Below are 144179 nucleotides of genomic sequence, written 5' to 3'. Positions count from 1 at the left end.
TCTACACTAATAAGGGATAACTGGAGCTGGCACAGAGTGTAAGTACCCTTGGTACCCACTATAAGCCAGGCTAGCCTCCTACATTGGAAGCAGCTATGGGATAAGTACTTGTAACTACTTACCACTTTGTCTTTTTGTACTTTTCATAAGAGAAAAATATACAAAACAAGTTCAGTGTATGTACACCTAACGAAAAGGTTTTGCTTTTCTCCTCTTAGACTTTCTACTGAGTGCTGAAAAGTATTCTAAAACTTCTAAAAAGTTTCTAAAAAGTTAGAAAAAGTTTTTTTCTCTGTTCTTTAAAAAGTTCTGAAACTTTTTCTTCCTTCTCACTATCTCTAAACTTTTTGCTATCATGTCTGATGTAGAGTCTGCTCTTAAAATGGTCAGTACAACTTATGACAATTTGAATTACAAGAGCCTAAGGAGTCTCTGCTTAGATAGAGGTTTAGTGATAGGAAAGAACCCCACAAAAGAGTTTCTATATAACATGCTGATTGTGAATGATGAGTCCCAAGCAGGCACTTCAAATGAGAAGTTAATAGATGGCTCCCATTCTGACTCAGGGGATAACCTTGAGGGAGGTGGCGAGGGTTCTGTTCCAAATCTGCCCCTTAGCAGACCACCTAGCAATGCTGGTAGTAATAGGAGCTCCCATCATAGTTGGGATGTTTTTATTCCTGGAGGCCAGGTTGTTAGAGTCCAGTCAGTTAGGGACAGATCTCCCTCTGTTGTTTCCAATTTATCCTCTGTGTCCAAGCATTCCCAACCCACCCACCCTGAAGACAACATGTTAGAAAGGGAACTCAAAAAGTTGAGAGTGGAAGAGACCAGACTCAAGCTTAAACAGCAACAGCTGGCTCTAGACAGGGAATCCCTAGACCTGGAGAAGGAGAGACAGAGATTAGGGTTTGGACCCCATGGTGGCAGCAACAGCAGTATTCCTGATAGCAATCCTGTTAGAGAGCATGATTCCAGGAATCTGCACAAGATAGTTCCCCCTTACAAGGAGAGGGATGACATCAACAAGTGGTTTGCTGCACGTGAAAGGGCCTGTATGGTACAAGGGGTCCCTCAAAAGCAGTGGGCTGCTATATTGTGGCTAACTTTCAATGGAAAGGGTAGGGATAGGCTCCTTATTGTTAGAGAAAGTGATGCTAACAATTTTGCAGTTTTGAAGGATGCACTCTTGGATGGATTTGGCTTAACCACTGAACAATACAGGATTAAGTTCAGAGACACCAGAAAAGAGTCCTCTCAAGACTGGACAGATTTTGTAGACTGTTCAGTGAAGGCCTTGGAAGGGTGGTTACATGGCAGTAAAGTTTCTGACTATGAAAGCCTGTATAATCTTATTCTGAGAGAGCATATTCTGAATAACTGTGTGTCTGACTTGTTACACCAATATCTAGTGGACTCAGATCTGACCTCTCCCCAAGAATTGGGAAAGAAGGCAGACAAATGGGTCAGAACAAGAGTGAACAGAAAAGTTCATACAGGGAGTGACACGGATGGCAAGAAGAAGTATGGTAAGTCTTCTGACAAGGGTGGGGACAAAAGTAAACATACTGAGTCTTCATCAGGCCCACAAAAATCCTCTGGTGGGTCCAAATCCTCTTCAAAACAAGTTAAAAATCCTTGGTGTTATTTGTGTAAAGTCAAAGGCCATTGGACAACTGATGCCAGTTGTCCAAAGAAAAACACCAAACCTCCCACTACCACAACCCCTGCTGCAACTCCTAGTGCCCCTAGTAATAGCAGTGGTAGTGGGAACAAACCTACTAATAGCCAATCCAAGGGAGTAGCTGGGCTCACTTTTGGTAATTTAGTTGGGGTTGGTCTTGTTAGGGAGACCACAGAGGCTGTGTTAGTCTCTGAAGATGCCATTGATTTGGCTACCTTGGTTGCTTGTCCCCTTAATATGGATAAGTACAAGCAACTTCCCCTAATAAATGGTGTTGAGGTTCAGGCCTACAGGGACACAGGTGCCAGTGTTACCATGGTAATAGAGACACTGGTACACCCTGAACAACACCTACTTGGTCACCAGTACCAAAATAACAACACTCTTAGCCACCCAATGGCTGTTGTGAATCTCAACTGGGGAGGGTTACTGTTCCAAAGAAAGTTGGGGTTGCCTCAGATTTACCTGTAGACTGTCTACTAGGGAATGATTTAGAGACATCAGCTTGGGCAGAAGTGGAGTTGGAGGCTCATGCAGCAATGCTGGGCATTCCTGGGCATATTTTTGCTTTAACAAGGGCTCAGGCCAAAAAGCAAAAAGGACAGGGTAACTTGGATCCTGGAACAATGGACCAAGTGTTCCCTAAAGCTAGGGGTAGAAAGGGTAAATCCCTACCCACTATCCCTCCCTCAACAGATGATTCTCCTTCTGAGGAAGAAGAATTTCCTCCCTGTGCAGAACCTTCACCAGATGAGCTGGCAGCAGACACTGCTGAGCTTTTGGGTGGAGGGGGCCTGCCAGGGAAGAGCTGAGTGTGGCACAGCATACCTGTCCTACAATAGAGGGTCTCAGACAGCAAGCTGTCAAACAGCAAAATGGGGATGTTAGTGACTCACATAGAGTTTACTGGGAGGACAACCTCCTGTACACCGAGGCAAGGGACCCAAAACCTGGGGCAGCCAGGAGACTGGTCATTCCCCTGCAGTACAGAGAGTTCCTCCTAACTCTGGCACATGACATTCCTTTGGCTGGGCATTTGGGCCAAATCAAAACATGGGAAAGGCTTGTCCCCCTGTTTCACTGGCCTAAGATGTCAGAGGACACAAAAGATTTTTGCAAGTCTTGTGTGACCTGCCAAGCCAGTGGCAAGACTGGTGGCACACCAAAGGCTCCCCTTATTCCACTACCTGCGGTGGGGGTTCCCTTTGAAAGGGTAGGGGTTGACATAGTTGGCCCCCTTGACCCTCCTACTGCTTCAGGCAATAGGTTTATCTTGGTGGTTGTGGACCATGCCACAAGATATCCTGAAGCAATTCCTCTAAGGACCACTACAGCACCTGCAGTGGCAAAAGCCCTCCTGGGAATCTTTTCCAGGGTGGGTTTTCCAAAAGAGGTTGTATCAGACAGGGGTAGAAACTTTATGTCTGCATACTTGAAAGCTATGTGGAAGGAATGTGGTGTAACATACAAATTCACCACACCTTATCATCCACAAACTAATGGACTGGTAGAGAGGTTTAATAAAACTCTCAAAGGTATGATAATGGGACTTCCTGAAAAACTCAGGAGGAGATGGGATGTCCTGTTACCTTGCCTCCTTTTTGCTTACAGGGAGGTACCCCACAAAGGAGTGGGCTTCAGCCCCTTTGAACTCCTCTTTGGACACCCTGTAAGAGGTCCACTAACACTTGTTGGGAACAACCTTTAAAAGTTCCCAAACAGGACATAGTGGACTATGTACTTGGCCTAAGATCCAGAATGGCTGAGTACATGAAAAAGGCCAGTAAAAACCTTTAGGCCAGCCAAGAGCTCCAAAAGCAATGGCATGACCAGAAGGCTGTTCTGATCCAGTACCAACCAGGACAGAAGGTGTGGGTATTGGAGACTGTGGCCCCAAGAGCACTCCAGGACAAATGGAGTGGACCCAATCTCATTGTTGAGAAAAAGGGTGAGGTTACCTATTTGGTAGACCTGGGCACTGCCAGGAGTCCCCTTAGGGTGATTCATGTCAACCGCCTAAAACCCTACTATGACAGGGCTGATCTCACCCTGCTCATGGCAACAGATGAAGGACAGGAAGAAGAGAGTGGCCCTCTCCCTGATCTCTTCTCCTCTACTGAAGAGGATGTTTTAGTGGAGGGAGTAGTTTTGGCAGATTGTCTGACTGCAGAACAGAAAGACAACTGCATTAATCTCCTTGGACAGTTTTCTGAACTCTTTTCAACTGTGCCTGGCACCACATCTTGGTGTGAACACACAATTGATACTGGAGACAGCATGCCTGTCAAAAGTAAAATCTATAAGCAGCCTGACAATGTCAGAGACTGCATAAAACAAGAGGTTCAGAAAATGCTTGATCTGGGAGTGGTTGAACCTTCTGAAAGCCCATGGGCGAGTCCTGTGGTGCATGTACCAAAGCCTCACTCAAAAGATGGAAAAAGGGAGATGAGGTTTTGTGTAGACTACAGAGGTCTCAATCAGGTAACAAAAACTGATGCTCACCCTATACCCAGGGCAGATGAGCTCATAGATACATTGGCATCTGCCAAGTATCTAAGCACCTTTGATTTGACTGCATGGTATTGGCATATCAAATTGGCTGAGGATGCTAAACCTAAAACTGCATTTTCAACTATAGAAGGGCACTACCAATTTACAGTGATGCCCTTTGGTTTGAAAAATGCACCTGCCACTTTTCAGAGGTTGGTGAACACAGTCCTGCAAGGGTTGGAGGCTTTTCGTGCAGCATATCTAAATGACATAGCTGTCTTTAGCTCCACCTGGGATGAGCACCTGGACCACCTTTGGAATGTTTTGGAGGCCCTGCAAAAGGCAGGCCTCACTATCAAGGCCTCAAAGTGCCAGATAGGGCAGGGAAAGGTGGTTTATCTGGGACACCTGGTAGGTGGAGAACAGATTGCACCACTACAGGGGAAAATCCAGACAATCATGGATTGGGTTCCCCCTACAACACAGACCCAGGTGAGAGCCTTCTTAGGCCTCACTGGGTATTGCAGGAGATTCATTAAAAACTATGGCTCCATAGCAGCCCCTCTTAATGATCTTACAAGTAAGAAGATGCCTAAAAAGGTATTGTGGACAGCTAGCTGTCAGAAAGCTTTTGAGGAGCTCAAACAGGCCATGTGCTCTGCACCTGTCCTAAAAAGCCCATGTTACTCCAATAAATTAATTGTTCAAACTGATGCATCTGAATTAGGGGTAGGGCAGTCTTATCACAACTGAATTCAGAGGGCCAGGATCAACCAGTTGCTTTTATCAGCAGAAGGTTGACCCCTAGAGAAAAGCATTGGTCTGCCATAGAGAGGGAAGCCTTTACTGTGGTCTGGGCACTGAAAAAGTTGAGGTCATACCTGTTTGGCACTCACTTTATTGTTCAGACAGACCACAAACCTCTACTTTGGCTAAAACAACTGAAAGGTGAAAACCCTAAATTGTTGAGGTGGTCCATATCTCTACAGGGAATGGACTATACAGTGGAATATAGACCTGGGAGTACCCACTCCAATGCAGATGGACTCTCCAGATATTTTCACTTAGACAATGAAGACTCATCAGGTCATGGCTAGTCTTATTGTCCTTCGTTTGGGCGGGGGGTTGTGTAGGAAAGTACCATCTTGCCTGGTATGTTACCCCCATATTTCACTGTATGTATGTTGTTTTAGTCCATGTGTCACTAGGACCCTGCCAGGCAGGGCCCCAGTGCTCATAAGTATGTGCCCTGTATGTGTTCCCTGTGTGATGCCTAACTGTCTCACTGAGGCCCTGCTAACCAGAACCTCAGTGGTTATGCTCTCTCTTTACTTCCAAATTTGTCACTAACAGGCTAGTGACTAAATTTACCAATTCACATTGGCATACTGGTACACCCATATAATTCTCTAGTATATGGTACTGAGGCACCCAGGGTATTGGAGTTCCAGGAGATCCCTATGGGCTGCAGCATTTCTTTTGCCACCAATAGGGAGCTCTGACAACTCTTACACAGGCCTGCCACTGCAGCCTGAGTGAAATAATGCCCACATTATTTCACAGCCATTTTACACTGCACATAAGTAACTTATAAGTCACCTATATGTCTAACCTTCACCTGGTGAAGGTTGGGTGCCAAGTTACTTAGTGTTTGGGCACCCTGGCACTAGCCAAGGTGCCCCCACATTGTTCAGGGCAAATTCCCCGGACTTTGTGAGTGCGGGGACACCATTGCACGCGTGCCCTACACATAGGGCACCACCTATGTGTAGCGTCACAATGGTAACTCCGAACATGGCCATGTAACATGTCTAAGATCATGGAATTGTCACCTCAATGCCATTCTGGTATTGGGGGGACAATTACATGACCCTCCGGGTCTCTAGTGTAGGAGGCTGGCCTGGCTTATAGTGGTTTAAATCCCTTATTAGTGTAGAAAAGGTGTTTCTAGCAGCTTAGGCTGATAGAAGGTAGCTATGGAAAAGCAGCTAAGGCTGAACTAGGAGACATGTAAAGCTCCTACTATACCACTGGTGTCATATGCACAACAGGCACCTCACGGTGAAGGGAAGGGGAGTGGGCACCTCAGCCGGATGAGTGCACGACGCCAGATCCACGAGGGGGCTCAATGCCCACTGTTCAATCCTGGGGAGTGCAAAGCCACAGTCTCTCAAGTCTATACAGTGGGTGGCTTGCCCACTGCTGCATCCTGGGGAGTGCAAAGCCACAGTCTCTCAAGTCTCTACAGTGAGTGGGTTGCCCACTGTCCAATCCTGGGGAGTGCAAAGCCACAGTCTCTGAAGTCTATCCAGTGGGTAGGTTGCCCACTGTTCAATCCTAGGGAGTGCAAAGCCACAGTCTCTCAAGTCTCTACAGTGGGTGGGTTGCCCACTGCTGCAACCTGGGGAGTGCAAAGTCACAGTCTCTCAAGTCTCTACAGTGGGTGGGTTGCCCACTGTTCAATCCTGGGGAGTGCAAAGCCACAGTCTCTCAAGTCTCCCAAGTGGGTGGGTTGGCCACTGTTCAATCCTGGGGAGTGCAAAGCCACAGTCTCTCAAGTGGATAACAGTCTCCACTGGTTCTGGAGGGGGACTGGTGCCCAGAGTGCTTCATCCTGTGAAGGACAGAGGTAGTGGATGCATGTCTCCACTGGTTCTGGAGGGGGATTGGTGCCCAGAGTGCTTCATCCTGGGAAGGACAGAGGTAGTGGATGGATGTCTCCACTGGTTCTGGAGGGGGACTGGTGCCCAGAGTGCTTCATCCTGGGAAGGACAGAGGTAGTGGATGCATGTCTCCACTGGTTCTGGAGGGGGACTGGTGCCCAGAGTGCATCACTCACCCCGTGACGGGCCCAGTTGCGTCAGTGCCCCTGCCGCTCATGGGCTAGCGGTGCTTGAGTTGGCGGTGCCCTGTTCAGCGGTGCTTGAGTTGGCGGTGCCCTGTTCAGCGGGGCTTGTGCTGGCCGTCCTCATGGCCCAGCGGGGCTTGTGCTGGCAGTCCTCATGGCCCAGCGGGGCTTGTGCTGGCGGTCCTCATGGCCCAGCGGGGCTTGTGCTGGCGTGGCCCTCCTGGGCAGCTGGGCTGGGGCTGGCGTGGCCCTCCTCGGCAGCTGGGCTGGGGCTGGCGGGGCCCTCCTGGGCAGCTGGGCTGGGGCTGGTGGGGCCCTCCTGAGCAGCTGGGCTGGGGCTGGCGGGCCCTCCTGGGCAGCGGGGCTAGGGCTGGCGGGGCCCACCTGGGCAGCTGGGATGATGGCGGTCTTCTCCGCCGTGCAGCTCTTCCCAGACTTGCCGGGTTTCTTGTGGCCCTTCCCCACCTTGGGAGGTGTCACAGGTGACTCCACACTCCCACCGGGACCCCTGGGAGCGGCTTTGGTGGCTGGAGTCTTCCCCCTCTCCCGCCGGGCACTGGCCAACTTCTGATGCTTCACAGGCGGGGGACTGGCTGTGCTGTGGCTCCGTGCCACACTGGCTGTCCTGGTGGCCGGTGCACTCCACATACCTGTGACTACAGGCACCACTGGTCCCGGAGATGTTGTGGCTGAGGTGCTAGTTCAGGACCTATGAGATGGACGGGGTGGGGGAGGTGTGGGAAAAAGGTCAAGGCAGGACAGGAAAATTCTTTTGGACACACTGGGATGGGTAGCTGGAGGGGGTTTGGGAGTGGAGGAAGAGGTGGTGGTAGTAGGAGGTGTACGTTTGGTGACTTTGGGTGCAGGTGCATGCGCTGGAGGCTGTCGTGAGGTGGATGGCTGTTCGGTGGGTGTGTGCCTGCGTTTGTGTATCTTGGAAGGGGGCGTCACAGACACACTGGGAGAGGTTACAGGGGATGTGTGAATGGTAGTGGGGGTGGTGACTGCACATGAGCGGGGTGTGCTGGTGGGTGTGCTGGTGAGGGACGTAGTGGCTGTAGAGGTAGCGCATGCAGGTGTGAGTGTAGACGAGACTGGGAGGGAGGAGGGAGACAAGGAGGAGGGGGACACAGTGGAGGCAGTGGATGTTGGTGTGTCTGCATGTGTGTGTTGCTTGTGTGAGTGCCTGTGGAATGAGTGATGCTTATGTTTGCCTGAGCTACCCTTGTGTGGTGAGGTGTGTGCAGGCTGGTCTGATGGTGTGCTTGGGATAGGCAGAGATACAGGGGATTGGGTCTGGGTGGAGGAAGTTGGAGGGGGGAGGCTAGAGACGGGGACAATGGCTGCCATCAGTGCTGAGGCCAGAGTTTTAAAAGCTCGGTGAAGGGCCGCCTGACCAGAATGAATGCCCTCCAGGAATGCATTAGTTTGTTGCAACTGCCTATCTACACCCTGGATGGCATTCAAAATGGTAGACTGCCCAGCAGTAAGTGACCTGAGGAGGTCAATGGCCTCCTCACTGAGGGCAGCAAGGGTGACTGAGGCAGGGCCTGAGGTGCCTGGAGCGAAGGTGATGCCCACCCTCCTGGGTGAGCGGGCATGGGGCGAAGGCTGAGGGGCTGCTGGGAGGGCAGTGCTGGTAGGGGGGGTGGCGGCTATACCTGTAGATGCGGGGGGCACAGATGTTGCCACCACCACAAGGGAGCTCCCATCAGAGGACGAGTCCGTCTCGCTGGTGTCAGCTCCTGTCGCCCTCCGTCCCACTGGTGAATTCAGACTCCGTAGTGTCGCCCTCCAGGGCCATGTGGGATGCAGCTCCCTCGTGCTCCAGTGCCACTGCTCCTCTGCCTGATGATGCTAATGCACACAAGAACAGGAAGACCACAAAAAGGGGGGGGGACAGAAGAAATACATGTGAAGTGCATGCAATACCGCTACCGTTGGCGGACAACACAGACACAGAGGCCCCCCGCACTACGCCGTGCTCTTGGGCTCCACAGTGCAATTCCTGGGAAATGGCCTACAAGGCAATGGCCGACATCTGCACACATAGATGACACAGGGGCATGAATAGCTGTACTTGGCACTCTACAGAGGTGGGGTGGGGGGCCACAGGGCCATGCCTTACAGAGGGGCCTAGCCTACGGAACTCGCCTTGGCCTAGGGAAACCCACAACCCACAGCCCTCCTCCCCCACCCAGACGTCTCCACTGCGCTCAAAGTCAGCAGAATGAGAGTGTACTCACCCCCTTGTGTCTGCTGTGATGCCCTCAAGCGCCCATCCAACTCTGGGTAGGCCACCGCCAGGATCCTGAACATCAAGGGGTCATGGTTAGACGGGCACCCCTCCCACGTTGGGAGGCCATCACCGGCTGAGCCTCCGCCGTCTTCTTGCTCCAGCGGCGAATGTCCTTACATCTTTTCCGGCAGTGGGTGATCCGTCTGTGGTAGACCCCCAGGGTCTGGACGTCCTTGGCGATGGCACGCCAAATATCTTTCTTCTGGTGGGCGCTGACCTACATGAAATGTACAGGGGAAGAAGAGAAGTCATTACCAACTGCACTGTCAAAGTGAGTGGCCCCCATCCCTACCCTTGCCATGTGGCACATGCACTCACCGTCTTTCATGCACGCAGAACTCTGCCCCCTTCCTTCTTACATCCAGCCCTCTCCACACAGGCATAGCCTGTACAACATGCTCCCTGTGTACTTACCTGTTTGTCTGGAGGACCGTAGAGTAGCGTGTACTGGGGGAGGACCCCATCAACGAGCTTCTCCAACTCCTCCGATGTGAAGGCAGGGGCCCTTTCCACAGACGCACGAGCCAGACCGAGGTCACAGCAGCACGTGCAGTGTAGGTCCTCTCCTGTCGAAGATCAGGTATCGAGTGATTGAACAGATAGAAAATGGCGGTCACGTCCGCGGCGGTCACGTTCGCGGCGGTGCATTCCATCACCGCCGGCGTACATCGTCATTGGCTCCTGGGACCCATAGGGTCCAATGTTAACCAATGCAGCATTGCGCCGCGGTCTCCGACAGCCTACCGCGACGGTGTACAACACCAGCGCAGTTACCTCACATCCCATTGTCCCACTTTAGAGGTCAGGCAGCCGCTATTTCAGGGGCCCACATGGCCTCATTTTCAACTGTGTCACACATACCTAGGCCTAGTCTCAACACACATACAGGCCACCTTTTGTGTATGATTGCTGTTCTGTGTAAACTGTGGGTACGTACCTCTGAGTTGTTTGACTCTGTGCTCGCTGTTGTCCTTCATAGGCACCGTCCGCTGGGACATGTGAGGAGATGGTGGCATCCTCCGGTGTACCGACCGTTGGTGGACCTGTCGACAATGGAGGAGCGACATTTTGATAATCAACTACAGGTTTGACCGTGCCACAATCCAGGAACTGTGTACCCAGTTGGAGCCAGACCTGATGTCAGCAATCCGCCATCCCACAGGAATCCCCCCTCAAGTGCAGGTGCTGTCAGTGCTCCATTTCCTTGCAAGTGGCTCTTTTCAAACAACTGTGGCCATGGCATCAGGGATGTCCCAGTCTATGTTTTTCCAACGAGTGTTGTCTGCCCTTCTGAAACACATGCGGAGCTACATCGTTTTCCCTCAGGTGGAGGATTTGCCTACAGTGAAAGGTGATTTCTATGCCCTGGGACATATCCCCAACATCATAGGTGCCATTGATGGGACACACGTGGCTTTGGTCCCCCCGCAGGAGTGAACAGGTGTACAGAAACCGGAAGAGTTATCATTCTATGAATGTACAGATGGTATGTTTGGCAGACCAGTACATCTCCCATGTGAATGCCATGTTCCCTGGCTCAGTGCATGACGCCTACATCCTGCGGAATAGCAGCATTCCTTCTGTGATGGGTGAACTCCAGAGGCACCATGTGTGGCTATTAGGTGAGCACCTGGAAGCAAGGCAATGGGAATAGTTGTCTGGGTATCTCCCTACAGGTCAGTGTGTGTCTAACAGTCGTCCCTCGCCATTTGCAGGTGACTCTGGTTACCCCAACCTGTCATGGCTACTGACCCCAGTGAGGAATCCCAGGACCAGGGCAGAGGAACGCTACAATGAGGCCCGTGGGCGAACTAGGAGGGTGATTGAGCGGACCTTCGGCCTCCTGAAGGCCAGGTTCAGGTGCCTCCACATGACAGGTGGATCCCTATTCTACTCACCAAAGAAGGTGTGCCAGATCATCGTGGCCTGCTGTATGCTTCACAACTTGGCTTTGCGACGACAGGTGCCTTTTCTGCAGGAGGATGGTCCAGATGGCGGTGTTGTGCCAGCTGTGGAGCCTGGGGACAGTGATGAGGATGAAGCAGAGGAAGAACATATAGAACAGGGACTCAGTGATCCAGCAACATTTCCAGTGAAACACAGGTAAGAATACAATCCTGCCTACTACATGTACGTTTACACTACTACCTCTATCCTGTCTGTCGTTTCCACCCAGTGTATGGTCACTGAGTTGTCACTTTCCCTTCCGGTTTCACAGATGTGGGTCCCACTATGTGACATCTGCTTAAATTCCTCATGGACTAGAGCTGTGTGACATAGGTATGTTGACATTACTATTTCAAAAACATTTTGTCGCTGTAATTGCAAATATACTATTTCGAAATCACAGACAGACTCCAGATCATTTTGTGATTTATGTGTGTTTATTTAAATGTCAAAAATTGGAGGGGGAAGTTAAATGGTGAGGGGTGATGGCGGAGGAATGTCCATGGCAGAGTCCAGTCTATTAGTCTCACAGGTGCATTGCCCATATGGGCATAGGGAGTGGAGCTGGGGCAGTTTAAGTATGGACAGGGTGACAGAGTGGGACAGTAGGATGACAGTCAGGGTGGTCTCATTTCTTGGCGGGGTCTTGGCATCGTTCTATGTCTTGTTCCTGGAACTCAGGGACTGTTTGCGCGGTGGTTCTCCCTCTGCAGGGGGTGGGGTGCTGGTGTGGTGGTCCTGTGGTGGGGCATCCTGTCCACTAGCGCCGGCGGAGGTGGTGGGCAGTTCATCGTCCATGCTAGTGTCAGGGGCCCCTTGTAGTGCCACAGTGTCCCTCCTGGTGTTCACAAGTTCCTTCAGCACCCCTACAATGGTGCCCAGGGTGGAGCTGATGGTTCTGAGTTCCTCCCTGAAGCCCAAATACTGTTCCTCCTGCAGGCGCAGGGTCTCCTGAAACTTGGACAGTACCGTTGCCATCGTCTCATGGGAGTGGTGGTATGCTCCCATGATGGAGGAGAGGGCCTCGTGGAGAGTGGGTTCCCTTGGCCTGTCCTCCCCCTGTCGCACGGCAGCCCTCCCAGTTCCCCTGTGTTCCTGGGCCTCCGTCTCCTGGACCGTGTGCCCACTGCCACTGCCCCCAGGTCCCTGTTGTTGTTGGGGTGGTGGGTTATCCTGGGTTCCCTGTAGTGGTGGGCACACAGCTGATTGACGTGTCCTGGGGAAGGAGGTATGGGCCCGCTGGGTGGGTGCTGTGCTGTTGTTTCCAGAGGGGGTAAGGTCTGTGGAGGTCTGTGGTGGCCTGTGCCTGTGTGAGGGGAACCGACTGTCCAGAGGTCCCCGATGGTCCGGGCTGGTCATCTGGATCCAGTTGGACAGAGCTGCTGTCATCACTGTGGGCCTCTTCTGTGGGTGGAGTGGACATGTGTGGATCCTCATGTCTGGTGACGTTGGGTAGGGGTCCTGCAGGGGTGGAGAGGCATGATTATTGCATCTGTGTGTGGCATGGTGTGCAATGGGTGGGTGACCGTGTACCCCAGTGCTAGCATTTCTGTGTGGGAGCTTGTGTGATGATGGTTTAGGGGGGTGTATGGGTATGTGCAGTGGCCATGCTTTGGTGATGGGTGTCCATGCTTTGTTGTTGCATGCAGGGCTTGGTGTTGGGATGGGTGGTTTGTGATGTTGGGACATATGTGAGGAGTTTGGGTGCTGGGGGTGAGGGTGAGGGTGGGGGTATGTGATAGCATGCAGGTAGGGTGGGGAATATCCACACAAAGATTTATGATGTTTATTCCCTATTGGTTACACTCTACTAGCAGGTTTATTAATCTCAACACCAGAAAACACATCAACAGTGTTCTAATGTGCAACTCGAATAAGATTTGAGCAAAGCAAAGATTATAAACATTAGAACAAAACATGGCGTCAACAGGTACCTATTTAGCAGAGCATCATTAGCACACTATTCAACAAGGCAAAGATTCAGTAGTTTGTCTATTTGCAGTTGTTTAATGAACTCCTTAACTAACCTCGAATTAGCATTAGCATGTTAGGCTTCATGCAAAAAAATTTGTCAACACAAATTTAGAAAACATCTGAACTATGGACTTTGTCAAAAGAGCAGTTGGTACCTAGAAAGAAAAGGCAAACAGACAATTACAATTTCATTATCATATAGTTACCCTCCGTAATGGGTCAGCGTACAGAATCAGTCTTCGTCCTCAGGACAGCAGTCGATTCGCCATCAGACAGGTCAGGACAGCAAAGTCTAAGCAAATAGGGCAATAGTTCTTCCCTCATAGGGAGGAGAAGAAAAGGATATCAAGCAAGACAAGGTGAGGATGGTTTTAAAGAATCAAACTGCAAAGATAGAGACGGAATATCAGAGTAACAGCACCAGTGACCCTCTAATGGCTGATGTCTCCTTGTGACACGACGTTAAATTGAATTTGCCAGACAAGTCTCTAATTTCCCATTGGTCAGTAGTTGGTGCACCACTATCTCTGTCCAATGGTTGAGTGGTCACCTTACTAGAATTTTCACCTTCGGGAGTTCTCATACAGTTCATTGGCTCCTGTGATTTACGTCTTCATCAGGTGAGATGGCAGGTAAGAAAAGTTACACGCACGGCTTCAGTCAGTAGCTCCATTGTCTTTACCATTTCAAGCGACCTTGTGCCTGTTGCGAATTACACTGTTGCATTCAACAAGAATGTCTCCTTGAGCAAGTCGGTCTCATGAGAAAAGATTTTACTATGGCTACACACATCTCTAATTTCTGGAAAAGTACAGCTTTATGTCCTTCAGGAAGACAGCGAATTGCACGTTAGAAAAACACATTTAGTATGTGTGATTGGTCTTTTCACTCCGACCCACACACTTCCCCGACTTGTGCTGACTCTGCCTTTGTTGCCCTGGATCACAGCGCTGACACTGGCTGCCGATCACAACCGCGGGAGTTGACGGGATTTAAGACTGCTTCCTTCCCTTCAGGAGGGCAACATCGGGAATAGGAGCTGGGAGACACCAGAACTTATATAGAGAGAAGACGTCGAGACAACCAACGAAGACGCTGCCTCGTGGAGGAACAAAACGCTGCCAGGATCGGGACCGGCAGAAACCCTGGAAGACGACCGCTGACCCTGGGAAGCCGAACGGAAAAGCCGCCACGCTTCAGGAGAAGCGTGGCCTCTCCAGGCACGGGGTGAGGGACAAGGGAAACCGGGTGGGAGGCGGGAGGTGCAGAAAGGAGGGAGGAAAGGGGTCACAAAAGGGAACAACACGGGGACAACGGGGAAGAAAGGCGGGGCACGAAACGGGCGCACTGAGAAGAAAGGAAGACAGACGGGAGAGCGAGGAAGAGAAAAGACAGCAAGGAGAGATACACTGATTTATGTGAAGGCAGAGAACAGAGAGAATAAGAAAACGATAGAAAGAAGACAGACGGGAGAGCAAGGAAGAGAAAAGACAGCAAGGAGAGATATACTGATTTATATGAAGACAGAAAACAGAGAAAAAGGAAACGATAAGAAAGGAAGACAGGACAACAAGGACAGGAACAGAACTAGAGAACCAGTGAAAAATAAGGGAGAGAAAGAAAAGGAGAAGACCAGAGAAAGATACTTAGGGAAAGAAAGAGAGGGAAGGAAAACTAGCAAAACCTCTACCCCACACTTACCCGTACTATATTTTTTTTTTTCCCACACACTTCCTGCGAGGTCCTGAGAGAGAGAGGGAAGAGAGAGAGGAAGAAGACGCGAGCTGTCCTCAAGAGGGAGAAGACGCAACGACCTATCAGCCATAAAATCCTTTCACATAAGACTGATTTCTATTCAACCAAATAAATCATACCTTTTAATATAAGGAAACCCGCGCAGTCTAATCTTTATAACCGCCATCCTCTTACAGTATGAGACCAGGCAGCTGGGCCCAGACTCTTGCTAACTAAGGCCTAATGATTTTTCAGCAAAACCTTAACATATAACTCTTAATGCTAAAACAGAATCATACATTAGTACATTAATAATCCATTATTAGTCAATTTCATTAATCATCGTATATATTGGAGGCCACACCCCGTGGGCACATTTCAAACGCGTACATTAGAAACATTTTAATGTTTTTTCTATGCGGCTTCATTACACATTATTTTGCAAGCAGTTCATGTTAATTTTTTATTATTAAAGCTACACTCCAACAGAAGTGATTTCTGCACCCCTTCATACTGCCCAGACAACAATGCCAGCAGAGATCGAAAAACAAGTAAATTGTGAAGGGCCCCACTATACACACAACACAGTAGCACACCTCTCATCTCACCTGTCAGGCACAGAATGCTGTGGTATAGGGCAATCAGGCAGGTCTGACAGAGCAGTGTGTGTAACGCTTTTATAGCAGTAGTGGGCGTGCTTAGGGCCAGCTCAGCTGGTTTTTACTGTTATTTCCCTGATATTACCACAAGCATTGGCTCTAGCAAACACAAATACATGCAGTCTCCCACACATTGAAAGCAACGTATTGTGCTGGTCTTTACAAGTTCAAAACTGCCCTAATTTGCAACTGTGGTCCACTTGTTTAGCTGTTAGAAGGCCGTATTACAGAAAGTGTCCCGGGGGCACAATGGGAACAAGCGCCTGCTTTGTGCGCCCTGGAAAACTTTGGTATTACAGCAGGGACGCAGAAACTTGTTGGCCCTTCTGTAATTTTCATAGATTTGGCACACATGTAGAGCCAGCACTATCTCAAGAGGGCATTCCCTCATTTGCATGGTGACCTGACCCAATGCAAATGGGGGAATCTCTTTGGCTCTACGGACGTGCCGTGTTATTGATACGGGCACACAGGGAAAAAAGCTATCAGGAGGCAACTGAAGGTGTGCCACAAAAGGGTGGCATACTGTCAGTGCTCCCTTCGCGGGCAGCCCTCTAGGGGAGAAAGTGGGTCACGTGGAGATCCCTAGACACAGACATCCCCTTACAGGAGAGTGCAGTCACTCACTGCACCTACCTACAAAGGGATCTCTAATCCCTCCTCAAAGTGACAGTGTGTTGCGTCCTGCACAGTGAAACACTTTATTACTTCACTTGAATGTGCTTCTCCCCACATGCATGCAGCACAGGTTCACGGCTGCCGCAAGGGCAGCGCATCTTCTGTAATAGGACGAACTTTCCCTGTTTGCACACGGTGCACCCATTTCAAAGTGCGCCATGGAGTAAACAGGAAAAGTGCACCGCATGTGTAATAAGGGCCCTGGTTTGCTGATGGCGGGTCACTTTTATTTTGTGGTCTGGGCCGATTTTCGGCCCCAGTCCGGCCCTGTCACCTACCAAAGAAAGGTGATAAGGGCTCTGGATCGTCAACCTCCCCCTAAGCAGCCAACTCCTCTTTTTTACCTCCCGTCTTCTTGGGGGCAGCTTGCTCCAGGAAGTAACATTTCATTTTTACAGCACTGCAGGGCCTGAAAATGCAGCAGTTACTAGTTCTCAATTTATGGTACATAATTTACGCCCAGCATGGTGATGGCAGACTGGTGGGCTCCTCCATGAGTCAACATCGCTGAGCTGCCGCTTAACACTGTCTTCAAGAAATTAACACAGAACCCATTTAGCTATTTCACCTACACGCTGACTGTGGTATCACCACTAGAAGAAGCATTAAGCGCGACAAAGCCCATGTTTAACAAAACACTGGCAAAGCCAATAGTTCTCATCTTTTAAAGGCAAGTGCTGACATATTGGCTTTAGTAATGGTTTTTATTTCACCCTTCTAAATAGCAGTTGGTCATGGTATAACATTAAAATATTTTTTAAAAATGCTGTTGGGTCATAACACATGTAGCATATTCTTGCCTTGAGTGGCACCCTCAGGGCAGCAGTAGGTGTGGAAGACACCCGAGGTCAAATTTACTATTCTCCCGTCCTAGAAAACTGGGAGAAACTGCAACTTTGACCAAACTAGTCAAGGACGCTTACATACTTCTTTTTTTATAATAACACTTTATTTATTTTATAATAAGCACAGAGTAGTTGCCTACAATACACACCCTTGCAGAAGCTCTTTTACACAGTGCTGGTGGTCCCCTCTTCCCGCCCCCACCCGCCCCCACCCTTTCACCCCTCCCTCTTTTTATTACATACTATAGTATCTAGTCCATAGTATGCCCACCATCTACACCATATCTTCTGGTGTTTTCTGGGGCAACCTTGGGCTAAATAAATTAGTTCCTCCAATTGTGCAGAACAGTCTCTGCCGGCCCTCCACTCCTTCATTGTCAGGGCTTCTGGTGACCTCCAGTATTTAGCCACATCTCTTTCGCTGACGAGGCAGCAAACACAGACAGCCAGTACTTCTGGCTGATGGGACACTCCCAAACCATGGGGTAAAAGTCAGCCATAACCCCTCCCCACATACACATCTAGTGGAGGCAGGATGAGAAGCTTGTGGGCTCTCCACAAATGCTCAGGTGTGTAATAGGTGCAGGGGAGTTAATTCAATTGAACAAGCTGTAGCCAGGATGAACTGGCTAAGGCCCATGGTGCTATACAATGCCTCCCTCCACTCCTCCTCATCCAGTGGGCCCAGCCATCCTTTCCATCAATCCCTCAAATGTGTCAGTGTACAGGGGAAGGCTTTACAAAGGGCGTGATGTACGTCCATTTCTATTTGCGAGTCTCTAATTGAAACTTTTTGTGAGTCGCAATTGGAGACTCGCAAATACAAAAGTACAACATGTCTCAGACACATGTAGTGATTCCCAGTGGGGTCGCAAATGACCCACTTCATTAATATTCATGAGGTAGGTCACAATTTGCGACCCCATTGGAAATCTCCACGGTCACAGGGATGGTGGCCTGCTGGGGGCACCATGTCTGTGACTGCTTTGAAATAAAGCAATCTTTTGTTTTTTAAATGCAGCTCATTTGCGTCCTGCAAAACTGCTTCATAATCTGGTCCCAGGCTTCTAAAGGTCTGGGAGATGCCACCCCTGGTCTGTGGGCCCATAAACAACCGGGCCTCCATGGGTTGAACTCCGGAAGTTCAACTATTGCTTCCCTATATCTGGAAAACACAAGACAGAGTTAGAGGTATCGAAAGAATTGTGATTTGTGAAGGGAAAACTCTGTATGGAGGTCCTGGAAAGATTTCATGTGGTTGCCCACCAACATTTCACCCAATCAGAAAATGGCAATGTTGTCCCACAACCTAAACCCTTTGTGCTGTGCCACCCGTTCTAGTGATCCACCAACCCATAGGGAGGTTCCGTCACCCACTGATACCAAACCTGTCCATTGCAGGGCCGCTCTCCATGCCAGGAGAACTACCTTGGTAATCTTACATACAATTCTTACTAGAGTCCTGGAATATTCTGGGAAAAGTAAAAAAATCCCCAAATATTTTAAGAAAAGGTTACAATGTGGTAATTTTGTATTGACCAACGTGCTGCACTAAGGGCACCACTCAAAGCAAAACACTAGGAATAACATGCATGCATTGTGGGCATGTGTTTTAATGTGTGCAAGCACACTTTGACCATGTTGGAATGGTGTAACTAAAGCTGCTGTTAGCAAGACCTAAAAAGGTATGTTTGAAACCAGTATTGTGTCACCAGTTCTTTTTAAAGTGTTACTTTGTGGCAGCTGTGACTTGATGGTGGAAGAGGCTTGAACCTACAATTTGCTTTGCATCCGGGTTTCAATAGCTTTAGTTTTGTTTAGACTTTTGTTAACCTTTTTATAAAGCAGTTAATCGCCCTTGACTCATAGCTTGGTTGTTGTGTTGGACAGGGTGCATCTTGTGGGTCTAAAATGCCAATTATCTGAAAATTAGGAAACTTAAGACACTGAGCCTTCCCATCACACCTAGCTGGCTAGCTGCCCAAAGGACTCATCTGGACTGCTTTGCTGTGAAGGACTGCTGTCTTGCTGGCTTCTGGCTCTGCTGAGAAGTGCTCTCCAAGGGCCTGGATTGAGATTGCCTCCTGTTCCTGAAGTCTCAAGGCCAAAAAGACTTCTGCTCTTCAAAGGAACTCCTTGTGCTGCGCAAATTGACACACAGCCCGCCTAGTGGGGAAATAATCGCTGTATCGCCGACCCGGAAGGACGCAGCTCGGCTCCCCGAGTGGAGATCAACGCAGCGCCAGCGTTGCAATCGGAACTTCAACGCACAGCCCACCGGCTTGACACATCGTCGAGCCGGAATGACACTGCCCGGCTTCCTGTGTGAGGAGTCGATGCAGCGCCTGCTGTGCGACAGAAACTTTGACGCATGGCCCACTGGATCAACCCAGCACCTGTGACTACGCCCTCTACGCCCAGGATTTCCATGCATTGTCCCTGGGCGTCAAAAGACCCTCCATCACATTGAGGATCCAAGACTGCGTGCCGAAAATCGATTCAAAGCTTTTCCAGTGTGGGAAGAATCAACGCATCGTCTGTGTGTGTCTGGAAATATGACACACAACTTCCTTTCTCCATGCAATCTCCTCCTCTGCAGGTGTCCGTGCGTATAATTGTGACGCATACCAGGTACTTTTTGCACACAAGAGACATTTGTTGATTTTTAAAGACATAAGACTATTCTTATCATTGCAAAAGTGATTTTTCAACTTGTGCTTATCAAATCTTGATAGTTGTGACCTTAATTTACTCAGATAAATATCTTATATTTCTCTAAACCTCTGTGGTGTATTTTTGTGGTGGTTTCACTGTGTCATTGCATGATTTATTGCACAAATACTTTACACATTGCCTTCTAAGTGAAGACTGACTGCTCAGTGCCAAGCTACCAGAGGGTGGGCACAGGATAATTTGGATTGTGTGTGCCTTACCCTGACTAGGATTATGGTCCCTACTTGGACAAGGGTGTATACCTCTGCCAACAAGAGACCTCCATTTCTAACAGTTTTTAATGCCAATCTTAACGTTTACAGCAATGATGGGAAAGAGAAACACATTTTTCTGCATTCTTCCCCAATTCCTGCATTTATGAAAGGATTACTCTCAAGAATCGATGGACAGTCTGAAGTCTCATTTAATGGGGAAACAGCAAGTGGTCATCCTCAGAGTCATAAAGTATCATCTTCATAAGGTGTGTTTGGTCCTCTGTGATTGTGTATTAATATAATTAAAATACTTAACAGGCAAAGGTAAATCTTATAACCAATGAGATAAAAATCCATTAGTGACTGTATGGGGGGTGATTGAGAGGCAACGTTGCAGGGCGTGACAATCTCCACACCGTTCATCACGGAAAAAACACACTCATGGAAAAAATCTTAACAGAACAACTGCTCTTAAAAAATAACAACAGTGGTTCCCAACCTGTGGTCCGGGGACACTTGGGGGTCCGAAAAGCCTCCTCAGGGGGTACATGACTGCTTAGAAAATTCATTAATAATAACAGATTAATAAAGTTTACATAAATGAAGTGGCTAAGTGTACAGTTGAACATTTTAAAACGCACTGTAAATGTCAAGAAATATGAAATTGAATACTAAAAAGTAAATTACTTTCCTCAGATTGATTTATGGGACCAGTGCATGTGCATCAAACAGAATATAGTACAGACATGTGTGGCTTCTATTGAATGTAGAAAAACTCCAACATTCCTATTAGTTTGCACATTAACCCCTTCGCTGCCAGGCCTTTTCCCCCCTCAGGTGCCAAGCGTTTGTTTGGCTGTTTGGGGCAGTTCGCGCTTAGGCCCTCATAACTTTTTGTCTACATAAGCTACCCAAACCAAATTTGTGTCCTTTTTTTCCAACATCCTAGGGATTCTAGCGGCACCCAGACTTTGTGGGTTCCACTGAAGGAGACCTAGAAATTAGCCAAAATACAGCAATTTCTTTTTTTTTTTTAAACGGGAAAAAAGGGCTGCAAAAGAAGGCTTGTGTTTTTTTTCCCTGAAAATGGCATCAACAAAGGGTTTGCAGTGATAAAATCACAATCTTCCCAGCTTTCAGGAACAGGCAGACTTGAACCAGAAAACCCAATTTTTCAACACAATTTGGCATTTTACTGGTACATATCCCATTTTTACTATTTGTTGTGCTTTCACCCTCCTTCCAGTTAGTGACAGAAATGGGTGTGAAACCAATGATGGATCCCAGAACGCTAAACATTTCTGAAAAGTAGACAAAATGCTGAATTCAGCAAGGGGTAATTTGTGTAGATCCTGCAAGGGTTTCCTACAGCAAATAACAGCTGAAATGAAAAAATATTGAAATTGGGGTGAAAAAAACAGCCATTTATCTCCACATTTTACTCTGTAACTTGTTCCTGCGATGTCAGATTTTTGAAAGCAGTATACCGTTACGTCTGTTGGACTCTTCTGGTTGCGGGGATGTATAGGAGTTGCAGGTTCATCAAGAACCCTAGGTACCCGGAGCCAATAAATGAGCTGCATCTTGCAATGGGTTTTCATTCTATCGCTGGTATACAGCAATTCATTTGCTGAAATATAAAGAGTGAAAAGTAGGTATCAAGAAAACCTTTGTATTTCCAAAATTGACACAAGATAAGGTGTTGAGAAGCTGTGGTTATTTGCGCATCTCTGAATTCTGGGGTGCCCACACTAGCATGTGAAGTACAGGGCATTTCTCAAATAGATGTCTTTTTTACACACTGTCTTACATTTGGAAGGAAAAAAAGTTGCAAAAGACAAGGGCCGTTAACACTTGTTCCCCCAAGTCTCCCAATAAAAATGGTACCTGACTTGCGTGGGTAGGCCTAATGCTCACAACAGGAAACGCAACATGGACACATCACATTTTTACATTGAAATCTGACGTGTTTTTTGCAAAGTGCCTAGCTGTAGATTTTGGACTATAGCTCAGCCGGCACCTAGGGAAGCCTACCAAACCTGCGCATTTTTGAAAACTAGACACCTAGGGGAATCCAGGATGGGGTGACTTGTGGGGCTCTCACCAGGTTCTGTTATCCAGAATCCTTTACAAACCTCAAACTTTGGCCAAAACAACACTTTCTCCTCTCATTTCAGTGACAGAAAGTTCTGGAATCTGAGAGGAGCGACAAATGTCCTTCCACCAAGCGTTCCCACAAGTCTCCCAATAAAAACGGTACCTCACTTGTGTGGGTAGGCCTAGTGCCAGCAACAGGAAATGCCCAAAAATACAACGTGGACAAATCTAATTTTCACAAAGAAAACAGAGCTTTTTTTTGCGAAGCGCCTAGCTGTGGATTTAGGCCTCTAGCTTAGCCGGCACCTAGGGAAACCTACCAAACCTGCGCATTTTTCAAAACTAGACACCTGGGGAATCCAAGATGGGGAGACTTGTGGGGCTCTGACCAGGTTCTGTTACCCAGAATCCTTTGCAAACCTCAAAATGTGGCTAAAAAAAACACTTTTTACTCTCATTTCGGTGACAGAAAGTTCTGCAATCTGAGAGGAGCCACAAATTTCATTCCATCCAGCGTTTCCCCAAGTCTCTTGATAAAAATGGTACCTCACTTGTGTGGGTAGGCCTAGTGCCCGCGACAGGAAATGCCCCAAAACACTACGTGGACACATCAAAATTATCAAATACAAAACTAACTGTTTTTGCGGGGGTGGGGTGGTACCTGCGTTTTTGGTTCTGGGCTCAGCAACCATATAGGGAAACCTACAAAACCCAAACATTTCTGAAAACTAGACATCCTAGGGAGTCCAGGGAGGTGACACTTGCGTGGATCCCCCAGTGTTTTCTTACCCAGAATCCTTTGCAAACCTCTAAATTTGGCTAAAAAAACAATTTTTCCTCACATTTCGGTGACAGAAAGTTCTGTAATCTGAGAGGAGCCACAAATTTCCTTCTAGCCAGCATTCCCCCAAGTCTCCCAATACAAATGATACCTCACTTGTGTGGGTCCCCAAAGCAGAATCAGCCTAAAATATGCATAAAAGTAGCAAAAACACAAAAAAAGCAAAGAAAAAGGAAAAAAACCCTGGTGTCTTCATGGTTTCTGTCCCCCCTGGGGGCAGAAGGGCCTAAAAAATAGGCCAATCTGCCCCCAAGAGGGGTAGAAATGGCCTAGATTATATTGACCCTTTTGGGGGGCAACCCCCCCCACATAAAGCACATACACGATCCCTGGCGCTAAGTGGATTCTGCCCCCCTAGAGGGCAGATGGGCCTAAACAAAATAGGCCAATCTGCCCCCAAGGGAGGCAGAACTGCCCAGTAGTGCTTTTTGCCCCTTGGGAGTGACCCTTGCCCAAGGGGGTGCCCTCTAAACACAGAAAAAACAAAAGAAAGAAAACCAAAAAAAACTCTGGCGTCTTTATGGTTTCTGCCCCCCTGGGGGCAGAAGGGCCTAAAGAAAATAGGCCAATCTGCTCCCAAGGGGAGCAGAAATGGCATATATTATATTGCCCCCTTTGGGGGGCGACCCTTGCCCAAGGGGCCAGGCCCCCAAACAAAGCACACACACACACATGATCCCTAGCGCTAAGTGGATTCTGCCCCCCTTTTGGGGATTCTGCCTCCAAGGGGGGCAGAACTGCCCAATAGTACTTTTTGCCCAATGGGGGCGACCCTTTCCCAAGGGGCCACCCCCAACACACAAAAAACAGCCAAAAAAACAATCCCTTGTTTCTAGTGGCTTTCTGCCCCCTCAGCCTAAAAATAAAAGGCCGATCTGCCCCCAAGGGCAGAAGAAACAGCGTTAAATATAATGCCCCCCCAAGGGGAGCGACCCTTGCTCAAGGGGTCGCTCCCCCACACTGTATACACAAAGACACACACACTAATTCCCTGGTGTCTAGTGGGCATTCCTGCTGCCCGATCGCATCGCGATTGGGCAGCAGGAATGCTGAAAGAGACATCGAGGTAAAGGAAAACCCTTTCCTTTCCCTCAATGCCTCTTTTTCAGTAATTCCCCCCTCCCACCCGAAGGAAAAACTTACCTCCTCCTCGGGTGACGCGCTGGAAGCAAATGGCTTCCAGCGCGTCTTGCACCCTTTGATGATGTCAGCACGCAATTGCGCGATGACCCTGTGGGGAGGAGAGGGGAAGGAGGTGGAAGGAGAAGCGATTCCCCTTCCAATCCTGACCTGGGGGGATGGGTGGGCCCTCGGGGGAGCGCTGTTACCGTCCGCTGGCCCAGCGGAAATGTCATAATAGGGAGCCAGGAATACCGCCGGCAATGGCGGTATTCTGTCTCCCGCGGCCTCAGCGGTCTTTTTACAAGGCCGCCAAGGTCGTAATGACCCCCAATGTGTTATCATGTGTTTGATAGAATGCTTATTTCTGTATTTTTTTCGTATTGTTTTGCAGTTCAAGTCATCAGCAATGTTTAGGCCTGGGTCCCTGGTTTCCAATAATGATTCAGTGGGGGTCCCCGGATTCCTATAATGATCCAGTGGGGGTCCCTGGGTTCCAGTAATGATAAAGTGGGAGTCCACAGAAGTCAAAAGGTTGGGAACCCCTGCTCTACGATTTGACATGGAACAACTTCACTTATTAACACATGTGCTCGTGTGTATCTGCCATGAAGGAAACTTGTGGCTCTCAGATATATCATTTGACTACATAACATATTAGCTACCTCCAGGAGGTTCTGAGTGTTTGAGGGTGTCTTGATGGTACTTTGTACTGCCCTACCCAGCTGTCGCCAGCACCATCTCACCAGAACCCTGATCAGGATTCTGCTCCCAGGCCAGTCCTTAGGAGGAGTAACCAGCTGGTACTTCTCACCTCACACACAGCTGTAGCAATGAAAAAGAAGGTATTACATCTGCAGTATCTCTCACCTGTCCTCACATTGGTCTTTGGAATCAACAAGCAACCACAGACCTAGAGTGATTGATAGACAAAGAATGTATGATCCTGACCACATTTGCCATCCTACTGAACTGAAAATATGATATATTTGAGGCTAATTTGAACAAATCTGCTTCATTACAGTTTGCAAATTGCAGTTCTGTAATAAACAACTCTCAGTAAGTGATAACTAGTTATTTAGTGCAGACACAAAAAGGTTTACTTTGAAATCTCTTTGTATGTAAGGATCAATAGGGTATCTTTCCCTGCTCTTGATGCTTTAAGACACTACATCACTATGGCAATCAATGCTAAACTGCACACAGAAGAAATTCAACTCTAATCAAATTGCCAAAAGAGGTATTGTAAGAAATGTGGGTTTTTGGTTGAGAGGGGGTAAGTACCCACCTCAAGTAATAATCACAATTCTTGTCTGGGTGAACCACTAAAGTCACTAAATTAACCTGAGCTCCCCCCAGTAGGTGTAGCACAGAGCAGACAGGCTTAAATCATAACCAATATGTATTCTTTATGCAGTGCTAAAACAGTAGTAAAGTTGAATTGCAAAAAAATAACATTCCCAAAATAAATTAGAATAAAGTTTAATAAACAGAATGACGCCAAAAAGACAAAAATCCAATAAGGGGAACCAGAAAGACATGGGGCTTGATTTATACTTTTTTAGCACCACATTTGCGTCATTTTTTACACAGAAGTGGCGCAAATGTACACAATATAATTGAATTTTGTAAGTTTGCGTCGCTTTTGCGGCGCTAAAAAAGTATAAATCAGGCCCATGGTTTTTTACCCTCTAGTTCTATCGGTGTCTGGTCTCTTACTTTCCGTTTCAGCGCTGGGACACTCCTGGGGGTAGCCGTGCACTCTAGAAATCTCACTATTCATTAATTCTCTGGAGAACAGGACCTGACACAATTTGACACTGACCGTGATAATGTGTGGGTCAGGCAGGCTAACGAGGTTCAACCTCATCAATGAATTTACCTTCTGACTTTAGGCCTTTAAGTTCCAATTCACACCAGGAGTACACTTCGAAAGCCCCAAGGACCTCAGAGGTGGCACCGAGAGACTCTGAGTAGGGCAAGAAGAGTCCAGCCCAGGTCTAGTTTCCACTGATCAGCTGGGCAGTTGCAGAAAAGGCTGCTTGTCGCTTGTTGTATCCATGAATCTTCAACCGGAGGTCAGCTTTATTTCCCTTGGAGTCCATGTCTTTGCTCTGGGTAAAGAGGGAAAGCACTCCTCTTCTGATCTTCCACAGATCCATGAGGTTTCTGAAGTGAATGACTGGAGATGCCACATTTATTCCTGGCACAAGGATGCATATGACCCCTGGGGCACCCTACCAATGGGGTAGAGGTTCCTGGTGCTAACTCTACCCACTTTGGGAATTTTAAAGATGACCAAAGTGTTTAACGGTGCTAAACTTGGGGCCATATTTATACTTTTTTACGCAAAACTGTGCCGACGCAGTTTTGCGTCAAAAAGTTTAACGCTGGCTAACGCCATTTCTTTGAGCCACCCGGGCGTCAAATTTATACTTTGACGCTCGGCGGCACAAACCACTGGTTAGAGTAATTTTTTTTTACTCAAACCAATGCGCCACGTTGTAAAGAAAAATGACGTTACCGCAACGAAAATTACTTTCATCTGGTTTACGGCGTCGCAAACCGGATATGTGCCATTTTTTTACACAATGGCGTCAAAAAGCGGCACAAACACAGCAAAATGTGCAAAGGAGCCCCAAAATGGATCCCAGAAGCTATGAGAGACCCCAGGAAGATGACAACCAGCCAGGAGGACCCACACAAGACCCAGGAGAGGGAGAAGAAGAAAAGGAAGTGTCAGTTCAGTGCAGAGGAGCATGAAATACTGGTGAAAGAGGTGACGGAACACCAGCACCAACATTTTGTCACCTCTAAATTGCCAATTGGTAGGAGAGAGGCAATTTGGCAACAAATTGTCGATAAGATCAACAGTGTGGCAGAAGTATGGAGAACAGTCACCCAGTGCAAAAAAACGCTGGCATGACTGCAAGCGCAAGACCAAGGAAAAAATGGCAAGGAACAGGAAGGCAGCACTGCAGACTGGAGGTGGAGGTGGAGGTCCAGCACCACAGGAGGCCCTGGACCACATGGAGGAGATGGTGGCAGTCGTCATCCCTGAGGAGATCGTCACAGGGATTCAAGGACAGGACAGCTCAGACTACCAGGATACAACACAGATGCAGGGTGAGTGGCATGTGGAACCAAAATGCCTAATTGTTAACTGCAAGCGGGGGGGGGACATACCTACTACACAATGCATGTAAGCCATGATAATCAGGTAGTGGAAAGGGCAAAGGGGCATGGCACAGGGGCATGGGCTGTGCAGGGCAAAACTGGGGCACAGCACAACACTACACCAACAACTTTGCATGGGGGTACTCTGCCATGCCAAGGATGTTGGAAAAACAAAGCCAGTCCAGGAGGGTAGGGTACAACGTAAAACTGGCCTGCTGTCACACGACAGCTGGTATTGTCACAACATGAACTAGGGATCAATTTTCAGTCTCAGGCAATATCAGCAAGTGGTATTTACCAATGACAACAGTTGGCACTACCACCTCTGGGATCAAACACACCCAAATTAGAGGGTTCAGGATGACAACGTTATTAAATCCCCTGTAATTATTAAAAATGTGAAAATCATGTCAAATGCCCATGTTTATAGGCGCTACAAACATCAGGTACTGTATGTAACATTAGGAGGTACACAGCAGTAATGTCATACCCATGCTGCACATGTCAGGGTGTACCCTGTGGCTGTGTCACAACACAATAGCTGCAATGCCACCATGCAACATCTCAAGTGTCATAGTGCTAAGACAACAGCATTGAGGGGTAGGACATATGTTTCCAGCTAGTGAAATACACCCTCACAGTCATAAGAGGAAATGGAACACTGCTAGGTCCATCAGTGCAATCCAATGTAGCACACATTCCCCAACATCATCAGTACACACTACCAATGCTGACACCCGTATTGTGCCATGCCAATGATATACATAGTATATGCTAAGTCTCAGCAACATATAGGTGGATGTGAAATATCAGAGACTGGATCAGTTCCACATTGTTAAGTCTGGTGCAAGTGCCATCAGAACACCCACAGCCAGTGCAAGGCCACACCATGATAATGGAAGTAGACGAAGGGTTGAGTAGGACAAGAAGGTGGCAACATACAATTTGGGCAGAACCTACACCTAGAGGATGTGACGCAGACATTTCCCCAAACTGCCCACACTACATGTAACATCAGGTGGGGCATAGGCTTGGGAGAATGCTAATCTTATTGACAGAAACCAAGATCACAATGTGCAACTATTAGGAAGTCAGGCATGTCACATTACAAATGTCACAACACAGACACACTAATTGTACAATATGTCATTGCAGAGGACGATGGCTCTCCTGGGGATATGCCTGTCCTGGAATTCCCTGATGACATGTATGACGAGCTGACAAGCATTAGCCAGCAGACCCTCCAAGATGTCCTTGGACCCCTCCAGACCCCACCTTCAGTCGCAAGGAGGAGTACAGAAGTAGCAGTCATCACAGAGGACCCACCCACCACCCCAATTGTACGACCTGCCAGCTCGAACCCAGCTGAGGACTCTGACAACACTGGCACCAGCTTTGAGAGGACTGTAGTTGAAGTACAGCTGGAGCTGGCCAAGGAGGTGCGCGTGGGGATGCAAAATATGGCAGCCAGCCTTGAGGGGGTGCATTTGTGCATGATGTCATCTGCAGAACAGGCAGCAGCCATGCAAGGGTGAACATCTATCCTGCAAGAACTTCAACAAAGTGTAAAGTAAATCAGCACTGCAGTAAGGGAGTTGCCACAACACCTCGCACACCAAACCTTTCACTGCGTGCACAAATGCAACAATGACCCCCTCAGGGCTGACCTGGCTGCCTACCACAGTGATGTAGCTGCTATACTTAAGAACCAGCAGCTCCTCCTTGCTGCAGTGCTGCCCTTAATAGCCACACAGTTGGCAGCTACCGGGATTTCTGACACTGAAGTGTGCGTTGCCCCTTCAAACCCACCTCCACCAAGGGCAGAGGAGACGACACACACATCAGAAGATGAAGACGTGGAACAGATCACCTTCACCCGTAAGAGTACCCGGTAGCACAAGTCCATGCCAAATGGGCACTTATATCCTAGGTCCTATGCTTGTTAACATGCCAGTCTTGCAACAGCTGCTCACATGCACTGTTCTCCTGCCCCCTATTTACCTTGACACTTTGCTCTGTGATTTTCTCTCACTACCTCATTGGCAATTCATGTTCCTCTGCACTGTATGACACTTCACACCAGCATGTCCAATGACATGTCCCCGTGCACCTGTGTAGTATCACAATAGAATGCGTCACACTAATGGACTCACAATCCTGGACTATGTAAATATTGCACTACAGCACTTTGAAATAAATAGCACTTATACAACCACTTTGTCTCTGTGTAATGTGACACATCAATCATGTAGGAGATTAGTGATGTATGTCACATGTCAATGGCCATAGAATGTCAATACAACTGCCTTGAAAGATTGTGGGCTGATAACTATGCACTGGGGTCTCAATCGTATCATCATCTGCGCTTCCTGAGGGTTATTTCTGAAGTGAATAGAAAACTATCAGTATAATGCTGTGTTGGACTGAAAAAGTCCGCTTCAAGGGATGTTTAAGCAGAAATTCAATGTGTTCAAAATTTCCTTCTAGACAATCTTTATGTAAGTGACATCTGACTATAAACTTTCATCACACACACACACCATACAGCAGGAATGGATGTGTACGAGTGTATGGACAAATATGTAACCTGGCAGTACAATGTAAGAATTGATAGGTGTGAGTTATGTATACAATACTACATAAGATTATACCACCACTCACCTTATCAGGGTTCACATGAACATCAGTCTGCAGGCAGACGTACCACAGTGCCCAAGATCCCAAATCTGGTCTCATACTATGACAGATTGAAAAGACACATCCAAACTTAACAACACATTGGGAACCCTACTAACCTTGAGTGGTGGGTGCAATGGATGGCAGATGCATAGCGAAGTAGCTTTGGTGTAGCTGCCAAAGCGACAGCTCAACTGGAATTGGGAATAACCATGTCAATAAAGGGATTTGGATGCAGGATGGAACACAAATGCTAATACTAAATTGACACTGTTCCCCTGATCCCCAAACATATGGCACATACTGTAAAGGAGTACCTAAATATTTATTAACAGTAAAAAAGGATACTAAAACTAGGGGAAACACCTTAACTAACCTAACCTTTCCTAACTACACATTACCCACAACTGGCCCTAACTACCCTAAGATAAACTTACGTATCACATTTAACTAAACACTCTAAACATCAACCCCCCTTAAATGACAGGACACATGTAGGACAACATATACTAACCTAAACACATACTATCTTATCCTAAACAAATATATATATATAAATACATATATATATATATACATATATATATTTTTTATTTTATTTATACACCTAAAATCCAACATCATCCACCACCCAACCACCCACAAAAAAACACATGTTAAAATATAATACCCTCCACCCCCAACCCACTTATACTAACTAAACTAACAGCCTATTCTAACCTAACACTAACGCCCCTAAACCCACTAAATATAAGAACCAGGAAAGAGGAGGGAGGGGAGGGAATCATGGCTGAGGGTCACAAAGATACAAGTTTGCCCTCCGCAGGATCTTCTTAATCCACACAGTCTCCTGCTATTCCGGGACCCCTCAGCAGGGGTTGATTGGGTGCCACTAGTGGATGGTTGTGGTGGTGCCGGTGCCGTGCTTGGAGGGGGAGGGGGAGGGGAAGGAGCTGCTGTCTGTGGGCCTGGAGCTGAGGAGGTAGAGGGACCTGCAACAGTGGCTGTCATCCTGGGTGTGACTGTCGTTGGAGCCGTTGTGCTGGTGGTGGTGGCTGTTTTGGGCAAGGATGGCCCCCCTTGGGCAAATGCCCTCCAAACCCCTGTGGCTCTCTGTGCCATGTTGCGGAACCCAGACTCCACATCTAGAATGTGGCGGTAACGCATCGCCCGCCTCTGGACTTCTCAGATCTGATTGGCATCCATGTTGGCAGCTGTCAAAATAGAGAGAGCAAAACATTAGTGACATCATTGTGTGAGACATCTACTGATGATATTCTAACACTTCCTGAAAATTAGCTGAAACAGTCCACATCACAGTACAGATCATAGATTGTCCCTGAGGAATTACATGCCAACGCAGCCTACACATCTCCTAACAGCACAGCAATGCTCAAAAAGGTGTGTACCTACTTAAATGATCTGTGCATCATAGTTCTGCCATTAGTCATATAACAAATGCTGCAAGTACTCCACATGTGACAGGCCAAATAATGAATATCTTCTGTGACAATCAAGGCCCACAAGATATGTGATTTGTAAATGGAATTGCCAGGACGGTATGCAGTTGCTAATCATGAGGGGTATCCTAGTTTGGAACAAAGGAATGTTGGAATGACATGTCTGTCTTCTACACTGGGATCCTCACACCTAGGTACACATATTTCATAATCCTAACCCTGTGCCTCAGGGGGTGATGGACATGCAACTCATACTTTCAAACATCAAGGACAGGCAGGGAGCTTTGGACAGCTGTCCATGGGTTTAGTCAGTCCACCACAGGTAAGGATGTCTGCCAACTACGATAGACTCAAACATTGGACAATCACATCCACATTTATGTTCCTAATTGCGGACAATTGTCAACATCATTTGATCTCACTTATACCTTTCCAAAAACAAACACATAGATGCAAGCAACCATCTGGGCTTGAGCTGCATGCACACCTATGACATTCTACTCAAGTGCAACATAAACGTAGCACAACATGTGGAGCTAGATGCTGCTAGGAAGTCAAACATACAGTCCTACATGTTCATAAGTTAACAGGGAGGCTCAAGTCTGTGGGTAATACTTCGGCATCACTGGTCTGTGTGAATCAGGGTATGACTTGCTGACTAAATCATGAAAATGGCCACCTCCAAATTTATCACTGGCATAAATGTAGCAACAAATATCACCCTGTTCACCTGCCCATGCCTATAGCGCAGCACTAGAATCCCAAAACATGACTCTCCGCCACTGATTGTCCAACTAAAACATGGAACAAAATGTCAAACTCCAGGCAAGTCACATATCAGATCATGTGCCAGCACATCATACCTTGCAATGTCTCCAACACACAGGAGTCAATCACACAACAGCTGCAAACACAACACAGAACTAACATATCAACACTTACTCGATATGTCTGGGTCCGCAAATCGAGCCACTTCTCCAATTGTATAGGGGGCTGATCCACCTGTAAAACATGGAAGAGTGAAATGGGCTCAATGTCTGCTCACTGTACAAAACTTGGAACAACAAATCACTGTGTGTGTGACATTTTATATGATAGAGCAGCACCTCAGGCATGTACACACCCCAACAGATTATACTACTGCAAGCATGTATTGAGCCTGTCACTCCAGTGAGTGATAGACACACATATGCACACATGCAATGGCCCTAACAATCATGTGGTGACAAACATGATTACTCAATTTTGTGCTGTATTATTCATAGAGGGTACTCCATTTCTTCATTTGTTGTTATGAGAGACATGCAAAGCCACATTCCTGGTGCACTGCAATACCAGTCACTCAGGTATTGTGGTTTGTGGATCAAGGGACAAACAGGTACTGTGTGATGCTCATGTGGGTTGAGTTTAGCTCATGAAGTATTATGTTTTCTATGGTCCATTATATGTGGACCTGTGTTGTCTGTAGGTTACATATGTCACATTGCCAGTGTACTCAGAGCCATAGATAGCCCCTATGACACCATGATGGCAGGGATCCTGTGTGTTACTTGATGACAATTTTACGCTAAACATGGATTGGCCATTTATCTAAATCTAAACATCAAACAAATATATGCAGACAGTGTCTAATTTGATCATCTGTGACAGAATGCATGCGCACAGGTAAAGTCATTGCACCTGAAATGTGTTACTCATGGTCCTGTGTACCTATATCAGGTATTGTAAATCACAGGTAGCCACATCCATCAACTTACATTAGCCAAGTTGGGTGATCTGTGGTTATACAACTAACTGACACTGTCCCCTAATTCAAACATGGTTTAGCAAATGTCCTACTTTGGCAATCTTGATGAGGTAGGTCTCAATTTGTATGCAGCTTGGGAATGGCAACAGTCACAGGAATGCTGGTCTGCTGATCTTAGCATACACCCATGTCTTCATACTGAGAAGTTAACTATTGTGCATATGCTGCACTAGATCAGCAGGGGTGTACCAAAGGTAAACTAGCAAAATATTTAATTTCTTTAATATATGATGGAAGCAGTCAGGGGTCCCTTGCACAACATCATGCAAATAAATACTTTGTGACCATGCATTCACCAAGTTCAGGGATCCCATGATGACCCATTAACTTATGAACATTGCTTGGCTATGAAGTGGCACTGATGGCAAATGCATCAGCTCTGTACCAGCAATTGTGCCCAAGGCAAATTAAAACACACAAGAACAATGAACATAGGGCTAGGTATTTTTTTTTGTAAATGTGTAGCATTAGCTTCATGTTTTTACGCTACAGCTATGGAAAGTAGCACCAAACATTTAGATATTATCCCTTGTGCATGACTTTGGCATCCATTTCTAATTTAAATGCTGCACAAACCAAGTCAAAGTATCAGTCTAAGATATTACTAGGGGTTATGAAGAACTTTGTACGTATGGCCATGAATACAGTTCAGACATGTATTCCAAATAATTGGGGACTACATTCATTCCTTGCTTTAGCATGTGAAATACATCTCATTCCTGGTACACTCACAGGCCCTGAGTAAAACATATGTTTGAGCCGCATTACCATCATCTATTGACGTCAAAGCAGCACTAATTTACAGGATCAAGTTGTGTTTTGTAACTTTGTGCAGCTTTTGCATCAACAAATGACGGTAATGTGTAGCAAATATTGTATCAATCAAGGCCACTGTATATTTAGCTTGCATTCCATATGTCCGCAAACATTGCATGCAGCATGTAAACAAATCTGCTACTGTCACTACAGAGCATTTAACTGTGCACAATAGTATGATTTGTACTCACCAACAGGGCCACCAATCACCACACCCAGGTGGTCCAGCAGGTCTTGTTCTCTGGCCACAAGGTCAGCCCAGCAATGCTTTAGTTGGTGGTCTTTGCTCTGACTGTAGAATATTCTCTTCAGATGAAACAGCACCTTGGACCACCTGAGCCTCCGCACCTCCGTGTTATACCCCTGTATCACCCTGCCACCAGCCTCTACATCAGGGGGAGGAAGTGGCACACCAGCCAAATGAAAGCCCCCAGCTCCTCCTCATCCATTCTCCCCAGACATGACCTTCCCAACATGATAAAAATAATACGGATAGGAAAGGGTAAATAGGAAAATACAGGGAAAGGAGGTAGGAAAATGAAACTTAAAGAACCCACAAACAGCCCAACAATACCCCAACTAACAAAACCCACTACACACTCCCAACAGTACAAAGACAAAATTAGACACAAAAAATGACAATAAAACTCTTACACAAATTTAATGAGACAATTACAAAAACAACAGATGACAATTGGAATGGCACACAGGAGACAAAAGCACAATTTGGACAGACACAACTCTCAACACAGCCACACAGTCTAGAAGAATCACAGACTGCAAAGTAAAAGTGAAAGTACACCCACTGACCATTTCTGTAAACAGGATATCCTATTACATCACTTCCTGTCTCAAATGTGGTGTGTTTTTAATATGATGCGCGAAAAGTTTATGAAGCTTACGGCCTTTGCATCAAATTTGTTTGACGCAAATGCTTAAAAATTCCCCTGCATTCAAAGATCAATATATTTTTCATGGATAACCAGTTTCATGGGGTGCATTGTTGGAATTACAGCTAGGGACCAATGGATGTATAATGGCTGTGAGCGTAATTTTTCAACCCATATGCAGCAAACTTTGACGCATATGCGTCTTTTTTGACGCGTGTGCGTCAAAATATCTATCTTTAACTGTGTTTGTGTCATTTTTCTCATTTTTAACATACTTGAAAGCTGTAACTATACGGAGATAGGCTGGTAGGGCCTGCTGTGTGTGTTCCAGTGTTTGGGCACATGTGGCAGGCCACACTACTGCGCACCATAATACTCATATTGTTGTGCCGGATTAGCACTCTTAACTTACGCAACAGCAACCCAAACTTTTGGAATAAAAATTGGTAATCCCTAGTTTGAGCAGGTGGTGCATCAGTGGAGGATAGCAAGGCTACGCAACTTAATACATTCACTCATGGCCTGTGTGTATATGTCTGTGAATTGGCTATTTCAATTGTTGTTATGCCTCTGTGTGAACGTCACCATACGTGTTTTGCATATTGTGCTTGTATGCATGTGTTGTAAATGTGGATAACCATCACATGCCATTCATTGAGGTACATCAGTCAGGATATGTGCTTGTCATACCTGTAGCGTGTTATGCTGTGTGAACTTCCCTGACTTTGGGGACAAAACATCTCCCACGACAAACTATGCACAGGATAGATAGAGGAGGGTTGATTATGACAATGTTACAAGAGTAAGCCATCACATGTACAGCAATGTTGAATACCACTTCTGGTCACTTGTTTGTATACTACCCCTGAGTCTGGCATTTGAACATGCTAGGAAGGTATAGTGTTTGTGACACAGAGTCCCAACATCAATCCAAAAAGTTATGGTACACCACACTTTGAGTCATATAAATGACCTATTTTTCTCCTGTGGCAGTGGAGGACCAGCAGCCCATGCTGCATGTGTTCACATATTTCCATTGGTTCATTGCCCAAAGGTGTCCAGTTCAAGTGTGTACATGTGTACCCTGTGTCAGTATTGGCCTCCATGTTGTCACAATTACGTGCAGGTTTACTCATGAGTCTGTGGAGCCATTCCATGCATTAACAGATTATCTTATCCTTCAAAGCAGAATTGACCTAAAGCCAAAGATAAATTTACGACACACATGGGGTTAGTCCAGCTATGACACCGCAGATATTTTATAAGGCTGTCGACAGGGCAACCCTGGTGTGCTCAAAACCTTTATGGGTCAGTAATAGGAAACAGGCAGGTTTCATCACAACATTTGTACACAGGGTGGCCTCTAAAATTCCCACTGCCACAGGGAACATCAGTGCCTCTGTGCTGATTAATCTCACAGTTAGTCACCACGCAAGCCCCATCAATAGGTTGGGGCCGATGTGAATCTGTGTGTGGACTGTCAGGGCACAAACATGTTTTGTCCTTTCATACACATTAGCAAACCTTGTTTATTGTGCTGGAGGCACAGTACCAAATCCATGCATACAGCCATAGTACACTGTCACTGTTTGGCACTCATGACTTCATGAAACCCAGACAAGGGATGGGGGCTGGATTAGGCAATTTGAATACATGTCCCAGACCATAATACGATAAGTAAACTGATTAATCTATACTATACATTTGAGGATTCATCATACACCTACCAGACACAATACCCTAGGAGGAAAGAGAGGGCATGGAAAGCAACTATGAGACAAATGTAGCCACAGGGGACCTCTATGGTTAACGCAAAGACAGGAACCAGTCAGGCTAACAGGATGCAGGCTCTTTCAGGAACAAACATGGACAAGGCAAATACACTGTGAGCAGACTCTGACTGGGAAAAGCTGGAACAACACTGTGGGAACTAAAAACTGTATTTGTGCTGTGGGCTTCAACGTTACGCAATCCACCAAGGGCTCTGTTACACAAGTGATTTATACGGCAATGCACAACAAGGATATTCAGAAAATGTCAGCTTCTAAGCAGTTCCAGGCAGCAGCAATGGCAGTGCAGGTTCAAATGGCTGGTCTGCATGGAAGTGCTCATAGGTGTGTGCACCTTCAGTCTCTCACAAGTCCAGTAGTTGAGAATCAAGTTCAAAAAGGCCAACTGAACCTTTCACATGGGAAGCAATGGATAGCTGATTGGAGGTCCTACCGACTACCAGGCAGTGCATTATCGGACCTAAAGTCCATGCAGACTGATGAACTATGACTATGGCATGCCATACTGAAGAAGGAAGCACACAGGAGTCAGATTGGGAGTCTGGTTGTGTGTAGATGAAGGTTATCAGGGTACAGGTTGTCCTATTTACTGGGCCACCTAGAGAAGGGTGGGGAGAGACTTAAAACATGGTAGTGGCAGGACTTATTACCTGGGATGGACTGCGCAGGGAATGTCTTGTGAGCAATGCTTGTCATACCTGGGGCACTCGTGCTATCCATTTTCAGCGTAGTTGGACTCCTTGTCACACATGCTCCTTGCAAAGATAGCTGATGTCACACTTACTGATGTCAAGGGTCTGGTCATACATTCCTGTTACCAATGCAATAGCACATCCACTGCCTCATGTATGAAACAACTTTTTATATTATGATTGATGGTGTCTTAGTTGTCTGTCATGTGAGGCAATGAACCATGTTGGCAACATGGATGTGTGTCATAGCTGTGGTCCTCTAATTTTGGCCTTCACGTGTGAAATAGACAGGACATATGTGATTTCCACTATGCGTGATGTTGGCTGTACATTCATACCCATCAAATGTGATGTGGGGTTTTCAGTATCCTAATCTGTATTTCTGCAATGCTCCATGAGGCTAAACTCTGATTATGATTCCTAGGGATCATATGATGCATAAAAAATTACTCAGACCATGATTGAGTGATGAAGTGAGGTGTTTAATGACATGGTAAGAAAGTAGGGATGGTGACTAGAGTTAAAAGAAGTTTTGTACAATGTGTTGTCTCTGATGCAGTCCTGCTGCAGTGTTTGGATGGCCCCCCTCATTTTGACGAACAGCATCCTCCCCTTCCTCCTCTTCAGGCATTTGTGGGTCTGGTTCATAGAGGGGAATGTTCCTCCTTACACAAATGTTGTGCAGGATGGCACAGGTCTAAATGATCTTGCAGACCATTTCAGGTGAATATAAGAGGCTGCCTCTGGTGATGGCACCGGAATCTTGACTTCAAGATGGCAAAAGTCCTCTCTACTATGGTGCGTGTCCTCCGATGTGCCTCATTATAGGCACGCTCTGCTGCTGTGCTTGGGTTTGAAATGGGGTCATGATCCATGGCTGGATACCATAACCCTGATCAGCTGAAAGAGAAAATGAGTGTAAATATTTGCACCTTGATTATCACTTTGCATCGCAGTTGTTATCTTGTGTCGTCTGTGACTCATCTGTGTTTGTGTTATTGTGTGAGGTCCTAGGCTTCTAGGATGTACTTTCAGCATTGGGTTGTTTATTTATCTAAACTGGTGTTTGGCTGATTGACCGGATATCAGCGGTATATTTGTAAACTTGCAGTTCATTGTGTATCTCCTATGCATTATGTCATGTGAAAGAAGTGTCCATGTGCCTTCACTGGAGGTGACATGATACTTCTACACACAGAATTGATTCCACTGTGGTGGTAACACAGTTGCCCTATGTAGCCTGAACATCCCATCCAATTAAACTGATGTAATAGCATGTGAAAAACAACAGTGAGGCCCTTTGATTTGGCTAGTTGAAAACACATCTCCATAAGTTGGCAGCACTGAAGTGTTCACAATTGACAATGCACAAATATACCACGTGTGACACATTGTATGCAGACCTATTTTTGTGCCCTCACCGAGTTGGCTCACGTGCAAATGTGTACCTACACTACTGAACCTGGTCCACGTAAGCTGGCTAACTTTGTTGTGGGGGTGAAGGTTTAAGTGTCAGAAGGTCCATATGCTTGTACAGCTGTTGTGTATTTGTGTAATTGTGTCAATCCGTATGTGTAGCAATGTGCACTTTGTAATATTGTCACATCAATATGTGTTCTTAGCACAGTCCACTTGCTTATTGGGAGCAGGCAATGTCACCCCAGGAGTGATGTGAGATGTTGGTGCTGCCTTAATGATTACATGTCACCTTCATCTGAGTCATCGTCATCATCATCATGCTATGTGTCTCATGGTGTTTGACCTGCAGCGAAACACACTACACACCCCTTACACAGTACGTTTTGCTTGGAAGGGTGTGTGATTGAGTGTTATTGATGTGATATTGAAAGGTTCATCTTCCAAGTTGTACTGCCAGTTAAGGCCATGTTATTGTCACTGTGTGGTTTTAAATTGGTCCATCGTGTCTCTGGAGTGGCATCTGTTGTTATTTGCATCTGTCATTTGTCCATAGGATACTTTGCCACAATGTTGGTGATCAATCCCCGGTGATCCACAATGGCCTGCACATTGATGGAGTGTGTGTGCTTCCTGTTGCGGTATAGATGCTCGGTTACAGCAGGTGGCACAATCCGTACATGTGTGCAGTCAATGACACCAAGCACGTGGGGGAAGCCAATGATTTGTTAGAAGCCCTGTTTGGTCTCCTGATGCTTCTGCTGTGTGTTGGGGAAGCTAATGTGGCGGGGTGTGAGGGAGATGATGGCATCCAGTACCTTGGGTAGGAAGACAGAGAATGAGGGCTGTGAGATCCCGGCAACCAGGACACCAATGGTTTGAAAAGAGCCACTTGCCAACATGTGCAGGACAGCTAGCAGCTTGGTCTCTGGTGGAATTATGTGGGGTGTCTGCAAGCTGGGTGCCAACTGTGGCTCAATGTGGCGCAGCAGCTGCTGGGTGGCTTGCCAGTTTAATCTGTACCTCTGGATGATGTCATGTTCCCTGAGGCCCTGAAGGGTTGTCCTGGTCCGGAATATCCTCTCATGCCTTTCGTGTTGCCTTTGGGGTCCCTGCTGGTGTGGTGAAAGCTGCTGCTGATGGTCCTCTGCATCTTCGTGCATGCTGGATGAATAGCACCTCCATATCTTCCTTTTAGAGCTCTGATGTTGCTTCTGTGTGTTTTCTTTAAGTAGTGGTGGGTTTGCCCCATTTTAACGCCTGCCCTGACCCAGGCGTTAATTTTTTACCCAAATCGGGCTGTGCGTCATTTTTCGACTCCGCCTCCCAGCCGTGCAGGATTTTTGTGCGGTTGGATAAATATGGGGCACTGGTGTTTAAGTAATTTTTTGGACAGGAATGCCTACCTTGCATGTCATTAACGCAAGGCGGTTTCACGCATGCAGAAAATGGCGCACACTGAGAAATTTTGACGTTCGCGGGGTCGGGCGTCAAAGTATAAATATGGTCTTAGTTTTGCGCCGAATTTGCGTAAAAAAAAAAAAGCAAATCCGTCGGAAGCAGAGTATAACTATGCCCCTTAGTTTTGCGCCAAATCTGCATTAAAAAAATTGACGCAAATCCGGTGCAAGCAGAGTATAAATATGCCCCTCGGTCTATGAGTGCTTGAGGTGTACTACGATAATCCTATGGGTAGCTCTCCCTCACATGTTTGGCACCTGGCTGACTAGAAGGAAAAAAGATGAGACATGTGTAGGTGTGAGCTTTATCTGCATGTGACGGGGAGGCACCTTTTAAGTGCACCAAGGGTCTGGGCACAGACCTAAATCCATTCTGTCAAGGGGAGGACAACACCTCTCCACACCCAAGGCCCAAGGCTCCACACCCAAGTTACAAAGTCATAGAGCAGCTCAAACCACATCACAGAGGAGACATTACGCGCCAGGTTGAATGCTTAATGAAAGGCCTCCAGAGGCTTTAGGAAGGCAAAATGTAACTTTTCTAAAGTACATTTTATGTAATAGACAGACTACAACTCCAGCCTTAAAATTGGGTTTTGCTTAACTATTAAAAATAGACCACAAAATATTTCTCTAGTTGTTACCAATACAAAATGAGCATTATAAGGTGTTATCATGTAATCCAGGATTTCCCCATAGAAGTAGTCAGCCTTGCTGCTGTGAAAATAGCTTTTCACAATAGCTTTTCAGTTGAATTGACAGGTACAAACTGCACAGCCAAGGCCAAGCTACAGTGGTAGGCCAGAATCCATTCATTACAGTGTCACCGTAGTGATTGCCATAATGAGGGCTTCAGACAACTGGTGACATTTAACATACAGGCCATGGGTACACTATGGGTACCCTATACTAGGGACTTATAGGTAAGTTCAGTAGTGTGCCAGTTTTATCATGTTAAAAGAAGCAGCACAAGCACTTCACTGCTGGTTAGTAGGGGTAAAATGCTGCAAAAGGTTCAGGTGCCTGGAGCAAGGTACTCAAGCACAAATGATGGTGGGAACCATAGTTAGTGAATAGCCTTTTGAGTGACGTGGCCCAGGAGCGTTAAGGGGTCGAAACGTCGACGATATTGCTCTTGCCTGGATTGGTTTGGACTATTTGTGGAGAGAATTTAGAATGGGGGATAGGACTCCATATATTTTTTTTTTCTGGAGAAATAATAGGTTGATTTAAATGTGGTGAAAAGTTGAACCAACTGGCTTTTTTGTCTTTTAAGTATTTTTTGTTTTTAAAGTTTTTTCTTGAAATGGTTTTAAGGGTTTCAATTCCTTTCCTTTACTATTGCACATGACCACTTTACATCTTTTACACTGGTCTTTTCTCTCTTTTTTCTATGATAGAATGGGGGGTTATGAACTGTATTAAATGAAATTATTTATGTGATAAATTATGATTAAAAGTAATTTTTGGGAAAGAATTTGAAGGGTAATGGTATATATGTATGTGTAAGTGCTTTAGTTATATGCCTAGGGGTATTGTTTTGTAATTAATTAGACCCATACCCCTTTGGGGCGATTTAGGGTTACCCTCTGTGGTTGTTTATAATGCAGCTGTAAAGATGACAAAATAAGTAAGTAATAATCTCACAAAATGTGCCGCAGTAAACCATACAATGTGCCTTTTCTTCTTGCAAAATTTAGTCAACCCTACCACATAATAAGGTCCTTCCCTGCTCATCCCCTCAGTCATCACAAAGAAACTGCAAAGAGCTTTGAGTGCCTGATATCTACCATGCATGGCTGCTAACTTCAGATCTAGGTCTCTGCTTTTTCTAATATTGGTGACCTCTTATCTTTGGTAATTCCCTGTTTATGGGGGAGAATTCTCATGCTTATGACACACTTTTTAAGTGAAGTAGTTGGATCTCTGCTCAACAGTTGTTTGTTCCCCCATTGGTCTTCATATCTTGATTCTCCTGCCATCTCAGTTGGTTGAGTGGTTTTGGCTTCTTTTTGGGATCCTTGCAGTGGGCCCATGCAAGAGGACTGGGTCATATGTCCTTTCTGTTAAGTGTGTAAGGTCATGTGCTTATATTTTGTGTAGTTCTTTATAGTAGTAGCTTAAATGGGGTAGCATTTTAGAACCTTCCCCTATAGGTCCTGTAAACCCTACTTCATTGAACAAAGGGAGAGATATATCAAAATACTGGTCTCAAACAGTGGTTGCAAATTGCCACCCAACTTTTTGCAACCAGTCTTTAAGTTTTGAAATGCAACCTTTGTACTAATAGGTTACACTGCTAAATGTCCACTCCTGGGGGGTGCAAAACAACCAGCCTCATAAACATTAATTAGACAGGTCACTATTTGTGACCTTTGATTGACTACAGACAGAGGCATGGTGGCCTCCAAGGAACAGCAGACCACCATCTCTGTGTTTGCATTCCCAAGTGGGAAACTGTTTTTAAGCAGTCTGTGTTCCTTAAACAAACCAGTGCTTCTTAAAAAAAAGAAATGTTTCCCATTTGTGGAAACTTAGCGAAGAGTAGGCAGAGGTCCCTTGTACTAACTGCTCTCCTGAGGTTATCCAGCTCCATTCACAAAAGGGAACGTTCTCCAAGTGGGCATCTTCCCCTTTGCAAATCAGTTCCTATCTGCTTTGAGGTATCGATAACTGAAGATGGCTTGCAACCACAAATGTGGCTGCACATCATTGATATATACTACACCGAATTGCAATTAGGAGGGGATGTCCCTTTCACTGCCCTTTTAATTGCGATGTGGAGTGGGCTGCTGAACCCAGTTTGCAAGTTTGAAAGTTTTTTCTGACTTGCAAAATAGATTTACTACATCCATAAAAACCATTTTGCTCTGCAAACCATACAATTTTGTTAATTGCAAAGTTTGCAATCACAAGATGGCTTTGTATACGTGGCTCTAGTACTCCATCCAATGCTCTGAACCCTCCCACGGCAACATAGCCCTTAGTGGTGATTCACTGTGTCTATTTACTTCCTTCTCAAGAGTCCGGCACCTCTTCTTGGACTTCTATGCCTCAGGAGGACAGGCATATGACTCAGCGAGTCTTTGTGTATGTTCCTCAGCAAGGCACCGTTGTCTGGGCATCTAGCTCCCAGTAAACACTGGCAGAGTCTTTTCTCGGCTGGGTCCCCATGGGTAGTCCAGAGTCCTGTGCCAGGATTGATGGCTGTTCCCTGTCACCCATGCTGAGCTTGATACAGCCGGGGCTCAAGATGTCTTGTTGGCAGAGCCAATAGCATTTGCTCTTAATTTCTCAAAGATTAAGGGCCTGATTTAGAGTTTGGCGGTTGGGGTTACTCTGTCACACACTTGACTGATATCCTGCCACTGCTATCCATTGTATGCTATGGACATCATAATTTGGCAGGCTGGATATCTTCACATCACGTTTGTGATGGAGTAGCCCGTCCCCCAAACTGGCCCTGAATCTCAGTTGCCTGCCATACTGTAAAACTGACAGAGTGGAATTTTAATTAACAATTAAACTAGTGAGGGGTGTGGCTTGGCCCGCCTGCAAGATGGCCACCATCTGGTGAGGCTCAGCTGATCGGGGAAATAAATCCTTAAATTCTCTGCATCCCCAGGGCCATCGGCCTCGGTGGAGCAGCCTGGTGCACCATGGATGCCCCACGAAGGACTGCGAGGATCGACTGTCGACTGCCGGCTGGAGGACGGCGACGCTGTGGTGCGGTGAAGACCACATGAGCGGTGGGCCATGGCCTACGAAAGGGCCAGGAGTTGGAAAAGGGACCAGCCCTGGTCGGCACCTGGGTCGGATACCTGGATGGGGTCTGAGCTGCCCCGAAGCTGCCGGTGTGTGGAGGAACTCCTGTCCGCGTGCAGAGAAGCTAGGGTAAGATGGTGCCGGCGGTCCTAATGTGGGGGTTCAGCCCTGCCGATGAGTGCAAAGGTGCGCCGCTGTTAAGGAGTCCCCTTTGCTTGGTGGTGACACTGGCCGCATTGAGAGGAGGAGTAGGGCAGGGCATAATGGGATATCAATGTAGGAGCCCCGCTATCTGATGATACCTGGAGAGACTCCTGTGCACACATCTGCACTCTCTCCCCTAACTACCACCTTCGCTAGATCCACTTCAAGTTGTTACACAGGAGCTATCATACCCCTCAGCGTCTTCACTGCATGGGTTTGCGCTCTGATTCTCGAGGTCCAAGATGTTCGGCGGACAATGCAGACTTCTGCATTCCGCTTGGGACTGTCATGAGTTGAAAAATGTCTGGCGGGAGAAATTTTATGCTGTAGATGTGGTATCCGTCTTGACGCTTCCACTCACTCCTAAGGTGGCACTCCTAGACTATGTCAAGGATCTACAGAGTGAAACCAGGAAGTTGGTGGGCATGTTACTCCTGCTAGCAAAATGCAGAGTTGCGATGTGTTGGGGGGCGAGATTGCAGACCTCGCAGATGAGACTGGCTGAGTGATACTGCATACTGTCAAGAAAAATTAAACCTGTTTTGGGAAATGATGCCGGCAAAATCGCGGCCCCCCAGATATTTGGGCCCCATTCCGACAATTCCTTCAAGTGCAGGCAACCAACTCCATGCCAGGGGGGGCGCTCAGTTAACAGGCATCACCGGGCGATACATATGCTGATGCGTCCTATATCCTACAGCAGTACCCATATAGAACCATTGGTCTGTCGTAGGTGCTGATGCATGGGTGCATTGTTACATCCCCCACCCTGTGTTTCTGGTTACCCCTTCTGGTGGTATTCCTAAAAGAAACCCTAACTGCACCAAATAGTATTGTATGCACAGGGATTCATTAACATGCGATGTCTTGTAAATGGGTGGTGGGCCTTTGACGCTATGTCGTAAGATATTAACTATGTATGATGCCTAACCAGATGGGGCACCCCCGAGGTTGCGTTATGATTGTTGTGTATATATGTAACCTTAATAAACACAATATATAATTAAAACAAACAATTGGACTAATGACGTTATTCAATTTCTTGATCGTCATAATTGGACTCTCCTGGACATCTCTTCTAAAGGTATACTGTCCCTGAAAATTCTGATTCAGAAAGGTCTTAAAAGGGACTCCTCTTGGCCCCTCTGTAATTGAATCTATTGACTACTTGCAACTGGTCTAGTTCTCATGGTTCTGCATTTCATAACATAGGAATATAAAGGAGACTTTACTATCTGCAAAAGTATTATTTGGTTAGGCGATTAATGATTAATATAGATAAAACCAAAATAATGGTATGTGACAAGAGGAACTATACATTTCCATGGTGGCTGAAACAACAGAACTCAGAGGAAGTTGACATTAACCAATACTTAGGCCTGACTTTTACAAAGTTCATTGGCTTGGATGTTGAAACATGAAAAAATTAAGTCAAGTGCTCACTTCCTTGACCAGCTTAATACGATGCAATCAATGTTATGGGGGGGAGTCTATCTATGAATTCAATTTATAAGCCAATAATAGGCTTGGGTGCTAAATGTTATAACGGTGTTCTTTATTCTGTGATCTTAAAATGGGCACTAGGCTTACCACTGAGCACAATATTACAGGCTACCATCCAAAAACTGTGGCTTTGTGCACGGCACCCACAACCTGAATGCCAATGAATAAACTTCTATAAAGTTCAGGGAACTGCTTCTGTTAGGCTTTCAGTACATTGTGTTGCCATGATTAGATATTTATGAAAATAAATCTTCCCAAACTGGGTACCCTCTCCGCCAAAGTTTAAATCAGCATCTCAGTCTTAAGAATAGTAGCCATACTCTTGTCAAAAAGTGAGGATCATATTTTGCAGCGAGAATACAGTAGCACAGAAATGCCTGGATCTGAGGCCATCATTCTTCTGGAATACACCGAATACAGTTTTAAACAAAACATTCTATGTGTTGTTATGAATTTAATATGTCTAATTTCATCACTTAAATTTCCCTTATGTACACATACATCTCCTCCCAGATGCACACATTTAATGATAAAATATATGTTCAAATTTCCTTATGTAGTGGGGTTTCAGGTATAAAAAATCCTGTATCCTATCTAAGCATAAAGACTCCCCATTAAAAGGGCCAAGATCCCGCAGCGGCAGTGTTTTCTGATGTGTAATTTTGGGTGCAAAATTATGTGTGAAAATTAGTAATTTTAATGATGCACATGACACAATCAACAAAATAACGATTTTGTGCTTAAAACAATATGATTATCTCATATAGAAGTATAGTTGTGCTATATTTTCGTGTGAGACACCATTTGTTCATCTTGCTCCTGTTCATTGTCCTCTCACAATCAGTTACAAGGGGAGCAATGACACCAATGTACTACAGTGCTACAAAGCATGTATTGTGAATGAAACTTTTCATCATGTACCTAATAAGGCATTCTGAAAGATTTCTGTTGTTAGTTCTTATTTAGGCGTGTAGAAGAACCTAATTCTACGAGCCATTTCTAAAAGAATGTTTCATATTGAGTTGTACATCTCTGGAGTGTAGTTGCCGATCAAACAAGCAGAATATTTCTCTTTCCTTAACTAATGGGTTAGTATTGATAAACTTTTAAATTTACGAAAATGTTTTGGATTTGCCAATGCCATCCAACCATGATCAAGCCATGCTAAGTTTGCAGTTTTATTAATTACTATGCATAAATTGTGTATAAAACCCCCTGGCTTTGAAGGACTGGGGGCAACTTTCTATTTTCCTCCTGAAACTCAGCCCAAGTAATTTCTTTACTTAGGATGCTGTCAGTGCTCTATGAGTTTGACACTTGAAATTTAGATTGATTAGCTATGGTTTCTGTTATGATTCTCATTTCTGTATTCTGTATTTGAGCCTTCTGTAGCAGAATATGTACATTATGTTGTAATGTTCATTTTGATGATTCTGTATTAAAACTTTTAAACTTAATTTTGATCTGGAACTCAGTTTTTGAGATGTCCCAGTTTCTAATTATAATTTTACTGTGCTAAATTTGTATATTATTTGGGAGGGTAGTCTCTTGTTGTAGGATCAATGAAAGGTTGTATGGAGCTGAACTGCCTAAGGTAGATTTTGGTGTTTGTTCGACATTGGGGTTATGACCTGATAAATAAATGACAATCTTACCTCCACCTTGTCTGGTTCTCAGCAGCACCACAAGGAGGAAAGCAGGAACAACCCACTGGTGCACACATGAAAGAAGCAGTCCGCCAGGGTCGCAGCTACCAGTGGTGTGGCGGGTGCGGTGGCACCGAAGCTCAGAGGCCTTAGAGGCCCACTGAACCTTGTTTATTGTTGTATTGTACTAACTGTCCAGCAGTGAGAGGGCCCCTGTGTATTGCTCGGACCCAGGCCCATTGTACCCTTGATACGTCACTGCAGGCCGACAGCAGTAGCGCAGCGGGAAGGGCAAAATCAGCTAGAGCTGCAAAAGTGAATTAACCTGTTGGATGTGCATGAGAGGAGCGGCCTGGCGAGAAGAACAAAAACAATGGGAGCTGAAAAAAGGAATAAAGCCCCCTAGGAATCAATAGGAGGAGTCGCCCAGGGTGAAGAGGGGAGGAAGCCCAAGTTGCACAAGTGAATGAACCCGCTAGATGGCCATGAGGGGAGTGGCCTTGTGGGAAGAACAAAGGAAATAGGAGCTGCAGAAAGGAATGAACCAACTGGGCGCGATTGAGAGGAGGGGTCTGGTGGGATTGTCATAATTAGGCGAGGCACAATGTCTTGGAAGATTACACCTGCAAAAAATGGTCAGCTGATACTAGCACTGAAGGACAGCCCTATTAGCCAATGCCTAAAGCCATTTATACGACATTAGCCAATTGCTGAAATGGGCTGTCCACAAGCCCCTTTCTTTATATGTGTGTATATGTATGTTGTGTGATGATAATAGCTCTCAACATACATCTAAAGCTGCCTGCAGGCAAGACCTATAAACAAACTACTATTTTGTTTAACCCCTTCGCTTCCAGGCCTTTTCCCCCTCCTGTGCCAGGCCTTTTTTTGGCTATTTGGGGCAATTCGCGCTTAGGCCCTCATAACTTTTTGTCCACATAAGCTACCCAAGCCAAATTTGCGTCCTTTTTTCCCAACATCCTGGGGATTCTAGAGGTACCCAGACTTTGTGGATTCCCCTTACGGAGGCCAAGAAATTAGCCAAAATACAGTGAAAATTTCGTTTTTTTAAAAAAAGGGCTGCTTGTGGTTTTTTTCCCTGAAAATGGCATCAACAAAGGGTTTGCGGTGCTAAAATCACCAGCTTCCCAGCTTTCAGGAACAGGCAGACTAGAATCAGAAAACCCAATTTTTCAACACAATTTTGGCATGTTACTGGGACATACCCCATTTTTATGAATTTTTGTGCTTTCAGCCTCCTTCCAGTCAGTGACAGAAATGGGCATGAAACCAATGCTGGATCCTAGAAACCTAAACATTTCTGAAAAGTAGACACAATTCTGAATTCAGCAAGGGGTCATTTGTGTAGATCCTACAAGGGTTTCCTACAGAAAATAACAACTGAAAAAAAACAATATTGAAATTGAGGTAAAAAAAAACAGCAATTTTTCTCTACGTTTTACTCTGTAACTTTTTCCTGCAATGTCAGATTTTTGAAAGCAATATACTGTTACGTCTGCTTGACTCTTCTGGTTGCGGGGATATATAGGGCTTGTAGGTTCATCAAGAACCCTAAGTACCCAGAGCCAATAAATGAGCTGCACCCTGCAGTGGGTTTTCATTCTATACGGGTATACAGCAATTCATTTGCTGAAATATAAAGAGTGAAAAATAGCTATCAAGAAAACCTTTGTATTTCCAAAATGGGCACAAGATAAGGTGTTGAGGAGCAGTGGTTATTTGCACATCTCTGAATTCCGGGGTGACCATACTAGCATGTGAATTACAGGGCATTTCTCAAATAGACTTCTTTTTTACACATTCTCTTATATTTGGAAGGGAAAAATTTAGAGAAATACAAGGGGCAATAACACTTGTTTTGCTATTCTATGTTCCCCCAAGTCTCCCGATAAAAATGATACCTCACTTGTGTGGGTAGGCCTAGCACCCACGACAGGAAATGCCCCAAAACACAATGTGGACACATCCCATTTTTTGACAGAAAACAGAGGTGTTTTTTGCAAAGTGCCTACCTGTAGATTTTGGCCTCTACCTCAGCCGGCACCTAGGGAAACCTACCAAACCTGTGCATTTTTGAAAACTAGAGACCTAGGGGAATCCAAGATGGGGTGACTTGTGGGGCTCTGACCAGGTTCTGTTACCCAGAATCCTTTGCAAACCTCAAAATTTGGCTAAAAAAACACGTTTTCCTCACATTTCGGTAACAGAGAGTTCTGGAATCTGAGAGGAGCCACAAATTTCCTTCCACCCAGCGTTCCCCCAAGTCTCCCGATAAAAATGATACCTCACTTGTGTGGGTAGGCCTAGCACCCACGAAAGGAAATGGCCCAAAACACAATGTGGACACATCACATTTTTTCACAGAAAACAGAGGTGTTTTTTACAAAGTGCCCACCTCTGGATTTTGGCCTCTAGCTCAGCCGGCCCCAGGGGGGCAGAAATGGCCTAAAATAAATATGCCCCCCAACCCCCCGGGGAGCGACCCTTGCCTACGGGGTCGCTCACCCTTCGTGACATTTGCGCAAAAAAAAAAGATCCCTGGTCCCTTGGGTGCAGATTGACCTAAAATCGGCCGATTTGCCCCCAAGGGGGGCAGAAATGGTCTAAATACAATTTGCCCCCCAGGGGAGCGACCCTTGCCTAATGGGTCGCTCCCCATCTCTAAAAAAAACAACAAACAAAAAAAAACACAAAAACTAAATTAGCCTTGGCGCCTAGAGGTTTCTGCCCCCCCTGGGGGCAGATCGGCCTAATAGCAATAGGTTGATCTGCCCCCAGGGAGGGCAGAAATGGCCTAAAATAATCTTTCCTCCCCCACCCACCGACCGCCCCCCCCCCCGGAGCGACCCTTGCCTACAGGGTCGCACCCCTTGCGTGACATTGGCGCAAAAAAAAAAAATCCCCGGTGCCTAGTGGTTTCTGCCCCCCTTGGGGGCAGATTGACCTAAAATCGGCCGATCTGCCCCCAAGGGAGGCAGAAATGGTCTAAATACAATTTCCCCCCCGGGGGAGCGAGCCTTGCCTAATGGGTCGCTCCCCATCTCTAAAAAAACAAAGAAACGAAAAAAAAACACAAAACAAATTTGCCCTGGCGCCTAGAGGTTTCTGCCCCCCCTGGGGGCAGATCCGCCTAATAACAATAGGCCGATCTGCCCCCGGGGGGGGCAGAAATGGCCTAAAATAAATTTGCCCCCCCCAACCCCCCTGCCCAAGGGGTCGCTCCTTTATGCCAATTTCCAAATAAAATCCCTGGTGTCTAGTGGGCGTTTCAAAAGCCGAATTGCTTTACAATCCGGCTTTTGAAACGCTGCGAGAGACTTCAAAGGGAAGGAAGTACATTTCCTTCCCTTTGAAGCCTCACCGGGCCTCCTCCACGTGATCGGAAGAGAAATGCTTTGGAGGAGGAGGCCTCTGTGGGGGTGGGGGGTCGGGGTGGAAGGGGAAGGGGAAGGGATTCCCCTTCCATCCACGACCGGGGGTGTGGGTGGGTGGCCCATGGGGGAGCGCTAACGCTCTCCCCAGTTCCCGGGTGCAGGACGAGGTGATCTCGTCCAAGGCACCCGGGAACCGGTGCCTTGGAGGAGATCACCTTGTCCAAGGCACCGTAGGGGTTAAAATGACATTTACTTGAAAAAAATGTCTATCTAGTGTGTTTGAAATCTATAGAATAACTTATGCAATTTTCAGGTACAATGTCATACATTTTAAAAAAAGGAAGCCTCTAGCTAAAATTGACAATTCATAGTGAAGGCCACTGAAATTATACACCAAGGAAGGACTAAATTATGTGGCAGGGTTGACTTAATTATGTGGGAAGAAAAGGCAAAATATCTGGTGTAATGCAGCACATTTTGTGATAGCATGACTTCCTTAAATTTACACCTCTTAACACTGTGTGGGCATAGATTTCACCTTGTTAATACCAGTTTAACACCCAACTAGTGCACTAAGCAACAGAAAGGTGACCAGCCAAGGGCTTTCAACTGCAAAGCAACACGTGTTGCTGCATGTGTGGTAAATGTTGATCCATTTGAGCTTTTTGGTAAAATCTGCAGATTTTTCACCAGGTGATAATGTTGCAAATACAGCAAATCCATAATTATGTAGAAAATGCCACAGTCACAAAATCATATAAGTCCAGCGGTCCTGGTTATGGTATCTTACACTATATTTCTGATCAACTGCAGATTCCTCACTTTTGGAATATTCCTCAGGTGCCTGACTGGATCCCGAAAGTCTTCATCAGTACCCTTGCGCAACTGTATTTAGCATTGTGCAGTTCCACTCCAACGTCGTTGCGCTCTGGAAGTGACATGCAAAGCTGTATATAAGTGCAACCCATGCATGTCAACATCAGTTCCCTTCTTTCTGCACCAACAGATGCAGATCTGGTGTTACCCCTCATCTCTTTTTAACACCACTTTCTACAAACAATTCTTTTAACCACTGAAATGTAATCCCCTAAAACCACAGAGTTCAAACTTTGTGGGGACTGTTACAAGCAAATGCCCATCAGATTTGTCTTTGGGGCTTGGACTTGAAACATGACTCCAAGACCTGTAGGACCTGTGCCTTAATGAAGGCCATTCAGAACCATGAGCTAAAGCTATATATCACCCCATACCAGAAAACCCCATGCCATGACTAGATGGAGTTGAAGAGAAAGTTTAATTTTTGCTTCTGAATTTGTGTCTGTAGCAGAACTTCATCATGGTTGAAGTCCTTGGATAAGTCAAAAAAGAAGCACAAGACGTCCAAGTGGCACTTAGCACCTTCCCACTTTTCTTGATCTCTTGAGAAGGCTTGAGGATGTAAATATGCCTCTTTGTATTGCTCCCAAACTCAATCTCCTTCTAAGCTAATTTCAACTCTCTTTCTGGGGCAACCCAACTTATACACAAGTTCTTTGAAGATAGGCTGCATCTCTATGGCATGCTGCAATCTCCCTCCGGGAACCTCTGGGCCCCAAGGAACCCTGAGGACCTTCACCTGGGATTCCACATGCGGGTCTGCCCTCAGTGCCTCTGGATCCATCACTGGCCCTGCACCAGATTTGGTGCTGGTGTAGGGCTTGCCACCACAACTGATGTGAGGCGCTGGAGCATCACGTCATTGATGCCGGATGAAAAAAAGCAGAGCTAATAGTGCTCTCCAACTCCGAGCTGACTCCAATTCGACTTCGACCAAGGTGGCGCGTGATTTCACTGGGCTGCAGTTTTCCAGCAAACCATCGGATACTCAAGGAAGGGCCCAGATCAGCCACAACATTTTTGGCACAGATTCCGATAACAACCATTACAATGACAGTGACAAATTTGCCTAACGCCATACTGACGACTACTGAAATGATGAGCTGCCAGATGTCAGTTACCTGGATACTTCTCCGGACACAAGTGTTCTATTTTTTCTTGCTACTGAAGAGGGGGCCTCCTTTGCAGTAGTGATGTAAAGGGCGGCTGAGGATTTTGACCTCCTTTTGCCCAGTATGGAGGTGAAAACCAATGTCCTCACTGAAGTTCTCCAGCCCAAACTAACACTGAAACTTTGCTGCCTTTCAATGCTAACAGACACCTTTCTTGGGACATGGGCAAATACCTTGTTTTGGACCCCCACTGAACGGGCAGATTATGCTGTGCCACTGCCCTGTCCCAGGCAAGCCGGCCTTCCTAACACAACTCCAGAATGGTTGGGGATGCAGGGATCCATGAGCTGGGTCATCCCCAATGCTTTCACTACCAACTCACCAAACAGAAAAACCATTGGGAAGCGCATGTTCTCCTCAACAAGCTTGGCCTTATGATCCATCAGCACCATGTGCCTCATGAGGCGCTAGACTCCGGCATTTGGGATTGAATCGCTCAGGTCCTGCCTGCTGTATAGAACGACTTGAACACACCACTAGACAAGCCATTCAGGATGGCTTTGATGCCGGAAAATTCAGGATTTGTTGTGGATTGGATACTACAAATAACCTTGATCAGGCATGGCGTAACCACAATTGGCATATTTAATTTACGTGTAAGTCCCTAGTAAAGAGCACCGGATGTGGAAATTAAAATGCTACTAGTGGGCCTCCAGCACTGATTGTGCCACCCACATGAGTAGCCCTGTAAACATGTCTCAGACCTGCCACTGCAGTGTCTGTATATGCAATTTTACACTGTAAATTCGACTTGGCAAATGTACCCACTTGCCAGGCCTACCCCTTCCCTTTTCCTACATGTAAGACACCCCTAAGGTAGGCCCTAGGTAGCTCCATGGGCAAGGTGCAGTGTATGGTTAAACCTTCCGTTTTACTACATGTAAGTCACCACTAAGGGAGGTCCAAGGCAGCACGTGGGAAGGGTGCAGTGTATTTAAAAGGTAGGACATGTACTGCTGTGGTTTACATGTCCTGATAGGGAAATATTGCTAAATTCGCTTTTCACTATTGCAAGGACGATCTCTCCCATAGGATAACATTGAGATATCTATTAAGTGGGCACAGATAGGGATATGGTGTTTGGAGTGTCTGAACTCACAATGTAAAAATATATCTTTTGGTGAAGTTGGTTTTTAAATTGTAAGTTTGAAAATGCCACTTTTAGAAAGTGTATAGCAACAATTATTCCCTATGGGGGAAGTGTAGCCCTTGACTTCCACAGCAGTGATTTAAATAAATTCGAGAAATCTTTCATCTCGATAAAGGGCTTTCTTTTGAAAAATGCAGGGGGCCGTGCCCCCTGCTGCCCTGGGGACCGCCACCTCCCAGGGCTTTATTTTAAAATATGTAGGGGGGCCGTGGCCCCCGCTGTCCTGTGGACCGCCACCTCCCCAGGGCTTTCATTTAAAATATGCAGGGGGCGCATGCCACCCCACTGCCCCGGGGATGACCATCCCCTGGGGCAAATATTTTTAAAAAGGAAGGGGGTCTCTTTGGGTCCCTAAAGCCCTGGGGACCACCACCCCCCAAGGCCTGTTTCCGTTGGAGGGGGCCACGTGGCCCCCCTTGAGGAGCCACAGATGGCTAAGGCTTCCTCCGCAGTGCCAGGTAGTGCCAGGTAGCTTGTAAAAGCCCTATTATTTCAAAAAAACAAATTATATCAAATTAATTACAAATATAGATAGGGACGGCGGGGGAGCCCTTGAGGGTTCCCTTGCGGTCCCAAATACCCCATAAAGGGCTAACAAGAAAAAATAAAAACCCCGTAGCTCAGTGTAAAGGTTGGAGAACTTCACACTGAGCTTTGGGAGTTCAAGTTCAGCTGGATTAATTTAAACTTTTACACTTTTTTTTAATTATTATATATTTTTTAGAAATACATTTTTTTATTTTGAATTGGAAACAAATAACTCATTCTAAGTATATCAGGCATCAAAGACTAAAAAACTCTATCTCTCCCCCTCTCACTTTCTTTTGCGCTCTCTGTCTCTCTTTCAATCAATTCTCCCACTCACACCCACTCAGACACTCAGGCACCCACTCACAGACCCACTCAGACACTTACACACCCATTCACAGACCTACTCAGACACTCAGGCACCAACTTACAGACCCATTCAGACACTCACGCACCCAGTCAAAGAACCACTTAGACCTTCATGTACTGACTAACATCCACAGTCAGAACCTAAAGCACCTAGTCAGATCCACTCAGATAGCTTCATGAGTTCGAGTCCACGGAAATGCTGGCAGGAAAACAGAGAAAACTGCTCTCAGAGTGATCTGCTTTAGCAGCTCCCTCTCTGTGACAGCAATGCCTGCTCCCACAGGAGTTGGGGAGCCGGCTGGGACCGCAGGGGGCCTTCAGGCTTCCCCTGCGCTCCACAATATTATGACTGGGTGCCCAGGTCACATGGCCAAGATCGGCCCTGCGGAGGGGGCTATGTGACCTCCACTCCTCAAAAGTAAATTAAGTATTTAGGGCTGGCCCCGGGGATGGGGTGCCCAGGGACCGGATTACCCCGGGAAGGGGGTCCGAACAGCCACTTCCTCAAAAAAAAAAATTAAGTCAGGCCCTGGGGGATGGGGTCTCCAGGACAAAGATTGGTCTTTAAAGAAAATTACGTTTTCATGCCTATCTCCTGGGGATGGGGTCGCCGGAGGCAAGACAGGCCTTGGATTGGGGGCCCCACGGCCTCCCTGCACCCCAAAATATAAGTTTCTAAGCTGCTCCCTAGGAGATGAGGTCCCCAAGGCCGAGATCTGCCTGGGTAGGGGGGGCAACATGGCCTCTCCCCCTCAAAAAATAATATAGGTCAGGCCTAGGGGCATGGGGACCTGGGGGCCGAGGTCAGCCTGGTGAGGGGGGCCGTGCAACCTCTCTACCCCCTAATTGTTTTTATTTTGGCTGGGCCCCGGGGATGGGGGTCGTCGGGGCTGAGGGGAGGGGAGAGAGGGTCCATGCCCCCCCAAAAAAAAGTTTAGAAGGCCGGGGGGACTGAGGCATGCGGACATGCTGTCAACTTCCACTGTCATGGCTAAAGGCCAGGTGCAGCATGAGTTTGGGTGGTTATAAGGGTTGGTTGAGGGCCTGGCTGCAGGCCAAGCCCTGCGGCCAATCCCCACCGTGCATAGCCGAAGGCCATTAGCAGTGCAGGGTTGGGTAGTTATTGGGGTTGGCCATAGGGTCTGGTCACAGGCCAGACCATGAGGCTAACCCCTGCTGCGCACAGCAAAAGGCTGTGTGCAGCACAGGGCTGGGTGGTTATAGGGGTTGACCCCTCTGGCCGTGTGCGATAGTGGTTGGATTAAAGTATAGTAATGAAAGTTACTTTACGTTAAAAAAATAAAATTACTAAAAAAAACAAAGGTTACAGGGACATTATAGTTAGGAAATAGAATTGTAAAAAAACATAGAAATAAAAAAAAAACAAAGGTTACAGGGATGTTGTAGTTAGGCATGCATTTTAAACGTACAAACCCATAGAAATTCACCTGTTATAATTAGAGTTATTTCAAGTAACTATAACCCGCGCCCTAAGGTAACTATAACTCGCGGACTCGCCATGCACTGCTAATTACTCCACAAATTACAGCACTTATGACATCTTTGATAAGGTCAGTGTAACACCTGCAGTCAAAGTATTGAAAAGATAACTGTGCATGGTGGGGGCGCGAATTATAGTTAGTTGAAATAACTCTAACTATAACTGGTGAATTCCTATGTTTTTGTATGTTTAAAATGTGAGCCTACCTATAATGTCCCTGTAACCTTTGTGTTTTTAATTGAATTATATTTATACATACACACACGGGTACAGTATTTCTTCATTTCAAGAGCACAAATGAAGCTACAAGGCAGCAGAGCACTGTACAGGATCAAAAGACAAGCATAAAGCGTAATCATAGGTGAGGTATTTGGGCCCATACATATACTTTTTTGGCGCTGCCTTTGCGTCATTTTGTGATGCATAAGTGGTGCAAACTTACAAAATATAATTGTATTTTGTAAGTTTGCACTGCTTTTGCATCATCAAAATGACACAAAGGCAGCGCAAAAAAAGTATAAATATGGGCCTTGGTTTGTGGATGGTCAATGCACTGTGATGATAAAGAGGAGTGCCTTCAACTCTTTACTAAATTGGAACAGTCCTGATGGATGTGGGTATGTTGTTACAGATCCTATCTGCATACATGTGAAATGGCTGCTGCCTTGCTTTCTAGGTCTCGGCTAGACAGTGCATGTGCTGTCTTGATGAGACTGTTGAATTCAATATGTGGGCCTCATAGGCTTCCCATTTGTTGGCTCTATCATCGCTCTCGTATTCTCCCTCCCCATTTGTCCATGGCATGCAGGAATCATGCCTCTTCGTGTGTTTAGCCCTACCCGAGAGCATGGACTATTTACTACTACCCATCCACTACTCCCACTTCAGGAACTGTTTTAGGAACTATTTTTTTCTCTGTTGAAGAGCACGTCACATGAGCGCTCCTGTTTTCACTTGCTTCAAGCTCCGGTTCTGTAAACAGACCTGTAAATCTTGTTCTCATCTCGTCACATGTGCTGTGCATTCAAAGACCGAGGTCAAATGTCAGATGCTGTTTTCCAGGGGCGCCTGTTTACTTTTCTTTCTCTGACTGCAAAGTGAGAGGATTTTTAAAAAAAATAATGGCCCGGTTTTTCTTGCCCATCCTCCCCCCCACTTAACTGCTTGTGATTTTGTTGGTATTTGTGAGTTAACACATGATGCAAGCAGCACCTGCAAGGAAAGAGAGAAACAAAGTGCCAGATGTAGCAAGCAGTTTTGCCCATTCTGTGTCTATGAGAAAATGTGTTCGTACATATGGCCCAAAGTGTCTCTTGACAGGCATTGCCCTGATGCACTCATTATTTGCTGCTCTTGTTGAAGCAGGGCTGTGCGGCTGCGGTAAGAAGGAATTCTCTTAAACGCCTTGTTTAGCTGCCAGCACTGATACGCATGGCATCTGCAGGATAGTCCCTGTGTCTGGGAGACTCAGTAACCAAGTGACAGTCGGAGCGCAGTCAGAAGTGGCAGTTCCCGCTTCTGTCACGGTTTTCACTGGGCTTACCGTCGAAGTTGATGAGGGTTGGGGAACGACCATGATTCCGGCAGGTTCTGCTCTGGCTGAGGTAGGGGTGCTGTTTGACAATAGCAAGCCACTACAGTCCGTGCCCTCCAGAAGGAGTCCCAGAGGAAAAACCCCAAAAGGGTAAAAAACCTCCAACAGGAACTCCCTGAAACAGAAGGAGGACACCAGGACGTTAGAACTGAAGATCCGAGGGTACAAGAAAACTGGAGACGAAGACAGGAATAACTGGATCCACAAAGGAAACCAGCCGGAGCGTGACTACCACCAAAGGAGTGTTGCAACGCAATAAGCAAGAAGCTGAATTCCCCTTATGTACCCCTGGACAGGAAGTGGGAAACAGGAAGTAGAAATACCACCATCTTGGGTTGGGGAAGAGAGTATAACAATGAATAAAGAACATGCGTCCAAACAAAGAGAAACAATGCATGCTGGGAAGAGAGGAAGTGAGCAGCATGCTGGAAAGAGAAAAGGCATGCATAAAAACACCACCATGTGCAGGTATCCGGCTTTTGCCTGTTGTGACCAGTAAGTGGTGAAGAAGAAGGTTTCCTATATGCCAAAATGTGTAGCGCACTAAATGCGCTATGCGCGGCAGGTTCGAGACCCAACTCGGGGTCTTATCTCCTGGCGCGTCTGCCCTTGCGGCAGAAACTAAAGAAGGGGGCGCTGCGAGTGCGCGACCCCTGGCCGGACTCGCGGCTTCCCCCGCGGCCCGCCTGCAAGCCGCGGCTTCCCCCGCGTCTTGCATGCAGGCCGCGGTGTGTACCAAATGTCGCGCCGCAGCGGCCCGTGCTTGCGGCGGCGGCCGCTGTGGCGTGACACTAGGTCCCCCCCCTGAGGCCCCAGGTTTGTGAGGGAAAAGCCGAAAAAAGCGACGGACCAAAAGAGGGGCATGAACTGAAGGGGCATCTTGCCAGGAACACTCACTCATAGGGTAGCCTTTCCAATGAATAAGGTATTGGAGGCGTCCATGGAAAAACCGAGAGTCACAGATTTCCTGGACCTCGTACTCGGGCACATTATCAATCAACAGAGGGGGAGGACAGGAGAATTGTCTGCGAAAAGGATCAGGAAGGTAAGGTTTAAGTTGAGAGACATGGAACACAGGGTGTATCTTCCAAGTCTGGGGCAGGCGAAGACGCACAGACACTGGGTTAATCTTTTTGAGAATCAGGAATGGACCATAATAACGGGGTTTGAATTTGTTCTGAGTAAGTCGGAGAGGTAGGAATCTAGAGGAGAGCCAAACTTTATCATGGACCTGATAGTGAGGAGCCTCACAACGTCTCTTATCAGCCATCTTTTTCAAGCGTGACTTAGTGGCCACAAGGTTGGAATGGATAACACGTTGGACACCCCGTAGCTGTCGAACATAGAAGGAGATGGCAGGGAGATTGGAAGTATCTTTCAGGGGAGTTGGAAAGGCCTTAGGATGGAAACCGTAGGAGCCATAGAAAGGGGAGACTTTCGAGGCACTGTGTATTGAGTTGTTGTAGGAGAATTCTGCAAGTGGTAAATAGGTAGCCCAATTACTCTGCGTAGCATTGCAGAAGCTACGTAAATATTGTTTGAGGCCTTGATTGAGTCGTTCTGTCTGTCCGTTAGTTTGAGGATGGAACCCTGATGATAAGGCCACTTCGATTCCCAAGGTCTTACAGAATTGTTTCCAGAATCGGGAGATATATTGCGGACCTCTATCCGATATAATGACCTGAGGTAATCCATGAAGTCGAAAGATTTCTTGTGTAAAGATTTGACCTAATTCTTTTGCCGTTGGTAACTTTCTTAAGGCCGTGAAGTGAGCCATTTTAGTGAAGGAGTCCACGGTTACCATAATTACGTGATTTCCCATTGAAGAGGGTAATGAGCACATGAAATCTGTGGAGATAGTGTGCCATGGACCTGGGGGAACTGGTAGTGGGCGAAGTAATCCTACTGGTTTAGTACGGGGTGTCTTGGCTTGAGCACATATAGGACAGGATGATACATAATCTTCAGTATCTGTCTTGAGAGTGGGCCACCAGAAGGAGCGAAGCAGAAGTTCTTGGGTAGCTTTCATTCCTCGATGACCTGCGATGGGGGAATCATGGCACATACGTAAGGCTTCAGACTGTACTAGTTTAGTGGGTAAGAACAGGGCCTTATCATGATAATAATACCCTTGATCTATATGAAGTTGCGGACGCAACTTATATCTTCTAGACGGGCATATTCGGACTTGACTTGGTCTAAAAAAGTCTGTACCAAACCAATGATCTTGTTATTGTCAAATAGGTTCTGTACAGGAGAATTGCTGCACTCAGGGTAACGTCGGGACAAGGCATCCGCCAGGATGTTCTGAGAACCAGGGATGTATGTGATATAAAAGTCATAATGGCTGAAAAAGAAAGCCCATCGAGCCTGCCGGCTATTCTGACACTGAAAGTTTCTTAAGCATTGTAGATTCCTGTGGTCTGTCCGGGCTTCAAAGGGTTCTTTCGAGCCCATCAGAAAGTGTCTCCATTCTGTGCATGCGGTCTTTAAGGCGACTAATTCTCGTTCTAGCATGGAATAGTTCCGTTCTGAATCGCATAAAATGTGTGACAGGTAGAATACAGGGTGCTCTAAATCATCATTGTCTTGTTTTTGCAGTAAGGCAGCCCCAATGGCTCTTTCGGATGCGTCTGCGACAACAATGAATTGTTTGCTAGTGTCTGGGTGTCGTAGAATGGGGGCTTGAATAAAGGCTTTCTTTAAGTCTTGAAAGGCTAACTCTGCGTCTTGTGTTCAACAAAAGCCCTTCTTTAGATGGTCTTTTTTAAGGGTTTGAGTAATGTAGCTGGTTCTCTGGGCAAAGTCTGCTATAAATTGTCGATAGAAATTGGCTAATCCCAAAAAACACTGAGTCTCCTTGATGGAAGAAGGAGATGGCCAATCCAATATAGCTTGCACATTGTCTGAATCCATGGCGACTCCAGTTTGGTTAATGCAATATCCCAAGTATTTTACTTCTGTCTGATCAAACTCGCACTTTTCGGGTTTGCAGAATAAATGGTGTTGTCGGAGTCTCTCTAGAACTTGGCGAACATGCTTAGAGTGTTCCTCTGGGTGGACAGAAAAGATTAAAATGTCGTGGAGATAAACCACCACTGTTTGTTGCAAAAGATCGGAAAAGATAGAATCCATGAACCTTTGAAAAATGGAAGGGGCATTGGTGAGTCCGTATGGCATTACTCGGTATTCGTAGTGACCAAAAGGTGTTCTAAAAGCGGTCTTCCACTCATCACCTTCTTTGATCCTTAAAAGATGGTAGGCTCCTCTGAGATCCAGCTTGGGGAATCTCTTTGCCCCTCTGACTGCTTCTAGGATGTCCTTAATGAGGGGTAACGGGTACCGATCCTTAATAGTGATCTTGTTTAATCCTCTGAAATCAATACAGGGACGTAAATATTTCATCTTCTTAGGCACAAAGAAGAGAGGAGCCCCTGCAGGTGAAGAGGAGGGAGCAATCAAACCGCTCTGTAGATTCTCATCAAGGTATTCCTTAAGAATCTGTTTCTCAGGTTCTGTTAGAGAGTACATTCGCCCGAAAGGAACCACTGTATCTGGTTCTAAAGGAATGGCGCAATCGTATTCTCTATGGGGTGTCAGTTCAGGTTTTTCTGGCATCTGGAATACATCGGCATATTCCTGATAATGCCTGGGAACTCCCTGTAGGACGTTAATAGAGCATCCCACCTTAGGGGGTGCTGCTAAGAGACCTTTTGGGGACCAATAATCCCCTGCTAGGTAGCAGTGGTGATGGCAAAAGTGAGAGGATAAAGAAATAGTTCTTGTTTCCCAGTTGATGTAAGGGTTGTGCCGTGTGAGCCATGGAATTCCCAGGATCATGACGTGGTGTGGTGATGAAATCAAATCAAACGAAAGATTTTCTTGGTGTTTCCCAAACTGTAGACAGAAAGTAGGGGTGGTATACTGTACTGGTCCTGAGGCCAAGAGTGATCCATCCACCGTGTGGACTTGTTCTGGTACTTCCTTAGGTATTTGTGCTATCTGTTGTTCCTTGGCCCATGCTTCATCTAAATAGATGCCACTGGCTCCGAAGTCCAATAAAGCTAGGGTTCTTTCTTCCCGGCCATCAGTTAAGTGAAGGATAACTGGTAAAAGAAAAAGAGCAGTTCCTTCCTCCCTGGAAGAACAAATGGAAGGTATTTCACGATATCCAGTCCTCACCCTTCTCACTGAGGACAGGAGTTGGCGTTTCCCAAAGGCTTGGCTGGACGAACGGGGCAGGTGCGAATTAAGTGACCAGCTGCACCACAATACAGACAAAGGGGGTCATTCCAACACTGACGGGCGGCGGAGGCCGCCCGCCAATGTTCCCCCAACAAAATACCGCTCCGCGGTCGCAAGACCGCTGAGGGTATTTTGGGATTTGCCCTGGGCTGGCGGGCGGCCGCCAAAAGGCCGCCCGCCAGCCCAGGGCAAATCAACCTTCCCACGAGGACGCCGGCTCAGAATTGAGCCGGCGTAGTGGGAAGGTGCGACGGGTGCAGTTGCACCCGTCGCGTATTTCAGTGTCTGCAAAGCAGACACTGAAATACTAAGTGGGGCCCTCTTACGGGGGCCCCTGCAGTGCCCATGCCATTGGCATTGGCACTGCAGGGGCCCCCAGGGGCCCCGCGGCACCCCCTACCGCCATCCTGTTCCTGGCGGGAGACCCGCCAGGAACAGGATGGCGGTAGGGGGTGTCAGAATCCCATGGCGGCGGAGCGCTCTCCGCCGCCATGGAGGATTCTGCAGGGCAGCGGAAAACCGGCGGGAGACCGCCGGTTTTCCGACTCTGACCACGGCCAAACCGCCGCGGTCAGAATGCCCTGCGGGGCACCGCCGGTCTGTCGGCGGTGCTCCCGCCGACCCTGGCCCCGGCGGTCTGAGACCGCCGGGGTCAGAATGACCCCCAAAGTCCCTTCCTTGGTCTGTGTTCTCTTTCACTAGCTGTTAAAGGTCCTCGAGCCGTATCAATTTGCATCAGCTCTTCCTCGGTAACCCCCTTAGGTTCAGGACGGATTTCTTCGGTAAGATGAGGGAAGGTGTGAGACGTTACTGAGTGTGATGGCAAACGACTCTTCATTTTCTCCATTCTTCGCTCATTCAATCGATATTCTATCCTCAGGGTCTGATCCATCAATCCTTTAAGGTTCTCTATTCTAGCAGAGTACACCAGCTCGTCCTTAACCCCTACAGTGCGGGAGTCGGCCAGAGGCCGACGCCCACACTACCTCCCTGGTGCGGGTCACGGCTATCGCACCGAGGATTTTTTAAATTTAAAAATACCCCTGGAGACATGGAAGATCGTCACTATCTGTTTTCTCCATCAGAGCAGGAAGCGGCCCTGCGGCCGCTTCCTGCTCCCATAGGGAAAACAGTCCCGAATGGCCTGCGATCGAGGTCCAGGAAACCCCCACTAGACACCAAGGATTTCACTTGGAGGGGTCGGCCCCCCTCAGCAAACGGGCCGCCACCCCCCCGGGGCATTTTTTTTTTAAAAGGTAGGGGGACGGGTGCGATCGTGCCCCCCAGGTGTTTAAAAATAAATTTAAAGAAAAAAATTGACAGGGGGTCGCCCGTGAGCAGGGTACCCTGTGGGGGTAATAATTTTTTTAAATAGTTGTATGGTTTCTCTGGGGGCCACTATGGCCCCCAAGGAAACCATACAGCTATTTAAAAAATATGTTGATCTATATAGATATGTATATATAGAGATGTCTATATATATATATATATATATTGATCACTTTTGTCAACGCATGTGTGGCTTCCCTGGGGGCTGCGATCAGCCCCCAGGAAAACCACACCCACATATAAAAGTGATATATATATATATATATATTCGCCACTAGTTGTCTTGCAGTTACAGCTTGTGTCTTCAAAGCAATGCACATACTTCAACTGACGCGATTCAACTGTAGCTTGTAGGCAGCAATAAAAAGTCAAGTTAGTCTTGTGATTATGTTTCTGCTAAAAAAGGATCAGACTTTTGTCTAGTGGCAGTTTTTAAGTCATAAAGTAGCGCAGAAGGTTTGTATGCCTACTGGAAAGATCAAATCTGTATTTTATGTAAATAGCTGAGTACATTAGTAAAGCAAGCCATTACCTTCCTATAATACAAATGAAATGTATGTGCGGGGGGGCTATGGAGAGATGAAGGGCACTTTTGCTTGGTGGTAGTGAGGGAATCCGAGGAGGAGGTCATGTGAGTGGGAGCACCAATAATGATTGTTGGACTGGGCGCTAGAGGCGCTAAAGACTGTGACGATTGGTATGTGACAAGGTGAAGTAATAGTGTGTCTTTTTTGAGTGTCTTGAAAGAACGTGCTGATTGAGGGAAGAATCATAGGTAAGGTGACCTCTGTATCACATCCACCAGCAATTTTGCGACTGTCTATGTAGGCTTGTATTTTAGAGCAACACTTTAGCCAGTAGCAGAGATGGCATCTTGTTGGATGATTGCTGCTGAAGCCTCACTCGGGTTATAGAAGACAGCTCTGATGTAGGATCAGAGACTGAGACAGCAGATACTGAGACAGCATCTGAGGGATAGGACAATGGTGCACACTCTGGGAGTGATTTTTCAGTCGTCAGAGTCCCATTCGATAACTCCTGTTCCATTTATTATGAGGGAGGTGATGAGGACAGTCCTGCTGTCCTTTCGCAAGCACAGTCTGTGCAGCAGGACAATAGCTGGTTAGCCTAACCCAGAGAGCAGGTACATGCGGTGGCAAGCACAGAGAGAGTGCTCTCTTGGCAGCTCCCAAAATTAGTTCAGCCCCAAATTCCACCGCCCAAATCGTATTGTGGAGACATCAAAATTATCTATCACAAAACAACTTGGTTTTGTAAGGCAGGCACATGCTTTTTTGGTCCTGGGCTCGGCGGCCTTTTAGGGAAACCTACCAAACCCAGACATTTCTGTAAACTAGACATCCGGGGGAGTCCACAGAGGTGTGACTTGTGTGGATTCCCCAAACTTTTCTTACCCAGAATACCCTGCAAATGTGAAATGTTGAATAAAAACAATTGTTTCTTGCATTTCTGTCACACAAACTACAGGAATATGCTGGGATCCACAAAATTCCTACCACCCAGTGTTTCCCCACCTGTCCTGATAAAAAGGCTACCCCACTTGAGTGCCTGTACCTAGTGCCTGCGTCAGGAATGGATCACCCCAGGGTCAACAGTTGCCCTCATGTAAGGGCCAACATTGACCGTTGTGTGATCTATTCCTGTCGCGGGCACTAGGCCTACCCACACAAGTGAGGTACCATTTTAATCCGGAAACTTGGGGGAATGCTGGGTGGAAGCAAAGTTGTGGCCCTTCTCAGATTCCAGAACTTTCTATCATCAAAATGTGAGGAAAAACAGTTTTTTTGCCAAATATTGAAGTTTGCAAAGGACTATGGGTAACAGAACCTGGGTTCCTCTAGGTGTCTAGTTGTCAAACATGCACAGGTTTGGTAGGTTTCCCTAGATACCGGCTGAGCTAGAGACCAAAAGCCACAGCTAGGCACTTTCCAAAAAACACGTCAGTTTTCAGTGTAAACATTTGGGCCCATATTTATACTTTTTGACGCTAAACTGCGCTAACGCAGTTTAGCGTCAAAAAATTTAGCGCCGGCTAACGCCATTCTGAAGCGCCATGCGGGCGCCGTATTTATGGAATGGCGTTACACGTACACCAGGCAGCGCCGGCGTTGGGGAAAATGGCGTTAGGTCGTCTTAAAATGGGGCAAGTCAGGTTGAGGCAAAAAAATCGCCTCAACCCGATTTGCGCCATTTTTAACGACGCCCAGACGCCATTTAAATGACTCCTGTCTTAGTAAAGACAGGAGTCATGCCCCCTTGCCCAATGGCCATGCCCAGGGGACTTCTGTCCCCTGGGCATGGTCATTGGGCATAGTGGCATGTAGGGGGGCACAAATAAGGCCCCCCTATGCCACCCAAAAACAAATTAAATAAAAAAAATTATACTTACCTGAACTTACCTGAATGTCCCTGGGATGGGTCCCTCCATCCTTGGGGGTCCTCCTGGGGTGGGCAAGGGTGGCAGGGGGTGTCCCTGGGGGCAGGGGAGGGCACCTCTGGGCTCATTTTATGCCCACAGGCCCCTTAACGCCTGCCCTGACCCAGGCGTTAAAAAGAGGCGCAAATGCGGGGTTTTTTGCCCCGTCCACTCCCGGGCGTGATTTTTGCCCGGGAGTATAAATACGACGCATTTGCGCCGCAGTCATTTTTTTAGACGGGAACGCCTTCCTTGCATCTCATTAACGCAAGGAAGGCGTTCACGCAAAAAAAATGACGCTACTTGCCCATACTTTGGCGCTAGACGTGTCTAACGCCAAAGTATAAATATGGCGTTAGTTTTGCACCGAATTTGCGTCGAAAAAAACGACGCAAATTCGGCGCAAACGAAGTATAAATATGCCCCTTGATGTGTCCATGTTGCGTTTGGGGTGTTTCCTGTTGCGGGCACTAGGCCTGCCCACACAAGTGAGGTACAGTTTTATTGGGAGACTTGGAGGAATGCTGGGTGGAAGGGAGTTTGTGGCTCCTGTCAAATTCCATAACTTTCCTTCTCTGAAACTTGTGGAAAAAGTGTTTTTTTGCCAAATGTTGAAGTTTTCAAAGGATTCTGGGTAACAAAACCTGGTGAGAGCCCCACAAGTCACACCATTCTGAATTCCCCTAGACGTCGTGTTTTAAAAAATGTATAGATTTGTTAGGTTTCCCTAGGTGCCGGCTGAGCTAGAGGCTAAAGACCACAGCTAGGCACTTTGTAAAAAACAGGTTAGTTTACTTTGGGAAAATGTAATGTGTCCATGTTGTGTTTTGGAGCATTTCCTGTCACAGGCACTAGTCCTACCCACACAAGTGAGATACCATTTTTATCGGGAGACTTCGGGGAATGTTGGGTGGAAGGAAGTTAGAAGCTCCTCTCAGACTCCAGAACTTTGCAGCAACGAAATCTGAGGGAAAAGTGTTTTTTTCTGAATTCCCCAAGGTGTCTAGTTTCTAAAACTATATAGGTTTGCTAGGTTTCCCTAGGTGCCGGCTGAGCTAGAGGCCAAAATCCACAACTAGAAACTTTGCAAAAAAAATGTCTGTTTTCTTCGGAAAAATGTGATGTGTCCATGTTGTGTTTTGGGGCATTTCCTGTCACGGGCACTAGGCTTACCCACACAAGTGAGGTCCCGTTTTTATCCGGAGACCGGGGGGAATGCTGGGTGGAAGGAAGTTTGCAGTTCCTCTCAGATTCCAGAACTTTGCAGCACCGAAATCTGAGGGAAAAGTGTTTTTTTGCCAAATTTTGAGGTTTGCAAAGGATTCTGGGTAACAGAACCTGGTGAGAGCCCCACAAGTCTCCCCATCCTGGATTGCCCAAGGTGCCTAGTTTTCAAACATGCACAGGTTTGGTAGGTTTCCTTAGGTGCCGGCTGAGCCAGAGGCCAAAATCCACAGCTAGGCACTTTCCCAAAAACACTTCGGATTTCAATTTAAAAATGTGATGTGTCCATGTTGTGTCATGGGCATTAGGCCTACCCACGCAAGTGAGGTACCATTTTTAGCGCAAGACATGGGGGAAAACAGAATAGCAGAACAAGTGTTATTACCCCTTGTCTTTCTCTAAATTTTTTCCTTCCAAATGTAAGACAGTGTGTGCAAAAGACGTCTATTTGAGAAATGCCCTGTAATTCACATGCTGGTATGGGCAACCCAGAAGTCAGAGATGTGCAAATAACCACTGCTTCTCAACACCTTACTTTATGCCCATTTTGGAAATACAAAGTTTTCCTTGATACCTATTTTTCACTCTTTATATTTCACCAAATAACGTGCTGTACACCCGGTATACAATGAAAACCCATTGCAAGGTGCAGCTCCTTAGGGTTCTTGATGAGCCTATAGGACCTATATATCCCAGCAACCAGAAGAGTCCAGCAGACGTAACAGTATATGACTTTTGAAAATACGACATTGCAGGAAAAGGTTATGGAGTAGAACGTGGAGAAAAATGGCTGTTTTTTTTACACCTCAATTTCAATATGTTTTTATTTCAGCTGTTATTTTCCGTAGGAAAGCTTGTAGGATCTACATAAATGACCCCATACTGAATTCAGAATTTGGTCTACTTGTCAGAAATGTTTAGCTGTCCTGGATCCAGCATTGGTTTCACACCCATTTCTGTCACTAACTGGAAGGAGGCTAAAAGCACAAAAAATAGTAAAAATGGGGTATGTCCCAGTAAAATGCCAAAATTATGTTGAAAAATGTAGTTTTCTGATTCAAGTCTGCCTGTTCCTGAAAGCTGGGAAGATGGTGATTATAGCACTGCAAACCCTTTATTGATGCCATTTTCAGGAAACAAACCACATGCTTTCTTCTGCAGCCCCTTTTTCCAACTTTTCTGAAAAAAACAACATTTTAGCTGTATTTTGGCTAATTTCTTGGTCTCCTTCAGGGAAACCCACAAACCCTGGGTACCTTTAGATTCCCTAGGATGTTCGAAAAAAGGACGCAAATTTGGCATGGATAGCCTATGTGGCCAAAAAGTTATGAAAGCCTAAGCGTGAACTACCCCTAATAGCCAAACAAGGGCTCAGCACTGGGGGGAGGCCCAGCAGCTATGGGGTTAATGTCCTCTCTGAGACCCCTGCGGAACAAGGTCACCAAGGTACGTTCCACCCAGGATGTTTCTGCTGCTAATTGTCTGAAACGGGTGATGTATTGTAATACATCTTGATTTCCTTGTTGGATATCGCAGAGAGCTTCTTCTGCTGAAGACTCGAGTCCAGGGCGCTCAAACATCTGTTTAAAGGTAGTGACAAAGTTGGAATAATTAGACAGGCAGGGATCATTTCTTGTCACTAAAGGAGCGGCCCAAGCCAAGGCTGGCCCGATAAAGCGCTGATCAAATACCCCACCTTGGTCTTGTCTTGCACAAATTCTGAGGGGCGAAAGGCAAAGTAAACCGTCAAGGCATCCAGGAATTCTCTCAACTTGTTAGGATCCCCGGAGAAACGAGGTGTAGTGGCAGATCCTGAGGGGACAGGCTTGTCGATAGACGGTGTTTTCAGTACGTAGCTGTTGGAGTTCTTGAGCCTGTTGTTGTATAGTCATGAGCAGGGTCTGGCTGGTGGGTTCCGTATTTGCCACTGGATTATCCATGGTTCTGGACTGCAGCTGGATTTTTGGGCGTTGCAATCTGTCACGGTTTTCACTGAGCTTACCGTCGAAGTTGATGAGGGTTGGGGAACGACCCCGATTCCGGCAGGTTCTGCTCTGGCCGAGGTAGGGGCGACCGCTTCCGGTAGCCACGTGTGAGAAGGTAGCCTCTTTCTAGCCTTGTTACCCCCACTTTTGGCCTGTTTGTGAGTGTATGTCAGGGTGTTTGTCACTGTTTTCACTGTCTCACTGGGATCCTGATAGCCAGGCCTCAGTGCTCATAGTGAAAACACTATGTTTTCAGTATGTTTGTTATGTGTCACTGGGATCCTGCTGGTCAGGACCCCAGTGCTCATAGGTTTGTGGCCTATATGTATGTGTCACTGGGACCCTGTCACACAGGGCCCCAGTGCTCATAGGTGTGCATGTATATGTTCCCTGTGTGGTGCCTAACTGTCTCACTGAGGCTCTGCTAACCAGAACCTCAGTGGTTATGCTCTCTCATTACTTTCAAATTGTCACTAACAGGCTAGTGACCATTTTTTCCAATTTACATTGGCTTACTGGAACACCCTTATAATTCCCTAGTATATGGTACTGAGGTACCCAGGGTATTGGGGTTCCAGGAGATCCCTATGGGCTGCAGCATTTCTTTTGCCACCCATAGGGAGCTCTGACAATTCTTACACAGGCCTGCCACTGCAGCCTGAGTGAAATAACGTCCACGTTATTTCACAGCCATTTTACACTGCACTTAAGTAACTTATAAGTCACCTATATGTCTAACCTTTACCTGGTAAAGGTTAGGTGCAAAGTTACTTAGTGTGAGGGCACCCTGGCACTAGCCAAGGTGCCCCCACATTGTTCAGAGCCAATTCACTGAACTTTGTGAGTGCGGGGACACCATTACACGCGTGCACTACATATAGGTCACTACCTATATGTAGCTTCACCATGGTAACTCCGAATATGGCCATGTAACATGTCTATGATCATGGAATTGCCCCCTCTATGCCATCCTGGCATTGTTGGTACAATTCCATGATCCCAGTGGTCTGTAGCACAGACCCTGGTACTGCCAGACTGCCCTTCCTGGGGTTTCACTGCAGCTGCTGCTGCTGCCAACCCCTCAGACAGGCAGCTGCCCTCCTGGGGTCCAGCCAGGCCTGGCCCAGGATGGCAGAACAAAGAACTTCCTCTGAGAGAGGGTGTGACACCCTCTCCCTTTGGAAAATGGTGTGAAGGCAGGGGAGGAGTAGCCTCCCCCAGCCTCTGGAAATGCTTTGTTGGGCACAGATGTGCCCAATTCTGCATAAGCCAGTCTACATCGGTTCAGGGACCCCTTAGCCCCTGCTCTGGCGCGAAACTGGACAAAGGAAAGGGGAGTGACCACTCCCCTGACCTGCACCTCCCCTGGGAGGTGTCCAGAGCTCCTCCAGTGTGCTCCAGACCTCTGCCATCTTGGAAACAGAGGTGCTGCTGGCACACTGGACTGCTCTGAGTGGCCAGTGCCACCAGGTGACGTCAGAGACTCCTGCTGATAGGCTCCTTCAGGTGTTAGTAGCCTTTCCTCTCTCCTAGGTAGCCAAACCCTCTTTTCTGGCTATTTAGGGTCTCTGTCTCTGGGGAAACTTTAGATAACGAATGCACGAGCTCATCCGAGTTCCTCTGCATCTCCCTCTTCACCTTCTGATAAGGAATCGACCGCTGACCGCGCTGGAAGCCTGCAAACCTGCAACATAGTAGCAAAGACGACTACTGCAACTCTGTAACGCTGATCCTGCCGCCTTCTCGACTGTTTTCCTGCTTGTGCATGCTGTGGGGGTAGCCTGCCTCCTCTCTGCACCAGAAGCTCCGAAGAAATCTCCCGTGGGTCGACGGAATCTTCCCCCTGCAACCGCAGGCACCAAAAAGCTGCATTACCGGTCCCTTGGGTCTCCTCTCAGCACAACGATCGAGGTCCCTCGAATCCAGCGACGCTGTCCAAGTGACCCCCACAGTCCAGTGACTCTTCAGCCCAAGTTTGGTGGAGGTAAGTCCTTGCCTCACCTCGCTGGGCTGCATTGCTGGGAACCGCGACTTTGCAGCTACTCCGGCCCCTGTGCACTTCCGGCGGAAATCCTTCATGCACAGCCAAGCCTGGGTCCACGGCACTCTAACCTGCATTGCACGACTTTCTAAGTTGGTCTCCGGCGACGTGGGACTCCTTTGTGCAACTTCGGCGAGCACCGTTTCACGCATCCTCGTAGTGCCTGTTTCTGGCACTTCTCCGGGTGCTACCTGCTTCAGTGAGGGCTCTTTGTCTTGCTCGACGTCCCCTCTCTCTTCAGGTCCAATTTGCGACCTCCTAGTCCCTCCTGGGCCCCAGCAGCGTCCAAAAACGCCAAACGCACGATTTGCGCCTAGCAAGGCTTGTTGGCGTCCTTTCGGCGGGAAAACACTTCTGCACGACTCTCCAAGGCGAGAGGGATCCGTCCACCAAAGGGGAAGTCTCTAGCCCTTTTCGTTCCTGCAGAAACCTCAGTTTCTTCTGTCCAGTCGAAGCTTCTTTGCACCCGCAGCTGGCATTTCCTGGGCATCTGCCCATCTCCGACTTGCTTGTGACTTTTGGACTTGGTCCCCTTGTTCCACAGGTACCCTAGATTGGAAATCCACAGTTGTTGCATTGCTGGTTTGTGTCTTTTCTGCATTATTCCTCTAACACGACTCTTTTGTCCTTAGGGGAACTTTAGTGCACTTTTCACTCACTTTTCAGGGTCTTGGGGAGGGTTATTTTTCTAACTCTCACTATTTTCTAATAGTCCCAGCGACCCTCTACAAGGTCACATAGGTTTGGGGTCCATTCGTGGTTCGCATTCCACTTTTGGAGTATATGGTTTGTGTTGCCCCTATCCCTATGTTTCCCCATTGCATCCTATTGTAACTATACATTGTTTGCACTGTTTTCTAAGACTATACTGCATATTTTTGCTATTGTGTATATATATCTTGTGTATATTTCCTATCCTCTCACTGAGGGTACACTCTAAGATACTTTGGCATATTGTCATAAAAATAAAGTACCTTTATTTTTAGTATAACTGTGTATTGTGTTTTCTTATGATATTGTGCATATGACACTAAGTGGTACTGTAGTAGCTTCACACGTCTCCTAGTTCAGCCTAAGCTGCTCTGCTAAGCTACCATTATCTACCAGCCTAAGCTGCTAGACACCCTATACACTAATAAGGGATAACTGGGCCTGGTGCAAGGTGCAAGTACCCCTTGGTACTCACTACAAGCCAGTCCAGCCTCCTACACCACGGTGCTGTTTGACAATAGCAAGCCACTACAGTCCGTGCCCTCCAGAAGGAGTCCCAGAGGAAAAACCCCAAAAGGGTAAAAAACCTCCAACAGGAACTCCCTGAAACAGAAGGAGGACACCAGGACGTTAGAACTGAAGATCCGAGGGTACAAGAAAACTGGAGACGAAGACAGGTCAGAAATAACTGGATCCACAAAGGAAACAAGCCGGAGCGTGACTACCACCAAAGGAGTGTTGCAATGCAATGAGCAAGAAGCTGAATTACCCTTATATACCCCTAGACAGGAAGTGGGAAACAGGAAGTAGAAATACCACCATCTTGGGTTGGGGAAGAGAGTATAACAATGAATAAAGAACATGCGTCCAAACAAAGAGAAACAATGCATGCTGGGAACAGAGGAAGTGAGCAGCATGCTGGGAAAGGGAAAAGGCATGCATAAAAACACCACCATGTGCAGGTATCCGGCTTTTGCCTGTTGTGACCGGTAAGTGGTGAAGAAGAAGGTTTCCTATATGCCAGAATGTAAAGCAAAGGTGCTTAGAATTGTTCCAATTATGTGGCCGTCTCTTCCACACACAATCTGGTTTTGGTAAACTGTTTCAGTCTCGCACCACGCACACCATAGCGTTCTATGCGCTCCTGCTACAATAAAAATGCTTATATAAAGCACTCTGCTGCACCCTCAGACAGTTAATTTGCTCCTGATCACTTGCATTATGGATCATGCTACAAGATTTAACACCACACTACATAATTCCACTGCACTACACAACACACAATACCACTCTACATAATAACACTCCATGACACACAATCCGACTCTACAAAATTCCACAACACTCAATACCACATAATTACTACCCACATAACTCCAATTCACACCATGCCACATAATCAATCTACAAATAACTCCACTTGACACCGCACAATTCCATGTCACACAATTCCACAACAAATTCAACTCCAACCTACATAATTTCACTCCACACCATATACATCCACTCCACTCCATAATACATAGCTGAAAGACATTGACAATGCCTATAGCTCTTACATTGCGGAGATCTATTGGCTTTGCCAATACGTGTTCTTCCTTTACACCTCTTAGTCTGCAGTTCGATGGTGCCGCGGCTGTGTGTGTTCCATAATCCAACACAGATACTGAGCTTGTCTTGTGATTTTTAAGAGATTTTTTAATTGACTCCAGTTCAAAGATTTATGGAGCTTTATGATCATGATTAGGGAGTGCCCTTAGTGGCTGCTTTTGATTCATGACCTTGACTTGATTGTTTTTAGGGGGTGGACAGGTGGCTGTTTCTGTAGCATTATGCGGTTCAGTTGAAAATTTAGGAGGAGGGAGGCAGATGGGGGATATATGTGTGTGAGTGTGTGTGTGAATGAGATACTTTGCCTCCAGCACTCATGGAAAGAGTCTGATGATACTGCACGGATGCTAACACAGGTACATTAAATGGTTAGAAGCTGGTGGAGGGAGTCCAGCTTCTTACTCAAGGTCTGTAGTGCACTGGACGCTCCTAGGATTTGATATGACTTTTTACATATAATGATTCCAGGTACTGTGCAGAAACACTCACGCCAACACCAAATATACCAACAGACAGACATGCACATTGTAGACACATGTAAACACCTTGTAAGTAGCCAACATGCCCAGCCAACCACCAACACAAATGTACACTCCTACAGTGAAACACACACATCTGAGCACTAATGCAACAACATTGTAAGAAAGGAGATGCACAACTTGCATTCAGAGAACCATGAACTCATGTTCTACACTGTCGTGGCATCCCATGCTTTTGATGTATATGACAAATGTATCAATACTACGTGCAAGTGTGCATGGTCAATCAATGAATCAAACTGTATTTGGAAAGTGCAACTCTGTCACCACAGGGGGTTTCTGAGCACTGTGTCTCCGTTGAAGAGCCAGGTCTTGAATCTCTTACAGAAGTCTGCCAGCAAGGGGGCTATACAGAGCTGGAAGGGGAGTTTGTTCCAGGTCTTGGCAGTGATGTATGACAAGACGCGGCCACTGCTGCAACTGAGACGGATGCAGGGGAAATGTGCGATGGCAAATGAGGAGGAGCCCAGGTGTCCGGAGGGTTGGTGGTAGTTCACTCGTTATTGGGTGTAGGCAGGTCCTAGGTCATAGAGGGCTTTATAGGTGTGCATAAGGATCTTGAACCAGCATCTCCTCTGGATGGGGAGCCAGTGGAGGTCTCTCAGGTGGGGGGTGATTTGGGTTCATTTGGAGAGGTCCAGGATGAGTCCAGCAGCAGCGTTTTGTATGGTCTTGAGTCTTCTGAGGAGCTGGGTGGAGATGCCGGAGTAGTGGGCTTTGCCATAGTCGAGGCAGCTGGTGACAAGGTCCTGAGTGATGGTCTTTCTGGCTGATGTTTGCTGATTGGTGGAGGTCGTTGGACGACGAAGGGATAAGGAGAGAAAAATGCGTGATATTTCTAATTGCTTGAATGTTTTCATGCTGGTCATTCATTTATAGGAAAAGATTTGGGTTCAAATGCACAGCAGTCCTGTCAGCATTATGTATATTCTCCCCCACAAGCAAGTGCTTCATTTGAGCCGGTGGTTGCCAGTTTGGGGACCGTCACTTATTTTCCCTCTTCAGATATTGACTACGGGCAAGAGAGAAAAACACACAGACTGGAGAGAAGGAAGAGAAAGATGCACAATAGAAAAAGATGCACAAAGGGAGAAAGCTGGGACAAGCAAGAGAGGGATAAAGGGGCAGGGAGTATTTGCTGGTGGATTAAAGAGCCATGGGTGCAACGGCAGAGTGGGGAGGGCAGGCAAATGTGGTGTTGGTGTGTGTGTGCATGCATGCAAGTGGTATAAATAAAAAGAAAAAAAACGTACCTCGTTTGTTGTACAACGTGTCCTCCTCACTCCAGTCTCCTCTCCGGCTCCAGCAAATTCCCTGAAGCAATCCTGGTGCTGCTTTCATGCTGGCAACTAGCAAGAAAGAAGCTTCAGGATTGGAGGAAGCGACCTCCCTCAGGGCTCACAAGAGCACTGTAGGCTTGTGCTTTTTCTATCCCAGCTAGGGAAGTTTAAATGGTGCATGCTTGGAACAGCCGGCCAAAGGGACATGCACACTTTAAACTTAAGTGCACAGTTAAGGCATCAGTGGCACCACTCAGTCCTGAAACTCAGTTCAGGACGGGAGGATGGAAAATAAAATGGTGATAAATTAACTTTATTACCATTTTATTTGTCATCCCTCAGGGCATTTTAGTCAGAGGGGCGACACTCCTCTGCCCTAAAGGAGAAACCACGACTGCCACTCACAGAGTCTCTTTGCAGAAAGATTACACATTAGTCAAGGAAGGATGAGCCCTCCCAAAAGGCTGAAGGGCAAGCAGCCCCTGGTTCAGATGTCATTGATAGGGGGCGATTTGGGGAGATATTAAGAGGTGACTTGGCAGTGCTTAGTTTCTGAATGGATGACAGGGAGCGAGGTGGCAACCCTAATGTAAGGACCTAAAACTTCCAGCTAAGTTAAAAAACAAATCCACCTAGAAAAAAAAAAAACACTCCTGTGCCATCACCTGGTGCTGTCTAGTGGTATAAGTTGTGTGAGACGCCTCGTCATGAACACCCAGTGCAGTCTTTCCTCAAAGTCTATAAATAAACATTGCAGCACAAGTGCAGCCTTTAAAAGCTTGGGATCTGAGACATTAAGTATCCCTCCGCTCCCATTTTAAATAATCATGTGCTTGGCTATAAAAGAAAGGACTGAATGAATGGATGTTTGTGATTGGTGTAGTGGGATCTCACTCTGTGTTGACAGACTGCGGGCTGAGCAGACGTCTCTTATTCTCTCTTGGGGAGCAGTCTGACGCCCTAGGTGTCACCTCTCTCTGTACTGTGTTGTATCTTCGACTGTCCAGAAGAGAAGACTAACAGTCTGGAGCAGTCACTCCTTGTGAACTCACCCCAGGTTGTGAAGTCACTAGGCCTGTCCTCTGGAGCTGTCTCTCAGGCAGAGATGTTTTAAAACATGGGAAAAATTTGAACTTCTTGAGGCTACCACATTCCAAGGGAGAGGGGCAGTAAGAAGTCTTCCCCCTTCTCTTGCTGTACATCGACCTCTCTACCTCTACGCCTCACTCTGCCCGTCCATACCTCTCTGCTCTCTTCTTTCCTATCCACCTCTCTTCATCCATATCACTTATCTCTCTTTCCCTATCTTACTTAAAACTCTTTACCACTCTCTTCAGTTCTGTTTACCTCTGACATAACCTTACCTCGCTTTGTCCACCTTGTCGCTCTCTTTCTCTCTCACCCCTTTCTGCCTCGCCTTTCTCTAAGTCACCTCTATGTCTCTGTGTTTAGCTTGTATCTCAGTTACCTATTCCTGAGCAATCTTCTCTCTGATTACCTCTGTTGGAAAATGGGTTATTGGTAAGGGCAGGTAGGTACCTACACTTAGCAATAGACCACTAACCTCCACTAAGGTCCAGTTAGGTCTCAGTAAATTAACCCCAGCTCAACCCTTGGTAGCTTGGCAACAAGCGTCAAGGCTTAACTTAGGAGACAGAGTGTAAAGCATTCAAATATCACAAAACAGTAATTAAATAAAACACAGGAAACAGTTTAAAAATGCAAAATCAATGTATAAAAATAGAATATATTTTTATCTTTAAAATGACACCAAAACGAATAAAATCGGATAAGGGGAACCGGAGATATGAATTTTTAAAGAATTATTATTTTTTAGCGCCTAGAAACAAAAAGCGCCAATCGGGTCATCTGGTTGCGCCTCGACCGGGGCAAAGTCAAAGTTTAAGGCCGACCGCGATGGAGCCCTGCTTGGCTACAGGCTGCGGGAGGCCTCGGTTAAAAGTTTACCTTCACACTTAGGGGGTCATTCCGACCACGGCGGGCGGCGGGCGCCGCCCACCGGGCGGAAACCGCCCAAACACCGCCCGCGGTCAAATGACCGCGGGGACCATTCTAACTTTCCCGCTGGGCCGGCGGGCGATCTTCAAAAGATCGCCCGCCGGCCCAGCGGGAAAGCCCCAGCAAAGATGAAGCCGGCTCCGAATGGAGCCGGCGGATTTGCTGGGGTGCGACGGGTGCAGTTGCACCCGTCGCGATTTTCAGTGTCTACCAAGCAGACACTGAAAATCTTAATGGGGCCCTGTTAGGGGGCCCCTGCACTGCCCATGCCAGTGGCATGGGCAGTGCTTGGGCCCCCAGGGGCCCCACGACACCCGTTCCCGCCAGCCTCTTCCTGGCGGTGTAAACCGCCAGGAAAGGGCTGGCGGGGAGGGGGTCGGAATCCCCATGGCGGCGCTGCATGCAGCGCCGCCATGGAGGATTCCCCCAGCCGGGGGAAATCCGGCGGGAAACCGCTGGACCCGGCTGGGCGCCAGCGGCGGTCTATGACCGCCAGGGTCGTAATGAGGCCCTTAGTCTTTTTTTTTGAAGATTTTCTTCAGCGGGACGAACCTGCCAGTCCAATCCGACCTCCTGGAGCACTTCTCCGGATACGCGATGCTGGAATCCTCGGTGGAGATTTTTACCTTCGGACTTTGTCGTTTTTTCGAGGTGAAAATCCTTCGACCGGGGTAAACCTGGATCTTGATCCGACGTCCATGGAGCCCTCCTCGGATACGCTGGCTGGGAGGTCCCAGTCAACTTTTTACCTTCGGACTTAGGCCCTCATTCTGACCTTGGCGGTCTTTTCGCGAGACCGCCGAGTTACCGCCGCGGTGAAGACCGCCGACCGCAGCGGTATGCCGCTGTGCGCATTCCGACCGCTGGGAGCGTTCCGCTGGGAAACCGCCAGCAGCCACACTGGCGGTCGGCGGAAAAGTGGAGACTGGTCAACCTCCACCGCCACGCCAGCAGAACACCGCCCACAGAATTACGACCCACATATCTGTGTGGCGGTCTTCTGTTGGCGGTGTTCTGTTGGCGGTCACCTCCCCATGGCTCCCGTCGCCTCCCGGAGGACCAACGCACAAGGTAAGTTGACCGTCCGTGAGGGGAGGGGGAGGGGGGGTATTGTGTGATGTGGGCGTGTATGGGGGTGTGCGTGTGAGTGTGTAGAGGGGGTGTGTGAGTGCGTGTATGCGGGCGGGGGTGCTGCTGTGTCTATGGGTAATGTGTGCTGTTCGGCAGGTGCGCATGTCTGCATGTATGTGTGCGGGTATGTGTCCCCGTTGTGTATGTGTGTGTAGGGGGTGTGTATTTGTGCATGTTGGGGGTGTGTGCATGTCGGGGTGCATGTATGTGCATGTCGGGGTGGGGGTGGGGAGGGGGTTCGTACCACCTCTGGGGGGTGGCAGGGGGGTGGAGGGTGTGGGGGGAGGACTCGGGTGGGTAGTGGGGGGTGGGGGAGACCCCTATCAGTGCCAGGGAAGGAATTCCCTGGCCCCGATAGTGCTTACCGCCATGGTTCGCATGGCGGTTCCCGACTGCCAGAAACCGCGGCGGTAGGCAGGGTCATGATACCGTTGGCGGTCTTGGGACGACCGCCGGGCCGGAGTGCGCAAACTCCAGCCCGGCGGTCATGACCGCCGTGGCGGTCGGAGTGGGGAAGTGGCGGTCGATCGCGGCGGTGACTGCCGCGGTCAGAATGCCATTTTTCCGACCGCCGGTCTGTTCGCGGTCCGACCGCCGCCTCTCCGCCGACCGCCAAGGTCAGAATGAGGGCCTTAGTCTCTTTTTCGGAGATTTTTCTTTACCGGGACGAACCAGCAAATCAGGCCGGGTCGCGGTTGAGGCAAGCCGGCTAGAGTTGCCGCGGCGGGTCAGTCCCTCTATGGAGCTTTTTTTCAAAAGTTGTCCAAACTTCTAGGGGTTCTCCCAGATGTCCTTTTAAGGTTCTTTTGGGGTCCACAGCTCACCCCAAGGGTCCAGAAGTTCTGAGATGGTCCTTGGGGGGTGCGGACTACAACTCCCAGAATGCACCTGGCGCAAACTCCTTTTTGGCCACTGGACAGTGGTCAGCTGGTCGCTTTCTTCAGGAGATGGTGCAGGGGACTCTGGATAGCAATTTTTCACCTGTAGCAAACAGGGAGTCCCTCCTTGAACCAGTTGAAGCCAGGCAAAGTCCTTCTTGTGGTGAAGCCCAAGTGTGCAGCTGGTGCAGTCCTTCTGAGTGCAGGTTCCAGGTGCAGGCCAGGGGTCCAGCAGGGCAGTCCTTCTTCTCCTTTGGTTCTTCCTTGTTGGAATCTGATGGGGATCTGAGGTGTGGGTGCAGGTCTGCCAGTTTTATCCTTGCTCCTGGGTGAAAAGCAGGGGGGTCCTGGTTCTCCAATCAGGTGCAGGGTCCTTCCCCCTGTGATGACCACTTCCTGGGAAGTGTGGCAAAAATCAATCCCAGGAGGCAACATTCTCTAAAAATCCATCATGGCTGAATCAGATTTTTGGAGGTTACATCTGGCTTAGCCCACCCACAGGTGTGGCTAAAAATCATAAACACACCCCTCTCCTGCCCTCTCCTAATCTAATCAAGGGGGCACCTAGTTGTCTGGGGTTGCAGGATGTGGGGGTGTTGCTGATTGCTCCAAATGTCCTTCTCTGCCTTTGAAGACCAGTTTGGCAGCCCTCCCCCTTCCTGCCTCACAATCTGCTGAGGGGAGATTCCCTCCCACAGGCACATTCCTTTGTGTGAAGCCAGGTCACTTCACACCTCATCAAGGCAGCTTGGTCAAGCTGCTCAAGGCTGGCCAATCAGAGCACAGCAGCAAAAACAATGCAGGGCTGAAATTGGCAACTTTTCAGGTAAAGTTTAAAACTCTTTACCTGAACAAGTTATATTAAATCCAACAACTGGAAGTTGTGGGATTTATTACAACAATTAATTTGATACCAAACTCTTGGTATGCATCATTTAAGGAGACTTTAAAAATTAAAATAAAGTCTCCCCATTCTAGCCTATGAAGGCCATTTACTACAATGAGGGAAAACCGAATTTGGCTGTTTTTACCTCACCAGGGCTTATAAAACTATTTTTATAAAGTCCCTGCTTATAGTTACATGGCACCCAGCCCTAGGGGCACATAGGGCACATCTTAGGGGTGACTTTGGAACTACTTTTAATTCCAAAGTCGAATTTGCATATAACTTTAATTTAAAAGTAGCCAGCAAGGCAGGCCTGCCTTTAAAATGACACGGGGCACCTCAGCAGTGCACCTATGGGTGCACTACCTATACTGTGGTCCCTAAACCTACATGCCCTACCATATACTAGGGACTTATAGGTAGGTTAACTTAGCCAATTATAATTAGCCTAATTTGCATATCCATTTTACACAGAGCACTGGCCCTGGGACTGGTAAGCAGTACCCAGGGCACAGCCAAGAGTCAGTAACCACCAGTACCTGTCCAAAAAGTGTGGGGTGACCAGGGCAAAAAGAAGGACTTTCCTACAACCTCTAAGTCACCTCTCTGCACTACTCTCACCCTCTCTCTACTCACACATCTCAGATCTCTCTCCCAACGTTACTTCACCACTTTTACTTCACACCTGTCTCCTTACCTCTCTCTGCGCACCTACTCCTTTCTATCGGTGCTCACTTTACCGCACCTTTGCTTACCACACCTCTCTTTCAATACACCTCCCCACCACACCTCTCGCTTCCTGTCACTCACATCCTGCATCTCTTTACCACTTATTGTGCCCGCCTTTACCCTCTACCCAGTTCTCCCCACCTTGTGTGTTTCTATCTCATCCCCTCCCACTGGTCTATTTCTATTTCCCCTCCCCTCATCCCTCCTCCATCTACCTCACCTCTCACTTACCCTCACCTCTACTCACCTCTCGCTTACCCTCACCTCTCCTTACCTCTCGCTTACCCTCCATATTGTTGTTTTTTGCAGTTTTATATAGTGTGAACTTGACCCAAATGTATTGGAACACTTTGCATGAGAACCAGTTACTTTAAACAGGGGCACATACGTTTTTTTCCAGGCACACGAAGATTAAGTAAATTTGCCCAGAATCACAAGATGCTGAGCGAAAACCAAGACTTGCACCTGTTTCCCCAGTTCCCAAATCAGCAGCTATGGCCGTTAAACCACATCCTCTCCCTGAGGTGGCAGCTCTTCTTTATACCTCACTTCTCATTAATATTCTCTCTCAGTTCTCGTTCTACCTCACCACTCTACCTCGCCTCCCTCTCTACCGCTCTTCTTCATCCTTCCATTTCTCTTACACAGAGCCGAAGGTCACCACTTAGACAGAAAAGTGTACATACTGTAAGAGGAGAGGAACGACAAGGCAGCAAAGGAAGAGTAAGAAGAAAATTATGAGATTTAACCTAATGAAGAATAGCTATTTTAGTAAAAATTCCACCTGTGAATGCAGATTTGTTTGCGATTACGAATATCTGGCAAAGAAAGCCACAATTTCAAGCACTATGGGACTCATTTGCAAGACCTTTGCGCCACAGCTGCTTATTTTTTTATGCAGCAGTAGCACTAGCAGTGCACTGCACTGCTTCATATTTACAATCTGATGCATTGGGCCCAAAGCGTCAGTTTGTAAAACCCTGTGTAACATTTTACCTGCACCAGGTATAATGTATGCAGGGTAGGCCTTCCCAGGCAAAAGGCTGCGTAGAACTGACACAGTGAAATTTACTGCGTCATTTTATGACTTCACTGCCTGAAACTTGTATCTCCTGCTCAGAGCTGGCATAAAATTGATGCAGGGCTTTTGTCCTATGGCACTCTCCTCGCATTGCTGGAGTTGCGTCAGTTTAACGACGCAACATCAGCAATGCTTCAGTTAGGCACCAACGGAAATTCTGACGCATCTGTAAAAACATGCATCATGGACCTCTGTATTGTAAATACAGAACATCCATGGAGTTGTTAAGGGATGTGCTGCAGGTGCAAGAAATCTGACGCATCGATGATGATGTGTCAGATTCTTGTAAATAAGGCCCTATGGGCCAGATGTATCAAAAAAGCCTTTTGTGAATCGGTAATAGCGAATTTTAAGAAATCTCTATTTCTGATTCGCAAAATGCTATGTATCATATTTGCGATTTGGTAATAGCGATTTCTTAAAAATCCCAAATGCTATTACCGAACTGCAGATAGCGATACAGCCCCCATTTGCACCTATGGGCCTGTAGGCCCATATTTGCGATTATTTTGCATTTCCCAAATAGCGAATTCCTTATTGGAATTTGCAATTTTGGAAATTGAAAACCCCAGGGTGCTGGGGGCCTAAGGCCCCCTCTGCTGCACCCCAAAAAGTTTTTGGGGACATGTAAGGCGCACACATGCCAAAGGGGCATGTGTGCGTTACATGTCAATTTTAAAAATGCATTTTTAATGCATTTTAAACATTTGCACATGGTTACCACCAAGTTTTACTTGGTGGAAATTGCGATTCCTTAATGGCAAATTCGCATTGAGGAATCGCTTGATACATGTGCTTAAGAAATCGCAAATAAGGATTCCTTATTTGCAATTTCTTATTTAGAGAAACGGGCTCGCAAATTTAAAGAATCGCTATTTTAGCGATTCCTTAAATTTGCGTTGCAAATGCCTTTCATAAATACTGAAAGGCATTTTTGCATTCACAAACGGACATTCGCACCGTTTGCGAATGCAAAAAGGCTTAATACATCTGGCCCCAAGGAATTGCTTGATGCATGTGGTTTAGAAATCGCAAATAAGGATTCCTTATTGTAAAATAGTGTTTTTGCAAAACATAACAAATCTAGGTCTGAGAACAACAAACATTGGTGAAGCCAACAGGTCTGGCTTTAATTGGCAAAGCCATGCTGTTTAAAGACAGTTAATCCAGACAAGAAAAAAAAAATATTGTAAGGAAGGCTCCCTAACTGTAAAGAAGCTATTCGTGCAATTGAGTGCAAGCACTGAATTGGATGAGGAAGGGTTCACAAAAACAACAAATATCATTAGCGGGAGCCAAGTTGTCATGGACAAGGTCTCAAGGAAGTGGCTGAAAGAGGCTGGTCAGGGAAGGCCAATGGCTGTAGTATGCTGTCTCAAGTCATTCAGTGTTCATTCAAACAGTGAATAGTTTGAGACAATGGTTGCCTCTGGGGCCCACCGGCTCTCGTTTTTTGGGGACCGCCACTTATTTTTCCTCATCAGAACCTGACTGGAAGCAAGAGAGATGAAAACACTTAAGTGGGAAAGCAGGAGAAAGATTGGAAAACTGACACAAAAGGAGAAAGCAGGGACCCACAAGAGTAATATAAAGTGGCAACAGTGTCTGGTAGAGGACTAGCCAGGCCTACGTTAGATTCAAGTGTGCGGCCTTAGGCCCATATTTATACTTTTTTAGTGCCGCATTTGCGTCGTTTTTTTACGTAAAATCGGCGCAAACTTACAAAATACAAACACAAATGCAGCGCTAAAAAAGTATAAATATGGGCCTTAGGGCCATATGTACGAACACTTTTTCCAATAGACACAGAATGGGTAAAAACCTTTGCTACATCTGGCCCTTAATGTCTGGCGCTCTAATAGCACCACAGGAGCATTATTGTATGACTCTGGTCAGCTCGCCAGCTGTCTTGTCAAAACCTAGATCTAAAACTGAATGGACATGGACAATGCTTGTTCAGCCTCTCCTCTGATAATATTTGGCCGGCAGACAACAGGCAGCTTTAGCTTTCAACTGTTTTGCTTTATTTTTGAAAGTTTAACCTACAATTCAGTACTGTTTGATATCATAAAGTTTGAATTAGCTGAAATTGCGCGATAAATTTAAAGTTGAACTGAACGCAGAGCCCCGATACCTCTCTCCCAGGTCCGCATAAATCTTTAAGATGTCCCTCCTCTGACTTGGTAGCTCCTTGGTGGCAGTGTCTAAGTGCTCTCACTTTGGATTTCGGTGCCTTGAAGCCTGCCTTGTGTGGCAGCGTTCCCTTGTTTTGTGACAACTCTTATAGAACAGTTTCTGAGGCGTCTGTTCACTGCACCTGTTAAGTGACACAAAAGACCACCATAAGCCTGACAAAATTTAGCTTTCAATATTTGCCCCTCGCAGTACACCCCACTGCTTCTTTCTTCCATGCCTCATTACTTTGTTCAAGTTGTGAGGAATGGTGTCGCTTTTTACTATAATTGCGTTCAGCTGATGTTATGCAAACTTTGGAATAATGTCCAGAGCTACACGGTCACTTATTTTCTATCTATTCAGTGTATTTCCCACATATAACTTATAATATAACTTCTGGTGATGTAATTTCTGGGGATCTCACAGAGTGATTGATAGCTATGATTTACAGTTCAGCACTCACGGAGACTATAGAGTTGGGTCCTATGGGTCTCAGCGCCTCATTTAGAGCAGAAACCTGGGGCCAGATGTATCAAAGATTTTGCATTCGCAAACGGTGCGATTCGCAGAAATCGGCTGTTTGCGAATCCAAAAACGTGATTTGTGGTGTATGAAAGGCATTCGCAGGCCAAAAATAAGAAATCGCAAAAAATTGCGAATTTTTGCGAAGCGACATGGTTTTGCGTGTTGCAATGTGCGTATCGCATTTTGCAACATGAAATACCGAATCGCTATTTGCATATCGCAAATTGCAAGTCCGAATAGATTCGGTATTTCACATCGCAAATTGCGATACGGACATTGCGACACGCAAAACCATGTCGCAATTGGATGCATCAAAAAATCTCAAACTGCGAATATTCGCAGAATGGCCTTTTGCACATGCAAATTACCACGGATTGAAACCAGGTGGTAACCAGGTGCAACCTATATAAAGAGGCCCAGAATGCCTCAGCCTCTTTTACACAATGGCTGCACTCTACGTCATGGCGAGGGGAATGAGGATCTTGGCAGGTTTGAGGAGAGGGAGGAGGAGACAGGAGCGCATTTTCAAAGTGCGCATTACCCTTTTTGACCAGACTGAGGAGGAAATATTTGAGAAGTACAGGTTGGGCTCAGCCATGATACTTGACCTGATAGCTGAGCTGCAACCCATACTGCAGCGCACAATACACAGGACCAATAGCGTACCCACCCATGTGCAGGTATTATACTCCCTGCACCTACTTGCCTCAGGGAGCTATCAAGGGGTCATGGCAGGAGCTGGAGGGGTATCACAGAGTGCCCTCTCTAGATTTTTCAAAGCATTTCTAAATGCCATGCTGAGCAGGATACACCAGTACATCAGATTCCCCCACACCCCACAGGAAATACAGCAGACAAAAATAGATTTCTACCAGATAGCACAGTTCCGCCATGTCCTAGGTGCCATAGAAGGGACACATGTTGCAATCTGCCCACCATCAGCCACAGAGTATGTGTACCGCAACCGTAAATACCAACATTCAATGAACATGCAGGCGATATGCAATGCCTCCTACATCATAACTGATCTCGTGGCCAGGTACCCAGGGAGCACACATGACTCGTACATCTTTTGCCACAGCGGGATTCACACAAGACTGCTAGCTGGGGAATTTGGTGACGTTATCTACTAGGTAATTTCCAACTTTACAATGGTGCATTGATGGCGTGCTGATGTCAGATGGCTCAGCTACTCATTATACCCTCTGTTCCTTCCAGGAGACAGTGCCTACGCAGTGCACACCTACATGATGACGCCCTATCTAAATCCTGCAACACCAGCAGAGCGGAGATACAATTCTGCACACAGGGCAACCCGCAATGTTGTGGAGCTCACCTTTGGCCTGCTGAAGAGTCGCTTCTGATGCATCCACAAAAGTGGAGGGGCACTACAGTACAGCCCGGACACGATCTGTAGAATAGTGGCCACATGTGCGATCTTGCACAATATAGCTACCACCAAGGGCATACCTGCGGAAATATCGGAACCAGAATCAGATGAGGATGATGATCCCATACCACCCCTACAGCCAGCAGACAGGACCAGCGCAACAGAGGGCAGGCAAAGGCGTGCTGACATCATGCACAACCATTTCAGATGTAAGTAATGACAACACAACCTCACTGACATGTATTCCGGTAGTGCCTGGCACTGCGACGCCTAGGATCCATCACGGGGACTGCAAGACTGCTGAGGCTAGATGACTCCTCAGTATCCCCAACTCCCAGTTCGCTGGGTGTAGCACTGTGTGCTATCAGCATAGCATCCAGAACGTTGGTAATTTGCACCAATCCCTGGGCAACATCTCGACTGCTATGTGCTCTCTCCACCTGTGCGGCCACAGCACGCCGTAATATGAGGGCAGTAGATGTAGCAAGACGATTTACAGATCTGCAAAAGCCATTGAACATTCCCATGAATTTCCTTTCACTCCTGCGGTGGCTAACTCACTCATGCCTGATCTCAGTTCAGAGTTCCTTAATGGCATTTGTCAGTTCCTTGGTGTTCTCCGCAGCTGTTTGCTGTCCCTCATGCAGCTTGCAGATGTTTGCATTCAGACACTTCAACTGCTTGTGCAGCCCCCCCCCCCCCCCCATATTGGCATTGTGTGACTGCAACTGCCTGTGCATTGCCCTCATGTTTTTGCATTGCAGGTGCTGCACTTTGAGCATGGATGCTTCAAGGCCACCAAAGAATGATGGACCCTCACCTACATCTGTGTGCTGTGTGCCTGCATCGTGAGGCCTCCTGCGGGGAGTTGAGTGAAGCTGGGGCAGAGACTGCTGCCTTCCTGTGGATCTAGCTTCTGGGGGTGGTGTGTGGCCTTCATCCGGCATGTCATCGGAGTCCAGGTTCAAATCGTGAAGAGGTAACACCCTTGCCCTGCGTCTGATTGGTGCTATACACAATGACTCGCTGGTGTTTGAGTCGGACAGAGGCTGTGTTTCTGCATCCCCCACATTGGCACATTCTGCTGCTGCTGGGCCTGAGCCATCTGCAACGACAATGTGCAGCATGTCATTTATGTATGTATCTACAAATGTGGCACAATGGTAATAAATGTACACTTACATCGTATCACTATGAACTGGGTGTTTTGTTCTTCTGGGTGTCGCTCTACTTAGTTGCATTCTATGTGCTATTTTCAGCTCTGGGTTGTGGACTACCACTCCCATAAGGCATTGTTGTGCTGCATCTAAGATGTGGAATGGACTACTTATCACAATGCTTTGCACTACTTGCTATTTCCTAAGGGGCATTTGTACATGCACATATGGGGTTACATAACATTAATTGGACTTACCTTTACTGGTGCTGGGTGTGCCGGAAGTGTCAATGTCAGTGACCCCCACTGACAGCTTCTGGAAGCAGTGTTGACTCCACCAGGTCTTCCATGCGGGTGGAGGGTGTCTGGGTGGATGGTCCGCCTCCTGTGCCCCTTGCCTCCTTAAGCCTGCTGGCCACCCTCTCCTTGGCATGGGAACACAGGTCGTACCACCTCTTGCGTATCTCTTCCACTGAGCACTGTGCAACCCCCACTGTGCAGATTTTGGTCTGGATGTCAGCCCAAAGTTTCCGCTTCTCACTCTGGTACCTGGTGTGAGCTCTTCCCAAAGAGACGGTCATGGCTCCTGACCACCTCCTAAGTGAGCACCTCCAATTCTTGCTCACTGAATTTCAGCTTCCTCTTCCTCTCTCCCTTCTCCTTCCCATTACCAGCCTTGGCCATGTTGGTGTCAGGCCCTGGCTTGCTCACAAACTTGCTCCCTGGTACTGGTCTGTGACTCTCTGACTGCTCCTGTGGGTGTTGTACCTGGAAACAGCATGGGCTGACTAACTTCCTGCTTGTGATGTCATCACGCTGTGCCAGGTGACCGTTTTTGCAATTCGCGATTTTCAAATACCGAATCGCAATTATTTTTGCGATTTGGTATTTGGACCTCGCAAATTGCATTACCGATTTTTAAGAAATCGCTATTTCCGACTCGCAATGTTGTTACATCACATTTTGCGTGCCGGAAATAGCGATTTCTTAAAATTCACTATTAGGGACTCGCAATTGACTTTCTTCATACATCTGGCCCGTGATGCTGTATTTTGTGACGGCCAGGCACTTTCCTTATAGAATCATGCTTGATCTGATGTTATGGAGAAGTGTTGCACCTTGATACTGTGGCAGGCAATTAAATATGGCTAGCTCCTGTGCCTCACCTATAAAACCCAAGATTTTCTAGGTAATTTATTCTGGAAGAGAAACATTTGGGGCCAGATGTATCAAGCCTTTTTGCATTCGCAAACGGTGCGAATGCCCGTTCGCGAATGCAAAAATGCCTTTCAGTATTCATGAAAGGCATTCGCAATGCAAATTTAAGGAATCGCTAAAATAGTGATTCCTTAAATTTGTGAGCCTGTTTAGAGAATCGCAAATTGCGATTCTGTAAATAAGAAATCGCAAATAAGGAATCCTTATTTGAGATTTCTAAACCACATGTAACAAGCTTTTCCTTAATGCGAATTGGGCATTAAGGAATCGTTATTACTACCAAGTAGAACTCGTTGGTAACCATGTGCAAATTTTGAAAATGTATTAAAAATGCATTTTTAAAATTGACATGTAACACACACATGTCCTTAAAAAACTTCTTGGGGTGCAGCAGAGGGGGCCTTAGGCCCCCAGCACCCAGGGGTTTGCATTTTCCAAATTTTCAAATTCCAGTTAGGAATTCGCTATTTGGTAAATGCACAAAATTCGCAAATATGGGCCTACAGGCCCATAGGTCCTAATGGGGGCTGTATCGCTATTTGCGATTCGGTAATAGCATTTGCGATTTTTAAGAAATCGCTATTACCTAAACGCAAATATGAAACATAGCATTTTGCGAATCAGAAATAGCGATTTCTTAAAATTCACTATTACCGATTCACAAAAGGCTTTTTTGATACATCTGGCCCTCGCGGTCTATTTATTGGAAAGTGTGAGAAAATGCCCCGAGCCCACATAAAGATGGCATGGAGTTTTAAAGTATTTATACTCGCAGGCGGAAATCTGTAATACTTTCTCTAGCATAGGATCGGAACATTAGACCAGAGCTAAGATCAGGTGGTCGCCTGTGTAAAGGCGGCCACTAACTCTATAAGGCAAAGCTTAAGGCGAACGCTTCCACAACAAGACTCTACTAGCATTCTATAAACCTACACATTGAGACATGCGACTCTCATGCTCCTCTCACCTAACATGGCGATCCACGTGTCAGTTCTGACATCACCACATCTGCTCACTGTACTCGTCCTGCCTTGGTCGGATCAGATTAAAGCAATGCGCTCAAGTGCAGTTCATCACATTGAACACTGGATGGCAGTGCTTCTCCATTGCAGAGTAAAATAAACACTTCTTGTTAATGTTTGCAGGTTACGGAGGCCCATGCAGTAAATTTGCCAGGCAAGCGTGTTACCCAGGATCAATGGAAAAATGTCCAAAACTCCCTCTGCGTCCTCCACTTCCTCACTAACAGAGCCAATAGATATTTTACCTCTTTCCTCCCACATCCTGGAAATCTCACCTCTTGTCTCACATCATCTGCATACTTTAACGTGTACCGACTTTTAGAATCGGCTTTGTAGCTGCTACCCCTATTGATGGCATAATTGCTTGACCCCTTCAACCTGTTGGATGATTTCTTACCTTCGGTGTTCACCTCAGCTACCTCTTCACCTTTCCTGCTCTGTAAACTTTTCATGTGCTTCATCCCTGCGTTTGATTCTTCAACAATATTGGTTAATTATTTAGCTTCTGTCTTCCAGTGTTGGAGTTCATGCAGCTAAAAGTCTTTCCTGCGTCTTCTTGCTGGAGGATTGGACAATCAGGTGATCATTCATCAGCCATCAGTCATTTCTCCAATTGGCACTTGATTTCTATTTATCTTTAACATGCTACACATTCTCTTCTATATTTACACTATCCTGGGTGTTTGCAGCTGAGGGTAGAACTCATGACGTGTCAGTGCTCTGTTGACTGATTTTGCAAGCCTAGGGCCAGATGTAGTAAATGTTTGTGAGTCGCAAACGGCTCACAGTGCTATTTGCGACCCCGCAAAAAGCGAAATGGGATGTTCAAATCCCATTTCAAAGTACCAAATAGTTCTGCGACCCATTACCGACTCGCAAAAATTGTGACCTAATTTTGCGACCCGCAATTAGAAAGTTGCAAATTGCGAGTTGCAAACCGTATGCAAAAGCCATGTGCAAATTGCAACAAGTCGCAAAAAGCCCGTTTTGCACACCCAGATTACCACCGATTCAGAGCAGGTGGTAGCCAAAACCAAAGTATAAAAGGAGACCCAGAAGGCACCTGGGCTACTCAGAATGGCTGCACTAAACGTGATTGCATGGAGGAGGAGAGTCCAGGCCGCCCAGCAAAAGAGGAGGAGGCAGAGACAGGAGAGGATATACCGAACCAGGCAAACACTATTTCAACAAACTGAGGAGGAGATTTATGATAAATACATACTGAGCAGTGCTGTTATCTTAGAGATAATTGAACTGCTGAAACCTCAGCTTGAACGCCAGACAATGCATGGCAGCGCCATCCCCACACATGTGCAAGTGCTATGCTCACTGCACCTCTTGGCCTCGGGTAGCTATCAGGGGGTGATTGCTGTGGCAGGTAGGGTATCCCAAAGTGCACTCTCACGATTCTTCAGATGTTTCCTAGATGCCGTACTCGCACACATGTCCAGATATATATACCTTCCCAGAAATGAGGCAGAAATGAACAGCACCAAGTTGGACTTCTACAGAATTGCCAACTTCCCCTGTGTAATAGGGTGTGTGGACGGGACACATATGCCAATTTGCGCACCAGCAAATCTGGAATATGTGTCCTGCAATAGGAAATGTACCCACTCACTAAACATCCAGGTGGTATGTGACGCCCATAATGTCATTACTGACATCAAGGCTAAATATCCAGGGAGTGCACATGATGTATACATATTCAGGCACAGTGGGATACACCAACGCCTAGAACGTGGGGAGTTTGGAGAAGGATATTTATTAGGTACTGGCGAGTACACTCTGAAGCCTTGCATACATGTCACTGCGTAACCCTGCGATGCCCTGCTAAATTTGCCTCTTTTGTCAAACAGGTGACAGTGCATATGCCCCAAGGCCATAGATACTCACCCCATACCTAACACCTGGCAATCAGAATGAGAGGCGATACAACATTGGACATCGGCGGACCAGAACTGTAGTTGAGAGAACGTTTGGCTTGTTGAAGTCAATATTCCGATGCCTCCACAAAAGTGGAGGAGCACTTCAATATGCCCCAGAAACAGCATGCAAGATAGTTGCCACCTGTGTAATCCTACACAACATTGCCACCAGACGTGGGCTATATCTCACCCCTGAAGACACAGATACAGAGGATGAGGAGCAAGAGCTACCACCCCGACAGCCTGGGGATAGAAGCATCGCAATGGAGGGCAGACAGAGACGGAACCACATTGCAACCCACTACTTTGGCAAGTACATAGCAACCCTAACAACACTCACTAATGTAAGACACACATAGCCCAGTTGTGTAGTCAAACAAACTAACCCTTTTATTGCAGGACTATAATGCTGAAATCATTGTGAACTATACTACAGTATGGAAAAAAACAAGTCCAATCTGACACATTATGTTCATGTGCCTCTGTAACAGTACGTGTCAGTAGCTCACAGCCTCCTACGACTGCGGCCACCATGGCTCACTCCAGCTTGGTCCCCTGAGCCCTGCCGTGCACTGCTACTCCGCAGCACACATGCATCAGTGGCAGACACACGACTGACTGTTGAGCCCTCCTCACTGTCCTGCGGGGTATCCCCAGTGCGCCATGCAGCCTGTCTGGTCACCAGCAGATCCACCACATGGCTGATGCGGCCAAGTCCTCGTGCCACATCTCCTGCAAAATGCCCCAGTTCCACCTGCAGGCTGACAGTGCGCCTTGACAGGCAGGTTGTATTGGTTGCCAGGCGCCCTATGGATGCACCAAGCCTGTCTAAACGGGCAGCAGTGTTGCACTCCCTGCGCCGTGCCTGTGCCCTCTCAACCACCAGCTCCCAGACCAAATTGTCTATGGAGGTAGTCAGGTTACCCAAGTGAGTGTTCATTGTTGTGAACAGGTTGTCCACATTTGCCAGCCCATGCGTGATAGTGGTCGGCAGTCTTGAAAGGTTACGGTCCATTAACTTCATTTGTCTATTTTGCAGGCGCTGACTCTGCAATAATGATGCCTCAATTCACACAAAATCTTCATCGGACACATCCTCCCTACGCACAGACTGCATTGTGCGGCGGCGTCTACGCACTGCGCCTGATGCTCCATCTGTTTGCCTTTCCATAGGCATTGGCCCTGGTGTCCCAATGGCTGCCTCCATACCCAGCGCAGGATCGTCTATGGTCTCCTGTGCCAATTCTACAGGTGGTGTTGTCCTGCACTCCCCTGCAGTGTCTGTGGCAGCCTCCTCCTGTGAGTCTGCCATGTTCCTCTCCCTGCACATGATGCGCTGATGGGGGGACCTTGTGGGAGACCTGTGGGACATAGGGGATACACTGTCAGTATCGCACATATGTTTGATGCCTCAAAATAAACATTTGCCTATATTTTGACTACTGTACTACTTTGCCCATAATGCACTATTCTATAGGTTGCAAAACTGTGAATGGAGCTACTCTGGAGGTGCCTGCTGATGTGTACTGTGATTGTGTGCATAGTGCATATGCGGGTGTAAATGCATTTATTTTGGGACTTACTTTTTGATGTTCCTGGTGCAGAACTGTCTACGTCTCCAATGCCCAGTACAGCCTCCTGCTCAAGAGGTGTCTCCACCATGCTTTCGATTGCTGTAGGGGGTGGAACAGTAGATGCCCTCCTCCTGTGCCATGCATCTCCCTCATGCGCTCTGCCACCCTATCCTTGGTCCTGGAGCGAAGGTCATACCACCTTTTACGGATTTCATCCAGGGTGCGGTGGCTGACACCAATGGCATTGATCTTGTTCTGGATGTCCTGCCAGATCTTCTTTTTTTGGGTGTCAGGGGCACTCATTGCAGCCTTGCCAAATAATTCTTCATGATGCAGGCAGCACTCCTTGGTCCGCACCTCCAACTCCTTGTCAGAAAACTTGATTTTGCGTTTTCTGCCTTTACTACGTGTCTCGTTGTCCTGTGTAGCCATTGTTGCTGCAGCTCCTCTCACCTGGGTGTGGCTCTGCAGTTTGGGCTGGGTGGGCTCCTCCCTCTTCCCTGTTCCATGTGGTTACTTCCTGGTTCTGATGTCATCACTCAGAACCAGGAAGTGGGTATTTCAAAAGTTAAATTCCACCTGCATGCAATTTGCGCGTCAGTCGCAATTTGCGCCACCGGACCACACCCTTCGTGCAATTTGCTACCTCGCTATTTGCGAGGTCACAAATTGCGACCTCGCTTTTTGCGAGGTCTCAAAATGCGGTGCGACTCCGCTGCGACTAACTATTTGGAATAGAGATTTTTACTAGAATATCGTTTTGCGAGTCGGAAATAGCGATTCGCATAGAGTCACTATTTCCGACTTGCAAATTTTTGCGATCCTACATCTGGCCCCTAGTTTCCAGTCTCAGCTTTCAAAGACTACAGTCCATTCCTCCCATTTTGCTGGAGGTGGTTCTGGTTGAGATAGAAACAAGATGCTTGGGTGATTGCCTGGGGGTATTCCATATTAAATTTAAACAAACATTTTCAAAACTTGTTCCCATAGTGAACGGTATGTTCTACTTAATTCGCAAGTAAGAAATGTATGACTGAGAAGGCTGAGCCAGCAAGGCAATGCAGGAAATGTTGGCATCTCAATGTGCCTGATCTTTGTTTTGTTTACCACCAAATGCCTCAAAGTAGAGGTATGTCGAAAACATGTAAGTTTGTTTACAAATTTTTTTTCTTTAATTTCTTTCAATGTACTCATCTTTGTTGTGTCATAAACATTGACCGAAGTAAAGGGCCGTCTGGCCTGTTGAAGGTGACCCATGACCCAGAGGATACACATGCAGCCCCTATGGCCAGGATCTACTGGGGTATGATTAAAGGGGCACAGGACCGCTCTTGGCTCTGGCCATACAGTACACGGTGAGAATCAGGTGGTATTCTTGAGTAAAGAGGCACAAGATCGCTCTTGGCTCTGCCCATACAGTACACAGTGAGAGTGAGGCTTATTCTTGAATAAAGTGGCACAAGACTGCTCGTGGCTCTGCCCATACAGTGCACAGTGAGAGTGAGGCTTAAACTTGATTAAAGTGGCACCGCTCGTGGCTCTTCCCATACAGTACAGAGTGGGAATCAGGCTGTATTCTTGAATAAAGTGGCACAAGACCACTCGTGGCTCTGACCATACAATACACAGTGAGAGTCAGGCTGTACTCTTGAATAAAGTGGCACAAGACCACTCGTGGCTCTGCCCATACAGTACACAGTGAGGGTGAGGCTTTATTCTTGAATAAAGTGGCACCACTCATGGTTCAGCCCCTACAGTGCACATTGAGACTGAGGCTGTATTCTTGAACAAAGAGGCACAAAACCGCTCGTGGCTCTGCCCATACAGTACACAGTGAGAGTCGGGCTGTATTCTTGAATAAAGTGGCACCGCTCGTGGCTCTGCCCATACAGTGCACAGTGAGAGTCAGGCTGTATTCTTGAATAAAGTGGCACAAGACCGCTCCTGGCTCTACCCATACAGTGCACAGTGAGAGTCGGGCTTATTCTTGATTAAAGTGGCACAGCTCGTGGCTCTGCCCTTACAGTACAGAGTGGGAATCAGGCTGTATTCTTTAATAAAGTGGCACAAGACCACTCGTGGCTCTGCCCATACAGTACACAGTGAGAGTCAGGCTGTACTCTTGAATAAAGTGGCACAAGAGCACTCGTGGCTCTGCCCATACAGTACACAGTGAGGGTGAGGCTGTATTCTTGAATAAAGTGGCACCGCTCATGGCTCTGCCCCTACAGTGCACATTGAGACTGAGGCTGTATTCTTGAACAAAGAGGCACAAAACCGCTCGTGGCTCTGCCCATACAGTACACAGTGAGAGTCGGGCTGTATTCTTGAATAAAGTGGCACCGCTCGTGGCTCTGCCTATACAGTGCACAGTGAGAGTCAGGCTGTATTCTTGAATAAAGTGGCACAAGACCGCTCCTGGCTCTACCCATACAGTGCACAGTGAGAGTCGGGCTTATTCTTGATTAAAGTGGCACCGCTCGTGGCTCTGCCCTTACAGTACAGAGTGGGAATCAGGCTGTATTCTTTAATAAAGTGGCACAAGACCACTCGTGGCTCTGCCCATACAGTACACAGTGAGAGTCAGGCTGTATTCTTGAACAAAGAGGCACAAGACCGCTCGTGGCTCTGCCCATACAGTACACAGTGAGAGTTGGGCTGAATTCTTGAATAAAGTGGCACCGCTCGTGGCTCTGCCCATACAGTGCACAGTGAGAGTCTGGCTGTATTCTGGAATAAAGTGGCACCGCTCATGGCTCTGCCCAAACAGTACACAGTGAGGGTGAGGCTGTATTCTTGAATAAAGTGGCACCGCTTGTGGCTCTGCCCATAGAGTACATAGTGAGGGTGAGGCTGTATTCTTGAATAAAGAGGCACAAGACCGCTTGTGGCTCTGCCTATTCAGTACACAGTGAGAGTCGGGCTGTATTCTTGAATGAAGAGGCACAAGACCGCTCGTGGCTCTGCCCATACAGTACACAGTGAGGGTGAGGCTTTATTCTTGAATAAAGTGGCACCGCTCGTGGTTCAGCCCATACAATGGACATTGAGACTGAGGCTGTATTCTTGAACAAAGAGGCACAAGACCGCTCGTGGCTCTGCCTATACAGTACACAGTGAGAGTCGGGCTGTATTCTTCAATTAAAGTGGCACCGCTTGTGGTGAGGAACCAGGAAAGTTAGAATCCCCACCAGGGGTCTCCTTCCCAGCAGTGGAGGGATACCCTAGTCCTCAGGGTCCGTTTAGCAGAGAGTACACAAATCAAGTGGAGTCACCAACTGGAGGAATAAAGAGAAGTTTATTACATGGTTTCTAGCTCGAGCTAATACAGAGTCCCAGGACAGTCAAGTGACTATCCTACGGAGGCTGCCCCTTCACTCTGGGGCACCCAACCTTATATACACACAAAACTGCTTAGTCAGAGGACAACTCCACCCCTAGCATATTCAAGGTCCTCTGCGGCCTTCAGAATATTTCAGGGATACACGTGTGGTGGGAGAAGGTACAGATGCAGCTGGCAGGAGGTGGCAACGACCTGTATGAACCTGTTCTGGCAGTTACTGATTAAGCACAAACATTCTCAGAACTACGGTTAGAACAAGTAAATTACAGTGATAAGCAGATTGCAGCCCAAGGCTGTGAACACAAGGTCGATCATCAAAGTTCAGGAGGTTTGTCGAGCACATGGCAACATAGTAAAGATAAACAGATGCCTAGCAGCTATGGTGTATGGTTAAGTTTATGTACATTTTCTCAATCCCTCCTTTTGCCATTGTGAGGCAAGTTTGAACGTCATTCAGTGTCTATGTTAATGGACATAAGGTCTTTTATCTCCTGCTCAAGGGACAGCATAGCTGTGTGTTGAGGAGGGCGAACAGGCCAGGGGGCAAGGGATGCCATACAGCAACCACACAAAGCAGGTAGGCACTGTACACAAAGACAACAGGTGAGAAATACAGCAGCGAGCACAAAGAGGAATATTAGTATCCTCCAGCCCCATTGGGAAATCAAGCCCCAAAGCCAGTCGGTTAAGGACCATGTTCCTTCGTCTTGGTGTATTGTGGAAGCTATCATATGCAACCTTTGAATAGCTTTATACACTGAAGGGGCATTGTCTGGTATATAAACGCAGCAGCTCGATCCGATCAAAGTACAAACTCCACCACGGTCCGCCAAGATGATGTCAAGAACCATTCTGTTTTGAAGAGTAACAAGGCAGTCAGCAGCGAGCTCTGCAGTGATGTTACTCAGAGCTCCTGCTGTTTCACTTATTGTTGCTTCCACAACTCGTGTGAGATGTCTGATATCCCTACTGTTCATCATAGGGCCCCAAAATGGAAGGTCTCCTTTAAAGTAGTCCAATGCTTCTTGTGCTGAGGTATCTTCTGCAGATATTACCCCTCTCCGAGTCCTGTGGTGTTGAGGGCCAGCTGTGTAAGTTGGTGGTAGTAACCAAGCAATGTAACACGTGCCAGTCCAGGTGGGTACCAAGGAGGTGTAGGCATTATTACCACAAACAAAATACGAGTTTCGTGATGGTATCATGGTAGGTCAATTAGTTCCATTCAATATTACTTTAGCACTACAGTTACTGGCACCTACACTTCTATTACCACTTTTCTGAAAACAAAGTGGAGCCTTGACCTGTGTTACAAAAAATCTTCGGCCAATCCGGGGTGTGGTATTAAAGGATAAAAAATATATGTCAGTAGACCTATTTCGTCAGTCAGCATATTCTGACTTTTCTTCCTTTGTTCCATAAACTCTCGTTTCAGTGGGCCAGCATAACCGGTATAGGTGGGTGACCAATAGTCCGGAATTAGTAGCATCCATTGACGTAGCCCAAATGGCTGATAGTTCATACCAGGCGCTGCAGGAGCCATCAAAAGAAAAAGGGAATGAAATATATGGCAACCTTTTTTGCACGGAACTCGGTAGCAAGCCACATATCCAACAATTTGTTCTATTTACAGCCAGCTGATGTTGATGTAACATAGATACGAAGGTATTGTTTTCATATTCCTTATACGTCCTTCCTCATGGGGTGGTAAGGAAACATGGCTGTGTTCTGAAGGCGGTGGCGTAGTTGGTGAGACCTCTGAGTCAGAATCATGTATTACCCACCCAATGCAGGACAGAAGTACCAAAAATAGTATTGTTATGGTGAGACAAGTGATACGTGGGCCTAATAGTCTTCTTAAATTACTTATTTTCTTCTTTTTCCTCTTGTCTCCTTGTATAACACCCATTTATTCTTTATTGCTTGTCCCACTAGCAGTTCAGACCGACCTAAGTGCTGCCCGTAACTGGTGGTTGCTTCACTGTGGGGTGATACCAGCAGTCCTATTGGCACACTCTAGTCCGCCCCAACAGACAAAATCACTGCCCTTCAGCTATCGTCAGACTTAGTACAGGGGACAAGCAATCAGTTCATTGTTCATTTTCTTATTTTCGTGGGCGAAAATCGTATCTTGTGGACTGTGGTATGGTATGGTCAGGAAACAATTGTTCAGTGTGACCTAAATCTGAGGGAACCTCCTGCAGCACTCTGTTGTTCTGTTTTTTATCACTCCGCGTAGTGTTGCTGAAATGGTCCTCAGTCGTCGGGTGGTCACCACTTTTTATTTCATCAGAGAGTACGAGTAGGGGTACTTTCTTACAGTGGGATGCATGTATCCAATTCTTAGCTCCCTCGACTTTAACTGCTGTTCGAGTAGCAAGAAGGACCTGTCGCGGACCTTTCCATCGAGGTTCGAGACTCTTTTTCCGCTGGAAATTCTTTGTGAGAACCCAGTCGCCAGGTAGTATCTTGTGACCTCGATCAGTGGATACAGATGGGAGTGCTTCACGTACCTGTTGGTGAATAGAACGCAAAGAATTAGTGAGTTCATTTAAATAGTCCATCAAAACAGGATGTTCTAGTTCTGAGTACTTGTGAGGTCGAGGGACCCCCCAAACATTTGCTGGCCTTCCCATCACTATCTCATGGGGTGACAACCCTGATCTAGAGTGAGGCATCATCCTGACAGACATTAAAGCCAGGGCAGAAAGTAAGTGAGTTATAAGGGTCCCATGTTGAATACGTGTCCCATGTGAGGTGAGGAATCCTCGTTCTGCCCACAAGCGACCAAAATTGTGTACTACGCCAAATGCATACTGGCTGTCAATGTAAACATTCACATTAAGTCCTTTACTTAACTCGCAGGCTCGTGTTAGAGCTATTAATTCTGCGGCCTGAGCAGAGTTATGTGGTGTTCTAGCTGTTTCAACTACAGTGGTAGCTGTTATAACTGCATAGGCTGCAGAGGTAGTGCCATCGGGTAGCTTGATGCATGAGCCATCTACGTATAATATGCCATCAGGGTCTTTCAGTGGAGTGTCCTGTAAGTCTACTCTCCCTTTTGTTTCATCCTCCGTCCGGAGAATGCAGTCATGTATGTCATCATAAGAATCTTCAGTTTTTTCAGTAATTGGCAATAAAGTGGCAGGATTGAGCGTGTTGCACCTTTTTAATGTTATATGACTAGCTAAAAGTGTCAGTTCATAAGTAGTTAATCGTGCATTAGTAAGATGCTGTATTTTTGTTTTGTTTAATAGTGTGTCAACAGTGTGTGGGACCAACAGGGTGAGGGGTGAATCCATGACTATCCCGGCCAACTGGCGCACTGCGACCGCTGCAGCGGCTACTGCCCGTAGACAACTCGGGAGTGCATGGGCCACTGGATCCAGTAGGGCCGAAAAATAAGCACAGGGGCGTTGTTTGCCGCCATGCTCTTGGGTTAACACTGATAGTGAACATCCATTTCTCTCGCTCACATATAACTGAAAATGTTTACGATAATCAGGCGTACCCAGTACAGGTGCTGTGCAGAGTGTATTTTTCAATTCATCAAAACCAAACTGAAAATTGTCATTCCATTCAATTGTTTCAGGACAATCTTTGTGGGTGAGATGCAAAAACGGTTTTATCAAAAGAGAATAATTAGGAATCCATTGACGACAGAAGAAGGTAATACCTATAAAGGCCCTAACCTCTCTCTGTGTCCTTGGAACCGGTATGTCTCGTATAGCTTGTATTCTCCCAGCCGTCAACGTACGTCCCTCCTTAGACAGGAGGTGTCATAGTTATGTAACCTCCTGTCTACAATATTGCAATTTGGAGAGGGAGACCTTATGGTGATGGTGTGCAAGATGTTTTAATAAGGCTGCAGTATCTGTTTTACAATTTTGTTCTGAAGTGGATGCTATTAAAAGGTCATCCACATATTGAACCAGCGCCGAGGAGCAAGGAAAAACAAGGGTATCTAATTGACCCTTGAGGGCCTGGCTAAAAATGCTAGGCGATTCAGTATAGCCTTGTGGAGCGCGACAGAACCGGAAACTGCGACCACCCAGTGAAAACCCAAAGATGTGTCTGCTATCTGGATGAATGGGAATGCTAAAGAATGCATTCTTATGATCGATAACAGAGAACCAAGTAGCGGAGGCAGGTATCATTGTTAATAATATCGTAATGTCAGGAACAACAGGGAACTGGAGTATTACAATCTTATTGACCGCCCGTAAATCAATAACAAATCGGAGTCCTGGAGACGCGGTGCCATCAGATAATTTTTTATGAACAGGAAGGACAGGAATGTCACAATCATTACCACGCGTTTCTTCAATGACACCCAAATCAATCAACTGGGTCACAATATTTTTGAGTTGTTGTTCAATGTGTTGGGATAATTTGTATTGGGGAAGATGAGGCAATTTGGCATTGGCTTTCAAGCGTATGACATACGGTGGTATGTCCAGACATCCAACATCGTCCTTATGTGTGGCCCATAAAATGTCTGGCAAATCTCGAAGTTCGGGTGGAAGTGGTTTTGACAAAAATTGTGATGGGGAAATATTTGGACCTAAAGTGACATGAACTCTATCCGGAGAGCAATAAATGGTGGCGTACAATTTCTTTAATAGGTCCAAACCCAATAAATTCTCACTACAGGCCAAAGTAAGAATGAGAGGGGAGCTAATGGTGTAAGGACCTATAGCAACATGCAGCGGATAGGAGACGGGGTTAGCCACCGGAACACCAGAAAAACCCATAGAGACGTTAATATTGCCAGACAGAGGGGCCCCTTGGACCTCTTCCTGTTTAACAGAACTTTTGGTGGCCCCAGTATCTACCAAAAAAATCATGTGAAGTACCGTCTAATTGTACCTCAACGTGAGGGCCATTCTGCCTAACAGGAATAGAAACTGGTCCCACCCCCCTCTGTCGAAGGCTGTCCTAGTCAAAGGAGGACCCCTGACCTTCATACGCATCATAGTCATCATTAAAATATTGATGCTGGGATGAAGCATCAAAATAATTCGGGCGGGGGGTACTGTGGGACCGTGAAGGGGCCTGCTGGCGGGGTTTGTCTGCAGGACCAGACCTACTGCGTGGTCTGTTGTCCTGTTGTGGTGGGGGCATGGGGCGGCCTGTGGAGTTGTCCTTATTGGGGCAGTCATTCTTCCAGTGGCCCTCCTGCTTGCAATAGGCGCACTGATTGTAGGAGAGGGAAGAACGGGGAGGGCGTTGGGACTGCCTTCTGTCATTGGGAGGTCCTTGTGCCCTTGATCTGGACTGCTGTTGACGGGGCTGAGGGTAGGCCTGCTGAAATAACACCTTCGTTTTCAACTCCTTCGTTTTTTTCTCGTTCTTTTCTTGTTCTTCTATCTCCCTGTTCTCATAATATTGGGCCATTGTCAGTATTCCAGTGGCAGTAGAGACTGGCCACATACTTTCACACAATTTCAATTTTCCCTTTATGTCTGGTAATAAATTGCCCACGAATTTGTCAACAAAGAGTCTTATCTCCCCTTCAGTAGTCATGTCTTGGCCGCTGTAATCAGAAAAGACACCCTCAAACCTTATATAAAAGTCTGAAACACCATCGTCCTTTTTCTGTTTACAGGCGGCCAATTTATCCCAATTTATCCTGTGTGGCGCAAGTATGGTCTTCATTAAATCTAAAATACGCAGTGGGAGAGTCAATATAAGTGGGTCTGGTTTCACTCCCCCAACCCTGTCCCTTTCTGCTGCTTGCAATTGGTCCCACGTGCCCCCTAGTTCAGCATGGTTGTGCCTCCGTACTTTTGACCATACTTCCTGCGGGACTACTGCTGCCATTAACATGTCAATATCGGACAACGTCATAGTACAGGATTCAAGAATTTGTTGCAGTTCTTTATAATATCCTGCAGGATTCTTACGGGGGTCAGGTAAGGCGGCTTTTAGGGTATATGTTTCAGATCTTTTCCATGGGGTGTGTACCCACATTTGTTGAAAATGCCCTGCGGTAATAACTTGGCCAGCGTTATCCATCACCGGCTCTTGCCAAACCGGTGGAACCTCTCTCATGGGAAACATCAATGCCCTTATAGAAGGGCTACATGTCCACAGGCGGTCCCTATATACGAGAAGAGTAACAACATAATCATGTAGACCAGAACCAAACGGCAGTCCAGTAGAGGCACGTTTTCGGAGGTCCACCAGTCCCGCTGGAGCTGAGGAACCATCATCCTCATATTCTTGTATTATAATGTTGCACATAAGGGTAGCTGCATGTAACTGAACTAAACTATCCCATTGTTTCATAGTGTGGACAATGTCCCTGACCCCATAGTCATTCCAATTCGTCATCCACCTCTGTGTCATTTCTTCAATGACATCTTCCTCTTGTGAATTAGGGAACAAGTGTCCGCGAAGGGTGCGCTTTCGCGGGGTCATGGGACGGGGGTATGTGTGGTGTCTAAACAGGAGTCAGGGGTGGGCCAAACGGGGGCCAGTCGAGGGGTGTGTACAGTCGGGCGGGGTGTATCCTCTATAGGTCTGGTGACAGGAGGGGTGGTGGTGGGTGGCGGAGCACTCGCCTGAGATCCAACCGGGGGTGGCACAATAGGGTCACCTGGTGCAGGTTGAGGATGTAGTGTAGGATATATTGGTGGAGTATATAACGGGGGTTTATCTAACATATCGTTTAAAAGGGGGTCTTCCTCTTGTGGCTTATCCACTACTGTCCTGGAAGGGTAACACTTATCAGTTTGTAAGTGAAGCCTTCGGTCATGTTCTAAAATTTTCTGTTGATGTTCAGCTAAGTCAGAGTCATATACCTTTTCAGTCACCGTCCTGGTCTTATGTCTCTGTAATTCTTTCTCTGCCTTCCTACGTCTTTGGTCTGCTTCTTTCTGCCAAGTCCGTAGTGAATCAAACATCCCTGGTCTACTTTTTGTCACAAAAAAACAAAATAGTCTAATTTATCTTTATCAAATGTCCAGTGAATAGGCCATTGTAAATCAGAACTACCTTTGGTTCTTTTTCTCCATATATCAGACCAGATAATCGGACCTATGCCATATTTAACATATATATCATGATTCGGAGTCCCGGCCGGAGGAGCGGGGCATGTTTCCTCCAGACGGGAGTCCATACTGCAAAGACAACAACACAATTTCCTGAAACAACTGAACGCTGGCATTCTTCCCATTAATTTTTTTTAAACAATTCTTACACCAGTGGTTTGAATACACCAAATGAGTGCCAAATATGCCCTTTGCTTCCTATATACCTAAACGACAACTGAGGTCAGTCTTACCACTGACGTCGATCTTTGCAAAGAGTGATAGAAACGGTACAATACTCAAAGACCTATTTTTAGACAGGAATCTTTCAACTCCCGTCCTTACCTGACACTTCTGTTATAGTCCGACAGTTGGGGACTCCAGTAGTTCACGGAAAACAGAGACCCGAATTCAGACAGCGCCAGGAGAAGTCGAGCCGGCTGGAAGACACACAGTGGAGATCCGCAGGTCCACGACAGAAAACGAAGCTCAGAATCCAGTGTGGGGCGCCTCCCTTGGAAATTCAATCGTGAGTCCTCCGTCACCTGGTCGGTCCCCTGGATGCCTGACTCGGGTCGCTGTTCGGGCACCAACTGAGGAACCAGGAAAGATAGAATCCCCACCCGGGGTCTCCTACCCAGCAGTGGAGGGACACCCTAGTCCTCAGGGTCCGTTATGCAGAGAGTACACAAATCAAGCGGAGTCACCAACTGGAGGATTAAAGAGAAGTTTATTACATGGATTATAGCTCGAGCTAATACAGAGTCCCAGGACAGTCAAGTGACTATCCTACGGAGGCTGCCCCTTCACTCTGAGGCACCCAACGTTATATACACACAAAACTGCTTAGTCAGAGGACAACTCCACCCCTAGCGTAGTCAAGGTCCTCTGCGGCCTTCAGAATATTTCAGGGATACACGTGTGGTGGGAGAAGGTACAGATGCAGCTGGCAGGAGGTGGCAAAGACCTGTACAAACCTGTTCTGGCGGTTACTGATTAAGCACAAACATTTTCTGAACTACGGTTAGAACAAGTAAATTACATCGATAAGCAGATTGCAGCCCAAGGCTGTGAACACAGGGTCAATCATCAAAGTTCAGGAGGTTTGTCGAGCACATGGCAACATAATAAAGATAAACAGATGCCTAGCAGCTATGGTGTATGATTAGGTTTATGTACATTTTCTCAATGGCTCTGCCCAAACAGTACACAGCGAGGGTGAGGCTGTTTTCTTGAATAAAGAGGCACAAGACCGCTTCTGGCTATGCCCATACAGTGCACAGTGAGAGTCGGGCTGTATTCTTAAATAAAGAGGCAAAAGACCACTCGTGGCTCTACCCACACAGTACACAGTGATGGTGAGGCTGTATTCTTGAAAAAAGAGGCACAAGATCGCTCGTGGCTCTGCCCATACAGTGCACAGTGAGAGCCAGGCTGTGCTCTTTTAGTGCTGTGCACTAGACAGAATCTCAATGCCGCAGCCCGTAACACACCCATCGATCAAAGTCTCTCTGGCTCGCATTCGATCCAACACTCTCTAATGAGACAACACAGTACCAAGCTGGGAGTCTTTGCACTCAGAACACACACCCCTACCTAGCATCATAACATTCCATGTAAAGCTCTCCACACCCTTGAAAACAAACTAGGCCACCTCAACTCCATAGTCTCCCAGTTTGAAGTCCCTATTGCGCAGTTAAGCTCTAAAATGTCCACTGTTTGGATTCCTATAATGCCCTTGACGGGAACACAGTACCCTACACACTTATGCCCTTATTACAAGTCTGGCGCTTCAGGGATCGCCAGACTCCTGGTGGTGGTCGGACTACCACCAAAGTAGCGGTTTGACCTCCACATTATGACTGTGGAGGAGCCGCCACGGTCAGCCTGGCTGTGCAGCCGGTCTTAATCCACCAGGGCAGCGCTGTCCTGGGGATTACAAGTCCCCTTTCCGCCAGCCTTTGCTGGAACTGCCATGCAAAGGCTGGCGGAGACGGGGTGCCAGGAGCCCCATGGGGGCCCCTGCACTGCCTATGCATTTGGCATGGGCAGTGCAGTGGCCCCCATGGACAGCCCTGTCGTGCTTTTCACTGCCTGAATTACAGGCAGTGAAAAGTGCGACAAGTGCCTTCGCACCCAACGCACCATAACATTGCCGCTGGCTCAATTACGAGCCAGCGTCAATGTTGTGGCCTGTTTCCCGCTGGGTCAGCGGGAAACTCGTAATAGGGCCAGCGGGCGGAAAACCGGAGTGGCAGTTTTCCGTCCTAAAGAGTTTGGCGGGCAGCCTCCTCTGCCCGCCAAACTCAAAAGGAGGGCCTTAATCCCGAAAAGTACTATTGTCTTCTCTGACCTTAACAACTTCCACCTTATCACCAACCTCCCTTACCTCGCCACAATCACTAAAGGATGTGTAGTGGAGCATCTCACCAAACACATCAAGAAGAACCATCTTCCAGATGAATTTCATTCCAGCTTCCGTTAAGGATGCAGCACTGAAGCAGCACGGCTACAGGTTATCAGCAATGCTTTCCAGTGTAATTTGTAAATACATAACTCCCACCTGGAGTAACCGCAGTAGCTATTCCTATTGTCAACTACTACCATGTTACTCTAAACTTCCCTTGTAACATTCTTTCACTCTATTGAAAAGAGCTCTGATACCTCTTGGTATTGTTCATGCTACATAAAAATGTATAAATAAATAAATAGGTACAGTGGGCGTGGGGTTGACTTAGACTGTGTGGATGTCTGACATGGCTTCCCTGGGCGGAGACCGCTGCTGCCCTCTCAGCACCAGAGCAGCTGATTTGCACTACTGGCTCTTCACCAATGAAACATTCATTATCAACCAATCAATCACTCATTGGATTTATAAAGCGCACTACGTACCCGTGAGGGTTTCAAGGCGCTGGGAGGGGAGGTGCTGTTGTTACTGGTTGAAGAGCCAGGTCTTGAGGAGTCTTCTGAAGGTGAGTAGGTCTTGAGTCTGTTGCAGGTTGGTGGGGAGGGTGTTCCAGGTTTTGGCGGCGAGGTATAAGAAGGATCTGCTGCCAGAAGTCTTTCTTTGGATGCGGGGAACGACGGCGAGGGCGAGGTTAGTGGAGCGGAGCTGACGGGTGGGGGTGTAGAAGCTGAGTCTGTTGTTTAGGTAGGCTGGTCCAGTGTCGTGGAGCGCTTTGTGAGCGTGGGTAAGAAGCTTGAAAGTGATCCTTTTGTCCACGGGGAGCCAGTGAAGGTTTTTCAGGTGGTGGGAAATGTGGCTGTGGCGGGTACGTTGAGGATCAGCCGGGCGGAGGCATTTTGGATGCATTGGAGGCGTAGTAGGTCTTTTGCTGGGATGCCTGTGTAGAGTGCGTTGCCGTAGTCCAGCCTGCTGCTGACGAGGGCCTGTGTCACTGTTCTTCTTGTTTCTGTCGGGATCCACTTGTCGATTCTGCCGAGCATGAGGAGTGTGTTGTAGCAGGAGGAGGAAACTGCGTTGACCTGTTTAGACAAGGTGAGGGAGGAGTCGAGGATTAAGCCCAGGTTGCGAGCGTGGTCGGACGGTGTCGGTGGGGTTCCTAGAGCGGTGGGCCACCAGGAGTTGTCCCAGGCGGAGGGGGTGGGTCCGAGGATGAGGACCTCCGTCTTGTCCGAGTTCAGTTTCAGACGGCTGTTTCTCATCCATTCGGCGATAGATTTTATTCCCTCGTGGAGGTTGGTTTTGGCGGTGCGCGGGTCTTTGGTGAGTGAGAGGATGAGCTGGGTGTCGTCGGCATAGGTGAGAATGTTGAGGTTGTGTTGTCGGGCCACTTGTGCGAGGGGGGCCATGTAGATGTTGAACAGCATCGGGCTGAGGGATGAGCCTTGGGGGACGGTGCAGATGATGTCGGTGGCTTCGGAGCGGAAGGGGGAGGCAGACACTCTGGGTTCTGCCGGAGAGGAATGAGACGATCCAGTCGAGGGCTTTTCCTTGAATTCCGGTTTCGTGGAGGTGTGATTTCAGGGTGCGGTGGCAGACTGTGTCAAAGGCAGCAGATAGGTCCAGGAGGATGAGGGCTGATGTTTCGCCGTTGTCCATTTGGCGGCTGATGTCGTCTGAGGCGGCGAGAAGGGCGGTTTCGATGCTGTGGTTTCATCTGAGGCCGGACTGGGAGGGGTCTAGGATGCTGTTGTCTTCGAGGTGGCTGGTTAGTTGTGTGTTGACGATTTTTTCAATCACCTTTGCTGGGAAAGGGAGCAGGGAGATGGGTTGGAGGTTCTTGAGGTCATTGGGGTCTGCTTTCGGCTTCTTGAGGAGGGTGGGGATTTCGGCGTGTTTCCATTTTTCAGGGAAAGTCGCTGTTTCGAAGGAGATGTTGATGACCTTCCGTAGTTGGGGGGCGATGGTGGAGTCAGCTTTGTTGTATACGTGGTGGGGGCAGGGGTCTGACGGGGATCCTGAGTGGATGGAGTTCATGATCTTGCGTGTCTCTGTGTCACGTTGGTCCAGGAGGTCAGGTGGTTTGCACAGGTGGAGTGTTCGGGGGTGGGGTCTGGCGTGGGAGTGGCGTCGAAGCTGTCGTGGATGTCGGTGATCTTCCGGTGGAAGAAGGTGGACAGTGCGTTGCAGAGTTCTTGAGATGGAGGGATGTCGTTGGCGCTGGGGTTGGAGAGTTCTTTCACAATGCTGAAGAGCTCTTTGCTGTTGTGTGCGTTGTTGTCCAGGCGGTGTTTGATGTGGGATCGTTTGGCTTGTCTGATGAGTTGGTGGTACTTGTGGGTGGCGTCCTTGTGGGCTGTGAGGCTGTCAGGTGTGCGTTTGAGGAGCCATTCCTTTTTTAGCTTCCGGCAGTCGCGTTTGGAGTTTAGGAGCTCGTAGGTGAACCAGGTGGCTTTTCTTCTGGTTTGGTTGTCGGTGGAATTTTTGAGTGGCGCGTGGGTATTGGCGCAGTCGTTGATCCACAGGGTGGGGTTGTGGGCGGCGGTGTCTGGGTCGGTGGAGTCGGGGGTGGGTTCTGGGCGAGGGCTTTGGTAAGCTGGTCTTCCGTAACTTTGCTCCAGCATCGGCGGGGTGGTTGTTGGGTGCGATGGTGCTCAGTATGTTTCTTGTAGGTGAAGTGGATGCAGTGGTGGTCGGTCCAGTGGAGTACGGTGGCATGGTTGAAGGTGACGTGGGCGCTTGAGGAGAAGATGGGATCAAGCGTGTGGCCGGCGATGTGGGTTGGTGTGTTGACGAGTTGTCTGAGGCCGTGGTTGGTGAGGTTGTCGATCAGAGTAGTGGAGTTGGTGTCGTTGTTGTTCTCCAAGTGGAAATTTAGGTCCCCGAGGAGGATGTAATCCGTTGAGGTGAGTGCGTGGGTGCTGGTGAGGTCGGCGAGGGATTCGCTGAATGGTGCTCGTGGTCCGGGGGGGTCTGTAGATGAGCGTTCCTCTGAGAGTGGTGTTGGGGTCGGTGTGGATGCGGAAGTGTAGGTGTTCAGCGGTTTTGAGAGAGTCGCCAGTGTGGGTGTCGACCTTGAGGGAGGATTTGTGGGCAATGGCTATGACTCCTCCGATTCCGTTGTTGCAGTCCCTATGGATGATCTTGTAGCCGTCCGGGGTGGCTATTGCGATGTCGGGTGCCGAGGAGTCGTTCCACCAGGTTTCGGTCAGGAAGGCTACGTCTGGGGCGGTGGAGTCGAGCAGGTCCCAGAGCTCGATGGCATGCTTGTGTGCGGAGCGGGTGTTGAGGAGTATGCAGTGGAGGTGGTTAGTTTTGGTCTTTGTTGGTTTTGTTGTTCTGTTACAGGTGAATCTGCAGGTGCGGCATGCGAAGGGTCCGTGGGTGTTTCTTTGTGAGGACTGGGAGCATGTTGTGATGCGGCCGGGATTGAGGGCGTTGAGTTGGTCGGCCGTGTAGCAGCGTCTGGAGGTGCAGGGGTCTCGCGGACCAGTGGGGTTGGCGCTGGGCGCGATCCAGGCGCGGACGGGCGCAGACAGGCTTGCCTTTGGCGCGGCCGCGTAACGGCTGCCATAAGAGGAGGGGAGGGTGGAAGTGGCAGCTGGGAGGCGGGAGGGCTTGTCCTATGAGAGGGCTGGGGCCGCAGGGGACGCAGCAGCGGGAAAGGGAACGAAAAACTGTGAGAGAAGGAGGGGGGAGGCTGGAGGGGCCGCAGGGGACGCAGCGGTGGGAAAAGATCAAAAAACGGTGAGAGAAGGAGGGGGGAGGCGGGAGGGGCCGCAGGGGACGCAGCGGCGGGAAAGAGAAGGAAAAACAGTGAGAGAAGGAGGGGGGAGGCGGGAGGGGCAGCAGAGGATGCAGCGGCGGGAAAGGGAACGAAAAACGGTGAGAAAAGGAGGGGGAGGTGGGAGGGGCCGCAAGGGACGCAGCGGCGGGGACAAAAGCAAAAGGGGGAACGGGCAAGGAGGTGGCGCGGAAGGCGGAGCGGGGAGCGACCTAACTGCAAGCAGGGTCAAAGATTGCTCCTTTCATACTAGCTCTCTGCAACAAATTCTATTGGCATCACCCTTTGAGTTTCCTGATGAGCCACATACAACTCTCCCTTACTTTCATGCTCCATTTTCAATCTCGGGTGCACATTCTAATTTCTAAATTTCTCTTCAGCTTCAATTTGTTTTCTGATTTAACTCACATCTTTCCCATTCCTCAGTATTTTCACTATTCTCTCACTATTTTCCTTAACAAATTCACGCTCCTCTTCACTCAAACTACATACATCCTTATTTTTAGTACTATTAATTTTCAAGTTAGATTGTGGAATCTCTTTAAAAGTTTAGGATAAGTTTTCAGATAGAGGAAGTTTTTCCAGTTAAGCATTGAAGTTCAAAATATATTGGAGTAACAACTCTTGCTTATGAAAAAGACAAGCTGTAGAGAGAAGCAACGGAATATACGTTGCACCTTCAGCTTCCGATGGAAGAAATGTACACACATAACAATCTTTAGCATCTACTATCTTAACAAACCCCCCTAACATATTTGAATACATTTTATCCTTGTAATTATCTACTGAGCTATCTCTATGTGTTAATCTTGTGCTCTATTTCATTAAATATGGTAGTTGATTCACTCTGTGAAGGATGGACATATCCAACCGGAGAAATTAATCATTACATTAAACCAGCTAGAACTATAAATATCATTATCATTTGAAAATATGCTAAAAACGTACGCCATCTGCTGTGAGTCATTTTTTACAGTGGGAAAATAAAAAAGTACAGAAAAGTATAAAAGTTCAAGAGGTACATAATCAAGAAGCTCTTCTCTTTGTTCTCAAATCATTGATTGAGGAAACTCTAGTATTATTGTCTGGATATCTAAGGTACAAAATAAAATCAACCAATTCTAGTAAGGTTCTGAATTTGAATTCACAATTCAGCAGGACTTAGCTAAAGGTACTACATAAGAAGGGTGGGTCAGTCCCTGTAGTCACACAGTAATCAAGGGTGCCATGTCACCTTTTGACATCTAGTAAAATCTCAGTCTTTTCTTGTGTGGGCATACAAGAAGACCTCTTATGTGTTACGGAGGTTCCTAAATTAGGGAGCAAGGGCAAAGAATTAAGAGTGAGTAATCCTATTGCAAGTTCTAGATTGTGTGTTGTTTTTTCAGTGACCATTGGGACAGGGAAATAGTGGGTGATTCTTAAACCAATACTATTTTGGGGGCTATGTCTTATAATACGGATTAAAGCCTTGTGCCCACAGTGGCCTTAGAGTATAGGCTGAAACATGTTGACATTAGAAAGGGTATTTGACCATTATAGCCCACATACACCCTACTTTTGTTTTTATCTACACCATGGATACCTGCTACTAAAGGGATACCTGGAGGTTCACTAGGTATTTTTAAACTACAACAGACTCCGGCAAAAAACTTCTATTGTAAAGTGCTCCTTATATGGTTACGCCCATCCTCTGTAGGATGTAGGCCTGTAGCTCCTGTAGTGTCTGTAGCATCTGTGGGCCGGTCCAACACTACTATCCACACAGGCTGCAATGACGCCCAAGGCATGTTTTAAAGGACTACTTAACTGGGAGGCATAATAGGTGCTGCAGACCAAATAGTAGCAATTAATTTACAGGCCCTATGCACATGTAGTATCGATCTACTAGTGACATAAGCAAAGTAAATGTACCATTTGGTGTAATTCAGTTTTACTATGTTTAGGGGGGAGAGCACACACTCTTTAGCACTGGTTAGCAGTGTTAAAGTACAGAGTCCTAAGGCCAACAAAAACAAATTTCAGCAAATAGGAGAGGATAAAGCAAAACATTTGGGGGAAGAACACACCAAAGGCTGGAAGGTCTAATAATGGATAAAAAAGGAAGAAAGGAAAAAATACAAAGAAAGATGGCGAGAAGGAAGGATGGAAAAAAATTAAAACAGATGGAGACGGAACGATGGAAAATAAAGTAAGAAGGAGACAAAGAAGGATGGATAAAAATAAGATGGAGAGAAGGAATGATTTTGAATAGAAAAGGCAAATGAAAAGAAGGATGGATGTGCAGTTTAATGGATGGAAAAACATATATAAAGGATATTACAAAAGGAATGAAAGCAAGATGGAAAAAGAGATAAAGGATGATGGAGAGAAGGACAGAAATAATGCTGATAGATGATTAGAGTCAACGAAGTAAGAACTTTTTAAAGTTTCAGAATTTCCTCAGAGGGGTGCAATCTCCTGAATGACTTTGAATTTACTTCCCGACCCCTTTGCTCACAGCTATTTGGAACAAGGTTCAAAGTGGGGAGTGTTTTATTTGTATAGCTACACCCTTTAGTCACACAGATCATCTCATTAAAAGGAGGGTCTCTCAGGTGTTTGCAGCCCCTCATTTGCAGAATCTTTTATACTGAACAGAACACAAGGGTACTATTACACTTCACTCCTACAACTATTTCCATTGCAAACAGTAGTTTTTTCATTTACATACATTTGACATAAATGATGATAATGGTCTACTGAAAAAAAACAGAATTCCTCTAGAAGCAGATGCATCATATTAAACATTCAATCTTTAAGTGGCGCAAAATCTTTATCTTGCTGGAGCCAAGAGAATCGTCATGAGACTGGCCCTGTTTCGATGTCCTATACATAGTTAATAAAACTCCACAATTCGAGGCATTGAACTGAACAAAGGTTCATGCATGATTTTTAACACCTCTGCAAAGGCACAAGAGACAATTGTAACAGCAAAATTTACAGGCTGAGGCAGGGTTCCAGTGTGGGGCTGCAGGGGCAGTTCAAGAAACCAACAGTAGCTTTACAACCCTAAAAGAAAAGTCACTCTCCATAGCTAATCACTAATCCTTGGCATCTGAAGAACAGGTAATTTACCTTTAGTAATGCTTCTTCTGGTGGATACTCTAACTGCAGATTCCTCACTTGCAGGCAAGTAAGTGGCGTAATACAGATTGTTGTCAGACTCATTCTGCCCTAGAGAAGTGATGGCTATATAAGTGCCACCCCTGAGCTATGACAGCAGTTTCTTTTGTGCAGATCTCTAATTTTGAACCATGATAGATGTAGGAAAAGACCAGGGAGAAATATGTGGTTGTATATGTGTATCCACCAGAGAGTGCATTACCAAAGGTATGTAACTTGTTCTTCTAATGGATACTAACTGCAGATTTGTCACCTTGTGCATAGATACCAAAGCAGTACCTCCAAAGGTGGAGGCCTGTTGAATAGTTCAAATCAAAACGTCCTGCAGGACCAAGCGGGTGAACTGCCCTTCTTGTCGAATTTGGTTATCCATGCTCTAATGCTTTGAGAACACCTGCACTGATGCACATATTGCATCCTGACAGATATCCAGCAAGGGCACTCTGCACACCAGCACAGTGGTAGCTGTACTGACTCTGGAAGAATGAGTCATCAGATCTTTTGGAGGCTGCTCCTTAGTCAATACATAGCAGATCCTAATACAGTGTACTATCCATCTTGATATGGTCATTTTCTGCCCTGTCTTGCCTTTCTTTGATCTAAAAATTCACTGGTCTTTCTTGGGTCCAAACATTGGAGTTCCTCCCCTTCTTTTGAAAAGTGAGGTGGAGCAAAGATTCCGGAGAGTGATGGGCTGTCCAAAATGAAAAGGAGCATTTGCGAGCATTTCATCGCAGGGCAAACACTGACACACTCTTTACGTTCGTGTTTGCCCTGCAGTGGTAGCTATTTTTTGGTTTTAGGGGAACCCCCGTGTAACCCTGCTCCCCTCCCCACCCTGCCCACTGGCATTTCACACCCTCTAACACCAACACTGTTTAATTAAGCACTACAGTGCAAGCAGCAAAATGTTGTCGGCAATAAAAGGACAACACAAAGTACACATACCTTCAATAAAAAGGCTGTTTTAGTCTTCAGCACCAGTATGTGCATAAAAGGTGGTGTCGGGCAGTTGGGCTAAAAGAGCCTGAAGCTCACTTATGTGTCGAGCTGGAGTTATTGCAACAATAAAGATAGTCTTCACAGTCAGAAGACATATTTGACTGCTGTTCATTGGCTCAAACAGGGTGCACATTAGAAAAGTGAGAACCAAATTAAGATCCCACTGTGGCACCACAAAACATTTAGGGGGACGCATATGAGCAAAGCCTTTTAGAAATCTCATAACATTGGGTAATACAAAGAAGGGCAATTGCACAAACGCACAAATACAGCAAATGCACAAAGGCTGAAAGGGCTGACAAATAATCTTTAACTGTGCCCACTGAAACTTCTTGCTGGCCCAATCACAAACAAACAACATCAATTTGGCCTGTAATGTGTCCCTATTACGAGTGCCACACCAGGTCACAGACTTTTCCCAGCACCCGGTATAAATTCACTTTGAAGAAGAATGCCTGGCAGCAAGGATGACATCTATTACTTCAGGAGGGATTATGAATGCAGTTAAATACCGTCACTAAATCTCCATGCATTAAGGTGTAGCTTGCACAGGCCTGGGTGCAAGAACCTGCGGTACTGCTGTGACAAAAGATTCTCCCTGATCAGAAAATATATGCTGTCGGCCAGAAGTTCCAGGTACCACAGTCTACTGGTCCAATCCAGAGGCACTAAGATGACTTGGGCCTGGTCGTTCCTGATCTTCCTTAGAACTTGAGGCAGGAGAGGCAGAAGCAAGAAGGTAAACAGGCATCCCCTGTGCCACACTAGGCAGAGTGCACCTCCAAGAGACAGCCATTTTGGGAACTCCAGTGTGCAAAAGTGCTACGATTACAGAGGCAAAAAGATCGAGCTATGGTTCTCCCCATTGCTAGAAGGCACCCAACACCACATCCAGGTGTAACTGTCATCTGCTAAGTGTTGCTGACTGAGTTTGTCAATTAACCCAGCAAGAGGCCCAGGGGCTTCTCATACAAGACCCCAACTACTCTGCTTGTTGCAATAGCATATGGCAGTGGTGTCTTTCATGAGTACCTGAACTATCCTCCCTTTGATAGATGGTAGGAAGCCTTTCAACACCAAGTGAATGGCTGGCAACTCCAACAGGTTAATATAGAGTTGTGTTTCTGCTGGAGACCAGAGTCCTCTCATCTCCAGCTCTCCCAGGTGAACTCCTAAACCAGCAGTGATGGCCCTGTCACCATGCCTTCTAGTATGGTCAAAGTGCAAGATCCAAGAATCCTCAGAGTCAATCTTACTGAGATCCAGGACTAAGGTGAACACATCAGGATAATAGCCTTAATGTCCTACACTTGCTGATCCTGAAGGAAGGCCTGAAAATGACCTGCACCAGAATGGCTCAGATGAACCAGAGCTTCTGTAAAGGAGTAAATAGTTACTCTGTCACGCAGATAGTAAACCCCAATGATGTGAGAAGGTTCACAACTGTCTGTGGAGTGCCTGCCTGCAAAACTCAGTATGCCTAATCTCTAAAGATATTCTGCGACCACTTCTATCACTTTTGGGAATGTCAAAGGGCCACTGGTGAGGCCAAAGGGGAGCACGGCAAGCTGAAAATGCTTCAGGCCCACTTTGAACTGCAGGTAGTGTCTGTGGGCCTGCATGAAGGGAATATGGAAATAAGCATCCTTCAGGTCCCACACTACTATCCAGTCTCCTAGATCCATGGCAGACAGCACCATGGCAGACATTCATTTTTCCAACTACAAGGAGAGGTTGGGAGGTTTAAGGTCTAAAATAGGATGAAGGCCTCTGCCCTTTTTTTGGCACTATGACATGGTGGGAGTAATATCCAGACGCTATGTACGAAGCTAGCACTCTTTCTTTAGCTCCTTTCGTCAAATGAGCCTGTACTTCCTGCAGAAAAATATACAGTGCTACTCCAAGAGCTGTTCTGATGTGGGCAGAAGATGTGGCTGGTGGAAAAGTAATAGCAGGGCATAGCCCCATTGAACGATCTACAGGACCCACTTGTCAGATATTTTGTTTTGCCACTCCAGGAGGAAATGCCTGGTCCTGCCTCCCACAGGCTGGTTGTGTGCCACTAAGGGCAAACTAAAGTGGTTTGGAAGCAGAAACTGAAGGGTAGGTGAACGAGAGGTTCGCTGTCCCTGAGGGCCTGTATGCTGTCTACTGGATCCGCAACCAGAAAGGACTGGAGGGCCTGTTGCTGGGTGCAGGAAAGTACCATCTTGCCTGGCATGTTACCGCCATTTTTTACTTGTATGTCAGTTTGTTTTTGCCTGTCTCACTGAGATCCTGCTAGCCAGGACCCCAGTGCGCATAGTTGTGGCCTGAATGTGTTCCCTGTGTGGTGCCTAACTGAGTAACTGACGCTCTGCTAATCAGAACCTCAGTGTTTATGCTCCCTCTGCCTTTAAAATTGTTACTGCAGGCTAGTGACCATTTTTACCAATTCTGATTGGCACACTGGAACACCCTTATAATTCCCTAGTATATGGTACCTAGGTACCCAGGGTATTGGGGTTCCAGGAGATCCCTATGGGCTGCAGCATTTCTTTTGCCACCCATAGGGAGCTCTGACAATTCTTACACAGGACTGCCACTGCAGCCTGAGTGAAATAACGTCCACGTTATTTCACAGCCATTTTACACTGCACTTAAATAACTTATAAGTCACCTATATGTCTAACCCTCATTTGGTGAAGGTTAGGTGCAAAGTTACTAAGTGTGAGGGCACCCTGGCACTAGCCAAGGTGCCCTCACATAGTTCAGGGCAATTTCCCCAGACTTGGTGAGTGCGGGGACACCATTACACGCGTGCACTATATATAGGTCAATACCTTCATGTAGCTTCACAATGGTAACTCCGAATATGGCCATGAAACATGTCTAAGATCATGGAATTGTCCCCCCCATGCCAAATCCGGTATTGGGGTGCCAATCCCATGCATCCCTGGGGCTCCAGCATGGACCGCGGGTACTGCCAAACCAGCTCTCTGGGGTTTTCATGAAGCTACTGCTGCTGCCAACCCACAGACAGGGTTCTGCCCTCCTCGGGTCTGGGCAGCCCAGTCCCAGGAAGGCAAAACAAAGGATTTTCTCTGAGAGAGGGTATTACGCCCTCTCCCTTTGGAAATAGGTGTTAAGGGCCTGAGAGGAGTAACCTCTCCTGGCCTCTGGAAATGCTTTGAAGGGCACAGATGATGCCCTCCTTGCATAAACCAGTCTACACCGGTTCAGGGAACCCCTAGCCCCTGCTCTGGCGTGAAACTGGACAAAGGAAAGGGGAGTGACCACTCCCCTGTCCATTATCACCCCAGGGGTGGTGCCCAGAGCTCCTCCAGTGTGTCCCCGCCCTCTGCCATCTTGAATGCAGAGGTGTGAGAGCACAATGGAGGCCTCTGAATGGCCAGTGCCAGCAGGTGGCGTCAGAGACCCCTCCAGATAGGTGCTTACCTGAGTAGGTGGCCAATCCTCATCTGAGGGCTATTTAGGGTCTCTCCTGTGGGTTTCTCGTCAGATAACGAATGCAAGAGCTCACCAGATTTCCTCTGCATCTCCCTCTTTGACTTCTGCCAAGGATCGACCCCTATGCTCCAGGACACCTGCAACACTGCTACAAAGTAGCAAGAAGACTACCAGTGACATTGTAGCATCTAATCCTGCCGGCTTTCTCGACTGTTTCCTGGTGGTGCATGCTCTGGGGGCTGTCTGCCATCACCCTGCACTGGAAGCCAAGAAGAAATCTCCCGTGGGTCGACGGAATCTTCCCCCTGCTAACGCAGGCACGAAACTTCTGCTTCACTGGTCCTCTGGGTCCCTGCTCAGAGTGACGAGTGTGGTCCCTGAAACACAGGAGCTGGATCCAAGTGACCCCGACAGTCCAGTGGTCCTTCTCTCCAAATTTGGTGGAGGTAAGTTCTTGCCTCCCCACGCCAGACAGTAATCCTGTGTACTACATGAACTGCAGCTGCTAGGGCTTCTGTGCACTTTTGCAAGTAATCCTTTGTGCACAGCACAGCCCAGGTCCTCAGCACTCCATCCTGCATTGCTCAACTCGCTGAGTTGAACACCGGCTTCGTGGGACCTTCTTTGCAGTGTTGAGACGACCGCCATGCTCAGTTTTCTTGAACCCATGTTCAAGTACTTCTGCGGGTGCTGCCTTCTTCTGCAGGGGCTCTCTGTGTTGCTGAGCACCCCCTCTGTCTCCTCTTCCAAGGGGCGACCTCCTGGTCCTTCCTGGGCATGGGCAGCACCCATTTTCTTTAACCGCAACCTTTGCAGCTAGCAAGACTTGTTTGTGGTCTTTCTGTGTGAAAACAACTCTGCATCCTCCAGCACGCCGTGGGACATTTCCTGTGCAAAGGAGAAGTTCCTGGCATCTTCTGTTGTTGCAGAATCTTCAGCTTCTTCGCCCCGGAGGCAGCCATTTTGCACCTTCATCCGGGGTTTAGTGGGCTCCTGCCCCCCTGGACACTTTCGTGACTCTTGGACTTGGTCCCCTTCCTTTGCAGGTCCTCAGGTCCAGGAATACGTCTTCAGTGCTATGCAGTCAGTTGTGGTCTTTGCAGAATCTCCTATCACGACTTTAGTGTGTTTCTGTGTTTCTCCTACTTTTCAGGGTCTTGGGGTGGGGTATCTTGGACACCCTTAGTGTTTTCTTACACTCCCAGCGACCCTCTACACACTACACTAGGCCTGGGGTCCCTAAGTGGTTTGCATTCCACTTTCTTAGTATATGGTTTGTGTTGCCTCTAGGCCTATTGCATCCTATTGTATTCTACAGTGTTTGCACTACTTTTCTAACTGTTTACGTAGCTGCTTTTGGTTTATGCATATGTTTTGTGTATTTTACTTACTCCTAAGGGAGTATGGGCCAGATGTAGAAAGAAATGGTTTTGCGAATTGCAAATTGCGAGTCGGAGCGACTCATAATTTGCGACTCGCAAAACCATATGCAGAATTGTGTTCCTGACACCATCTGCGAATCGCAAGGGGGTCACAAAGACCCACCTCATTACTATTAATGAGGTGGGTCGTAATTTGCGACCACCTTGCGATTCCCTGCACTCACAGGGATGGTGGCCTGCTGGAGACAGCAGACCACCATGTCTGTGACTGCTTTTTTAATAAAGCAGTTTTTGTTTTGTATTGCAGCCCGTTTTCCTTAAAGGAAAACGAGTTTCAATACCCTAGAGAATAAGAAACCATTTGGTTTCATTTTTACAGAGTAGGCAGCGGTCCATTGGACCACTGCCTGCTCTGAAAAATTATTTTTGGCAGCATTCACAAAGGGGAAGGGGTCCCATGGGGACCCCTTCTCTTTTGCGAATGAGTTAGCACCCAGTTCACATGGGTGCTAACTGCGAATTGCTTTGCGACCGCGTTCGCAGTCACAAAGCAATCCTGCATTGCGGTGCGACTCGCAAATAGGAAGGGGAACACCCCTTCCTATTTGCGAGTCGCATTCTCATTTTGCGAGTCGGTACCGACTCGCAAAATGGGAATGTGCATCGGGATGCCCGTTTTGCATGATGCAAACTGCGAATTTCACAGTTTGCGCCATGCAAAACGGTTCCTACATCTGGCCCTATATCCTCTGAGATATTTTTGCCACATTGTCACTAAAATAAAGTACCTTTATTTTTAGTAACTCTGAGTATTGTGATTCTTATGATATAGTGCTATATGATATAAGTGGAATAGTAGGAGCTTTGCATGTCTCCTAGTTCAGCCTAAGCTGCTCTGCTATAGCTACCTCTATCAGCCTAAACTGCTAGAACACTACTACTCGACTAATAAGGGATAACTGGACCTGGAACAAGGTGTAAGTACCATCAGGTACCCACTATAAGCAGGGCCAGCCTCCTACACTGGGGCATACTGCCTTGGAGTTGCCTGTAAGCCAAACCCCAGGTGATAACTTGAAAGGGGGGAAACTGTTGAGGATACTCCTACATCTCACACAGGATCACCTGGAACAGGCCTGTGGCATTGGGCTTCCTACCTATCCACAGGTAGACAACATCAAGGCTTAGCCCATGTACCCATTAGAGTTTCAGTCAGAGCGTCATTAAATGGCAACAAAAGCTCAAACAAAGCCTGCCCAGGTTGAAAAACGTAAGTAAGGACATTGGTTTTTAACTGAGCAGAAGGTAATTATGGGGGTTATTCTAACTTTGGAGGAGTGTTAATCCGTCCCAAAAGTGACGGTAAAGTGACGGATATACCACCAGCCGTATTACGAGTTCCATAGGATATAATGGACTCGTAATACGGCTGGTGGTAAATCCGTCACTTTTCCGTCACTTTTGGGACGGATTAACACCTCCTCCAAAGTTAGAATAACCCCCTATATGTCTAGGAGTTCAGCTGTGCTTCTGATGACCACAGCAAAAGGCCCTGTCTTCTGTTGAGGGACAAAGAGAAGAACCCAACCCAGTTTCAGTCTAAACCAGTGGCCTCTTGTAGTCCCAAGTAGAAATTGTCTAGAAATTGTCATCATCATACTGTGACGGCAATTCATCCCCATCATCACCGAAAGCTGATTGACTTTGGTCAGAGTCTGATCCAGAAATTTGTTGAAGTGCTGGAGGGCGGATGCTAGGTAAAGGCAACTGTTTTGTCATAATGAACTGGGACTGGAAGCATCAGAACTGTTCAAGACATGCAACATCGCGGTTGACCCTGGAAATTCGAGGCACAATGGGATCAGCTGCAGAATCGACTCCTCAGCAGGAGGCCATAGCAAGAGGCATGTTGAGATCATCCCAACTTCTCAGCAAAAGGGTGGCGAACTGGGATAAGTCCTGAATGGCCTTATTGTGCTTCCTTTTCATCTTCCCCAAAGACTTGACCCGCAACCAGGGCTTGTCTCTACAATGGGCAAGAGAGAAGGAACTTGCCTGCACCCTCGACTTTAGGCAGGAACCAGACATATACAATTCCTTTTGATGTTTGGCAACCAATAGCGTGGCATTATGTTCTGTGGTGGACTTTGGATTCATAATGGCACACTCCCCACTGACTTCATGGCCTGAACCCATACACCACAGATAAACCTTGTGGGCATCTTTCACAGATATCTGTTTTCCCAACAAGGTTTAAAACCTGTTGTTTTAGGAGCGGATTTGCACAATGAAGAATACAAATGTTGAGAATACATTTGCCAAATGACGATAAAAAAAGAAGAGGCTTGTCCCAGATCAGATTACTAAGGTACAGAAAGAAAAGAACTGACAGCATGCATGAGTGGCTCTTATATGAGGCTCTGCTCTGCACTGCTACTACCGTAGTGGGACAAGGCTGTGAAGAAACACATGACGCAACATACCTATGCACATAGCTGCAAAAATCTTCTGGATCCAGACTGGCACCTGGGGATGTTCACAAGGTGAGTAATCTGGGGTTAGAATTATCCATCAGAAAAGAGCACTGAAAAAACTTGAAGCGTTTCAACAATGCAAGGAAATTCTTTAAGGAATTTCAAGGCTGCAAGGAAAATCCTTGAAGAATTCCAAGGATGCAAGGAAATCCTTTGCAATGATGTTCCAGAAGAGAAGATGAAAATGGTGTCCAGTTTTATGTTTGTCTCAGTTGTCACAGAGTTTTTCCCATTCCGTGCTCCACCTGGAGCGTGGAGTTCACCCAAAAACTCCACTAGCCCCACCAGCGAAGCAGAGCTCGCAGCGTACGTACTGCAGCCCAGTTATGGGCCACACAGCATCTGCGCTTGCTCTGTGTAGCCCATAACTGTGCTCAGTGCACATTCTCAGCCCGACTGGATTTGCTGCCTGCACCAGCGCCGATCTTATGGGCCTCCAGCAAGCCAGGCCCCGGAGCAGGGGGTAGAGGTAGGCAGAGCACCAGGCTGCTGGCAACGAGGACCCAGGTGTGCACAAGAGGCCTGAAATGGCAGCTTTTGCTGCCTATGGACCTGACCTGAATTCGGGCCAGGTGATAGCCAGTGAAAGCTGCCATTTCTGGCCTTTTGTGGACTGGCACTGCACATAGGGTTGGCCGGTGCACAAGAGGCCTGAAATGGCCCAGGATTCACCTGGGTCGTTGATGCTGCCTCAGATTTACGAGTTTTCATAAAAAAGAGGCAGCACCAAAATTTAGCAAGGCGCAACAAGGAGGAACACTTTCATTCCTTCTTGTTTTCATTTCAAAATGACACTTTGACACTTCTGTGTGTGCTACATTTTGCAGCATACACAGAAGTGCCAAATTGCCATTAGGGATTGTTTATGTGCAGGAAGGGACACCTCCTCCCACATAAACAATCAAACCCCTCACATGCATTTGTAGCTAAATTTAGCACCATGCAGGGGACTACACATGGGTGCACCGTATTCAATTAAATATGGTCCATCCCTGCATTGTGAAAATGACATCATGTTCCTTTAAGTATGGTTCTTATTTTGTTGTGTTTTGGCCTGTGAGTCTGCATTTATAATTGTATGGCATGTAAAGTTGTCTGTGCTTTCTCTAACTTTTATAGTTTTATAGGATGGTGTTATCAAGGCTTGATCACAATTTTTTATTCTTTTGATTTTCCCCTGATTTATTAATACAAAGTAAATATTACAGATATTTTCAATCTCTTGTGACATTTCTCTCCTAGCACTTGTTGTCTTCTGTGTTTTTATGCTGGCCGGTTCTACTGATTTCTGCTTTTAGGTCTTGGCTCTAAATGGCGCACATATGCTGTCTCGAATGGAGACATGCTGTATCTACATCGTGGGCTTAAGCCCACTCATAGCCTTCCCATTTGCCAGCAGCATCATTGGTCAATTTTGCAGTATCCCCATTCGTCAAGGGACTGCATACATCGTGCCTTTTCCACTGTTCAGCCCTCCCTGAGAGCACCAGCCAACTACTGTTTACTTGCACAGCGGCCATTTTTAGCCATTGTTTAGGGGCTACTTTTATATTTTGGTTTCAATGGGTGACCTGTCCCACCTCACATTAGGAGCGCTATTGTTCCTAATGGGAAGGGTTTCGCTGGTTTGTGTCAAAAAGTATAAATGTGGGCCTTGGTGTCTCACTGCTGTGAGTGCTGCCTTCTCATGGGATTGCATTAGAAATGCCCTGCCTTATGTGCAATGGTTATTGTCTGATTTATGAGGGGTAGTGTGGGCATGTTTGGTATGGTTGTGATAGTGATGAGTATGCTGCTCACTGGTGTAGGTGTATTTTTTATTACTATTACAGAAATGCCACTTCTAGAAAGTGTGCATTTATCTGTGCTTATGACTTTGGTGTTTTTGCAGCTTGACTCCAATCCACGTCTGGGTAGACTGACAGTTGGGGCTTTGTGCATACTTTTCAGACAGCCTGTACACAGGGAGGGTGGAGGTGTCGCATAGGTGCATCTACATATTGTATAGCCTTCCTGGGCTGAGAGTAGGGAGAGACGGGCACACCTGCATTTGTAAAGGCTGTGCCCTGGCCTTGCACAATAGGGTCATTTTCCCCGCACTGTAATTGGAGCCTGTGTCATGGAGGAGAGAAAGGGCATTCCCACAACCAGTTGGAACTGGTTGGAACTCCCTCTTCTGCTCCCTGTAAAACACACTGTAAACTTAGTATAAGTACAGGAGAATTTTCCCCACAATTTAGACATTCTTGGGACTTGAAACTGGACACAGGACCCTGCTGAATAGACTCACCTCGAAACCACCTTGCAATGCTGCTGCTGTGCTGACCTGTGACCTGCCTGGTCACTAGGAGGAACTGCCACTATTTGCATCCCTTGTGCTGGCCTGTGTTGGGGCCTGGTAGCCCTGTGCTACCCTCCCATCTGTCTCCAGGAGCAGGGTGCTGTGGCCCTGACCCCTGTAATTATCTAGAACACGAGGAGTGCTCCAACTTCGTTGGTTGCTGAGGGCAGCACTTGGAAAGTGCTTTCCTTTATATGTGGCCCCCCTAGCGCTTTGAAAAGCGCCCCTTGCTTGCTGGATAATCATTGCCGCAACCCGGGCATCTTTCTTCTCAAAAGCGCAAGTGTTGCGCACCCTTCAGTGCCCCCGGGGCACAAGAGAAAGGTAATTGGAGCAAGCGTGATCACCGTGGCGGGCCGGGAACAAAAGAGAAACACTTGCGCACCACCACGGGTGCGGGTGAGTGTGCATCCGCGGTCCCAGGGGGGAGAGAGGCCTCATTGGAGGTCTCCTCCAGATCCCAGGGCCGGTCCTGAGGAGCAGGACCTGGGGGGAAGGTGAGGGGAATGCCCCACTACCCCTGGTCACTGTCATAGGGGCGGGACGCTCCTATTTTGAAACCGGGCATTATTCTTTAAGAACGGGGTAGGGAGGCCTCGACGGAGGCCCCTTCCTCTCGCCCCCATTTCTGTTGTTTGGGCTTGCCTGGCCCCCACCTCTGTTGGAGGGCATGTGAAGGCCGAGGGAGGCTCCCACAGAGATCGCAGGCCCTAGGAGGGGCCCGTTTTCTGCAACCAAGAGGGTGCAGACTGTCCCTCTCCCCCAGGAGCACCACGTGGCCCCCATTTTGCACACAGGAGTGCTGGGGGTCCCCAGGCTCATCTTCTAGGCACTAGGAGTGCCCCCTTTTCACAAGAAAACAGGTACTCTGCTATAGGTGCTATAATGTTCCTATTATAGACATTTAGGATGTGTTTATGACAAGTGCATACCTTTATTTACTGTGATTCCTGACTACTGCTTATGTTGCAGACTCCTGAGTACTTACGTGTTCTAATGTGACAACTGCTTATTTCTGATGAACAAAGATTCAGAAACATCAAGTTTGCAATGGGTATGAGATCCCCTTCCTTCTAAGGTACCAAAGAAAAAAATGCAGTAGAATCCTGTGTCCTGTCCTCAATTGACACCACTTCTATGGCTCCTTTCTGCAGCAAAACAAGAACCATAGTTCCTCATTATGACATTGACAGTAAAAACAGAATACCGCCGTGCTGACTGCCACCAACATACCGCTGAGGAGGAGGACATCCGTCCGCCACATTATGACATATACATCCAAAACCGACAGAAAACAGCCACAACCACAAATTCGCAGGACCAACTGAACATGATAAACTGTCGGTACTACCACCCATACCATTACGCCACCAACATTAGGCCCTCCAAATAATGACCCACCAATCACCACAGCGGACATTCAACGACGGTAAACCATTGGTGGTAAACACTGTCGCAGTTGATAAGGCCACCCATAAGCAAAACTAGACAACATTGTCCAGAACTAAAAACCCACACCTGACACAAATACACACACCCACCAACAGCACTATAAAACACACTCACATCACCCACAATCCTTTGCCAACACGACAAGACCGTAATAGCTAGCCACGCAAATCACAGAGACAACTTCACACACACCACAACCACCCATTTATCCGTCACGCACCACACACCCCACACCCTACTGTTGCATAGGTTCTCATTATCCTAATGAGACTTCTGGATTCGGTGGCAGAATCACCTGTACTGCGGGAGACTGAGTCTGAACCCGCACCATGTGACGACTGTCGGTCTAATCTGGGTTTGTTCAGGCTAACTAGCAGTGCCTCATCTCCACCCAAGAGTAGAGATGACTGGGGCAACCAGGTGCATGACATAAATGACTCCTCAGGGGAATCGTGGTCACTCAGATCTCATCCGTTTCTCTTGGTTACATTAGTCTCATATATGCAAGGACAATCAGAGGCAGAGTATAGTTCAATAAGGTTTTATTGAAGTAACTGCATCTTAGATAAAAAGGCATGTATTGCAATAACTAGGACGATGAAGTACAAGATTAAAACTGTGAAACACAAAAATAATGCTACCATGTTGTCACTAAGGTTTTTAATGATAGTTCCCACCTAAGCTACGTTACAGCACAGCATGTTATGCTCTAAATCTGCCCTTCAGGTTCCCCCTGGGAAGACATCATCCCTCATACCTGAGCACGAGGATTGTAGTCTACATAAGCAGCTGTAGTGAAGCCATCAGCATACAGTCGTGGTCATCTGGCTGGAATCTCCATCTAATGTACATGGGTTGAAGTAGTGTTTTTATAATAAAACAGCTGATGCTCCGAGAAAAGATCCCCATGTAAGAGTGTGTATGTTTCTCTGAACATTGGAGACAAAGCGTACCACTTTTGCCGGCAACCTATGTTACTGCAGCGTTGAGAAAAGCACAAAGTGAAAGAAATGTCTTGTTTAAGAACGCAGGGCTGACCTAAGCGAAGAACATCTAGATAGAGAAAATAAAACAAGACTGCAAATATGGCTACTGTTAAAATAATAAAACAAAGCAAAAATAAAACACATCTAGATTAAAGTGTACAGCGGCAGGCCTAGTTTGCCAAAATAACGTGTATACCATAGCTAAAATGGCTTCACAACACCACCACATTACCCTAAAACCTCTGCACAACACACACACAACACAACACCCATGTCCCCACAAAGGCACCCCCGTTTCACTGATGAGGAGTTGCGGGTCATGGTTGAAGAAATAGTCAGCTGTTTGGAGCACAGATCCAGCAGATCTTCATTGCTAGGAAGATGGAGCTATGGCGGAGGATCGTGGACCGGCATCCACAAACAAGGGACGACGGGAAGAAGTGGAACGACCTACGGGAAAAGGTACGTTTCATAGCAGCAAGACACCAGCTCACCATCCAGAGGACTGGAGGTGGACCCTCACCTCCTCCCCCACAGCTGACAGCATAGGAGGAGCAAGTCTTGGCAATCCTGCATCCTGAGGAACTCAATGGAGTTGCTGGAGGACTGGACACTGGTGAGTCAATTTTACCACCTATCACCCCCCCATACGTTCATGCCACCACCACCACCCTTCACCCTGAAACACATCACTCTGCTCCATCCCGCACAGTGCCCTACCACAATGAACTAACTTAAATGCCAAGCCCTGCATGCCACACCCACTGCATGCACATCCCTTCAAGCCCTGCATGTACACCCACCACCAATGCATGCACAGCATGGAGAACAAACAATCCCACAATAAGTCAACATACACAAGCAAAGGTGGCAGGGCTACAGCAATGATATATGGGAAGCTAGGGATGCAGAATATGTCACAGACATGTAGCATAATACACCACTTACATCCACACAGGTGCCCTAGCCACTGCCAGCGGTGAGGAGGTGCCACGGCTACCAGAAGATGCCCCAAGTGATGACAGCAACTCTGGACATCTGGATGAACTCCCTGGCCCATCAGGGACCAGTGGCCAGTTGGATACCCCAGCCCACGCTCAGTCCACCACAGAGCCTCCCCCCTCAGTATCCAACACCACAGCAGCCACACAACATCCCCAGACCTCTGTACCCAGGACACGTAAATCATCAGTGTGCCCACTTGTACAAGGACCCCAGTCCACACCTCATAGGCAAGACAATGAGGGTCCTGGGGTCGGTGGCAGTGGGTACATGTTCAGGGGACACAGGCAACGGGGGTCCAGGTACAATTGGAGGACAGCTGTGCAGCAGGGGGAGGACAGGCCCAGGGAAGCGACTGTCCAGGAGGCACTCACCAATGTCGTGGGGGCTTTCCAACAATCCCAGGACACGATGGGTCAGGTGACAGATGTCATGCAGGAGAACTAGCGGCTGCAGGAGGAACACCACCAGGAGATCAGGAAACAATTGCAGGCTCTCAACACCACTGTGGTCTCCATAGCAGGGGTGCTGGGCGATATGGTCAACATCATGAGGGAGTACACATCACACCAGCGGGCCTCTTCCATTAGCCAGTCAAGTGACCAGCCCTCTATATCTGCTGCAGCTAGTGGACAGGAGGCCCTCTCATAGGACCCACAGGCCAAAAGTACCCCTCCCCCTGCAGAAGGTGAACCACCCCGCGAACGTTCCCTGCGACCCAGACAGACACCAGAGACACTTGCCAAGACAAAGACCACCACCAGGAAATGAGACCCTCCTGAATGTCCCCCTAGTGTTCCACTGTGTCACCTTGTCCACTTTGAACTGCCATTGCTCTCCTTCCTATGGCCCCTTGGACACTGGACCTGTGCTACAAACAGACTGGACCAATACCCTGGACTATTCACAAACATCACCCCACTCTATTGCACTTCCCATTGTAGAACTATTTTCAATAAAAACACCCTCAGAAACAACTTGTGTAATAGTGCTCTATATACAGATAATGTAACAAACTGTAATGAACTGCATGATCCTGTGTAAATGCCCAGGAACATGTTTACCTATCCAACAAATGTGTCTCAGCAGTCTGTACACATCACAGCATGTAAAGCACAGCAGTACACTGTAGAAACAACACAGACATCTGCAATAAGGGAAGATATAGGTGACGGTCAGGCGGGATGCAAAGGGAATGACTGGCATCATGCTGCAGTCAAACAGTACAACACTAAAATGTAGTCTTGCTTAGTTCAACAGTCTTACCTGATTGTCATTGGAAGTACTGCTGGATCAAATGTGACCTGTTGTCCACATCCTCCTCCTCTTCCTCCTCCTCACTGTCCTCAGTGTTCACTGTTGCCACAGCTGCATTGTCACTCCCCTCTTCCTACAGACAGGGTACATGCCGCCTACGGGCCAAATTGTGCAACATGCAGCACACAACAACCATTCTACAGACCTTTTCACAGGAGTAGCATAGGGATCCACCTGTCAGATGGAGGCACCTGAACCTAGCCTTCAGGAGACCGAAGGTCTTCTCGATAATCCTCCTGGTATGCCCATGAGCATCATTATACCTATTTTCAGCCCCTGTTCTCGGATTCCTAACAGGGGTCATGAGTCTGGACAGGTTTGGGTAGCCGGAATCACCTGCAAGAAGTGAGGGACACACATTAGCCTGGCACATTGGCAGGGGGTATTACTCCTGAAGACATACACTGACATACATTGGGTGGGGACTCAGGCTCACCTATAAGCCACACTCTGTGCCTCTGTAGTTGTGCCATCAGCTGTGGGCCCCTGCTGTTCCTCAGGACAAAGGCGTCATACACCATTCCTGGATACTTGGCAGTGACGTGGGAGATGTACTGGTCAGCCAGGCACACATCTGGACATTGAGTGTGTGAAAACTCTTCCAATTCCTGTATACCTGTTCATTGGCCCTGGAGGGGACTAAGGCAATATGGGTCCCGTCGATGACCCCAATAACATGAGGTATATGTCCCATTGCATAGAATCCAGCCTTCACAGTGGGTACATCAACTACCTGGTGGAATGCAATGGCTGCACATGTGTTTGAGCAAGGCAGGCAAACCCCTTGCAAGCACAAAAGAGAACATTGGCTGTGATATCCCTGCAGTCAAGCCCACTGCCACCTGGAAGCAGCCTGTTGCCAGGAAATGGAGCACTGAGAGTCCCTGCACAAAAGGGGGGGTTGCTGTGCTGCTACGAATAGCAGGTAGTAGATCAGGCTCCAAATGTGCACACAGCTCTGTGATTGTGGCCCTGTCCAGACGATAGGTGAGTATGATGTGCCGGTCCTCTACTGTAGCCATGTCCACAAAGGGTCTGTACACCGGAGTTTGCCTCTTCCTATTCTTGCGCAGTGGTTGGTACCTAAGGGACCCACATGTAGAAAAGGAGTGTCAACAGGAACCATGACCACACTACTGCATTGTACACAGAGCATGTTTTTATTTTGGACACTGGAACTGTGTAGGTGAGTACATTCGACTACAATGACGCACTTATTAATCTGTACATGTGTACCAGCATTAGAAAATGGCACTCGCCTGTCCTGTATTCAGGGACAGGCCGAAGTGACCTCACAACTCTGGCGTTGGCGTCATGGTGGAAGGCGGTCCGCACCGCCGTGCAATTCCTCATTGGCTAACAGGGCCCTTCGTGGATTATGGGGACCAATGATGATCAACGTCAGCAGTGACGGTGTTCACAACCGTGGACGTGACTGTCATTTCCTTTCTACCACTTCACGTGATTCCTGACTTTCCACAGAACGACATCTCCACTGCGTGTGCTGCTGTGACCTGTGTCTGGAACCTGCCATGGCTCGTGCTACAGGAGAAAGGGCCCCAGCTTTCACGTCGGAGGAGTTGGAGTGCCTCAGGGACAGGGTCCTACCCCAGTATGGCCAGTTGTACGGGCCTCCAGACCAACAGGTGAGTACACAATGGGAACGTTGCATGCCCCATGACTGCATGGAGATGTGTATGTGTGCTGGCAGTGTGTCAGGTGGGGTGGAATGGCTGATGGCAGCATCAGTGCAGTGGTACGGGTTATGTGTGTGCCTGAAGAGGGGAAGTGCTTTTTGTGAGCCATATGTGTGACAGGCTGGATTGTCAGGTTCATGGTGTCCCGCCTTCTGTGTTTCCTCTGCAGGTCAGTGCCCATCAGAAGAAGGGATTGTGGCATGCGATCGCCAAGAATGTGCGGACCCTGCGTGTCTATAGCAGGCAGAGCACCCACTGCAGTAGCGGTGGGAGGACCTGAGACGCTGGGCCTGGAAGACCGCAGAGGCCCACCTGGGGAAGGCCTCCCAATGAGGGAGGGGTGCCCGTCGGAACCTGACCCCCCTGATGGTATGCATACTGGCGGTGGCCTACCCAGAGCTGGATGGGCACTTGATGGCATCACAGCAGCCACAAGGGGGTAAGTACAGTGTGTATGTCAACCATCTCTGTCACCTGGCATGGGATTTGGGTGCAGGGTGCTAGTCAGTGAATGCCCCACTATTCCAGTTCAGAAGTTGCTGCGTGGTCCAGCTCAGGCTAACAGGGTTGAAAGCATGTATTAGATAGCTAGGTAGGTGACGTCCCATGTCAGGCAGTGCTTAGCTGGTCCCAGCTGGTGTGTGGCTGGCAGTGTTTGGCTCCTACCTGCTGTGGTACTTAGCCAATGGTATGCCGGTGTGGCCCATACTGCCTATTCTCAGTCTCAGTGTGTGACAGTGATGTGTCTGCCATCCGTGCTGTTGGCACTGAGATTGACCTTTTGCTCCCTTTCTCTCTCTCCCCCTCTCTCTCCTTCTGCCATCCTGTCCATGTGTTCATTAGCATCATCTGGCAAAGGAGAAGGGGCACCGGCGAGTGAGGGAGCTGCAGCCCACGGGACCCAGGAGGCAGAGTCCACCGACACCGAGGGGACCAGTGGGATAGAGGGTGAGGGGAGCACCACAGCAGGGTCAGGAGGTGACACCACTGACTCTGAATCGACCTCCGATGTGAGCTCCCTGGTGGTGGCGGACCCCTCTGGGACCCCCCAGCTACAGGTTCTACTGCCACCCCGTACCAGCACCGCCCTCCCCGTAGCCCCCCCCACCGAGTTGCCTGTGCCAGGAGGGTGGGCATCTCCTTCGCCACCAGGGCCCTCAGGCCCTGCCCCAGTCAACCCTGCTGCCCTCAGTGAGGAGGCTATTGACCTCCTGAGATCCATCTCTGTAGGGCAGTCCTACATTGTGAATGCCATTCAGTGGCTGGTATCCCACAGTCACATTCGCAGTCACCGCCACCATCACCACCACAGCCACATGCAGCACACCCTCCTTACTTGGAGACACCACCACAACATCCATCCACACGTCATGTTTGTCCTCCCCCACCGTCTGCCCCCCTCCAGTAACACACAAACGCTCACACTCTGACCCCCAACAGCCATCCACCTCACACACGCACACTGTCCATGCACCTGCACCAAAGTCCTGCACACCTCCACCTCCCACAACCACTACCCCTACCTCCACTCCCATCCCTCCTCCCACATCCCGCCCCATTGTTCCTAAAAAGGTTTTCCTTGCCCGTCTTGACCTCTTCCCTCTCCCTCCCCACTATCCTGCCCGTAAGAGGAAAGTCACATTACCCCAGGCCAATACCTCAAGCACCCAGTCTGACACAGCTGCACCCCTAAAGTCTCCAGCTGCCACTAAGGGGCACATGAGTGAGAAGCCGGCCCCCCGCACCAAGAACACTCCTCGCCCGACAAACAGAGGGCGAAAGTGCCACCCCCTCCCAAACAGACTGGCAAGACCATGGGCCACCTCCAAAGCCCAGGGCCAAGGAGGCCTCAATGAAATCCATGCCCAAGGAGGCCCCACAAAGATCAAGGGCCAAGGAGGAGCCCAAGAAATCAAGGGCCAAGGAGGCCCCCCAGACATCCAAGGCCAAGGAGGAGCCCCAGGCGTCCCTGGAGAAGAAGGCCCCATAGGAATCCCTGGACAAGGAAGTACCCCAAAAATCCCTGGACAAGGAGGAGCCCCAGGAATCCCTCAACAAGGAGGCCCCATAGATATCCAGGGCCAGAAAGAACCCCAGAAATCCCTGGACAAGGCGGAGCCCTGGGAATCCATAGACAAGGAGGCCACACAGATATCCCTGGACCAGATAGCCCACAATACAGTGGCCATGGAGCAGCATCTGGAACCAGAGGCCAAGAGGCACCATCAGTAACCAGTGGGCAGCCAGCCCCCTCCTCATCCTGTGGGCAGCCAGCCCCATCCAGAACCAATGGGCAGCCAGTCCCCTCTTCATCCTGTGGGCAGCCAGCCCCATCCTCATCCTGTAGACAGGAAGCCCCCTCCAGAACCAGTGGTCTAGGAGACCCTTCACAATGTGTTGCAATCCCCCACCCACCCACCCCACCCTCTGAGGTGCCTGCCCATTTCCAACATGATGCCCCTGGACAATGGAGTCCCGATGTTGTCAGTAGTTAAGTTGGGGCTTGGGCTTTGCCCTGTGTGCATTAGTGACTTTGTACTGGCCTTTGGGCCTGCATTTCTTTATTTCTGCAGTTGTGCATGTTTTAGCATTTTCCATATTCATACAAAAAGGAATACAGTGGTTGGAACTGTGTATGTGTCCTGCTTTTATTTACTCCAGGGTTCTGTTGCTGTTTATTCCTGTGCATGTGTTACTGGGTGTGTGGTGTGTGTATGGTGTGTGTTGTGCGTGTGTGTGTCACTCTCCCCCCTCTGTTGCACCCTTATGTGCTAGGCAGCTGTAGTCACTGATGTCATCTTCCTCGGCTTTGGTGCTCCAGGATGGCCATGACGTGGTACAGCATCGGGAATACTTGCAGTTCAGGTTCCATGGCGGACTCCTGTGTGTCCCTGGAGGTGAGTGTCTCCTTTTAAAATATCTGTTTCTGCCAGGCTTTTGGTGTCGTTGGTACCGCCCCGGAAATCGTGGCGGTGTGCTGTGTCATTATATGGTGGGTGGATCCTTGTCTTCTGCCTGCCTGTAGGTGGCTACCGCCGTGTTCGGTGTTCGTACTGCGCTGCGGTTGATGTGGTACATTGGCTATCTATGGGAGGGATCACGGCCATGGTCATAATTTGGCATTTATTACGGCCAGCCTGTTGGCGGTGATGCCAGCCTGTTTGCGGTGATACCGCCACGTTAACCCTGGTGGTCAGAAGACCACCAGGGTCATAATGACCACCATGGTCTTTAAGATCAAAGTATGGTTCAGGGTGTATTTCCTAATGTAAGGTAGATAAACCTGAGAATTGAAGAGGAAGGGGAGTGCATAACTCATGCAGACCACCAGAAAGGCTAAGCAGAGCTAGACTGCCAGAATGGAAATCCTTTTTCATTTTATTTTTTTATTTAAGGTTTTGCAATACAACAATGCCCATATATAAGGACAACTTGGGCAACTCGGACAAACTATGCAGTAGAACCCCCACATTTCCATTGTGATACAATATTATAAGTGGAGTCAACGAACACCCTAGGCATCATCCCCAGCGGGTTCAGTTCTCCTGGGCAACCCATTGATCAATCTGCATGTCAGCAGAGGCAACAGCTTCATCAAAGACAGGAGATAAGCTGCCAGGGGGGCCCATAGGTCGTTATGCCTGGGTGGTCTTGGCAACTCCTCGGAATATAGTTCCAGTTGAGACTTGCTGTGCACCATATCTGAGAACCAGGCCTTCTTAGTAGGCCTAGCTCTGCCTCCCCAGTATAACGCCACCACTTTTTGCTGACAAGAGTGCCACCTAGAGAGACCGTCGGCCAGAGGGTTGAAAAGCCTTCCCCATTCCCAATAAGCACACCACATGGTTACATTCAATAGTCTCTGATACCATATTCGTGAGAGTCTCCGTAACTTGTGACCAGTGTTGCACAAGACCAAGCCAAGTGCAGGGAGTCTGCATCGGTAACTCCACAACCTGCACACGAGTATCAGCACTCAACCCAAAATGACAAAGCTTAACAGCAGTATAATACAATTGGTGCAAAATTTGAAATGTATGATTCTTAAACTGCAGTTAGATGTAAGCATTTGCAGTAGCATGCAGCAATATTTCCAGTCCGCACTGTCAACTGGAAGGGCTGCATTGTACAAATGAGTGATGAGATGCTTTCGTGTAGTACTGGTGAGCAAAATGTGGAGTGCCACAAGGGTAGGGGGTTCATCAGGGCTGTGTGGATATAATGCACGTGAAGCAGCACAGAGGGGATAATATATGAACGTCAGTAAGGGGGGAGTATCTTGAGAGGCTGTAATATGCTCCAGAGTCACAAATTTACCATTGAGGTATAAATCCCCCAGTGTGCGTAGGCCCACCACCAAAAGCACCTGAAGTGCTTTGTTATCCCGGGACACCGAGAATTCAGGGTGATGTCGCACATGCAGAGCCAGTGCACACAGTGGGGAGCTTTCCTAGCTAATCCCTGCCATGCTAGCTAATCCCTGCCATGCCACCAACGTAGTGTGTGTTGTATTTATTTCTGTGCTAGGTTTGCCTGCACGTGTGGAGGGTAACATAGCTGATAATGGGATTGAGTAAGCCTCATCATGTTGAATCGCGACATGTGGTATAAAATCATGTGCTGCATACCAATAGTGTGCAAGGTGGGCTTGTGCACACAAGTAATATAAATGAAAGCCAGAAATGTTACACCCACCACTGGTATATGGCAAGGTGAGAACATCCCAACTGACTTGTGGCTACTTGACCGCCCACATCATCTGAATCAGAAGTGACCGGAGTTTCCCAAAAAAACATGCAGGCAGGGCAATGGGGACATTTACAAATAAATAGAGGAATTAAGCCAGAACTGCCATCTTGAGAACTGCCCCTCTATCAGCCAGTGACAGCGGCAGCAAGGTCCACCTAGGGACATGGTCTTCTAATGTGGACATGGCCGTGCCATAGTGTAGCCGAACCACCAAGTCCAGATATCTGTGTACCCACACACCGAAATATTTAGCCAGGTCAGTATCCCACAATAGCAAGTAGTCAATCTGGCACTGCTGGGTATGCAGTATGGGCGGAATATTACTGATTTCGACCAGTTAACAGCAAGTCCAAAATAATACTCAAACCGGACATATTCTCTAATCACTAAGGAAAGGTGTGTCTGGGGGTCTTTCACATATAGGACCATATCGTCCGCATAGAGGGATATGCTGATTGGTCTCAAGTGAAGTTGTAGTGCAGATGCAGCATGTCTCTGTCTAATAATGCATGCCAGGGGACTCGTGTGATGGCAAATAACAAGGGCAACAGGAGGCAACCCTGTTGCATACCCCTGCTGATGGGAAACGCACGAGAAGCGTGCCCATTGATTTGCACCCGGACCTGTGTATAAAAGGTGGATCCAGAATCAGAATGGACATTTTTGCACCCTATCGGTCTCAGGTGGTGCCCTTGTGAAAGCACGGACGTTCCGCTTTAATATGCTTAAATCACCAACTTTGTGAAGAATGTTTTGTTATGGACCTACTGGTTTCTGTTGTGTCTTCATTCACTCCACCACATGATCTGCTTGGGATTCAAAGAGAACTAAATCAATGAACGGTCAGGTTCATGATCTTTAATAGTGCATCCACCCTCAGAGATGCTAGATAGGGCCAAGAGGTATACTAGAGGGATATAATGTGAAAAAATCCATGACGGCTAGAACCACAAAATCAAAAGCCACACTAATCGACTGGCTAGATAGCAGTTGTCTCTTTTGCATTATATCGAAGAAATCTTATCACTGTCTCGTGAGAGGTCATCTGCAAAAGCAGCCAGAGATCCCACTAAGGAGACTCTAGTTGTCTTGAGGCAGTCGTCCATGAGCTACAAGCGTTACACCCAGCTGAGTCAAGGTGCTTGTATTCCCTGAATGGCAATCCTGATAAGAAGAAGGTTTCAGCCTGACCAAGACACTCTGTTGTAGCCTCTTCTTTCAAGAATTTCTGGTCTTGCTCCAACAGCTTGTACTTCTTTAGCAATATGGGAGTCTACAATTTCATGGTAGCCGGAGATAGTATTTGTCCTCTGAATCTTCAGCAAAGCCCTGGACCAAGTGTAGAAGAGGCCTTGGGGTTGCTTTCGGCTGCAATGTCTTTCAATAGAACTGAAACAGTGGTCTGAAGACCCTCAACCTGTATATTTAGTTTTGCCGCTCTTCTTAGCAGGACACCATGAAAGTTTGGGAGGCCATCCAAGAGCAAAGACATTAATGGAGAAGCCCCTGAAGATGAAGTGTGTGTTGAGCTTTAGGAACACTTTGAAGCGCAAAGGGGAAATAACACTTCAAATACCACAAAATGCCTGACTCAAATATGGCCGTGCAACATGACCCGTGAAACACGAGAGGTGAACATTACCGATATGGCCTGCGTGAATGCCTAGCCATACTAGCAACTAATGGCCAGTTGGAGACAAATATACTGTAGGGGCCCCCAGGGGGTGTCCACAATAGGCCATCGGGCTGTGACCAGTCTCTGACAGAGGGGCCACGAGTGTGTCGTACTCCAGAAGGGACAAAAAGAACAAAGCTACCATCATCACCACGAGGGGGACTTAAGGTGAGGGCTTTTGACATCAATCCGCCACCACTGCACTAGCCGCTGTGTCATTTGGGGAGCTATGGAGATCTCCCCCTCCTTGCTATTACCTATCCACAGGTCAACACCCCCTGATTAGACCATAGAGATCCTGGTGCGGGATGGGGAGGAAGACCTCCAAGGCAGCGACCAGTAGATCATTTACAGCTGCGTACAACCCAGATCACCCTCTCAAGGAATCACCACTCTACTGTTGCCAAAGTGTGGGCTGACGTCTCTATGCCACCCAAGAAACAACAATCTAATAGAGTACCCTGTTACTTTACCCCTTCAGAAGCTAGGACATCAATGCCTGACAAATCTGCAGATTGTTCTATGGCACTCTCAAGGAAAGACCTCCTCTCGCCTCCTAGAGACTTTAAATAGGAATTACGTGAGGAACTGCGATCTGACTTGCACTCATCTCTAGAGACCCTTCGATCGGACCTTAATATTGAACTAACATCCCTATAACACAATGTGGACCCGGTGGGGACAGAGTATTGGACCTACATGCAAAATCTGTCAACCTGGAGACTCATATTGGTCAATTGGAGGACCTCACTCAAACACTACATGCACAACTCCAAGCTTCCATACTGAAAAATGAAGATTTGGAAAATAGGTCCCGTTGTGACAATATTCGGATCCGAGGGCTGATGGTGGGATCAGAAGGCCTTGACTTGGAGGACTTTGTAGTGGGCCTTTTCTCTGAACTGCTTTGTGACGCTTCGGCAAAAGTGAAAATAGATTGGGCACACCAAGTTGACCCACAACAGATGAGTGACTTGAAACGCTCACAAGATATGCTGGTGAAACTTAATTCCTTCAAGAACAAAGGAGCTATCCAGCGGAAGGCATGAACGTGGAGACCGTCTCCTTTCAAAGATCAACATGTGCGCTGTCCAAAGACATAGCCCCTGTGACACTTCACCGGAGGCAACAATTTAGATCGATAATGGATAAACAGAGATGAGACCGAATTAAATATCGTTAGACTTACCCGTTTGGTCTCACCTTTGAATTTCAGAACAAACTATGTGATATGGTGGACTTATCAGAAGTCGCATCACTCCTGGGTCTCGTGGACCCATAGGCTCCAGCCTAGGGAGGAGACATGGGGACCACACCGGAGAATGCCCCCGCCGCTTGACAAACACTTCTAACTGGCTACTCCAAAGTAAAGCCTGCCCGCATAAAAATCATTGACCTACCCGCACATCAAACCACAGCGACTCGCAGGGCCTGGATGTCTCTGGAAACTTGGCCCCGGGTCTGAAAGAAGATGAGACCTCAATGGACAAACTTAGGTCCTCCCCGGACAGAAAGAAGTGCTTCTGAGCTACAACACTCTGAAGTTTAGTTTAGTTTTCAGAATTTGTAAAGCGCATGGCGGCCCGGAGGCATCCCAGCGCTAAAAGTAACGAAACACAAGAAGGAGCGAGAGCCGGTATTAATTACAGAATAAAAAGGTTTTAAGCTTTTTCCTAAAGAGGCGCTCGGAAGGTTCCAAACGGAGCTCCGTAGGAAGGGTGTTCCAAAGGTGGGAGGCTCTAGTAGAGAAGGAGTTATTACCCCAGGCTCTCTTGAAGCGAGAAACATGTGCATACCTAAGAGAAGAGGAGCGAAGGCTCCTGGAAGGGATGTGCAGGAAAATATGTTTCCTCAGAGAGATGGGACCTTTGTCCTGTAAGGCCCTGTGAACAATGCAGAGAGATTTGAACTGGATCCTTTCTCTGACAGGAAGCCAGTGGAGGGTGGAGATAGCCAGTTTAGCGGAGGCGAATTTTGAAGAGTGGGTAAGAAGTCTGGCCGCTGCATTTTGTACTCTTTGCAGCTTCTTTAAAACATAGAGAGGGGAACTAAGGAACAGAGAGTTTCCGTAGTCCAAGCGAGAGAGAATTAGGGATTGAATAAGGATTCTTCTGGCTGTGGGAGGAAGAAGGGTAAGGATCTTTCTAAACATCCGCAAGAGGCCAAAACAGGTAGAAGAGATTTTACTGGCTTGAGAATCCATGGTAAGCCGGGGATCAAGTATCACACCTAAAGTCTTAACTTGGAGTTTAGGAGGAGGAAGAGATTTAAAGGCATCTGAGAGAGATGGAAGAGGGAGAGCGAGGGGGCCGTTACCAAGGATCAGAACTTCCGATTCCCCATCGTTGAACTTGAGTTTGGACTTGGTCATCCAATTGGCAATATCACTCATGCAGCAAGAGAAGTTAGTCACTGGAGAGTCCCCGGAACTGGAAAGAGACACCACTAGCTGGGTGTCATCTGCATAGGTCACCAGAGTCAAATTGTAAGGGGCAATTACTCTCGCTAAAGGTGACAGATAAACATTAAAAAGAGTGGGGCTAAGAGATGAGCCCTGGGGAACTCCGCATGCCAGCGGGTAGAGACCGGACAAACAAGTACGGTCCAAAACTTGAAATGATCTGTCTTTGAGGAAGGAGGAGAGCCAGGAGAGCGCAGAGCCTCCTACTCCTATATCTGATAATCTTGAACCGAGGAGATTGTGGTCAACAGTATTGAATGCTGCGCTTAAATCAAGCAGTATGATAGCTACATGCGACCCTCGGTCTAAGAGCTGGTGGGCTGACTCAGTTACTGTAAGAAGAGCTGACTCGGTGCTGTGCAAGGTTCTAAATCCCATTTGTGTAGGATGAAGACGTTCATTGCTTTCAAGATAACTGGTGAGTTCAGTGTTGACATGTTTCTCAAGGATTTTCGAGGAAATAGGAAGAAGAGCAACAGGTCTAAAGTTTTCTAGTAAAGTAGGGTCCAGTTTGGGTTTTTTCAAAAGGAGTTTAACAATAGCGTGTTTAAATGACAGGGGAACCGATCCCAAGGAAAGTGAGTTGTTAAGAATTTTGGTGAGAGAAGGGACAATAACATCTACTACCTGCACGAGAGCAGAGGGAGGAGAGGGGTCTAAGGGAGAGCCAGATTTAATTTTGGACAAAAGATTGGTGGTCATCTCCTCAGTGAGGGGAGGGAAGGAGATAAGGGAAGCTCCTATGGGTAAGGAGTTTGTAGAATTATCAATGGGGGAGTGATTCATATATGGAGGAAAACCCGAGTAAATGCTGATGACTTTGTCCTGAAAAAAGGATGCCAGTCGATCACTGTAGGACACAGAGGCCTCCATCATCGGGGTAGATCGAGAAGGGGTAGTGAGATCTTTAAAGATTTGAAAGATTTCTTTCTGGGGACACAACGAGCGTTCTATTTTTTCACCATAAAAAGTGGACTGGGCCATTTTAATGTTATGGTGGTAAGTTCTAACGGATTGCTTGTATGTCTCTCTACTGGAGGGACTGTAGCTTTTACGCCACAGTCTCTCAAGTCTTTTACAGTCCTTTTTGAGTTCAAGCAGGTGGGGGGAAAACCAGGGTTTGGGTTTATGAGTTAAGAGGGATACTCTGGTTCTAGTGGGTAACACAGCATCCAGAGAGGATGAGATCCATTTATGAAAGGAGTCTGCAGTTCCTGAGGTAGAGGGGTGATAAATTAAATCAGAGGCTAGAAGAGTTTTGCGCCACTCTACAGGATCAAGTTTTGACCAGGAACGACCGGAAGAAGTGGTGTTAGGGAGGAGGCCATGAGTGGCATCATACGGAAAAGTGAACGAGAGAAGGAAGTGATCGGTCCAAAGAAGTGGCAAAGGAGAAGCCGTCAGCAAGTTGGTAATATTGCTGAATATGAGATCTAATGTATGACCCTTCTGATGGGTGGGGCCAGATACATACTGAGTTAATTGGAGAGCAGCAAAAGAGGACGTCAATAGTTTAGCCGAAGGGCATTCCAAGTTATCAAGATGAATATTGAAGTCTCCTAAAATAGTGAAATTGGAACGGTTGCAGATGTAGCTAGCTGCAACCTCCGGTAAAATATCTAGGAAACGTAGCACAGGTCCCGGAGGGCGATAAAGCAAAATACCTGAAAAGGTGAAAGTGGAGGACAAACATAATGAGAACAATAAGCTCTCACAATCAGGAATATCCAGGGGTTGAGTAGTGCATTTAATAGTGGTTTTGAAAATAATAGCTATTCCACCACCTCTGGCCGTGGGTCTGTCTAAATGGATCATAGAGTACCTGGTGGGCAGGGAACTGCAGATGAGTGAGGCAGAGTCCTCATCAAGCCAGGTTTCGGTAAGAAACAGCACGTCAGGTATGAGATCTTCAAGAAGATTGAGGATATACAGTATAAAGAATGAGCAGCAAGGGACCGGCAATTAAGTAGCATCATTCTGGCTAGCGAAGGGGAGGAAATTTTAGCGGACGTGAGGGGCACAGTGGTCCAACCACACCGTGGGCAGGAGGGGCGGGGAGGGAGATGTGACTCATTAGGATGGGAAACACAGAGATCATTGTTTCTGAATGCCAATAATTCTGAGGAGCAATAAACTAACCTCATAGGGGGTGGGAGAAAGGCAGCATCTCCGGGCCCAGGACGCTCCAGGGCGCGGACGGGCGCAGACGGGCTGGCCTTCGGCGCGGCCGGCGCCCCTCCGTCCTTAAATAATGACAAGAGGCAGCCTGAGCCGGCATCGAGGAGAAAGGTAAAAATAAACTAGACCGTTAACCCAAACAAAATGGCAGTCGCAAAATGGCACAAACAGGAAGAGGAGAAAAACAACGACTACTGAGCATCCGGTAGCCAACTGAACACGGGCTCCGGTGCTCAGACACAGTATGGAGAGTGCCTCTAGATACTCCCAAATTAATGTTAGAGTTAGTGAATATTTCTGATACCTTTGGCGTAATATCTTAACGCCATTAGCTATTCTATGTACATCAAAATGGAAATGAGACTACCTACCCACTTCACCACAGATGTCCTGACACTTGTGGAGGATTTCGGGACATATTTTTTATTCTCAATTGATCAATATGGTATTAGGGTCCAGTGGGTTGGTGGGGCTGACTTCTAAGTCCAATGCAACCGCCTATTGGAGAAATGCAGACCACTTGGGACATGAGGGGGAGGGGGGAGTCACATGGGGCAGACAATAGACCTGGGAGGGGGAAACTAGAGGTGATGGGGTGAGATCAGTCATAGGCCCATTTACTTTTAAACCCTCCCCATGGTTATAGTCTCCCTTACCTGGAACGTCAAGAGCTTTAACTCCCACTCCATGCACCACAAACTCTGGAAGTATTTACTTGATAGACGTTATGATGTACAGGCCCTGCAAGAGACTCACCTCAAAAGCAGAGAAGACCACAGACTTAAGCACAAAGCATATCCCCAACTCTTTAAATCATCTCCCACATCGAAACATAATGGAGTAGCACTTATGTTCCATACCTCCCTGCAATTTCAGCCCATGGGACAAAAGTCTGACAAAGACGGGAGGGTTATAATGGTCAAAGGCACACTGAATGGCCAACTTGTGACGTTTGCCTTGATCTATGCTTCCAACAGCAACCAAGACCAGTTTCTCCACTCCACTTTGCTCTTAATAGGAGAGTTTGCAAAAGGAGAGATTGTTTTCATGCGAGATTTCAATTGCATCTGGCATGTGGCAGTAGACAGCACCTAACCCACAGGAAATTTTACCAAGTCACTGAAACATAATATTTGCACACTGGGATTGTAAATGCAGTCGCGGCTGGTGTCAAGGCACAGTGGTGGGTGGGGGACAAAAAAAAACACAAATACAAAACAAAGTACCTGCTGCCTGCCGCATCGCCACTGCTATCGCCACTCTTCTGGCTCCACTCACTGCAGGTAAAGGCTCTCAGACTGCCCTGTGGCCAATCCTAATGCTGCTCTCATGCTGCTCGCAGCATCAAGATTGGCCTAAGCGCCCTCAATTTGAGCTCACAGACAGATTGGGAGCCTGTGCCTGCTCTCTCCATCCCAGCAACACAGCTTAAGTTGGAGACAGCTCAGCGCGCATGTCGGTGTGGCGATCCTGGGGCAGCCAGCCAAACCAACATGTCCACTGACAACAATGCACACCACTCCCCCTCATGCCTGTCATCCCCTATGGCCCTGCCCCCTAAAAAAATAAAACAGTAATAAAATTGGTTTATTACCTTCTGTTTTTCAAGTCTTGAAGCTGCTGCCAGAGGGGAGGAGCCACCGCTGGGTAGATGCGTGGAGTGCAGCCCCCCCAGACACCTGTGATGATAATTTCTTTCCACACTCACACGACACCTATTCAAGATTAGATTATAACTTTATTAGCCAATCTAAAAGCCCAGATGTGCAAGAAGCAACTATCTACCCAATAACCATCTCAGATCATGCTCCACTATCAATCACTCTAGACTGGGGAAGGACTCCCTCTAAATACCGCTGCTGGTACTTCCCTAACTCAATAGTAAGGGACGGATGTTCCTGTGATGATTACGGAAAGTGATTAGGGAATACTTTCAATTCCACACCAGCATGTATACAACACCTGTCACACACTGGGAGTGTTGCGGGTAAATTGTGTTTCCCTGATGTCTGTGCTTAATGAACAAAGGGTGAAAGAATGGCCAACCCTTGAATCTGAACTGTGGACTTTAGAACAAACACAAAAACACCGCCCAACACTGTCAATTCACTGCCAACTCACCGCCACGGTATAAAAATGTCAGTCCTCTCTAAAGTGCTTTATCTCTTCCAGAGCTTACCTATCAAGATGGACCAAGATTTCGTCCCCACTCTTCACTCGCTATTCACCCACTTCATTTGGCAAAAAGGTAGAGCCTAATTACCTTTTGAAGGTTTTGCGGATGCTGAAAGACTATGGGGGCCTTGCGCTCCAAGATGTACATTTCAATTACAAGGCAGCCCAATTGGGGGTTATCTCCGAATGGTCTCTTCGTGAGTCAGACAAACACTGGCTCCACATGGACAGGGCAGTAGTGGGAACGGTGAGCTGGCATGTGCCTTGCAAACTAGAGCGTCTTGCCCCCAAAATGCTTTTTTAAGCACCCTGGTCAGGACACCTCTTAAAATCACAAATCACCAAATCAGCACAATGGACTACATTCTCCTCCCCTTCCACACCAATTCACTACAATCTGAAATTCCCTTCTGCACGTCACCCAGGGTGCTTCAAAACTTGAAGGAAATGGGAACGCCTCATGTTAACAGATCTATTTCACAATAGGGCATACTGATGTTTGAATACTGCCAGAGAGGCTTTAAGCTGCCCACCACAGAATTCTACCATTACACTCAACTACAATACTGAGCACTTCAATCTGAAGTCCACGAGGTGGCCACACGAGACCCACGGCCAATTGAGCAATTCCTCCCAAGTGTGGGCACAACTAAGGGAACTATTTCCTTCCTTCACTCTTTACCACTCGCCTCACTAACCCCCTTTAGAACACGACATTTGACTTTCTCGGAACAAATATTAGGAGCCGAGATAACAGATAAAAGATGGCGTAGACTATGGAGAGATATATTGAAGTTTAACCACTTCTTGGGGCTCAGAGAAGCACATCTTAAGATCCTTTATGACTGGTATCTCTACCCTGTCAAACTACACAAAATGTTCCCGTACACATCTAATCTCTGCTGGCG

This window comes from Pleurodeles waltl, chromosome 7, assembly GCF_031143425.1.
Source record: "Pleurodeles waltl isolate 20211129_DDA chromosome 7, aPleWal1.hap1.20221129, whole genome shotgun sequence".
NCBI lineage: Eukaryota > Metazoa > Chordata > Amphibia > Caudata > Salamandridae > Pleurodeles > Pleurodeles waltl.
Note: the sequence above shows the minus strand (reverse complement) of the source record.